Source organism: Danio aesculapii, chromosome 2 (genome assembly GCF_903798145.1).
Source record: "Danio aesculapii chromosome 2, fDanAes4.1, whole genome shotgun sequence".
Classification (NCBI taxonomy): domain Eukaryota; kingdom Metazoa; phylum Chordata; class Actinopteri; order Cypriniformes; family Danionidae; genus Danio; species Danio aesculapii.
Window position 1 is genome coordinate 48,065,562 of NC_079436.1, and position 116,356 is coordinate 48,181,917.

The 116,356-nt window shown below is 37.3% G+C and overlaps 8 protein-coding genes and 1 long non-coding RNA gene across 9 annotated transcripts in view; 4 read left to right on the forward strand and 5 right to left on the reverse strand.

The window, feature by feature from the left end:
• LOC130247787 (tripartite motif-containing protein 16-like protein) overlaps positions 1 to 3,119 on the reverse strand; it is a 10,664-nt gene extending 7,545 nt beyond the window's left edge. The window contains exons 1-3 of the mRNA XM_056481249.1: positions 2,488 to 3,119; positions 1,237 to 1,332; positions 911 to 1,144 (exon numbers count right to left, since the gene is read on the reverse strand). Coding sequence (XP_056337224.1) covers positions 911 to 1,144; positions 1,237 to 1,332; positions 2,488 to 3,081 — 924 coding nt within the window. The 5' untranslated portion in view covers positions 3,082 to 3,119. The remainder of the gene's footprint in view (positions 1 to 910; positions 1,145 to 1,236; positions 1,333 to 2,487) is intronic.
• Positions 3,120 to 5,950: 2,831 nt separating this feature from the next.
• On the forward strand, positions 5,951 to 31,570 carry LOC130247807 (tripartite motif-containing protein 16-like). Its single transcript, XM_056481271.1, has 7 exons — positions 5,951 to 6,023; positions 7,506 to 8,088; positions 8,169 to 8,264; positions 8,689 to 8,922; positions 25,123 to 25,270; positions 25,352 to 25,420; positions 29,061 to 31,570. The coding sequence occupies exons 2-7, from the start codon at positions 7,510 to 7,512 to the stop codon at positions 29,597 to 29,599; spliced, it is 1,665 nt and encodes a 554-aa protein (XP_056337246.1). The 5' UTR covers positions 5,951 to 6,023; positions 7,506 to 7,509; the 3' UTR covers positions 29,600 to 31,570.
• A 1,387-nt stretch (positions 31,571 to 32,957) lies between these two features.
• LOC130247797 (tripartite motif-containing protein 16) lies at positions 32,958 to 39,706 on the forward strand. The gene is made up of 6 exons (XM_056481260.1): positions 32,958 to 33,668; positions 34,172 to 34,267; positions 34,371 to 34,604; positions 35,139 to 35,289; positions 37,260 to 37,319; positions 37,488 to 39,706. Exons 1-6 carry the CDS (start codon positions 33,078 to 33,080, stop codon positions 38,024 to 38,026), a joined length of 1,671 nt encoding a protein of 556 aa, XP_056337235.1. The 5' UTR covers positions 32,958 to 33,077; the 3' UTR covers positions 38,027 to 39,706.
• Positions 39,707 to 40,683: 977 nt separating this feature from the next.
• ftr26 (finTRIM family, member 26) lies at positions 40,684 to 47,044 on the forward strand. Its single transcript, XM_056481283.1, has 6 exons — positions 40,684 to 41,542; positions 42,267 to 42,362; positions 42,502 to 42,735; positions 42,951 to 43,104; positions 45,633 to 45,695; positions 46,353 to 47,044. The coding sequence occupies exons 1-6, from the start codon at positions 40,961 to 40,963 to the stop codon at positions 46,877 to 46,879; spliced, it is 1,656 nt and encodes a 551-aa protein (XP_056337258.1). The 5' UTR covers positions 40,684 to 40,960; the 3' UTR covers positions 46,880 to 47,044.
• An 899-nt stretch (positions 47,045 to 47,943) lies between these two features.
• On the forward strand, positions 47,944 to 58,489 carry ftr27 (finTRIM family, member 27). The gene is made up of 7 exons (XM_056481307.1): positions 47,944 to 48,240; positions 50,465 to 51,062; positions 53,794 to 53,889; positions 53,962 to 54,195; positions 54,348 to 54,501; positions 55,268 to 55,327; positions 57,247 to 58,489. Exons 2-7 carry the CDS (start codon positions 50,469 to 50,471, stop codon positions 57,780 to 57,782), a joined length of 1,674 nt encoding a protein of 557 aa, XP_056337282.1. The 5' UTR covers positions 47,944 to 48,240; positions 50,465 to 50,468; the 3' UTR covers positions 57,783 to 58,489.
• Positions 58,490 to 60,379: 1,890 nt separating this feature from the next.
• On the reverse strand, positions 60,380 to 62,803 carry fzd8b (frizzled class receptor 8b). Its single transcript, XM_056481295.1, has one exon. The coding sequence runs from the start codon at positions 62,651 to 62,653 to the stop codon at positions 60,926 to 60,928; it is 1,728 nt and encodes a 575-aa protein (XP_056337270.1). The 5' UTR covers positions 62,654 to 62,803; the 3' UTR covers positions 60,380 to 60,925.
• A 27,192-nt stretch (positions 62,804 to 89,995) lies between these two features.
• On the reverse strand, positions 89,996 to 95,962 carry LOC130238500 (uncharacterized). The gene is made up of 4 exons (XM_056469541.1): positions 95,874 to 95,962; positions 95,211 to 95,308; positions 94,155 to 95,085; positions 89,996 to 94,123 (listed from the first exon to the last, which is right to left on the reverse strand). The coding sequence occupies exons 2-4, from the start codon at positions 95,302 to 95,304 to the stop codon at positions 91,297 to 91,299; spliced, it is 3,852 nt and encodes a 1,283-aa protein (XP_056325516.1). The 5' UTR covers positions 95,305 to 95,308; positions 95,874 to 95,962; the 3' UTR covers positions 89,996 to 91,296.
• A 1,011-nt stretch (positions 95,963 to 96,973) lies between these two features.
• LOC130237148 (uncharacterized) lies at positions 96,974 to 98,888 on the reverse strand. Its single transcript, XR_008838520.1, has 3 exons — positions 98,754 to 98,888; positions 98,454 to 98,556; positions 96,974 to 97,732 (listed from the first exon to the last, which is right to left on the reverse strand). It is a non-coding gene; the product is annotated as an uncharacterized LOC130237148 (long non-coding RNA).
• Positions 98,889 to 110,958: 12,070 nt separating this feature from the next.
• Positions 110,959 to 113,057, reverse strand: LOC130238508 (uncharacterized). The gene has a single exon (XM_056469551.1). It carries the CDS (start codon positions 112,579 to 112,581, stop codon positions 110,959 to 110,961), a length of 1,623 nt encoding a protein of 540 aa, XP_056325526.1. The 5' UTR covers positions 112,582 to 113,057.
• Positions 113,058 to 116,356: the final 3,299 nt, after the last annotated feature.

Below are 116,356 nucleotides of genomic sequence, written 5' to 3' on the forward strand. Positions count from 1 at the left end.
GCTTGGTTTGTGCTTTGGCATGCACTGTCAACCCTGGGACCTTATATAGACAGGTGTATGCCTTTTCAAATCATGTCCAATCAACTGAATTTACCACAGGTGAACTCAAATTAAGCTGCTGAAACATCTCAAGAATGATCAGTGGAAACAATGTACTTGAGCTCAATTCAGAGCTTCACGGCAAAGGCTGTGAATACTGATGTACATGTGATTTTTCAGCTTTTTTATTTTTAATAAATTTGCAACAATTTCAAAAACAATTTCACATTGTCATTCTGGGGTATTGCACGTAGAATTTTGAAGAAATAAATTAATTTAATCCATTTTGGAATAAGGCTGTAACATAAAAAAATGTGGAAAAAGTGAAGCGCTATGAACACTTTCCAGATGCACTGTAGATTGCCTTTTTTAGTATATGATTGCCTTCTTGGCTTAGAAGATTTAGAAAAAAAGAATAGATATTACTAAAAATTAAAACCAGCACAACAAATAATGCTGCTAAACGTTTTTGGGGTTTTATTGCACTCAGAATCAGAACTTCCCTGTATCTGAAACTTTTATTTTGGTTGATGTGCATCCAACTGAAACAGAATATTAAGTTGGGGCAGGACTCTCTTTTTGTGCATCTTTTCCTAGTAGGAAGCTACAAGTAAATGGGGCATGGTTAAGAATATTGTGGCTGAAGCTGTCAAACTGATATCAACATTAAACGACACACACGGAAGCAATGCAAATGCATTAACTTTTTCAAATGCATTAACTTGCACAGATCAATTGTTTACTTGATTAATTGTTTAACTAAACAATAACAATGTGTGCAACCATACATTATACATTATCAATTTACATGGACAAATTTAGGAAATCCCTCTCTAAAGACAGGTCTTGTGACTACTTTTCTGTTTGCTACCTGTAGGAAAAGTATGTGATCATCAGTGTGTGAAAGCTGCTCCAGCTCAGTGTTTCTCTTTTTCTGGTCTTCAATCTCCTGCTCCAGTTTCTTCAGGAGTCCTTCAGCTCGACTCACTTCAGTCTTTTCTCGATCTCTGATCATCTGTGTGACCTCAGATCGTCTTCTCTCAATGGACTGGATGAGTTCAGTAAAGATCCTCTCACTGTCCTCCACTGCTGTCTGTGCAGAGCTCTGTTAATACACAAAAACAATCAGTTCATCAATGCGCTTCAGTGAACCTGGAAAATGCAGACCAACACTGCAAAGGTTAGTCTGACTCTCACCTTGTGATTTTTAATATCCTCTCTGAGCTTCAGATTCTCCTTCTGCCTTTCTTGGTTTTTCTTGTGGCATTTTCCTTGTATTTCTCCAACCTGTTTCTGAGGCATGAAAAAATTGTATATATTCGAAAGAATGATCAATTATGATCAATTTACTTGAAAGATTTCTAGATAGCACAGATGTAGATGAGTCTGTATCTTTGTTTCCATCAAAAGATGCATATTAAACTTAATCGCAAATCTGGATTATTGCATAAAACATTTGTAAATAAAGCACCTTTTCCATCCAATGAGTCAAAGAGAACTAAACCATCACTTCCTGATAAACTGACACCAGATATCAAAAAGAAACATGAAAACTGGTGTGTTAGAAGCCACTCTGGGCCTTTTTTCTCATGGATTAAATTACTTGTGCCTTGAAATGCAAAGAAAGCACATAGGCTTTTGGAGTCACAGAACTGCTCTTAGGTCAAGAAAGTTCAGAGGGTAATAATACTGAACCACTCTGATTATGTACTTTGGCTGAGGGCTTTTAGAATGACCAAGAAATTACCCATTAATGCTGACCCACCATGGCTATTTTTGTTGTCAGATGATCTGTTAAAACTAAATCACATTACTTTTTTGATGTGCATGCTGTAATATATTTGGTAAATGTGTTTCCATTGTAGTATATGCAGATTTTTCTTATCAGATCAAAAGTTTATTCTACTCAGTTGTGCGCATAAGTTTAAGCACATTATTTAAAATTGTATGCACATCTTGGCATTTCTATTAAGCATTGTTATGTGATATACATACCAAAATGCACATAAAAATAGGTGCACTGTAAAACCCAACAATCAACTTTATCAAATGAAATGAGTGTGGTTAACTCAAAATTTACTGAAAGTGAATTCTCATTTGAAGAGTGTTGAAGGTAATGAGTTAATTAAATACCTCATTACTTCAACTTAAATGGAGTAAGTTCACAGTACTTATATAGATTAGGTTTTTTAACTCAAACGGTGTTCTTAAATGGTTTGAGTTGCCTTAACTTACTGGATTTTACAGTACTCAACTGGTTTGAGTTATCTTCATTTATCGGGTTTACTGTGCTTAAATTGCTTTGTTTACTCAAATGGATTTAGTTCACAGTACTCATTAGGATTAGTTTGTGGACTTAAATGGTTTGTTGCTATCGGTTTTCTTAAACGGTTTGATTTACCTTAACTTTTTGGGTTTTACAGTGTGGATGGAACTTAAATGGCATACCTGTTTCTCAGCCCTCTCTGCTTCAGCTGAAACACTGTCGTGATTTTTGTGTTCCTCCATCACACACATTAAACATACACACTTCTGGTCAGTCCGACAGTAAACCTCCAGCAGTCGGTCATGTTTAGAGCAGATCATCTCCTGCATTCGTCCAGTGGCATCAGTCACTTTGTGTCGTTTCTTTGAGCGAGATTCTTCATGACACTCAAAATGACTTTCACAGTAAGATTCGAGACACAACAGACAGGACTTGACAGCTTTGCGTTTTCTCCCAGTACAAACATCACACTCCACATCTCCACGTCCAGCGTAACTGGTAACAGGATCAACTCTTTGGGCTCTTCTTGTCATCTTTGCTTTCTGCACCATTTCTGCCAGCATCACATTCTTGTTTAAAGCAGGTCTTGGAGTGAAGGTTTGTCTGCACTGAGGGCAGCTGTAAACTCTCCTCTGCTCATCTTGATTCCAGCAGTCAGTAATGCAGCTCATACAGTAACTGTGTCCACAGGGGATGGTCACTGGGTCCTTCAGGAGATCCAGACACACTGAACAGCTGAACCTGTCCCGAATCCACCTACTATTGAATTCTGCCATTTCACTACACGTGCACTCGGATTCAATAAAATAATCACTATGTTTCGCTTTCGTTTTCTCTGAAGGAGATATTTCCGGCCACTATAGGGAACATCCACTAGGTGTCAGTCTAATAGGCTCATTATTTTAAAAACCCAAAGGCAGTTAGTGTTTAGTTTGTTTTGTGCAGAATATGGCAGACATTTTTACCCAGATAATGATTTTCACCGTACATTTCAGAACAATTGGTGTATTCATGGTTCATTCATTAATTTTTTTCGGCTTAGTCCCTTTATTAATCAGGGGACACCACAGCGGAATGAACCGCCAACTTATCCACCATAAATTTTACGCAGCGGATGCCCTTCCAGCTGCAACCCAGTACTGGGAAACACCCATACACTCACATTCGAACACACTCACTACAGCCAATTTATTTACTCAATTGTGAGGGAAACCGTTACCGGAGCACCTGGAGGAAACCCACTTGGGAAGAACATGTAAACTCCATATCCAACATTTATCTCTATTATAATTTGTAAGAGTTGGACATTTGATTATGATTGGTTAACTAAGACAGCAGCACCCTACTGTAAAACCATTAAAAATCAGAAACTGTTTTTTAAATAAGATTCTTATTATTATTTGTCTTTCTGCTAACCAAAATACTTATAAATGGTTACAAATAATTACAGAAAGCATTTGAAACAATTTGGATGATGTTTTGTTTACTTTTTTATTCAATTTTTAGACAAGAGAAAATCAGCCCAATGTCACTTTAGCTTTTGAAATTTAGTTTACTCTTGTCTTTATTTTGTTAGGCTTTATCAAGCACCTGCCTTTAAGGTTTTCTTAGATGTGCGAACACTGATTTCTGTCTTAACATTATTTTTTAAAAACAGTGTTTTTTATTGCATAACCATCAGGAACAATCATACAACACAATAGAAAATATGAAAAAACTAAAATAACAATGGTAAAAAACAAAACACAAAGATAAATAAATAAAAATAAATTAGTTTAATTACACAAAGCATAGTGTACAGCATTTCTACATCCAATGGTTTTAGAAAAATTAACTGGGAAATAAAAAAGTGTCAAAATAATTTATACAAATCTCAGATTTTTTGCTTTTCAACAATTTCACAGTAGAAGTAAAGAAGTCAAACTCGATACGAAATAACTGTTAATGTGGGAGAGGATTTAGCTAATTTCTGTTTATGTATGTAACATTTTGCCAATAAAATAAAGAGATAAACAATAATTTGTTTTCATAATAAAAAAGAATATCTTTTAATGTAAAATAATAACTAAGTTTTGTCTTTTTAAAAATATATTTGGCTAGGTCCTTCCAGAAATTGTTTACAATGTTGCATTCAAAAAATAAATGACAAAGGCTCTCTTTATCTACATAGCAGAAACCACAGATATCCTCCATTTTAATGTTCTTTGATAAAAAACTATTTTACTGGGTAAATTGTAGTATTTTAAAATTAATTATATTATTAGTAGTGTATTTGAAGGGAGTTAACCAGGCTCTTTTCCAATTAATAGTAACTATAATAGAGTTCCAGAAAAATTTGCCTCTAGGAGTAATTTTATTTTGCTTCTGAAAAATATTACGAAAATGATTGTTAGTACATTTTTCATTAGTCAACTCAACACCTTTTAAATGTAATTTTGGGTTTACAATTATTATTTTAACAAGTTGAATTTTTTTTTTTAATTCCTTAAAGATCATACAGAAAGAAACAAGTAACCAATCATAGAAACATCTTAATCAACTAGGAAGTCCAAATAGCAGCATCCACGAAAAAAATAAAAATAAAATAATAATAATAATAATAATTAAATACAAATAAATATAAATAAATCACAAAATACAATGCAATATAATACAAGGGGGTTAATCATCAAAAGAGGTCTTAAACAGGCTACATAGTTTAAGGGCTTTTTTATGTCTCATAAGCTTTAAAGAATTGAAGAAGACTATTAAATCTTTGCGGAAAAGTAAAAAAGTGGGAGGGGGGGTGGAGGGGTTATTAAAAAATCTGCAATTATGAATGAAATAATTTGCCACCGTCACAATATTGTTAACCAAAAATTCCAGATCAGAATTCTGACAAAAAGATAAATATTTTATAGTTTGAAATCAAAATCAGGTATTACATATTTTAATCTTAACCAAACAGAAATGTCATCCCATAACTTTTTTGAAAATTTGCATAAATAAAACGTATGTTCCAATGACTCTATGTCTGCTTCACAAAACGTACATACGTTACAATCCATATTAAATCTATACCTGAGGAACTCATTACAAGGATAAATATCGTTAATAATTTTAAACTAAATTTCTTTTGTCTTTGGTAGAAGTGGAAAAGAGAGAAATCTTGTTCGAATTTGAACCACCTTGTCTTCAGGAAAATCCGGTCTCTTCTTAACTTTATAAGGGAAAAGCTGTGTATTTACTAACATTCTTAAAGTCTTATTATTACAGCTCTGCCCAGTAAAATTAATACCAGAAATAATAAGACTGCCCAATCTAGGTATCACAAAATAACCCAATTCTCCTTTGATCAGCTGAACCAAACCACCAGGAATAGCTTTCAACAAAGACATAACGTATACAATTTCTGAGTGTAAATAATATGATATTTTTCACAAAAATCAACATTACTGAGGAAAATTTCAACCCCATCCAAAATTTGTATAATAGACCAAACCCCTTTGTCCATCCACTCCTGAAAAAAACACAGATTTCCTCTTAATAAGTATATACTTATTATTACACAAAGAACAACTATGTGGCGAAGTTGAATAATTTTTACAGGGATAGATTTAAAAAAAAACTGGTTTTCGCGTTACAACAGTGATGACGTACTTCCGAGTTAATCACACTGACAGACGGAAGTTTACAATGGTCAGGATTGTGTGCAGTTTTAAAGCGTGACGCACGCCAGGTAAGTCCTCAACAATATTACGTTCATTGAACTGCATGTTATCTGCATAATATACGAGCCCCGTATAGCCCGTTTCATTTAACTGCGCATGCTTTGTATGGTCGGGTACGCCTAATGTTTGTGAATAGCCTACGTGTGCATGGCAACAATGCGCATAAACAATGTAACATTAACCATTTGGCTAAACCGAAACCTATGGGCTAAACACATTTTTCCCGCTTAAGTCGATAAGAAAGTTAACAGAAAGAAAGTTATGTGTGTATGTACGTTTTAGTTAATTTGTGTGAGATAATTCCACCAATTTAAGTCAAAGTATGGTATAGTAACATAATTTTTGTAAGATTTGCCAAGATGGACACATTTTTGTTATATAAAAGTTACTTTTTAAACAATTTAACGTTGTAGAATTGGAAAAATTACTATAAATTTATTTAAATCTATTATTTCCAAAAGAAATGTAAAACAAAACATTTTGATTACACTTTTATAGATGTTTCAGGCAGCGGATGCCTTTCCAGCTGCAACCTATCACTGGGAAACATCCATAAACTCATTCACACACATACACTATGGAGAATTTAGCTTACCCAATTCACCTATAGCGCATGTCTTTGGACTTGTGGGGGAAACCGGAACACCCGGAGGAAACCCATGCCAACACAGGGAGAACATGCAAACTCCACACAGAAATGCCAACTGACCCAGCCGAGGCTCGAACCAGCGACCTTCTTGCTGTGAGGTGATCGTGCTACCCACTGTGTCCCCCATAACAGAAACAGCACAACAATAAAAAGATTAGATTAGATTCAACTTTATTGTCATTACACATGTACAAGACAACGAAATGCAGATTAGGTCTAACCAGCAGTGCAATAGCAGCAAGTGCAGGATACAGGTATAAGTTATAAAGTGCAGTTATAGAAAAACTATGTTGATATTTACGGATGGATACAATAAATGAATGTATTTACAGGATGCTAAATATGAACCATAAGATAGAATTATAAATTAACAAAAATAATCATCTTAAATTAAAAGCAATGCTAAAAAAGTGAGTCTTAAGAAGTTTCTTAAAACAGTCCAGAGAATCAACATTCTTAATGCTCATGGGTATTGCATTCCACAGCTTAGGCGCACTGTATGAGAAAGCTCTACCACCAATGGTCTTGAGTTTACAGCGTGGCTGATACAGGGTAAGTCCCAATGCTGAACGAATACTGCAGGCTGGGGTGGCAAGAATCACCTGGTCAAAGATGTAACCAGCTGCTAGCTCATGCACTGCTTTGAAGGTTAAAATCAAGGTCTTAAAATCAATCCGTGACTTAATAGGAAGCTATTGTAGTTGTTGAAGTGCAGGAGTAATATGGTGGTGTGATGATGTGTGTCAGAACAGTTATGGCATGTAACATCTTGTGATGTATGAAAATAACCAAATGTACCTTACCTGCAATAATAGAATCACCTGTGTGTGTTTACATGCAGCAAAATGGCAGAAGCCAGTATTTCAGTGGCTGAGGATCAGTTCATCTGTTCAGTGTGTCTGGATCTCCTGAAGGAGCCAGTGACCATCCCCTGTGGACACAGTTACTGTATGAACTGCATCACTGACTGCTGGAATCAAGATGAGCAGAGGAGAGTTTACAGCTGCCCTCAGTGCAGAGAGACCTTCACTCCAAGACCTGCTTTAAACAAGAATGTGGTGATGGTGGAAATGGTGGAGAAACTGAAGACAGGATCAAGAAATGCTGCCAGTTATGCTGGACCTGGAGATGTGGAGTGTGATGTTTGCACAGGAAGGAAACGCAAAGCTGTTAAATCCTGTCTGATGTGTCTGAACTCTTATTGTCAAGCTCACCTTGAACTACACAACGGTTTCTTTAAAGATAAGAGACATCATTTAATCAATGCCACTGGACGACTGAGAGAGATGATCTGCTCTAAACATGACCGACTGCTAGAGGTTTACTGTCGGACTGACCACAAGTGTGTTTGTTTACTGTGTATGATGGATGAACACACAGATCATCAAACTGTTTCAATCAAAACAGAGAGGGCTGAGAAACAAGTATGTTTTGCAAACGTTAGTAACATAGATGAGGTTTATGATGCAGAGTGTAGTATGAACAACATCTTCTGCTGTTACAGAAACAGTTGTTGGACATACAGAGAAACTTCCAGAAGACAATCCAGGAGAGAGAGGAGGAGGTTTGTGAGCTGAAACATGCTGTGAAGACTCATAAGGTGAGATTAAGTGAAGTTTTACCAACTAATTTTCGAGAGGAGCAAGTGATATGATTGACTGCAGCTGGCCACTCATCTACATTCACTAGTTAGCCAATCAGATTAACCCCAACTCACTATAAGTAGCCTAGCTAGAACTACTCTCTTATCTTCGTTTTCCAAAGAAACCCCCCATCCACCCCTTCTCCTCCTTTCTTCCTTTACCACGGGGAGCTCTCGAGAACCACCTGATCTCGCACCCCCCTCATATGCTCTATGGACCAGGCGGGAGCCCTGGGCTCACCTATCTCCGAGCTCAGGGTTCTCTCCCGGGACAGCATGCCAAACCTGCTAACAGTTGTCAAACAATATCTAAGTGTGAACTCTTGAAAGGGGATGTTTATCTTCTTTAAGGACTTTTTGTTAACTTTTTGTATCCTAACAGCGCTCTGCACAGACAGCAGTGGAGGAAAGCGAGAAAATCTTTACTAGACTATTCCACGTTATTGAGAGAAGACGATTTGAGGTCTCGCAGATGATCAGAGATCGAGAAAAGACTGAAGTGAGTCGAGCTGAAGGACTCTTGAAGAAACTGGAGCAGGAGATTGAAGATCTGAAGAGGAGAAACACTGAGCTGGAGCAGCTTTCACACACTGATGATCACATACTTTTCCTACAGGTAACTGATCTTAGACACGGGATAATTTTATCAGATTGAGCTTATCATTATCAGCTACTGAAGTGATGATAACTTTATACAATACATTAATGTATATAATCTTAAGAATAGTTTAAAGAGTTGAAGTATAATATCAAGGCAGATTTTATTTTCTCTTTTCGAGATACAAAGTTTGACATAAATTAGTGCTGGGCAAAAATTAATCACATCCAAAATAATCTTTGTTTTGATGAAATTTAAGTGTGTGTACTGTGTATATTTATTATGTATATAAATACACTTAGGCATGTATATATTTAAGAAAATGTTTATTTATATTTAGATATAAAATATAAGTCTATATGATACAAATTGTATCTAAATTTAAATATCAAGTGTTTTGTATAGTTTTGTGTGGGTGTGTATCAATCAGTATATATATATATATATATAGACATGCATATATTATTTCAAATCAAACTTTTATTCTGGATGCGATTTATCACGATTAATATTTGCCTAGCACTAACATAAATGTATCTTAAATTAAATCTTAAATTAAATTAAATCTTAAGTTCCATTCCTTTATTGGCTAGAGTACATTTTGATTATGATGATTTTCAAAACAGAAAGATCTAGATGTTTTGTCACAGTTTCTTTATTCTGAATTAAATAATAAAAGCATTGTCCATTGTGTATATTGTATATGTGCAGCTTTGCATGTTGCTCTTATTGATCTCAATTTTGTTCTTTTAATCAAGTTTGTGATGGCCTGTCATATGGCCACACAAGATTAAGGGTAATACACACACACACACACACACACACACACACACACACACACACACACACACACACACACACACACACACACGTGCGCGCGCACATTCGCTTAGACACACATGCATACACATAAACATACACGCACATTCGCTCAGACACACACGCATACACAAACATGCACCCACGTTCACTCCGACCCCAAACAATACTCATGCTACTCATGCTCCTTGCTTCAAACTACACACATACAGACAGGCATCGTATCCATAAGCATTTTAGGTAATGGAGACTGACATATTTCTTTTGTTTCATATCTTTATTTATAAAATAAGTTTGTCACAATTTCTTTCAGTTTCAGTACATTGTTTACTGGTTTGGAGTGCACACATTCTAGTTTTCATTTGTACTGTTTCTGTTATCTGATGGTTATTTCTATTGAGTTAAAGTTACCGGAGGGTGCAGTGGAGGATGACTGGTGGCTCTGTGGTCTGCTGGATCGGCCGTTGTGTTTACTGGCAAAAGGCTGAATCGCGTGTGCGTCAAAGATTTATGTCCGGGTGATCCCGCGTGGCGGAACCAATGTAATGTAGTGATAAGGGGGGGAGGAGAAGTTGATTAGGAATATGTTTTGTATATTATTTGTTTAATTGAAATGACTTGTTTATTTTGAGTAATTATGTGTTATATTTTGTAAGTGTCTTATTTAGAATTAGTTTGATTAGTAAATATTATGTTTGTAATTGTTATATTTTATTGTTTCCCCTATGTTGTTTAAGTGGATCCTCCGTTTGTGTATAAATACTCTGCAGTTGTTTCATTTGGTAGGTCAGGTTGGTTGTGTTCAGACTTTCTGAATTTCTGTTCTATTCTTGTTTGGTTGACCTCAATTTGTTTTCCAGCTAGTATTTATGTTGGAATATTATTTTGTTTAAGTTAAATAAATATTTTTTGGCCTTAATTTTCCTGTGTCCTCATGCCTGACCGCTGGGCTATCTCACATATGGTGTCAGAAGACGGATTGTAATAGAGGACACAGGTTTTTTTTTTCTCCTTCTCCATAGTCTCAGTACATTGAGTTGCCATGAGTCGTCAACAAAAGAAGGGGCCCATGAAGCCAGTTTCTGTGGAGCAAGGAGAGGAGCAAGAAAGACATGCAGAGGAGGAAATGGAGCCCAAGGATAAAGATGAGATGGCAAGTAGAGAACCAACCTTGGCTGATTTAACCAGTTTGTTCAGTGCGCATATGGCAAAAATGGATTCCAGGGAGGCGGTCAGAAAGCAGGAGCATATGGATCAAGAACGACGGTTTAAAGCATTACAACATCAGTTCAGTTTACTACAAATGGAAGTTCAGGCCCGCACCTCACCTACATCTGATGCCTGCCACATTGATGCACATTCTCTAGATGTGCATGGTGCTCAAGCAGATTCTGATAATCAACAGTTTACTTCCCCAAATGTCTTCCGCTCCAATGTTGATCTTATTGAAGATCGTTCCCCACCACCAAGATTCCGTGAACCTCGATTAGAAAAGTTGGCTGATTCTGATGATATAGAGCACTTCTTAATAACGTTTGAACGAATCGCTACAGCCTGTCGCTGGCCTAAAGCTGACTGGGCATTTCATTTGATCCCTTTATTAACTGGCAGGGCAAGAGCTGCATATGTCCAAATGGACCTGGATGACTCTACTGAGTATGATAAAGTCAAAGCCGCCATCTTGGTAAAGTATGACATAAATGCTGAAACTTATAGGTTGAGATTTCGTTCCCTCACTGTTCTCCCTTCTGAGGCTCCCAAGGAATTGTATACCAGACTTAAAGACCTGTATGGGAAGTGGATTAAGCCTAAAGGAAAAACTACTGAAGAGGTAGGAGAAATGGTTATTTTAGAACAATATCTGCGAATGCTTTCTCCTGAACTTCAGGTCTGGATACGGGAGCGTGACCCCACAACAGCAGCAGAGGCTGCTGCTTTAGCGGATGTTTTTGTGGCAGCAAGGGGGAAGAATCAGTCCTGGGGCTGGAAAACGAGCAGTGAGGCACGAAGGCCACCCTTTCCTCAGTTTCAACCAAAATCCATGGCTGGATTGGGTAAGACTCCTAAGGGAGGCTCCCCAGAAATGAAACCTGCAATGGCTCTGAGAAGACCAGTTGTCTGCTTTCTTTGTGGACAAGAGGGTCACACAAAACCGGCCTGTCCAAGAAATGTAGTTAAACCTACTAATCTGTGTTATGTTCCTAGAGGTGGGGCGGATAAAGCCCAGAAGCCGAGTACCTTCGTGCATACCACCACTGTGAAAGTCAACGGTAAAGAGTTTCTTGCTCTGATTGATACTGGGAGTGACCAGACACTGGTGAGTCGGAAGGTTGTGGCTCCATCTTCAGTTAATGCAAGTAATAAGCTTTTCATTTGTTGTGTTCATGGTGATGAGAGATTGGTGCCTACTGCAGATCTATATCTGACAGTTAACAACCAACCCTACTTGTTAGAGGTGGGGGTAGTTGATACTCTTCCCTATCCTGTAGTGTTAGGACGAGATTTGCCAGTGCTTTTAGACCTTATCCAGCCCATGTCACAGTGTCATATGGTGTTTACTAGATCCAAGACAAAACCGCAAGATGAACCCACACAAACTCTGTCAATGTTGCCATTTTATAATGCTGATCTAGAAACCAGTCCTCCAAAACCCAAGAAGACTAGACGACAAAGGAAACGTTCCAAGTTGCAATATAATGCCTCTCGTCTGCCTGCAGGTGAAGTAGATGGTCTTAATCCACAAAATAAATTACCCATTAACATTAGCGAACTGCAGCAAAATGACGCCAGTCTGGTTGCATATTTTCAACAAGCAAACCAGATGGAGATGGGAGATAAACTGATGAATGATAATTGTGAGCACTTTGTGATTTCAGAGAACTTGCTGTACCGTCAAATTGGATCAGTGAAACAGCTGATTGTTCCAAAGGAGGCTCGGGAACTTGTTCTGCACTTGAGCCACTCAATCCCATGGGCTGGCCACCTAGGGGTAAGGAAAACCATAGAACGGATCAAGAAGCATTTCTACTGGCCTGGTCTGAAGGCTGATGTTGTTCAGTATTGCAAGAGCTGCCCTGAGTGTCAACTGGTATCCCTCCGTCATCCACCTCGAGCACCACTACAGCCACTTCCTCTGATTAGCACCCCGTTTGAAAGACTGGGCATGGATATAGTTGGCCCAGTAGAGAAAAGCTGCTTGGGTAATCGATTTTTGCTGGTTATCACTGATTATGCTACAAGGTACCCAGAGTTATTTCCTTTGAAATCTATGAAAGCAAAGAATGTGGCAACCTGTTTAATCCAGTTCTTCTCCAGAGTCGGGTTACCCCGTGAAATTCTTACCGACCAAGGAACTAATTTCATGTCTACTCTGTTGAAGCAGGTCTACCAGTTGCTGGGTATTAAGAGTCTACGTACCACTCCGTACCATCCGCAGACCGATGGGCTCACTGAGCGTTTTAATCAAACGTTGAAGCAGATGCTCAGAAAGTTTATTGATGAGACTGGTAGGAATTGGGACCAGTGGCTCCCATATATACTTTTTGCTTATCGAGAGGTCCCCCAAGCATCAACCGGGTCTCTCCCTTTGAGCTGTTGTATGGGCATGAAGTTAGGGGACCTTTAACCCTCCTTAAAGAGATGTGGGAAGGATTTAAGGAAGATCGGGAGCCTACGAATGTTGTTGCTTATGTCTTGCAAATGCGGGAGCGCCTGGAGAAAATGAGAGCTTTGGCAAGAACTCATATGGAAGAGGCCCAGAAGCACCAACGAACATGGTATGATCAGCGAGCACGTGAAAGAGAATTTGTGAGTGGGGAAAAGGTATTGGTGATGTTGCCTAGCAAGGAGAACAAACTGTTGGCCAAATGGCAGGGCCCTTTTGAAATCAAGGGCCGGTTAGGCCCGACCACTTATGAGGTGGCAATTACTGGTCAGGAGCATACTAGTAGAATACTGCATGTAAATCTGTTAAAGAAGTGGGTGCCCCGTTCTGAACAGGTTCTGTTGATATGCCGTGTACAAGGAGACGAGGATTGTGAGGAACAATATCTGCCCCAGTCAACATCTGCTGACATTAGGCTGGACCATCTGCCTGAAAAACAACAAAGACAGGTGAGAGCTCTCTGCAATCCACAAATACTTTCTGAGTTGCCGGGTCATACCTCTCTGATCCAACATGATGTGATCTTGAAACCTGATGTTGCTGTTAGACGTATGAGTTACAGAATACCTGAGAAACTGCAAGAGGCCTTGAAAGAGGAAGTGGACTTTATGCTGAGTCTAGGAATCATTGAACCTTCCAAGAGCGAGTGGTGTCATCCAGTAGTCCTGGTTCCAAAAAAGGATGGAAGCATTCGATTTTGCATTGATTTCCGGTATTTGAACTCTGTGTCCCAGTTTGATTGCTATCCTACTCCCCGTATTGATTCATTAATAGATCGATTGGGCAAAGCAGTATACCTGACCACACTGGACCTGTCTAAAGGATACTGGCAAATGCCTTTGACTGAACGGGCCCGGCCTTTAACAGCATTTAGGACACCGTGGGGCCTATTCCAGTTCCGGTTTCTTCCCTTTGGCCTACATGGGGCACCGGCAACATTTCAGAGGCTCATCGACCAGGTATTGCATGGGTTAACGTATGCTGCAGCTTATCTTGACGATATTATAATTTACAGTACAACCTGGGAGGAGCACATGCAGCATCTCCATGAAGTTTTCCAACGGCTCCAAAGTGCTGGTCTGACTGCTAATCCTGCTAAGTGTGCCATAGCCCGGAAGGAGGTAGAATACCTGGGCTTTGTGATTGGCAATGGAATGGTGCGACCCCAGATTAAGAAGATTCAGGCACTGGAAGAATGTCCTTTACCACAGAAACGTAAGGAATTGAGATCATTTCTGGGAATGGCAGGTTTCTATAATCGCTTTATTCTTAACTTCTCCAGTAGAGCTGCTGCTTTGACTGATATGGTGGGAGTCCGATGCCCGAATCAATGCCAGTGGACTGAGGAGAGGATGGCAGCATTCAAAGACATACAGACTGCATTGACAACTAACACTGTTCTGTATAATCCAGACTTCACCAAAGAATTTACTGTGCAGACAGATGCCTCTGAAAGGGGATTAGGAGCAGTGCTACTACAGGGATCCCCAGATAATCGAAGACCTATAGCCTTCATTAGCCGCAAACTCTTTCCAAGAGAAACCCGTTATTCTACCATTGAGAAGGAATGTTTAGCGGTGAAATGGGCCTTAGACTCCTTGAGATATTATTTACTTGGAAGAGAATTCATACTGGAAACCGACCACAAAGCACTCCAATGGCTGGAAAGAATGAGAGATACGAATGGGCGAATCACAAGGTGGTACCTGGCCATGCAACCATTCCGATTTAAGGTCCATCATGTTCCTGGCAAGGCAAATGTAACTGCAGACTATCTTTCTCGCTGTGCCAGCGAGACGCCCGAAGGGAGGGGGTGTGTGATGGCCTGTCATATGGCCACACAAGATTAAGGGTAATACACACACACACACACACACACACACACACACACACACACACACACACACACACACACACGTGCGCGCGCACATTCGCTTAGACACACATGCATACACATAAACATACACGCACATTCGCTCAGACACACACGCATACACAAACATGCACCCACGTTCACTCCGACCCCAAACAATACTCATGCTACTCATGCTCCTTGCTTCAAACTACACACATACAGACAGGCATCGTATCCATAAGCATTTTAGGTAATGGAGACTGACATATTTCTTTTGTTTCATATCTTTATTTATAAAATAAGTTTGTCACAATTTCTTTCAGTTTCAGTACATTGTTTACTGGTTTGGAGTGCACACATTCTAGTTTTCATTTGTACTGTTTCTGTTATCTGATGGTTATTTCTATTGAGTTAAAGTTACCGGAGGGTGCAGTGGAGGATGACTGGTGGCTCTGTGGTCTGCTGGATCGGCCGTTGTGTTTACTGGCAAAAGGCTGAATCGCGTGTGCGTCAAAGATTTATGTCCGGGTGATCCCGCGTGGCGGAACCAATGTAATGTAGTGATAAGGGGGGGAGGAGAAGTTGATTAGGAATATGTTTTGTATATTATTTGTTTAATTGAAATGACTTGTTTATTTTGAGTAATTATGTGTTATATTTTGTAAGTGTCTTATTTAGAATTAGTTTGATTAGTAAATATTATGTTTGTAATTGTTATATTTTATTGTTTCCCCTATGTTGTTTAAGTGGATCCTCCGTTTGTGTATAAATACTCTGCAGTTGTTTCATTTGGTAGGTCAGGTTGGTTGTGTTCAGACTTTCTGAATTTCTGTTCTATTCTTGTTTGGTTGACCTCAATTTGTTTTCCAGCTAGTATTTATGTTGGAATATTATTTTGTTTAAGTTAAATAAATATTTTTTGGCCTTAATTTTCCTGTGTCCTCATGCCTGACCGCTGGGCTATCTCACATATGGTGTCAGAAGACGGATTGTAATAGAGGACACAGGTTTTTTTTTTCTCCTTCTCCATAGTCTCAGTACATTGAGTTGCCATGAGTCGTCAACAAAAGAAGGGGCCCATGAAGCCAGTTTCTGTGGAGCAAGGAGAGGAGCAAGAAAGACATGCAGAGGAGGAAATGGAGCCCAAGGATAAAGATGAGATGGCAAGTAGAGAACCAACCTTGGCTGATTTAACCAGTTTGTTCAGTGCGCATATGGCAAAAATGGATTCCAGGGAGGCGGTCAGAAAGCAGGAGCATATGGATCAAGAACGACGGTTTTAAAGCATTACAACATCAGTTCAGTTTACTACAAATGGAAGTTCAGGCCCGCACCTCACCTACATCTGATGCCTGCCACATTGATGCACATTCTCTAGATGTGCATGGTGCTCAAGCAGATTCTGATAATCAACAGTTTACTTCCCCAAATGTCTTCCGCTCCAATGTTGATCTTATTGAAGATCGTTCCCCACCACCAAGATTCCGTGAACCTCGATTAGAAAAGTTGGCTGATTCTGATGATATAGAGCACTTCTTAATAACGTTTGAACGAATCGCTACAGCCTGTCGCTGGCCTAAAGCTGACTGGGCATTTCATTTGATCCCTTTATTAACTGGCAGGGCAAGAGCTGCATATGTCCAAATGGACCTGGATGACTCTACTGAGTATGATAAAGTCAAAGCCGCCATCTTGGTAAAGTATGACATAAATGCTGAAACTTATAGGTTGAGATTTCGTTCCCTCACTGTTCTCCCTTCTGAGGCTCCCAAGGAATTGTATACCAGACTTAAAGACCTGTATGGGAAGTGGATTAAGCCTAAAGGAAAAACTACTGAAGAGGTAGGAGAAATGGTTATTTTAGAACAATATCTGCGAATGCTTTCTCCTGAACTTCAGGTCTGGATACGGGAGCGTGACCCCACAACAGCAGCAGAGGCTGCTGCTTTAGCGGATGTTTTTGTGGCAGCAAGGGGGAAGAATCAGTCCTGGGGCTGGAAAACGAGCAGTGAGGCACGAAGGCCACCCTTTCCTCAGTTTCAACCAAAATCCATGGCTGGATTGGGTAAGACTCCTAAGGGAGGCTCCCCAGAAATGAAACCTGCAATGGCTCTGAGAAGACCAGTTGTCTGCTTTCTTTGTGGACAAGAGGGTCACACAAAACCGGCCTGTCCAAGAAATGTAGTTAAACCTACTAATCTGTGTTATGTTCCTAGAGGTGGGGCGGATAAAGCCCAGAAGCCGAGTACCTTCGTGCATACCACCACTGTGAAAGTCAACGGTAAAGAGTTTCTGCTCTGATTGATACTGGGAGTGACCAGACACTGGTGAGTCGGAAGGTTGTGGCTCCATCTTCAGTTAATGCAAGTAATAAGCTTTTCATTTGTTGTGTTCATGGTGATGAGAGATTGGTGCCTACTGCAGATCTATATCTGACAGTTAACAACCAACCCTACTTGTTAGAGGTGGGGGGTAGTTGATACTCTTCCCTATCCTGTAGTGTTAGGACGAGATTTGCCAGTGCTTTTAGACCTTATCCAGCCCATGTCACAGTGTCATATGGTGTTTACTAGATCCAAGACAAAACCGCAAGATGAACCCACACAAACTCTGTCAATGTTGCCATTTTATAATGCTGATCTAGAAACCAGTCCTCCAAAACCCAAGAAGACTAGACGACAAAGGAAACGTTCCAAGTTGCAATATAATGCCTCTCGTCTGCCTGCAGGTGAAGTAGATGGTCTTAATCCACAAAATAAATTACCCATTAACATTAGCGAACTGCAGCAAAATGACGCCAGTCTGGTTGCATATTTTCAACAAGCAAACCAGATGGAGATGGGAGATAAACTGATGAATGATAATTGTGAGCACTTTGTGATTTCAGAGAACTTGCTGTACCGTCAAATTGGATCAGTGAAACAGCTGATTGTTCCAAAGGAGGCTCGGGAACTTGTTCTGCACTTGAGCCACTCAATCCCATGGGCTGGCCACCTAGGGGTAAGGAAAACCATAGAACGGATCAAGAAGCATTTCTACTGGCCTGGTCTGAAGGCTGATGTTGTTCAGTATTGCAAGAGCTGCCCTGAGTGTCAACTGGTATCCCTCCGTCATCCACCTCGAGCACCACTACAGCCACTTCCTCTGATTAGCACCCCGTTTGAAAGACTGGGCATGGATATAGTTGGCCCAGTAGAGAAAAGCTGCTTGGGTAATCGATTTTTGCTGGTTATCACTGATTATGCTACAAGGTACCCAGAGTTATTTCCTTTGAAATCTATGAAAGCAAAGAATGTGGCAACCTGTTTAATCCAGTTCTTCTCCAGAGTCGGGTTACCCCGTGAAATTCTTACCGACCAAGGAACTAATTTCATGTCTACTCTGTTGAAGCAGGTCTACCAGTTGCTGGGTATTAAGAGTCTACGTACCACTCCATACCATCCGCAGACCGATGGGCTCACTGAGCGTTTTAATCAAACGTTGAAGCAGATGCTCAGAAAGTTTATTGATGAGACTGGTAGGAATTGGGACCAGTGGCTCCCATATATACTTTTTGCTTATCGAGAGGTCCCCCAAGCATCAACCGGGTTCTCTCCCTTTGAGCTGTTGTATGGGCATGAAGTTAGGGGACCTTTAACCCTCCTTAAAGAGATGTGGGAAGGATTTAAGGAAGATCGGGAGCCTACGAATGTTGTTGCTTATGTCTTGCAAATGCGGGAGCGCCTGGAGAAAATGAGAGCTTTGGCAAGAACTCATATGGAAGAGGCCCAGAAGCACCAACGAACATGGTATGATCAGCGAGCACGTGAAAGAGAATTTGTGAGTGGGGAAAAGGTATTGGTGATGTTGCCTAGCAAGGAGAACAAACTGTTGGCCAAATGGCAGGGCCCTTTTGAAATCAAGGGCCGGTTAGGCCCGACCACTTATGAGGTGGCAATTACTGGTCAGGAGCATACTAGTAGAATACTGCATGTAAATCTGTTAAAGAAGTGGGTGCCCCGTTCTGAACAGGTTCTGTTGATATGCCGTGTACAAGGAGACGAGGATTGTGAGGAACAATATCTGCCCCAGTCAACATCTGCTGACATTAGGCTGGACCATCTGCCTGAAAAACAACAAAGACAGGTGAGAGCTCTCTGCAATCCACAAATACTTTCTGAGTTGCCGGGTCATACCTCTCTGATCCAACATGATGTGATCTTGAAACCTGATGTTGCTGTTAGACGTATGAGTTACAGAATACCTGAGAAACTGCAAGAGGCCTTGAAAGAGGAAGTGGACTTTATGCTGAGTCTAGGAATCATTGAACCTTCCAAGAGCGAGTGGTGTCATCCAGTAGTCCTGGTTCCAAAAAGGATGGAAGCATTCGATTTTGCATTGATTTCCGGTATTTGAACTCTGTGTCCCAGTTTGATTGCTATCCTACTCCCCGTATTGATTCATTAATAGATCGATTGGGCAAAGCAGTATACCTGACCACACTGGACCTGTCTAAAGGATACTGGCAAATGCCTTTGACTGAACGGGCCCGGCCTTTAACAGCATTTAGGACACCGTGGGGCCTATTCCAGTTCCGGTTTCTTCCCTTTGGCCTACATGGGGCACCGGCAACATTTCAGAGGCTCATCGACCAGGTATTGCATGGGTTAACGTATGCTGCAGCTTATCTTGACGATATTATAATTTACAGTACAACCTGGGAGGAGCACATGCAGCATCTCCATGAAGTTTTCCAACGGCTCCAAAGTGCTGGTCTGACTGCTAATCCTGCTAAGTGTGCCATAGCCCGGAAGGAGGTAGAATACCTGGGCTTTGTGATTGGCAATGGAATGGTGCGACCCCAGATTAAGAAGATTCAGGCACTGGAAGAATGTCCTTTACCACAGAAACGTAAGGAATTGAGATCATTTCTGGGAATGGCAGGTTTCTATAATCGCTTTATTCTTAACTTCTCCAGTAGAGCTGCTGCTTTGACTGATATGGTGGGAGTCCGATGCCCGAATCAATGCCAGTGGACTGAGGAGAGGATGGCAGCATTCAAAGACATACAGACTGCATTGACAACTAACACTGTTCTGTATAATCCAGACTTCACCAAAGAATTTACTGTGCAGACAGATGCCTCTGAAAGGGGATTAGGAGCAGTGCTACTACAGGGATCCCCAGATAATCGAAGACCTATAGCCTTCATTAGCCGCAAACTCTTTCCAAGAGAAACCCGTTATTCTACCATTGAGAAGGAATGTTTAGCGGTGAAATGGGCCTTAGACTCCTTGAGATATTATTTACTTGGAAGAGAATTCATACTGGAAACCGACCACAAAGCACTCCAATGGCTGGAAAGAATGAGAGATACGAATGGGCGAATCACAAGGTGGTACCTGGCCATGCAACCATTCCGATTTAAGGTCCATCATGTTCCTGGCAAGGCAAATGTAACTGCAGACTATCTTTCTCGCTGTGCCAGCGAGACGCCCGAAGGGAGGGGGTGTGTGATGGCCTGTCATATGGCCACACAAGATTAAGGGTAATACACACACACACACACACACACACACACACACACACACACACACACACACACACACACACGTGCGCGCGCACATTCGCTTAGACACACATGCATACACATAAACATACACGCACATTCGCTCAGACACACACGCATACACAAACATGCACCCACGTTCACTCCGACCCCAAACAATACTCATGCTACTCATGCTCCTTGCTTCAAACTACACACATACAGACAGGCATCGTATCCATAAGCATTTTAGGTAATGGAGACTGACATATTTCTTTTGTTTCATATCTTTATTTATAAAATAAGTTTGTCACAATTTCTTTCAGTTTCAGTACATTGTTTACTGGTTTGGAGTGCACACATTCTAGTTTTCATTTGTACTGTTTCTGTTATCTGATGGTTATTTCTATTGAGTTAAAGTTACCGGAGGGTGCAGTGGAGGATGACTGGTGGCTCTGTGGTCTGCTGGATCGGCCGTTGTGTTTACTGGCAAAAGGCTGAATCGCGTGTGCGTCAAAGATTTATGTCCGGGTGATCCCGCGTGGCGGAACCAATGTAATGTAGTGATAAGGGGGGGAGGAGAAGTTGATTAGGAATATGTTTTGTATATTATTTGTTTAATTGAAATGACTTGTTTATTTTGAGTAATTATGTGTTATATTTTGTAAGTGTCTTATTTAGAATTAGTTTGATTAGTAAATATTATGTTTGTAATTGTTATATTTTATTGTTTCCCCTATGTTGTTTAAGTGGATCCTCCGTTTGTGTATAAATACTCTGCAGTTGTTTCATTTGGTAGGTCAGGTTGGTTGTGTTCAGACTTTCTGAATTTCTGTTCTATTCTTGTTTGGTTGACCTCAATTTGTTTTCCAGCTAGTATTTATGTTGGAATATTATTTTGTTTAAGTTAAATAAATATTTTTTGGCCTTAATTTTCCTGTGTCCTCATGCCTGACCGCTGGGCTATCTCACAAAGTTTTTAAACTTTTTTTTTTTAATATTGATATTTCTATTTCTACCAACGGCCCGTTTCCACTGAATGGTACGGTACAGGTCACCTTTATCATGCTTGCGTTTCCACTGCCAAAAGGGTACCAATGGTACTTTTTGGTGGGTGTGGTGTACGACAAAGTTTCAGTCGACGTCATTCTCGCTCAAGCAAATTTCAAAGTAAAGCTGTACAGCTTGTTCACATATCACATGAGAAGCACTTCTCACAAAACAGATGCTTTATACACATAAATACTTGTGTATAAATGTTCATTACTAACTTTTCTATGAACATGATTTGATTATAACTGCACATCAATGATGCGCAATAGCCTACTGTAGCGTCTGTGATTATATAAAATAGATAAATGCATTATATATGAACACAAACAGACCCTTACAGTCTCTAATATGTTACCAATTACAGAAAACTACATACAGCATACATTTAGTCCTTATTTGGGTTCAAAAATAACACGCAACATTTAGCCCAGTTAGTGCAAACCTCTCATCTGTATCTTTAATCTTCGCCAGCTCATGTAACCTCTGGTAGAGAGTAATTCCGTCATTCTCAGTTCATAGTAGTCTAAACGGTAATGATAATACTTATTATATTAATATAATAATTCAATAATTAAGTAATAATAATATGGCAGTTTGTTCATGTTTTAGGTTGCCGAAACAATCATTTGCTCCTTTGTTTTTTTGCTAGTCAGTCTCACGTTTGTCCATTTCTTAAAGGATCGGGTGTCAGAAGCACTTCAATAATCACGCGCACGTTATTATCATCAGTTCAAGAAGTTCATTATTTCAAATATAGACGCACGGCGAGTGTAGTGAGAAAGCGAAATCGCTCACACTTTAGACGGCCTTGTAAACAACTACAGGGCACAGGGTAGATTCTGCTCTTCCTCTGGTCTTTGTGGCTGTTCAACAAGATGACGACAAGGTTTGGTTAAGCCCGGGTTGACCATGGCTCGTTTTTATATGTATATATTATGTCACTATTATTAAATTATATATTACTGTAAGGTGTAATGTCTCGGCTGTGTTTTTAAAAATGGCGTTTTTTTTTTGTTTTCATTCTCCTGCTTGTCCACGTGCTAGTGACGTATCTCTGTAAACCAATAGCGTTCAGCTGCGTGTCTTGCTTCACCTTTTGGTACCCATTTGTTGAGCTAGGTACCCTTCTCAAAAAGGGTACCCAAAAAGTGGTATGGTACGGTTTGCTTTTAGGTATCATTTGACAATGTAAATGGCCATATACCGTACCACTCAGTGGAGATAGGCCATTTTTGATACTTTTGACTGTGGAAACCGCCATAAAAGCACACCATATTGTACTACTCAGTGGAAACGGGCCATTAAGGGCTGTTGAATAGATGATTCCGATTGGCTGGTGAACATTTTATGGCGTGCAATAATTTTCAAGGAACAGCATGGCAGTTCCAAGCAGTTTTGAACTAATTTTAACTATTCAATATCACTCCCCTCAGTGGTTAAATAGTTTTTCACATCCTACAGCATTCAAAAAAATCTATTGAAAACAAAACAAAAGGCTTTGGATCAGGTGTGTTAGAACTACACACAGAAGCTTTTTTTTAAGGACAAAAACTTGACAAATATCTTGAAATTCAACATCTGAACAGTGTCTTTAGGTGTGGGAACTGTAGTATAGTATATTTCCTTTAAAATAATAGTAAATAATGCACACCCAAGGTGTAACGTCCCCTGTGTGCTGTGTTTTCTAATAATTAAAAGGGCATATTACTTAGAATTATTCCTTTCTTTTCTGCAGTAGATTGGTTATTGTCTTCCAATTAAAAATATTTCGTATTAGCAAAAAATGTTGAAGTGCACACCTGAAAATGTCCACTTTTCTGATATTGATAAACTCGATTTTCTATGGGGCTGTTTACACCTGGTCATTTCATGCATTTTTTTTCTGATCATATAGCGATCTGATCATGAAAAGGACAGGTGTAAATGACCTCCGAAACACATTTGAAACAGATATAAATTTGATCATTCAAACTACATCAGGAGGTGGTTTCCAGATGTATTTAGACTTGTCCAGTTTCATCAGGTTGTTGAAAAGTCATGTAAATTTTACTCCTCCCAAAATGTAAAAGAATTAACTCATTAGATCGTCTTAAGGGCTATATTAGCCTATACATAAAGATATAACAGCGGTTTGGGGATATTGGTTTCATTTTAATTCATTTTTTCTTTTCTATTTTTGATCAGTCATTATTTGTTAAATGATCAAATTAGAATGTTAAAACCAGGGGCATTGCAAGACCCTATAAAATCTGCTGTGCCTCAGTAAAATCTTTGAGTTACAAAATTGATTGATTGATTGATTCATTCATTCATTTTTCTTTGGCTTAGTCCCATCAGGGGTCGCCACAGCGAAATAAACCACAAACTTATCCAGCATATGTTTTATGCAGCGGATGCCCTTCCAGCTGCAACCCAGTACAGGGAAACACCCATACACTCTTGCATTCACACACATACACTACGGCCAATTTGGCTTATTCAATTCACCTATAGCACATGTTCGGATTGTGGGGTAAACCAGAGCACCCAGAGGAAACCCACACCAACACAGGGAGAACATGCAAACGCCACACAGAAATGCCAACTGTCCCAGCTGGGACTCGAACCAGCGACTTTATTGCTGTACGTTGTGAACCACTGTGCCGCCAGTTACAAGATTGATTTCTATTATTTATTTAAAACTAATTCTAAGGTTTACATCACAGATGTGCTCTGAATAGAAGCAGATCATTTAGAAAACGTCAGTTAGAAATACAGAAAAGTAATAAAGGTGAAAAGAGCAAGGGCTCCTATGTGGGAGAGTAGATTATACACAAATTAATGTAAACCTTTTACAGTTTTTAATTATTTCTTGCACGTATATGTATAAGAAAAATAGATGTAGCTACTTTTAGCCTAATGACAGTAATCATGGAACCAACCGTGTGCGCTTGTGTTGTAATGTTTGCAACATGAGTGAAGTGCAAAGCTTCCTTTAGCCATATAAAATCATTTGTATGGTGAATAAGATATATCGCATGTGTTTCTGTAAAAAAAATATTTAAATACAATACAATGCTTTATATTTAACCCATGTAAACTAGTTAAATTTGCATATAGCATAGGATTTGAAGATCAGATTCATATTCATTTTGTGGATTTGCATTTATGTGGTCAAGTTTAAATGGAAACATTTTCACAAAATGGATGGCTATCTGATCAGAAAAACACATGAAGTGACCAGGTGTAAACATGCCCTGTGTGTTACAATTTTAGAAAGTGCTTTTAATAATTGAATCTTTTCTTTTGATTTGCTTCTAGAGTTTCCAGTCTCTTTCTGCTCCTCCTGAATCTCCAGAAAGCAGTGATGTTACTTCTCTCCTCTTTTATGATGACGTGGGTGAAACTCTCTCTGTGCTGAGAGACAAACTCGAGGATGCCTTCAAGGAAGCAACAGAAAATATGTCTGGTAAAGCAATGGAGAATTTGTGTGTAAAATGTATAATGTCATAAACACTAGGCGTTACTGATCACATTCTTTCTTTATTAGTTTCAGAGACGCCATACATTGAGATCATTTCCACCTCTGAAGTGATTAACAGAGACAAGTTCTTGCAATGTAAGTGTCAGTCATAATATAAAAGTGACTTCATATGCATAGAAAGCAAAAAAGAAATGAAAGGAAAGCTAATTAAATGTTTCAAATTAATTATTATTATTATATAATTATAATATTATTTATATATATATATATATATATATATATATATATATATATATATATATATATATATATATATATATATATATATATATATATATATATATATAAAATATTATTATTATTATGTTAACATTAAAGAGCCCATATTATAGATGAAATAGGGTCATATTTAGGTTGTAAGGGTCTCCAACAACAGTCTAATATGCATGCAAGGTCAAACAACACTTTGATGGTCTTATAATATGCATTTATTTTTACCTAATTATCCCAGCGACTCCCATATGAATCGTTCAGCGATTCATTTGTACCCAAACCCGTCCTCAGCGCGAAGCTAATCTGCGCTGATTGGACCAATGACAGGCTGCTGCGATTGGTCGACGACACTGACAGGCTTCAGGGCGAGACAGAGTGAAATGCCCAGCAGATTATCAACAATATAAAAGTAGTCACAGTGCATACACGCTTCACAGTGGATTTTGGCTGCCAGTGGGTGAATGTAAATACAGACGATGGACTAGAAAATACTGACGACTAACTATTTTATCAAGCAAAAAGTCCAAGAACTGGCGAGGATATGTCTTAGCAGTCTACTTGCTCTTTTTACACACACGCACACACAGGGCCGGCGCGTCCAGAATAGAGACGGCGCGGCGGCGACACCTCCCTCCCCCTCCGCGTCCTCAGTTACATCCGCGATTACAACCCTAAAATACAACCCTAACCCCCCCGGTCCTCATTTTACAAACGGGTCCCTTTGATCACCCTTTGCCTAGAGCTTTACCCTATTCAGAGACACACACACACACACACATCAACCTCCTAAGAGGAGACACTCACACAAACGACCGTCCTCAGAGGAGCCACACACACACACATTACACACACACACATAGCTGACTATCCATAAACAAAGCGGCACGCGTCGCGTTTTCAACGTGGCTTTACACGCGATATGAGAATATAAAGAGTTAACCTGATACAGTACACGCGGTTACAAGTAACAAAACACAACTAAATGCATAATTTGCAAGCTAGAGTAAACGAGGCAACAATTTTAATCGCACGTACTTACACTGGTGAAATGGGGGAAGAAACTGATTCATGATCCACTGATCCTTGTTCTGACAGTCTTTACCGATCCTTCCTTTAACAAACTGATGAAGTCTTCTTTGTAAGCAGGTAGTTTCCAGAGGCTCTCGATCTGCTCAAGGCTAGGCTATATGCTAAGGTTTCATCTTTGATTAGACTGTCAATAATCTCCATCTGCACAGCGTGACTTCATTCTACCGATGTCTGTGTGTGTCTCTGTGTGTGTGTGTGTGTGACTTTTTTCTGTTAGTGGGCGGGGCCGCAGGTTTCAAATCTCCCGGGCTTGCGCGTGCAACTACTTGTGTTTCGTAGCTGCGTCATCGCGAAACACCTAATAACTCGTTATCAAGACGACTCGTTTGAAGCACTATGAGTCGACTCTTTTATAGATGAATCAATAGTTTTAAACACTGTAAACTTACAGATTTAAGCCTTAGCTGGATATTTCACTTCACTTAGAGCTGTGTGACACACTACATGGAAGGGCATTTTCAAAAAGCCATAATATGGGCTCTTTAAATGTCAAAATTCAGCTAAAGTTATATTCCATCATCATTCAGAGTGACGTATTTATGCAAAAACACATTTATTCTGATCTGTACATTTAAAAGTTTTTATTTTCATTTAATGCATTTAAAACCTCAAGGATAGTGGCAAAGTCTGGAAAATATTTTTAATGATAAGCTTGCATATTCAGTTAAGACTTCATTAGTATTTTCATGTGTTCTTAAATGATTCTCAATATGCCATGAAAAGAATTTTTATACAAAAGCATTGCTACACTAAATGACATTAAGAAAGAGTGTTCTGTAAATCATGAATCATCTGTAAATCATGGTAAACATTGATTATATTTAATATTTTTCACATTTAAAAAAAAATAATAATAAAGCTCTAATAGAGTTTTTATCTTGGAGTCTTCCACACTTTTACTTTTGGAAACCGAATTAGAAATATCAATTCTAAAAAATTGCATATGAAACCCACAACCATTTAAAAACTAAATCATACAACATATAAACTGCTGATCAAAAGCTTTAGAACAGTATGATTTTGAATGTTTTTCAATTCTCTTCTGCTAACCAAGCCTGCATTTATTTGATCCAAGTATACTGAATAGACAGAATAATTTGAAAAATATTTTTATTATTTAAAAATAGCCTCTTTCTATTTAATATATTTTAAAATGTCATTTTTTCCTGTAATTTCAAAGCTAATTTTTTTATTATCATTTCTTTAGGCACATGGTTCTTCAGAAATGATTTCACTGAGTTCATTCATTTTCCTTCAGCTTAGTCTCTTTATTCATCAGGGGTCACCACACAGAATGAACCACCAACTTATCCAGCATAAGTTTTCCACAGCGAATGCCCTTCCAGCTGCAACCCAGTACTGGGAAACACCCATACATTCTTACATTCACACACATACACTACGGCCAGTTTCGTTTACCATGTCTTTGGACTGTGGGGGAAACCGAAGCACCTGGACGAAACCCACGCCAACATGGGGAGAACATGCAATTTTCACACAGAAATGCCTACTGACCCAGCCAGGACTCGAACTAGCAACCTTCTTGCTGTGAGGTGGCAGTGCTAACCACTGCGCCACTGTGTCGCCCTGATTTACTGTTCAACTATCAGTTTTTTTTGAGCAGCAAATCTGAATATTGCAGTGATTTCTGAAGTATCATCTTCTGGAGGAATGATGGTGAAATCTCAGCTTTGAAATCACAGGAACAAATTGCATTTAAAAATATATGTAAAATAGAAAATAAAAAGTAAAATAGTTTTTATTTTACTGTTTTTGCTGTACGTTGGATTAAATAAACTCAGGCTTGGTGAGCAGAAGAGGCATCTTTAAAAAAAATCTATATATAAAAAAATCCTCCTGTTCTAACGCTTTTGACCGACCGGTAGTGTACATTAATATGATATTGTAAACTCTTAACTAGACAACATCTGATTTTGTTACTTTAAAATAAACATTAACTAAAATTTTAAATGGGTCGCTGGTTCGAATCTCAGCTGGGTCAGTTGGCGTTTCTGTGTGGAGTTTGCATGTTCTCGCTGCGTTCGCGTGGGTTTCCTCCGGGTGCTCTGGTTTCCTCCCACAGTCCAAAGACATGCCGTACAGGTGAATTGGGAAGGCTAAATTGTCCGTAGCGTATGAGTGTGTGAATAAGTGTGTGTGTGTTTCCCGGTGATGGGTTGCAGCTGGAAGGGCATCCGCTGCGTAAAACAAATGCTGGATGAGTTGGCGGTTCATTCCGCTGTGGCGACCCCTAATATAAAGGGACTAAGCTGAAAAGAAAATGAATGAATGAATACAATTTAAAATGTAGCTTATTTTCAATGAGATTTGTTTCTCAGTTGCACTTAGGTTTAATTGATGTACTAATAAACTCAAATAAATAGTAAATAAATTTGAGTAAATTTGTTTTCAGATTCCCATCAGCTCACACTGGATTCAAACACAGCACATAAATATCTCCGTCTGTCTGAAGGAAACAGAGTGGCTACTTTTATTGGAGCTGACCAGAGTTACCCGGCTCACCCGGACAGATTTCATGACTTTTCCCAGGTGTTGTGCAGAGAGAGTGTGTGTGGACGCTGTTATTGGGAGGTGGAGTGGAGCGGGGAGGCTGGAGTGGGAATATCAGTCTCATATAAGAGCATCAGAAGAAAAGGGGAAGGTTTTGACTGTGTATTTGGGTTTAATGATCAGTCCTGGAGATTGTCCTGCTCGAACTCCAGCTATACACTCAGACACAAACAGGTATCCACCAAACTCCATGTACCATCAAGCTCCAACAGAATAGGAGTGTATGTGGATCACAAAGCAGGAATTTTGTCCTTCTTCAGTGTCTCTGACACAATGAGCCTCATCCACAGAGTCCAGACCACATTCACACAACCGCTCTATCCTGGGTTTGGGATTAATTTTGGGTCAACTGTGAAACTGAAGTCTGCAGAGAATCTGTAAATGAGTGTCATTTTACAGGTTTAAGCATTATGAGAGAAAGGGCTGAGTACACTGTGGTTAGCAGTGGTCAGTGACAAAGTTGACACAGACTGGTAATTCTAATCAAGATTGTGTGTCTTATAAGATTTTCTTACATTAAGGACATACACTACCTGACAAAAGTCTCGTTGCCTATCCAGGTTTCAGGAACAGCAAATAATAACTTGACTTCTAGTTGATCATTTGGTATCAGAAGTAGCTTATATGAAAGGCAAAGGCCTCTAGATTACATTTATTTTACCACAATAAAACATGATCATGCCTTGATTTTTAATGATTTAATTAGGACAGTAAGGTCTGACTTTGCTTAGACAATAGTCTTAAAGTCACTTAGAAATAATGTACAGTATCGAATATAAAGTCATGGTGCAGTGGAAAAATAATAAATATTGTGTGACTCTCATGAGCTTGGAGGACTGCATCCATACATCTTTGCAATGATTCAAATCCCTTATTAATAAAGTCATCTGGAATTGCAAAGAAAGCGTTTTTACAGGACTGCTAGAGTTTATCAAGATTTTTTGGATTCATCTTCAATGCCTCCTTCAGCTTACCCCAGGCATGCTCAATAATGTTCATGTCTGGTGACTGGGCTGGCCTGTCCTGGAGCACCTTGACCTACTTTGCTTTCAAGAACTTTGATGTGGAGGCTGAAGTATGAGAAGGAGCGCTATCCTGATGAAGAATTTGCCCTCTCCTGTGGTTTGTAATGCAATGGGCAGTACAAATATCTTGATACCTCAGGCTGTTGATGTTGTCATCCACTCTGCAGATCTCTCGCACACCCCATACTGAATGTAACCCCAAACCATGATTTTTCTTCACCAAACTTGGGTCCATGTGGGTTCCAGTAGGTCTTCTGCAGTATTTGTGATGATTGGGATGCAGATCAACAGATGATTCATCAGAAAAATCTACCTTCCGCCACTTTTCCAAATGATCGAGTCAATAATAATAATAAGACAAGACCACCAGATCATTGTTATATATTTCGCTCACTTGTGTACCCTAAAGTCAGCGTGAAATCAAATTTGACTATGTATATTGTAATGCTTCTTATAAATGATGTATCTGTGCACCTAATTATTTTGTAAAAATTAATTTGCCCTCATAACTTTTATTAAATACCATAACCTTCCCTCTCCGATGGAATGACTTTTCTTCGTTTCAGGTCACATAGACTGCCATTAGGGCAGGGCTATCAGGGCATCTCATTTCTACTCTCTTTAAGCCATTCCCATCTTCCAACTATTCAATTGCTTTCCAAAAGTCGAAATCATACATCCCTCATTATATATTTTTTTCTCATTTGAGGACCGTATGAATTGGATGGTCTTAGACCACATTAATTCATTAGTATGGTGTAGGGCCTCCTTTTGCAGACATAGCAAATGACAGATACAAGTCTATCAAAAAGTCTTTGAGCCATTGTTCTTGCAGAATAGTGGCCAGGTCACTACGTGATGCTGGTGGGGAAAACGTTTCCTGACTTGCTCCTCCAAAACACCCCGAAGTGGCTCAATAATGTCTAGCTCTGGTGACTGTGCAGGTCATTAGAGATGTTCAACTTTACTTTCATGTTCATCAAACCACTCTGTCACCAGTCTTGCTGTATGTATTGGTGCATTATTATCCTGATACACAGCACCGTTATCAGGATACAATGTTTGAACCATTGGGCGCACATGGTCCTCCAGAATGGTTCGGTAGTCTTGGCAGTGACATGCCCGTCTAGCATAAGGCCTATATTTCTGCCCAAACCATCACTGATCCACTCCCATTCTTCACTCTGGGCATGCAACAGTCTGGGTGGTACACTTCTTTAGGGCTTCTCCACACCATAACTCGCTTTTATGAAGTGTGATAAACACAGGTGAGTAGGCTTTAAAAACCACCTGTAGAAACACTTTCTTTCTCTTTCTCTTTCTCTCTCAAAAAAGACTCTAGCACTCAATTCTCTAAGCACAAACCAGTTCCTTTGTATAAATAGCACTTCTTGTGTGTATTGACTCTTCTTGTTGAATCGCTGAATGTCTCCTCAACTATAAGTCACTGTGTACAGTAGCAATTGCTAAATGTAAAACGTAAATCTCCCAGATATAGGAAAGACGGTGAAGGTGGACTCATCAAAGAACAATATGTTTCACACTGTCCATAACCCAAGATTTTCACTGCTGGCACCATTGAAACCAATGTTTGGCATTGGCATGAGTGACCAAAGACTTACAGATAATTGACAAAGTTTAGGTATATTTGCAGTGTCCATTGAGAACACTTTGAGCTCAGAAAGACACTCCAACTCTTGTTTCATCCCTTGTCAGAAAAGAGAGTGAATGGAGTCTGAGGGCAGTGTCTAGCCCAGCCTCAGAACACTCCCCCCTGAAGTGAGTTAAGTTTTAAAGTGTGGAGATGGAGTGGTAAAGGGATGCTGAATATTGAGAGATAATGGGGGTCGGATATACTTGATTATTTATGGGGGTTAATTTATTTTTACTTTTTATGTTAATTTACATTTGTTTATTTTTTACCATTGTTATATTAGTTTTTTATGTTTCATCGTTTATATTGTGTTGTATGTTTGTTTTTGATAGTTTATGCAATAAAAAGGCATTGGCATTTATATCTATCTATTATAATGTCTATGATGCTAAACATGTGCGTTTATTTGTATTCAAAATATCTTTAATTAATTACCAAAAGATATATACATGTGGTATGGTATATGTGGTACAGTATGTGCCATGAACCACATACCACTTCTGACTTTGATACCGATAATTTTGTTACCAAATATCATTTTTTAAATGGGCTTGTGATTTTTGTTGTCAAAATAATGTTTAGTTATTTTATTATTAAAAAACTGAATTATAAGGGCAATCATAAAATATTAAATCTTGAAAATAAAGCGTTCTGGGAACAAGTATATTTCACTCACAGTGAGGTTCACTCTCTTAAGGTATTTGATCTTAGCTGACTCTCGGTTGACAAATTTTTAATGAGATTTACATAGCGTCTTAAAATACCTCATTTAAAACCCTCATTTCTTATAGAAAAGCTCAGCAAAAGAGAAAAGTCATAACAAGTGTGACGTATGTACGTGCGCGCGCGCCCTCTACCGGTCGGCTTCCAATACACAAACGGTTAGTTTCAGTTACATTCTCAAACGCGGAACAAGCAGCTCATCGGTTCAGGTAAAAGTGAAAGAGCTTTTATGTCTGCTAAACAAGTTTTTAATCTGTTTTCTAACTCTCTTTCTTTCCCGTTACAGCTGGCTATTTGTCTTCTACAGTATTGAATTTGTCATAAGCGATACTGAAGAATTGGTGAAGCAGGTGTCACATGAACTATTGTATTTAGCGAGATTTAAAACACATAACATCGTTGTTAATTTTCTCTCAAACACAGTTAGTTGTGTTTATCTCTCGGAGTCTAAAATAAAATGGCAGAAGCTAATGTTTTCTGGGCTAAGAATCAGTTCATCTGTTCAGTCTGTCTGGAACTCCTGAAGGAGCCAGTGACCATCCCCTGTGGACACAGTTACTGTATGAGCTGCATTACTGACTGCTGGAATCAAGATGAGCAGAGGAGAGTTTACAGCTGCCCTCAGTGCAGACAAACCTTCACTCCAAGACCTGCTTTAAACAAGAATGTGATGTTTGCTGAAATTGTGGAGAAACTGAAGATGACAAAAGACCTAAAAGTTGATCCTGCTCCCAGTTATGCTGAATCTGGAGATGTGGAGTGTGATGTTTGTACTGGGATGAAGTACAAAGCTGTTAAATCCTGTCTGATGTGTCTGAACTCTTATTGTCAAACTCACCTTGAACAACATGACAGTTTCTTTAAAGATAAGAGACATCATTTAATCAATGCCACTGGGCGACTGAGAGAGATGATCTGCTCTAAACATGACCGACTGCTGGAGGTGTACTGTCGGACTGACCAGAAGTGCATTTGTTTACTGTGTACGATGGATGAACACAAAAATCATGATACTGTTTCAGCTGAAGCAGAGAGAGCTGAGAAACGGGTATGAACTTAAAGCTACTACAGTATATAGCCTAGATGTCAAGGAAGTGTTTGTTGGTGCTTTACATGGAGAGCAATATGACTGAAAAATACATTTAACATCAAGAGGAAGCAGACAATTTTGCACAAAGCACCCCTGGAACAGTTAACAGATTTGGAAAGACCTATATGTTGTTGTTTTTTCTTTTAACTTTTTTTATTAGATTTTTTTTATGCAGGATGCCATCAAATGGTGTGCGTAAATAATAATTTTAAACAGAGACATCTATTATTTCATACATTTGTATATGTTTATTTAGTATAACTTATTTGTTTGCGCCATTTTGGTTCAAATCAAATTTTGTACTCTCTTTCACTTCAGAAAAGGAGGCCTGGAATTCGAAGTTTCTAAATTCAGTCATAAAGAGTTAAATCAACATAAGGTTAACTAAATGACAGAACCTTTAAATTGTGGAGTTAAGGAAAAGTGCTGATTAGTGTGTTTGCATTTGTTCCATGTTACAGAAACCCTTGGGGGGCGTTCAAAGAAAATTCATCCTGAGAATCAAGGGAAAACAGAGGCTGCTAAATCGGCTAAAAGAGGCTGTGGAAACTCATAAGGTCAGTTTAAAAGTTTTAATGAGAAAAGTTTTAAGGAAATTATAAGTCCTGCTCCTACTGAAACTCATTAAGAGCTGGTCTGATTATCTGTATTCTCCATCAGAGCTCTGCACAGACAGCAGTGGATGACTGTGAGAGGATCTTCACTGAACTCATCCAGTCCATTGAGAGAAGACGATCTGAGGTCACGCAGATGATCAGAGATCGAGAAAAGACTGAAGTGAGTCGAGCTGAAGGACTCTTGAAGAAACTGGAGCAGGAGATTGAAGATCTGAAGAGGAGAAACACTGAGCTGGAGCAGCTTTCACACACTGATGATCACATATATTTCTTACAGGTAGCAGTGATATGGAAAACTTGAACTTTAGGACCATCCTATTATCACAGAGAGGTCAGGTCATTGTATTCAATTCATTAGCGATGCAGTCAGATTTTCATTGTTTTGTCTTTATGGGCTTTTGCACCAGGTTATAAACTATAGGATTAGCCACCAGGCCAGTTCTCTAAGAACTAAATTTCCCATCTAACCATTTTCCTGATTGCATTCACACAGTCACTAGACATTTTTATGTAAGAGGCACAGACACAGATATAAGCATCCAACAAAATCAACCAGTGGAGGATGAGAGGGTTGGGTTTCTAATGTGTTGTGATAAAGAAGATGAATATAAATGTAAATTTTATGCAACTGAAAAAGCAAACAATTGGACTAAACCACAAACTAGTAGTGCTAAATATCCCCAAGGCTGAGCAAACAACACACGTTTCGCTAATGGATCTAGGAGTTATTAAACAAAAAGGCTCCTCCAGTGCTTATACACAGGATGACGTTACTGATTCAAATCTGTTCTGTTCTCTTTGTCTCCTGTAGAGTATCCCGGTTCTCTCTGTTCCTCCTGCATCCTCAGACATCAGTGTCAGTTCTTGCCACTCTTATGATGATGTGGGTAAATCCATCTCAGTGCTAAGAGAGAAACTTGACGACCTTTGTAAAAAGGACATACAAATAATGTTTGGTAAAGGTAAATCATACAGGTTTATTTGCTGTTAGTACTGCACTGTATTGGAAAACTCTAACATTTTGATATTTTGCTTTTCTATTCTGCTAAATCTATTGCAATATGCATACAATTTCCCCAGGTGGCTTGAGAAGCTCTGTTTGGAAAGAATTCATTAATTTAGACTGATTGGGATGACTCTGCAGAGGAGTGTATTTGCTTAAACTACAATAAACTAAATACGAGGAAAGATAAATAAATAAGAGCAAAGATACAAGTGAAATAAACCTTGCTCTATGATTTTCTTGGGAGTCTAACAGAGTTCAGAATTCAAGTAATCAAATGTAAAATAACAATGTGTAGTCTACACGGAGCACATGGAGTCTCACAGTTGTCAAACTCAGTTCCTGGAGGGCTGCAGCTCTGCACAGTTTAGCTCCAAGTTCCAACCCTAATTAAACACTCCTGATCAAACTAATCGAGTCCTTTAGGCTTGTTTGAAACCTACAGGTAAAGCTGCGGTCACACTAGTGACTAGTTTGAGCATGTAAAATTCTGCCGTATGGTGCTGCGAAAGGGGGCGGGATTAAACTATATGTATAGACATTAAAAAAGTAAGCGATTGCTCCATATTTTACATTTCTGTCCAGAGAGGTCATGTTTTGATTTTGATTGGTCTAACGCAATCATGTGATGCGATTTCGGAGGTCAGGGTTCACCAAGCTTAAATTTTCTAGCGCAGCAAACTGCGAAAAACTTGTTGCACAAGCTTGCGTTTCTAGTCTGACGCATTTGCTTGAGTATGAATGGAAGTCTATGGGCAGAAAAGTACAGTGTGACCACAGCTTTAGTGTGTTAGAACTAAACTGTGCAGAGCTGCAGCCCTCTAAGAACTGAGTTTGACACCACTGGTCGGCATTGTGTAAATAATTCAATACAATAAACCTTTATTGAAGTTACAAATGATACAATTACTTGTACGTAAACACTTTAAACTCTCTTGAAATGCTCATACACTTGCAGGCCTTAAAACACATGCAAATGATAAACTTCCACTCTATTGTGGTTAAATTCTGCATGTGTTTTGACCTGTGCTTTCTGGTGAATTATAATCCCGACTCAACATTGCACAACCTGCGATGTGACAATTGCGCATGTTGAAATTGCACTATTAATGCTGATACAATGTATTGCGCAGCCGTATTTGTTATTTATCGTATTTTGACCACAAAAACAAAGAGAGATAATTATAGACCATTTCAATATGGCGATATCATTGGTCCATAAACAGTTCCTGCATGTCTTAAAACTTTTTCAGATCTGTAACAAGAGGCGATTTAGTCATAACTAGGCCCACACGGAATCTGCGCTAACAGAAATCTGCAGATTTTCAGCCCATCATTGAGTCTATTTATTTAGTTGTGTGTAAATGTGTGTAAATTTATATTTATTCAGTTTTTAAATTAATTTCAGTGATATTACTGACTCATATGAAAACGTTCATATAATTTACTTACAATAAATATATGTACAATATACAGTTTGCCAAGTAATAATTTCTGTCTTTTAGTAGATATATGGTAGATGTATTATATGGGAGACTTGCTTTGTTTACCAAATAATTGGATCTAAAAGGATTTACATTTTAATCATTAAATAAAAGTAAAAATATATTATTTTTAATTTAACATATACCAATATACCCAAAATCATTCCACATAAATCCCCAGATTTTTTACAATATTCTGCGCAGAAATGGCAAAAAATGTCTGCAGATTCTGTCTGGCCCTAGTCATAACTAATTAAAAAAGTATGAACATGTGGAGCTTTCTGGATTCTCAGAAGCTTTGGAACTGAAAGATCTAAAACAGGAAACACATTAGGACCGTTGTTATTGTTTACATCCCTCAAAATGGTCTATAGAATTATAAATGCAATTGGTTTAATATTGCCTTTACATGTGTTACACTCTATTTGTCTGTTGGTTTTGTTAGTTACATACATGGAGATTGTTGCCTCGTCTGGACTCAAAACAAGAGATGAGTTCTTGCAATGTAAGTATTACTAACAAAAAGCAAACACAAACTGTCAGACCAAACTGATCAATCCTCAAGAAATAATAATCCTGAATTCCAACATGTTCATATCAGGATTTAATTTTTCCTCTTCTCAATATGTAAAAGAAATATATGTATGTAGATCATTTTTGTTGCTCCGTTCAGATTCCTGTCATCTCACCCTGGATTCTAACACAGCACATAAATATCTCCGTCTGTCTGAAGGAAACAGAGTGGCTACTTTTATTGGAGCTGACCAGAGTTACCCCGCTCACCCGGACAGATTTCATGACTTTTCCCAGGTGTTGTGCAGAGAGAGTGTGTGTGGACGCTGTTATTGGGAGGTGGAGTTGAGCGGGGAGGATGGAGTGGGAATATCAGTCTCATATAAGAGCATCAGAAGAAAAGGAGAGAGTAATGATTGCGTGTTTGGATACAATGATCAGTCCTGGAGATTGTCCTGCTCTAACTCCAGTTATAAATTCAGACACAATAGCAATGTTGTTGATCTCCCTGTATCTTCCAGTTCCTCCAAAATAGGAGTGTATGTGGATCACAGAGCAGGAATTCTGGCCTTCTTCAATGTCTCTGACACAATGAGCCTCATCCACAGAGTCCAGACAACATTCACTCAACCGCTCTATCCTGGGTTTGGGATTAATTTTGGATCAACAATGAAACTTCTATTGTTGAAGTCCTTATGATTTATAGGGTAATATAGAAATCCTAATGAATAATGCAGATAGGAAATGTGGTTAACAGCTTCCTCTATCTTATCTTTTTGGGTATTATCATTTCAATCCACGCGTTATTTTTTCTTTAAATGAAATTAGTTTAATGAGCTCATTAAATATCTCACATAACAATACAGGGGAACCCTATTGGATCTCTTTTCCTTTTGTTGTAATTGTAATTAAACACAATCCCGTAGGAGCTACTGATGCTTAGACACAGTTCACACAACACATACAAGCAATAGAGCTGTTTCCTTTTTAAGAAGAGAAGGGTTGTTTCTCCTTTAAGAAGAGGGGGTTAGGAGTTTTGAGAGTTTTGAAAGTGAGTGAAACCTGCCTCTGTGCATTTTTGTTAGCACAACATCTGCAATCCAGTGAATGTGTAAGAATTAGGTTCGTATAAGGTCTGAATTGTGTATTAAATATAAATGTGCTGTCAAAACATAATTCAAAATAATGCATAATTATTTTGATTGATTGGGGCTTCACGGTGGCGCAGTGGATAGCACGATCGCTGCACAGCAAGAAGGTTGCTGGTTCGAGTCTCGGCTGGGTCAGTTGGCATTTCTGTGTGGAGTTTGCATGTTCTCCCTGTGTTGGCGTGGGTTTCCTCAGGGTGCTCCGGTTTCCCCCACAAGTCCGAAGACATGCGCTATAGGTGAATTGGGTTAGTTAAAAAATTGTGTGTGAATGAGTGTGTATGGGTGGATGTTTTTCCAATGATGCGTTGCAGCTGGAAAAAAGGGCATCTGCTGCATAAACATATGCTGGATATGTTGGTGGTTCATTCCGCTGTGGCGACCCCAGATTAATAAAAGGACTAAGCCAAAAAGTAAATGAATGAATGATGATTGGGGCATTTCATGCAATATTACACAAAGCATGTACAATAGGCCTGCCTACATAATATTTTGGACAGCTTAAATGAAAAGCATTATAGATTAAATCCAGAGATCATCAAATCACCTTCATCCCAATATAATCACAGCAATTTATTGCAGAACATTATAAAATTGTCTTATTGGACACCAAAGAAACGTTTTCTCTTAATAAGTTATCCTCAAGTCCCAATTGCAGCAGCAGGTTGGAACATTTATACATATGGTGTGTGAATGTGAGAAGGGGGATGAGTTTTGAGAAAAAAAACTTTATTATAGGAAAAGATATACCAGTGCAACCAGTTGTGCTAATTTTAAATGATGTTTGCAGTTTGGGTTTGACGGAGCGACAAAGAAAGGTCTGGTTGGCAGGACTAACATCTGCAAAAAAGATAATTGCGCAAAGATGGCTCACTCCGCATTCTTAATTTATTCAGTAGTGGCTATTTCTGTTTTGAAATATAGTATTGTTAGAACTTTCAACAGCCAGAATAAATAAAGCTAGGGCCTCAACTCTTGATGCGTGGAAAACGGCTGCAGACAAACTGGCAGAGAGACTCATGGATGATATAAATGAATGTGCAACAACCTGAATCTTTAACTCTCTGATAGTCTGCGTGAATTTTTACTTTATTTAGTTTATTACTATGTTTGGATGTAAATATGTATGTGTGTGTACGTATATGGGTAGATATATATATATACATACATGTACAGTTGAAGTCAGAATTATTAGCCCCCCTGTTTATTTTTTTCCCCAATTTCTGTTTAACGGAGAGATTTTTTCTATAAATTTCTAAACATAATAGTTTTAATAACTCATTTCTAATAACTGATTTATTTTATCTTTGCCATGATGACAGTAAATAATATTTGACTAGATATTTTGCAAGATACTAGTATTCAGCTTTAAGTGACATTAAAGGCTTAACTAGGTTAATAAGGTTAACTAGGCAGGTTAGAGTAATTATGCAAGTTACTGTATAACGATGGTTTGTTCTGTAGACTATCAAAGAAATATAGCTTAAAAGGGCTAATAATTTTGACCTTAAAATGGGTTTTAAAAATAAAAAACTGCTTTTATTCTAGCCAAAATAAAACTAATAAGTCTTTCTTCAGAAGAAAAAAATATTATCAGACATACTGTGAAAATTTCCTTGCTCTGTTAAACATCATTTGGGAAACATTTTAAAAAAGAAAAAAAATCAAAGGGGGCTAATAATTCTGACTTCAACTGTATGTATATGTGTTTTTTTCTGTTTGTCTTGATTGCAGTGCTGTTTGTGGGATGGCATGGACTTTGGCACTGCGGGGGTGTTTTTCTGGGTGAGCTGGGGAGGGGTTGAGGAGTGGATCTTGTTTTGTTTATTGGAAAGACAATTTTAAAGATGCTGTGACCACTAACATGTAAAATCAATAAAAACTTAGTCACAAAAAATAAAATTGTCTCATTGCAAGCTGCTGAAAAAAGCGTTGCATGCAAAACTGTTGCAAACTATTTGTGTTGAATTTAAACAAACTAATTAAATTGAGCAATGTTCAACTTAATTTGTTTAAATTCAGCCCAAATAAATTGTTTACAACCACTCAACGTAAAAATTTTTTTGAGTAAATCCAAGGAATCATCTTTGAATATTTTTTTCAGTGGCACTTGGCACAGCTTGAACAGAAATTGAAAGACTATGTGTGAGCGCCCTCTGATGGACATTTTCCACGCTCTACTTTCGATTTCTCGCAAAACCAGGAAACGCGTCGAAATGAGCCCAACAGAAACTTGATGACTTTGGCATATACCTTTTTGTGCATATGGTAATGGAGTGAATATATCAGTGACTCTGTGTTGTTCAACTTAATGTTTTCGATAGGCGATTGATTTGCTGATTGACCAACAGCACGTTTTGGGATTCTGAGCAAGAGAAACAGACTAAAATGCAATTGCAAAGCTCTTTCTTATAGGTGAGTTCAACCTTACAAACCGACAAGAACAACAAAAAAACACTTTAAAGCTGTATAAAATACTTGGAAAATGGCAGATTCTAGTACTTCAGTTGTTGAGGATCAGTTCAGCTGTTCAATCTGTAAGGAACTCCTGAAGGAGCCAGTGACCATCCCCTGTGGACACAGTTACTGTATGAACTGCATTACTGACTGCTGGAATCAAGATGAGCAGAGGAGAGTTTACAGCTGCCCTCAGTGCAGACAAACCTTCACTCCAAGACCTGCTTTAAACAAGAATGTGGTGATGGCAGAAATGGTGGAGAATCTGAAGAAGACAGAATTAAGATCTCGTGTAAATTATGCTGAACCTGGAGATGTTAAGTGTGATGTTTGCGCTGGAAGGAAACGCAAAGCCGTCAAGTCATGTATGCTGTGTCTGAACTCTTACTGTGAAACCCATTTTGAATGCCATGAAGTCTTTCATTCAAGTAAGCGCCATAAAGTGACTGATGCCACTATACGAATCCAGGAGATGATCTGCTCTAAACATGACCGACTGCTGGAAGTTTACTGTCGGACTGACCAGAAGTGTGTATGTTTAATGTGTATGATGGATGAACACAAAAACCATGATACTGTTTCAGCTGAAGCAGAGAGGGCTGAGAAACAGGTATGAACACAAAACACTAAAGTTATGCAATGTCTTATATTAGGTAAAAAAATGCATCCTGTCTGTTCCCAGCAAGCATTTATTGTTTTTAATAGATGTCTAATAGACATCTAAATATAGTCGTTTTGGCTAAAACAAGGCTAAATTTGGGCTGTCAGTGAAAAGCTAATAGACATCTAAGAATAGGTCAAAACTAGACTAGTCATCAAATAAACAGAAATGAATTACTACACATATGAAGTCTGTCTAATATGTCTATTTGATGGCTAGTCTAGTTTTGGGTTATTCTTAGATGTCTATTAGGATTTCACTGACAGCCCAAGTTTAGCCTTGTTTTAGCCAAGCTGTCTACGTTTAGATGTCTATTAGACGTCTATTAAACACCAAGTTGTTTGCTGGTTCTGTGTGAAATCAAGTTGTACAATGTTTATTTTTCTAGCGTACATTGTTATGCTTTAGATGTACAATTAATCCGTGCTAGTAAATCCACTGAAAAAAAATGTTTTGGTAATCTTTATTACTAGAAAGCAATCATTAGAAAATAATACAAAATTAGTAGACATGTTAGTAATAGTTAGTAGTTGATTATAGTACTTTATTATAGAGAAATTTAAATATATTGGGGAAATTAAAAACATGTACTGTAAATTTCTTTATACATTTAATTCCTTGTGAACATGAGAACTTCTGATGTTAATTCATTTATTTATATATTTGTTTTTAGAATCAAGTTGGCGAAACACGAATACAATTACAGAACAGAATTCAGGAGAAGCAAAACAAGCTCCAGCAGCTGAGAGAGTCTGTAGAGATACATAAGGTGAGTTTTGACAGGAGATTCATGTAATGGAGTGAATGGCTTTATAGCTGAATGAAACTGTAAAGAAAGATTAGATAAATGTCAAGATGAAAAAACAAAATTTAAGGTTCTTACAAGACTTGTTTTTGTGTCCTACCAGAGCTCTGCCCAGACAGCAGTGGATGATTGTGAGAGGATCTTTACTGATCTGATCCGCTTCATTAAGAGACGAAGATCGAAGGTCACGCAGATGATCAGAGATCGGGAAAAGACTGAAGAGAGTCGAGCTGAAGGACTCTTGAAGAAACTGGAGCAGGAGATTGAAGATCTGAAGAGGAGAAACGCTGAGCTGGAGCAGCTTTCAAACGCTGATGATCACATATATTTCCTACAGGTTTGAAAAGATTATTATATGTTGTAGACTGTTTCATTTTGATTTTCGACAACAAAAGGAGGCAATCTATGTTTGAAGGCCAATCAATATGCATGTCAGCATGTTGTCAAGATTGCAGTAAGTTTGCAGCAGAATATGTTGATGATCTTGCTGATTACTATAGCATGTGAATTCCTCTGTCTTCATGAATGCATTTATATATCTATCTTATGTAGAGTTTGCAGTCTCTCGTCATCCCTGCTGAATCTACAGACAGCACGACTGTCAGTTCTCTCCCATCCTATGATGAGGTGGGAAAATCTGTCTCTGCACTGAGGAAGAAATTTGAGGATTTCTGCAAAGAACAGATGAAAACAATTTCTGCTTCAGGTAAAGCACAAACTCATCTTGTAAATTAGAGCTTAATCATGCAAAGTAGACATGGCTCACACAAATATTTCTAAAAGGAGACACACAGACAATACGGGCAGTATTATAAGCTTCCTTAATTCAATTCAATTTAATTCACCTTTATTTGTATAGCGCTTTTACAATGTAGATTGTGTCAAAGCAGCTTCACATAAAAGGTCACAGTAAATAGGAACAGTGTAGTTCAGTTTGTAGTGTTTAAGTTCAGTTCAGTTTAGCTCAGTTCAGTGTGGTTTAATAATCACTACTGAGAGTCCAAACACTGAAGAGCAAATCCAACGATGCGCAGCTCTACAGATCCTGAACCATGCAAGCCAGTGGCGACAGCGGAGAGGGAAAAAAAACTTCACTAATTGGCGAAAGTGAAGAAAAAAAACCTTGAGAAAAACCAGGCTCAGTTGGGCACGACCAGCGAAGATTCGTCTGTCCCTGGAGCGTCACAGGAATCAGTCTCATTTTCTCCACTCCTCCATGACCACCACAGTAGCTGCTCGGGATACGGCCCGGTCCAGGATATGGAAACCTTGGGTTGCCTACCGAACAAATCATCGTTATTATACAATGATTTGACTAATTACCCTAACTTACCTAAGCTTTTAAATTGCAGCTGAATACAAGTATCTTGAAAAATATCTGGTAAAATATTATGTATTATGTGTCATCATGGCAGAGGTAAAGGAAATCTGTTATTGGAAATTATTTAGAAATTAAAATTCTGACTTCAACTATATATATATATATATGGTTACACACACAAGAGTACTTTGTCTTTTTGCTTAGCATACAGTAATTATTATTGGCAATTGCATGATGCATACAGCAAATTCTTTTGCTCTTTATTCCTATTAAATTCAGTGTGTGCCACAATTGAAGATGAATATGTATATGAGCATAGCATAACACCTTACAGGTCTGGAATCTTCACGTTTTCTGACATATGAGACTTTTTTTTTGTAAAAAGTATCAAATGAAGGAATATTGGCACTGCAGTTCAGCATTTTATCTTACTGTAGGCGCACTGTATTAGGATAACACAATTTTCTTAGGCACTTGCTTGACAGAAGAATCAACAGATTTCAAAATAAAAGCTGTGCATCAACAACAACAAATATGTAAAACATTGAAAAAACACTGAATACAACAAAATGATTATATTAAGACTGACTGCTTGTCACTAAATGACTTTTTGTTTCTATAACCAAATGCAGAAAGCAGATCCTTACAACCCTTTGTTAATGATGTTTTCTGGATAACTTATTTAGTAAGTTAGTTATTGAGTTAGTTAGTTGTTTGGTGTAGAATATTAACAAATAGACAATAGCTTGCTAACATTTATTTACAGTTTTTTCCAACTGCTTACATTTTCACCTTTTCAACAACAGTCACCTTTTTTCAAAACTCAACACACAATTCTCAAAACTACACAAAATGCAAAATGCCTCACATCCCCTTCAAAATGTAACACTGCATTCAGAATGCTATAAACACACGTCAGAATGAAGCATTTGCATCAAATGGCAAACACGTCTTTCATAATATAACACTTTTGGATATGTCATGTAAACACTGTTGTTCTAAATCTAAAGCTCTTTGCTCTTTCATAGAATTATATCTACATTTCAATACAATCTATTACAGTGAGAGTAATCTGCTAAGAGGGGGACCAGGTACACTGTAAACCCCAATCACATGTAGAAGCAGAAAATATTTATTAGGCCAAACATTACTGTTGTATACCGTAAAATACAACAAGATCATAAACATACTGTATGTAAAAATGTATGTAAAGCAAAAGTATATTCTCCACAATACAGTAAATACAGAGTGTGAGGTGTCAGGGGGGAAAGTGTTCCTTGCCTGGAGAAAGTGTCATGTGGGTATACTGTAGGGTTGGCCATCATACAGGTTACAGAGCCAGGCTGAGAATAATTCCTCAATTCTTTTCTAGAGAAATTTAGAAAAGGTGAATATGCATTAGGAACAAAACTACCAATTGTGAACCAGTTGGGTTTTTATTTTAGTCCAGAACAGCCCAGTGTCCTGTCACTGCTGACCTATTTACAGGCCTATACTACAGTAAAGCAGTGATTGGTTTGTGATCAGTAAAGAAATTAGTGTTTCCACATTTGGGGCGTGTGTGTGTGACCTGCTGAATAAGTGAAGCATTTTCATTAGTTGTGTTTGGGAAATGAATTGAAAACTGAGTTCAAGTCTGAGAAACGGCTTCTGGTTTTGGAGATTTGCTGTGTAGTTTTGCATTATGAGCGAGACGTTTCAGAAATTGTGTGACATGACAAGATTTTGTGTGTAAGCAGTTAGAAAAAACTGTAAATAGTATTTAAATAAAGGCTGGGCATCAACAACAAACAATTACTAATGCTTTTGCTTCTGACACACCAGTTGAAAAACACTGAAATAGAGTACGGCTAAATAAGATTTATAACATTAAAACCTACTGCATGCCACTAAATGAGTACCTGTTTTTATAGTGAGATGCAGAAAGCAGATCCTTCCTACCACTAATCCCAAAACCAGGGAGGACTACCTAAAGTGTAAGTATTTTAAAGATGAAACAAATAATAAAGCAAACATTACATCTGTTTGCATGGAAATCGTGGAGCCACTGTCACTCAGCACCAAACATAAATAAATAGCAAATAGAATATATTTGAGCGACTCAGTGGTTAGCCCTTTTGCCTCACACCAAGAAGGTCGCTGGTTCAAGTCCCGATTGGACCAGTTGGCATTTCTGTGTGGAGTTTGCATGTTCTCCCCGTGTTGGTTTGGGTTTCCTCTGCTTTGGTTTCCCCCACAGTCCAGAGACATGTGCTATGGGTGAAGTGAATAAACTAAATTGGTCGTAGTGTATGAGTGTGTGAATGAGAGAGTGTATGGGTGTTTCCCAGTTCTGGGTTGTGGCTGGAAGGGCATATGCTGCGTAAAACATATGCCAGAATAGTTGGTGGTTCATTCCACTGTGGCGACCACTGATAAATAAGGGACTAAGTCGAAGGAAAATTAATGAATATATATATATATATATATATATATATATATATATATATATATATATATATATATAGAGAGAGAGAGAGAGAGAGAGAGAGAGATTTTTTTTTTTATCTGATTGTTGCTTCATTATTGAGTGATCTGTTATTCAGTTCAGGTTTCTTGATTAAAACGCAGATTGTGTGTTTCATCTCCATCAGATTTCCATCAGTTTACTCTGGATTCAGAATCGGTGCATAACAACCTCAGTCTGTCCGATGAGAACAGAGTGGCTGCTTTCACTGCAACAATGCATCCGTATCCTGGTCATCTGGACAGATTCGATACCTGGCCTCAGGTATTGTGCAGAGAGAGTGTGTGTGGACGCTGTTACTGGGAAGTGGAGTGGAGCGGAAATCAGGGTGTGGCTATAGCAGTGTCGTATAAGAGCATCAGCAGAAAGGGACGGGGTACTGAGTGTAAATTTGGATATAATGATCAGTCCTGGAGATTGTTCTGCTCTGCCTCTGGGTATATATTCAGTCACAACAACAAGAAACGGGAACTGCCTCTAGTCTCCAAAATAGGAGTTTATGTTGATCAGAGAGCAGGAGTTCTGTCCTTCTTCAGCATCTCTGACACAAAAATGAGCCTCATCCACAGAGTCCAGACCACATTCACTCAACCGCTCTATCCTGGGTTTGGCTTAAACCGGAACTCATCAGTGAAACTGTCATCTATGATTTAGAGTAATAATAATCCCGTAACAGGTATGAAACGTAGCGCTTGTTTTATTAATAAACTCAAAACGATCTTTAACTTTATCGTATACCTTAAGTGTCCATCTGTGTGTGCATCATCTTTAAATATTTTACACCCTCCTTTTCACACATGCGAGAGGTGGGATTCTGTTAAGCTCTTATTTACAGTTTTTTTGTGTAAATAGGCTCATTTATATATATATATGCACCTCTGTAATATAATAAATACCTATAAATGACCAAAAATATGAAGCATTTCATCTCATTTGATTATTTCAGTTTGATGGCTGGGGCAGAATATGAGAGGAGGGTATGAGATTATAGAGGAGCTTGAATCAAACCTGCAATCAATCTATGTATCTATCTATCTATCTATCTATCTATCTATCTATCTATCTATCTATCTATCTATCTCTCTGTCTGTCTGTCTGTCCGTCCGTCCGTCCGTCCGTCCGCCCGCCTGCCTGCCTTCCTGTCGGTTTATCGATCGGTCAATGTCGATCTATCTATCTGTCTGTCTGTCTGTCTGTCTGTCTGTCCGTCGTCCGTCTGTCTATATATTTATCGATTGGTCAATGTCGATCGATCTATATCTATCTATCTGTCTGTCTATCTATCTATCTATCTGTCTATCTGTTGATTGATCTATATCTATCTGTCTGTCGATCGATCTATCTAACTGTCGATCGATCTATCTGTCTGTCTATCTATCTGTCTATCGATAAATCTATATATTTATCTATCTGTTTATCTATCTATCAGTCTGTCTGTCTGTCTGTCTGTCTATTTATCTATTTAACCATTTTGCCATACATCCAGTTGTTCTTCATAAATACAGATGATAACCACGCAAGAGAAGCATGAAAATGGAAATTATGAAAGTTGTTGTTTTTGGACTTGTTGGGGGTTTTTATTCGTTTTCCCCCCCACTTTTGCCTCGTATCCTTTTGCCCTCGACTCCCCTTAAGTTGCGCTTCACACTACAATCCAGTAGGTGGCAGAATGTGCACCTTTAAATTGATTTGAGAACCGCCAGTCAGTCAGACACCAGAAGAAGAAGAACAACAACAAACGCTCCGAGTGGAACAGAATTGGTTGCAAACGTCTGAATTCAGTTTCTCAAAACCAGGAAACTCTTGATCTCATATAAAAAGGAAACAAGCGGTTTATCAAAGAAGTGTTTCCCCGTCGAAACATTTCTGTCGGGTTGTTGCTTTGCGAGTTGTTTGTAGGCTGCAACGTTGTGCAGGCCCACGATCAACGTGTTGTTTATCAACCAGCAGAGTTGACGGACTTTTTAGAGTAATCTCAGTCAACGGAGAAACTGTCTACTGTTTTATTTCTGCAGGTAAGTCACGTTTAAACCCCTTTTTTTTAAATGTATAGACGAATTACCAGTTTGTAAACATTCAGGAGTCGCGCGCAGCGAGTTGGCAGAAAAAACCGAGATATCCAGCTGCAGAACCGCAGAACCACACACGTTTCAGGCACACACAATCCAGCACACACGATTTAGACAAACCATATATGGTAACTAATTCCTTATGAGCATTATCGCCACTTATTGAATTTCACAAATATGATTTCCCATTTCCGTCATTATTATTATATCGTAACGATCATTTTAACATCTCTGCAGTTTAATCAAATTATGTAAATAAAAATAATTGGTTAAAGACACTTATGACTTTATTCATGTGTCCACATACACAAAGAAAACATAATAGACCGTCTAATTGTAGGATTAAGTGTAATAAACTAATTCAGGATCTTAATATTATCATGCTTGGTTATCACTTTGTTGTAAAATATAAAAAGCAAACAATAATGTCACATTAAAATGAATTACTATAGTTAATCATAAACAATATATAATATAGTTATAAACTGATTATCTTAACTAATTATCTGATTGTAAACTATCTTTTACTAAACTGTCACAGCTGTTTTATATATATACATATACATATATATATATATATATATATATATACATACACTTATTATTATTTTTTAATTACATATTAATAGTTAATTTGTTTCTATTGCAAAATTTTGGTTTAAAAACAATATATTGCCTACTTTAAAATACTACAGTGTTTTATGTGGGAAATCATTACGTTATTAGAAAATTAAGCAAAAACACACCATTTAATCGCTAGAGTAAAATATTAATATAGTGTTTTACATTACATGTAAATGATTTTTATTACATATAAAGGTGTATTCTTGCCTATATTAACTTGCTATTATTTCCTTCATTATAAATGAATCCATTATATAAATTAAAACTGTCCAATTTTGATCTTTCAGCAAGTTCAGCAAACGAGTCTCTGCAATATTGACTGTCAGATAATAACGACTGATCATCTATGATGACTGACAGAAAACTGTTCAGTCCAATTGAATGGCGATCGGAAACAACGCTCCACATTCGCCCGTCTCGATCGCAATATTTGTGAAATAAAGTAAACACTATTGTTTATTGTGTACAATATTTATTAACCATATATATCAAAATATATCGATGACGATGTCCAAGAAGACGTTAATACCATTAACATCGGTCGTAACCATATTTGGTTTGCCCGGATTGTGTGTGCTGGATTGTGTGTGCCTAAAACGTGTGTGGTTCTGCGGGCCTGCAGCTGGATATTATAGGAGAAACCCGGGAGCGCTAGCTTTTACAATGAGGGAATGACATCTGATGCGGTACTGAGTTTGTTGTTGTCTTAGAAATTGAAAGTTATATTGATTACATATTATATATATTATTTAACATAATGCTTTGGGCGTATTATAACAGCTTGTCACCCAGCGATAAGCACAGTTATTCGTCAAAAGTAACCTAAAGCATGCATGCGGGCCTTGATGTTTAAATGGCAACGTTATGACATTGTTGTGACAACCTTTAGCAACAACGTAGAATCCTCAACCTTTTTGCAAGGTTGGTACAACGTTGTAAGAAGGTCACTACGTTGAGGCAACGTTATGTGTTTGTTGGGTAATTCTCCGTGATTACCAGATTCAAAACTTTGTAGTGCTAAAAAACGAGGTTCTGCCTAGCCAAAGACAAGGGAAAAAAGACAGAGCTATACAAGGCCTGGGTAATCATCAACAAGCAAAACAACTGCATTCTGACAGCGAGCTACACCTGTTCGGCAGGGTATGTGCACTTACACTTTTACATTTCATTCTTAGCATTGTGTTTAATTCACCATTTTCTTTTTGCTGCAATCAAAAACGGGTAATGTGTATGATTCAGCATAGCCTGAACTCGCCTGATATGAAATGAGGACTGCAGAGTCAAGCATTTTTAATTGGGTCCTCACTCCATTCAGCTCCCTTTTAGTCAAAGACGTCTGCGGTTGACATTAAAAGGTGTGTGGTGTACGGTAAAAGTTAAGTTTTCTATTTCGAATTTGGGATCCTACCGCATAACGCAACATGTTTGCTTTTGCAACCGGGAACCTGTGTGACGTGATGTGATGCAGGTTGGTAATTCCTCTATACAGTTTGTTTCATGCACATATGCTAATGTACTGCATTTCTCTGTCTGTTTGCTCATGTAGAACAATGGCAGAAGCCAGTATTTCTGTGGCTCAGGATCAGTTCAGCTGTTCAGTCTGTCTGGATCTCCTGAAGGACCCAGTCACCATCCCTTGTGGACACAGTTATTGCATGAACTGCATTACAGAATACTGGAATCAACGTGATCTGTGGGGAATGGTTTGTAGCTGCCCTCAGTGCAGACAGACCTTCACCCCGAAACCTGTGTTAAACAAGAACGTGATGCTGGCAGAAATGGTGGAGAAAGTGAAGGCGATAAAGTTCCAAACATCTGATCCTGCTCCCAGTTACGCTGGACCTGGAGATGTGGAGTGTGATGTTTGTACTGGGAGGAAGCGCAAAGCCGTCAAGTCCTGCCTTGTGTGTCTCGAATCGTACTGTGAATGCCATTTTGAGTCTCATGAAGAATCTCGCTCAAAGAAACGACACAAGATAACTGATGCCACTGGAAGCATCCAGGATATGATGTGCTCTAAACATGACCGACTGCTGGAGGTTTACTGTCATGCTGACAAGCAATGTATATGTTTAATGTGTGTGATGGATGAACACAAAAATCACGATATTGTTTCAGCTGAAGCAGAGAGAGCTGAGAAACAGGTATGAGCTATAAATACTTACCTGTTATGTAATATTTCAGTTATATGTATTAGCGTTAGGGGCAGTGCTGAATGATATTGGAAAAAAACAAGATTGCTATATTTAAAAGTCCTGCAATTTTTCTCAAGATACTTTTGTTAATAATTCTAGATTGATTGGGATTTTTTTTTATATAATTAACAGATTACAAGCAGAGATGGATAAAGTAGAGCAATTGAATTCAACATTTCCTTGTGCCCAAATCAGGGTTCATGCGGTAATGGAAATCCTGTAAAAGTCATGAAGTTTTGACATGGCATCTTCCAGACCTGGAAAAGTTTTGGATAAACAGAAAAACCCACAAAGTTTCAGAAAAGTCATGGAAATTAGTTTAACAAATATCTGTATGTTTGAATTCGGGCTGCACGATATTGGAAAAAGCTGACATTACCATATTTTGTATTTCTGTGATGTATAATGCGATGTGAATACAATTTCACCAAAGGATTTAGCAGGTTTGTTTGGATTGATTGGGGGGATTTTGTAGAGGAGTGAATCTCGAATAATGTATAACAAATAAATTACAAGCAGAGATAAATAAAATATAGCAAAGATAAAAGTGAATTATAGTTTTCAGGTATTCACTATTCAGGTACAGATATTGAATAACACTGCAGAGTCTTTATTGTATATTAATTAATCTTTATTAAAGTTGCAAAAATGTCTTATGAACGGATGTTTTAAAATTTGAAATCTTGCCTTAAAGGGACAGTTTCCGCAATGATTAATATGTACTCACTATTTACTCACACTTGTTTCAATTCTATAGGAGTTATTCAATTATATTATTTTGTGTTCATTTAAAAATAAATAAATAAATTAAATGTTTGAAAGAAGTGAAGGGTGTAATGAAAATGCAAAGTAATTTTAATCTCTTTAAAAATGCATGCAGGTGAAACTTTTACTCCATTATGATTAACCTCTATAATAAACTATAATCCCAACATTGCATATCCTGCGATGTGACTATTGCGGATGCACACGTTGTGATATCGATGCTGAAACGATATATTGTGCAGCCCTAACTTGAATAAAGGTTAGTTGTCTTTACTTCTTTTCTAACCTTGGCCAAAAACATGCTCTCACATCATTAGTGCTGTTTAAGCATTATCAAAATCTATTTTACACAGATATAAAAATAAATTTAAACAAAATAGATTGTTCTGTGTTCTATGATATGCTGTAATAAATGTGAACGTCATTGTTTTTCTTTTTATTATTATACACCATGTACATTACATTACATGAAACATTACGTCATGAAAATGTACTTGAAAGTTCTGTAAAAGTCATGGAATTTTAGTAGTAAAAATGTGTATGAACCCTGCTAAATGATTTAAACTTGCTGTTGCGTCCTTTTAGATGTTAATAATAAAGGAGGGGTATTTTGATATAACGTATAATAGTTTAGTGTGCGCGTGACCAATGGATGGAGAAAGAAACTACTGAAAACCAAATATGACTGTAATAGATTATTTATTGCCCATACTTCCAGTGAAAATTAATGGAAATATATTGTACAGTTAAGAAAAAATATTTACAATGAATAAATGATGATTTACCTTTTGGAGAGGAGGTAATTAGAGGTGCTTAAATCAAAGAAATAAATCTAGCAAAACCTACTAACTGTATTGAACAAACTAAACTAAATATCAAAAGAAAAGCATGAAAAGAAACCTCTCCAACGTACCAAGCATCTAAACTAAACTATTCTAAATAAAAACAAAACGGCACACTCTCCTGAACCTGATGAAATAAAACAAAAATGATTCTGAGTGTTGTATATGTATATCACGCGATTTGCTCACTTCTACCAAAGTCCCTTTAGGGCAAGTCATTTCACTCGGCGGCCATCTTTGAAGCGCCCCTCAGGCAGTATGCTCAGGCGTTCTGTCTGAATGGGGAAACATCAAATTCTCCAAAACTACTTGCCAAGCTTACGATTACATTTTATGTTACGGATAACCAATAAAATTATACGACTGTCTATTTAGTTTAATTTCTAAATGTTCGTTTCACACAAATCTGCAGAAATGCACTTCTGGTCCGAGCCCCTCCTCCGGAGAATTGTCATTCTATAGTGATCGCTGATTGGCTCCTGTACTAGAAGGCGGGGCTTCATTCGCCATATTGACAGTTACACTTTTATTCCATTTCAAAATGTATACGAGTGACATGTCTTGTGTATTTTATAGTCTTTGCTTCTACACCCTCTCTGAGGTATTACTCAAGCAGATACCAGTTAACTAGATGAGCTCACAAACAAACAATTTGCAATCTCAAAATACTTTAGACAAGAGTATTAAATCACAAGCAAAATGAAAACTCATTCTCTCAGACTAGTCCTCGCAAGAGAGACTGTCCTCACAGAGACCCACAGAAAGAGAGATCGCCATTGCAGTTTGGGCCCGGCTTTTAAACGCTAACGTAACACTTGCTCTAAATGTTTCCACAGGCCTTAAAACACAAGATAAACTTTTCCTTTATTATGGTTAAACTGAAATGACCCCAAAATTCTCATGTGTTGTAAACTGTTGTACCTGCTCAGCTATAATCCTGACTCCACATTGCACGTCCTGCAATGTGACTATTGCGAATTCACACATTGTGATATCAATGCTAAAGTGATATATCGTGCAGCCCTAATTAGCGTTATACTTCTAATGTTATGATAATTTGCTCATCCCTTCAGAAACGGGTTGAAGAGACGGTCATAATATTACAGAACAAAATTCAAGATAGGCAAAAAGAGCTGCAATGGTTGAGCGCGTCTATGGAGTCTCACAAGGTGAGTGTTGGAGAACTATAGTCAGATTGAAATGAGCTGATTTTGTGTAACTCAATGAGTGTGTCTTAACAGAACTCGGCACAGAGAACAGTGGAGTACTGCGAGAGTATTTTTACCGAACTCATCCAGTCCATCGAGAGAAGTCGATCTGAGGTCACGCAGATGATCAGAGATCGAGAAAAGGAGGCAGTGAGTCAAGCTGAAGAACACTTGAAACTACTAGAGCTGGAGCTTGAAGATCTGAAGAGGAGAAACGCTGAGCTGGAGAAGATTTCTCACACAGATGATCACATCTACTTTCTACAGGTTTAGAAAAGTATATTAGTAATAGTACTGGGCAATCTTGGGGTTTATTAAGTAATTCATTAGATGCAATAGTCTTCAGAGGTTTAAATATCGCTGATTATGTCATACCTCATCATTTTTTGGCACTAATTCTCGTCTTTTTGCATGTCTAGAATTTCCAGTCTGTTTCTGTCCCTCCTGGATCTAAAGACAGCATGGCGTCTGGCTTTTTCCGCTCTTATTTTGATGTGAGAAGCTCCGTGTCTGTGTTGCGAAGGAAAGTGGAGGATTTCTGCAAAGTGGAGATCGAAAGGATTTCTGCTGGAGGTAAATGAGTCATGATTATTGAATAACATTACATAACATTACTCTTACAAAACAACAACAACATGAGCTTCATGTGTGCATACATTAAACACATATGTGGTGTTGTTTTTTTTTTTAGAACATTCTCATATAAAACATAGCACATTTTTCATTTATCATACATCTGAATTTCCCTAAAGGTTTTTTTTCTGTAGGGGTCAATCATTGGGCTATATGCACAGCTGGTATTTTTCAGCCATTGATAAACTTCCAGTGAATGGCTTATGTGACTATATTCAATTTCATAGGGTTTCTTTTACAGCATCGATGTTGTAATGCCATTCAAATATAATCAGTTAAATAGACTTAAGCATTCATTTAGTTGTTCAAGTGTGAAGCGAGATGAAAGACCGTGTAAACGCAAGCTCCATCTGTAGCAGCCAGCTAGCACAGAAACTCCATTGAAAATACTGGAGTAAAATAAATGTAAGTATTTTAAGAACATGGTGCGAAATTTAATTTCATGCAGTGCTAACTGTCCGGTATTGATATATCGTATATTCTATATCAATCAGGCAGTGAAGATCACTGATTTTTAAAGAAATCAGATCTTAAACATGGCGAATTTGTAATGGAGCGACAGTTCACTGGTAGCGTTTGGGCTGGCTGAACATTAAAACTCTGTGTGCATACACCCCATTGTGATTACTTCAATATTGTTATCACAATAGATTGATCTTGATGCCCTTATTAAAATCACATTTTAAATATCTTTTTGTTTCTGTAGGGAGATTTTGCAAAATAATTTACGTGGCTGATCCCAAAACCCGGGAGGACTTCTTACAGTGTAAGTTTTATAATGAACACAAACACAGACACGTATATGAAGAGTTCAGATGCAAAACACCTCAAAGTGCAAAGTGCCATCTGAAATTTTCAACTAAAATCTTTCTCAGCCTCCTGTGTGTAAGCTCAGTGTTTTTATTTTGAGGGCAATTTATAGAGAAGGGAAATGTGTCCCAACAGCGCAAAGCATTTTGGGTATTTAGGACAGAGGAGCCTGATTCTCATTGATCTCTATTGATTTATTGTATCTTGATATTGATATATCTATTGATATAATATCATGCGTTATGGATGTGACTTTTGCAGTAAAATCTCAAAACATCAATTCACACAGAAAGTGTGTTAATGTTATATTGAAACATCTGTTCATATTTTCCAAAACAACTAACTACAGAGTTATGGGATCAAAAAATATCAATCTGTAAACATTTTTTGTATTTTAAATGAGGAAAATAAACATGCGTTATGGATGTGACAAAAAAAGTTAGAGTTTACAGTGTACAACTTACTTTGTAGAAATTCTGTCAATTAAACTGCTCAACCCTAAAGAAACCATGCTAATCAAAAGGTGAAAAGTTGGATCATTAGAACGAACATGATTGATTTTATTTTATTTGACTTTTTTTTTTCATTTTGAAGGAAAAAGTTTTATGGATGTGACGGATGTGAAATTGCCACTTGTGTAACTTTTGTAAATTATATATAATTGTTTAAAAACATTGACAGATACATTTTTGAGTATTTCTAAAGTTTTGTAAAATACAAGCCTACAAAAAAAAACCGCAGAAACGGTTTCGCTATTTTGGCCAAAACCTAATTTATTTTCAATGCAAGGTTAACATTTGCATGGAATTACTTATCAGCTGCTCAGCCACACAAAGAACATTTATAAAGTTAAATACGCATTTGACCATTTTATTCGAAGTGTTTGTGAGATGTTTTTCAAAAGATATGACTGTAGAATAGTTGTTGTTTTTTCTGTTTTGATTTTCATCTGTTTATATTGGGCACACGACACTCGCCGTGACGTAGATTCCTGAGCTCTACAGGTTCTTTTCATTCCCTTTAAAGGGCTCCTATTTTACCCCATTTACAAGATGTAAGAAGTCTTTGGTGTCTCCAAAATGTGTCTGTAAAATTTCAGCTCAAAATACTAATCAGATTATTTGATTATTATAGACTCCAGAATATGCCAATTTTTGGTGTCTGAGTATAGTGTAGCTGTTTTTGTAGACGGTGGCTTTACATGCAAATGAGCTGCTTCTCACCGCCCACCGTTTATATAAATATATATAAATATGTGTGGTTGGAAGGGAGTCTAGCAACGCCCCTGGGGCACACTATACCTACACACAGTTCTGTCAATACAGCTTCCAATAGTTGATTTTTATCATAGGTGCCCTTTAAAGTGGAATAAATGAACGTAAACTTCGGAGACTGAGAAAAATGCTAATTTCAGATGTTTTTTGCTTCTGAACTCTTTAAAAAAGCAATTAAAATGTTTAATTTATGTGCCGCAAATGGCACCAAACAGTACTGCAATGGTAATCTCACTGATGGCAAAGAACATGTTGATGTTTAATAGAGTTTTTGTAATGCCATTTTATAATAAGTGTAATTGTAATTACCATTTTTACTTGTGGAAAAGATCTGTGGTTCACTGTTAGAACATTACTGCCATGTTTTAATTTTAATCAAATTAACATTTCTAGTCATCTCAACTTCCCCAAGTCAAACTAAAGTATATAATTAAAAAACTTGATTAACTTATTTAAAAGAGTTAAAGTAACATAAAAACATTTGTCGTTGTGACTTTTGTCATTTCTACAGTGTTAATTCTATCTGCTGTTATTACATCTTTGATTGTTGCTTCACAGCTTTCAGTATTCAGATGCAGATTGTCTGTTTCATCTCCCTCAGATTCCCATCAGTTTACTCTGAATTCAGAGTCTGTGCATAAACACCTCGTTCTGTCAGAGGGGAGGAGAGGAGCTACTTACACTTCTACACTCCACCCGTATCCTAGTCACCCGGACAGATTTGATGTCTGGCCTCAGGTGTTGTGCAAAGAGAGTGTGTGTGGACGCTGTTACTGGGAGGTAGAGTGGAGCGGGGCGGCTGGTGTGGGAATATCAGTGTCCTATAAGAGCATCTGCAGAAAGGGATGGGGTATCGAGTGTAAATTTGGAAGTAATTATCAGTCCTGGAGATTGTTCTGCTCTGCCTCTACATGCATATTTAGTCACAACAATGACCAAACCGATCTCCCTATAGTCACCAACTCCAGAATAGGAGTGTATGTGGATCAGAGAGCAGGAATTCTGTCCTTCTTCAGCGTCTCTGACACAGAAATGAGCCTCATACACAGAATCCAGACCACGTTCACTCAACCGCTCTATCCTGGGTTTATTTTAAATCTGCAGGCATCCGTGAAACTGTGTAATCTTGAGTTATAGACCATAAATGGCATCTGTAGATCATCGCAAACTAATTAACTTGTGGAATACGGTTAATTGTGGAATATCGATCAATTCAATAATGCACGCGGCGTATAGAAATCTTGATAAAAATACAGTAGCATTACATATTTCTGTAAATAAATCCTTGAATTCGTTGTCACATTATCTTTAATGCAAAAGAAAAACATTGTTTGTTTTCATTGATAAATTTCTGGATTCAGTTTATTTTGATAATTCAGCTTGTGATTGAAGCCCACTTTGAACCTGCACTGCAAAACATGGTAAAGTACATACAGCAGTGATGATCAGAACTAGTGAGACAATCCGACCTTCAGAAATGATCATGGTTTTTATTTTAAGAATAGAAATGTCTCATACTTTAACACAACAGGGCTTTATTCAGTCTGGTGTAAAATGTTTGATACCGACTGGCTGATGAACATTGTAATTTGTGCAATTATTTTCAGATAAACACACTAGCTAATTTAGTTACCTGACTGCCTTATTGTTCACGCGTTGCTGAATGAGTCCAGTTATTTCAAATGGCTTCCAGTTACTTATCATATTTTCAAATTGGGTCTTTTTTTTTTTTAAATGATCAACATCAGCCATTCTAATCAACAACAAAAAAAAAAAAATACAAACCCTCTCTCTCTGATTAACAATATCAGCATCTGACATTTGCATTTTTGATCATTTCTATTTTAATAATTTCAGCATTTATTAATATATTAATTTATTAATAATTTTTTTTAAAAGGCGTAATTCGCCCAAAAACGAAATTTTAGTCATTATTTACTCACCCTTTTTTTATCAGTTTCTTCTGATGAACACTGAAGAAGATACTTTAAAGAATGCTGAAAACCTGTGACTATTGACTTCTATAGCATTTGTTTTTCCTTCTTTGGAAGTCAATAGTCACAGGTTTTCAGCATTCTTCAAAATATCTTCTTCAGTGTTTTAACAGAAGAAAGTCATAAATGTGTGGAGCAAGTAAAGAGGTTGTTCATTTAGTTGCCTGGCTGACTTATCATTCCATTATCTCACAATGCTAAATGATTTCAGTTATTGAAAATGGCTTACAATTACTTCTCATATTCAGCAACGTTTTCTTAAAACTACCAACAACAGCCAATCTATCAACTAAAATAAATAAAACCTCTCTCTCTCTCTCTCTCTCTCTCTCTCTCTCTCTCTCTCTCTCTCTCTCTCTCTCTCTCTCTCTCTCTCTCTCTCTCTCTCTCTCTCTCTCTCTCTCTCTCTCTCTCTCTCTCTCTCTCTCTCTCTCTCTCTCTCTCTCTCTCTCTCTCAATATCAGCATCTGACGTCTGCATTTTATCATAATTCATATCTGAACTTCAAATTTTCAAACACCTTAAATTCCCAATCTTATACAAAAGTAATGCAAAAGAAGTGATTTATTTTCAGTTAATTAATATTAACATTTTATATTTGCCTTTTTCTGATTTTACTCTATATTCAATCTTATTCTCTACTAAAATATGCTGCTCTTTTTATTGTTTTATTTGAAAAAAGACGGATATTCACTGCGTTATTTGTGTCGGTGAGGCGTTTGTGATTGTAAAGCTGGAAATGCACATATGTTGAATAATAAATGCCTTGGTGATCTTTCACATATAGGGGTTTTATTGTCAAAATAGCTTTTCTGCAAAACTAAAAGATAAATACAAACAATCCTGTATAAATGTTAAACATCATTATTTTATGAATGCATAATAAAATATAAAACCTATATTAAAGTTTTCTTTAAAGGCACATTCATCAAAATGTATACACATGCTGGAGCTGCGATTTAAAGGCAGAATTCAACCAAAAGCTACATTTCTGCCATCATTTACACACCCTTTACTTCATTCAAACTTTCATCAGTTTCTGCTGTTGAACACCATAATATTGACTTCCACGTCTGTTGACTTCCATAATAGGAACAACAAATGCTATGGAGGTCAATAGTCGCAGGTTTTCATCGTTCTTCAAAATACCATCTTCAGTGTTCAACAGAAGAAAGTCATAAAGGTTTGCAGCAAGTAAAGGGGTTGTTAATTTAGTCACCTGGCTGACTTATTCTGTATCTCGCTATGCTGAATGAGTTCAGTTGTTTTAAATGGCTTACAATTACTTCTCATAATAGGCAACTTTTTTAAATGACCAACATCAGTCAATCTAATTAACAAACACACAAAACCTCTCTCTCTAACAATATCAGCATCTGACATTCACATTTGTTCATAATTCATATCTTAATAACTTCAAATTACTTCAGAAATACCTTAAATTCCCAATCTCACACAAATTTAATGCAAAAAAAGTGACTTTCAGTTTTTTATATTAATATTTTATATTTGCCTTTTTCTTATTTTACTTTATTCAGTTTTGTTTACTAAAATATGCTGCTCATTTAGTAGCTTAAAGTGTTTCATTATGTCGATAAAAAAAGACAGATATTCACTACATTATTTGTGTCGGTGAGGTGTTTGTGATTGTTAAGCTGGAAATGAACACGTTAAATAAATGCTTTGGTGATGTTTCACATTGTGTTTTATTGTCAAAAATAAATACAAACAATCCTGTATAAATGTTAAACATGATCTAATAAATACATAAGAAAATATAAAAACCCGTATTACAATTCATCAAGGCACATTTCATCAATGTTTACGCATGCTGTAGCTGAGATTTAAAGGGACAGTTAGTTAACTACACTCCTGTACATTCCTGCCATTTACTCACTCTTCATTCAAACTTATCAGTTTAATCTGTTGAACACAGATGAAGATACTTTGAAGAATGCTGAAAACCTGTAACTGGACTTCCATAGTAGGAAAAAACAAATGCTAAGGAAGTCCATAGTTACAGGTTTTCAGCATTCTTCAAAGCATCTTCATCTGCGTTCAACAGAGGAAACCCATAAAGGTTTGGAACAAGTAAATGAGGACAACATTGTGATCCCTTTAATGACTGGCATTTGGTTTAGTTAAAAACTTCACACTTTCTACTCAAGTCACTGTCAGATATACTTCTCGTCTGTCTCCAGTATGCATCTCGTATCACTTCAGGAAAGCAGCAGTTGCTCAGTTTGCAGTGTTTGTTAGGACGGTCTGCTGGTCCTGCCGTTATCATCACACACGAGAAAGTGGCATTTGTTTTGGAGGGCACAACACCGAGCTTGCTGTGCCCGATCGCCACGTCAGTCCCGTGCTCGCGTCACTGTAAACTGACCCGCTCGTGCCTTTAGTAGACCACCTGCAGCAGCAGCGCGTGCACAGGGCGCGCCAGGAGTCCAGAGTTTTACTGGACCACGTCCACGCGCCCGACGTGATCCCAATTAAAAGGCACATGAAGTATTTGAGCATAAACACCGCGTAGTCCGGTTTCTGGGCTTTTTTATCGGACGAACAGTTGCACGCATGCGCGATTTCCCACGCTTCGCGATTGTGGTGTTCGTAAACATAGCAAGCCACAATCATTATTGCAACGACCGTGTAAAGTACTGTAAACACCCCGATGCGAACCATCAGCCTCTCGAGTTTGTCCGTTTTCGTTCCTCCTTGCTTAATGACGCTCCGTATGCGAAACATGGACACAAAGCCTGCGAATAAAAATATCGTGCCGATAAACAGGTAAATCACGAGCGGCGCGAGCACGAAGCCCCGCAGGTTGTCCAAGTTCTGGTTTCCCACATAGCAGATTCCCGCGATCGAGTCCCCATCCACTGAACTCAGCGCGAGAACTGTGATGGATTTAACGCTTGGGATGAGCCAAGCAGCCATGTGGAAATACTGCGAGTATCGCGCTATCGCTTCATTTCCCCACTTCAGTCCTGCCGCGAGGAACCATGTAAAGGACAGAATCACCCACCAGATGGCGCTCGCCATCCCGAAAAAATAGATGAGGAGAAATACAAGCGTGCAAAGTGCAGGACCAGTAGTTTCGTAGTGTATATGGTCCATCTCATGATTCTGGTTGCACGCCACTCTTTCATGTCCAGCGATGAGTCTGATAATATAGCCCACGGACACGAACATATAACAGGCGGACAGGAAAATAATAGGACGCTCTGGGTATTTAAACCTCTCGATGTCTATGAGGAAAGTGGCCACTGTGGCGAACGTTGACAGAAAGCACAAAACTGACCAAATCCCTATCCAAAATGTAGCAAAGGTCCTTTCCTCTTGGGAAAGATAGGGGTTGTGGCAGGGCATGGCGCAGTTGGCGATCTGTCCCGTCTTTACGCGGTTATACAGCGGATGATGGTCACTTTGCACGGGCACCATCGGCGCGCGACAGTAACACTCCGGTTCACAGGATGAAGACCCATGACTGCTTTTATTTTTCCGCTTGAATGGTTTCCCTGGTCGGCTAGTTGGTTTTGGAGCAGCCGGAGAAGCTGTGGCATCAGTCCTGTTGTAGTCCATACACAGAGTGTTCGGATCCCCCTGCACAGGTAGAAGATCGCACCTCATTCTGTCCGGCCACGGGAACCCGTACTGCCTCATCAACGGCGCGCATCCCGCTTTCGCCCGCTCGCACACACTTCTGCACGGCGGCAAAGGTTTCTTATAATCCTCCAGGCAAATTGGCGTGTACATACTGCAAAGAAAGAAGCGCAGGTCAGGGGAACACTGGATCTCCACGAGGGGCCAGAACTGGTGCACCTCAAGTCCGGCTTCATCCTGGTTGTCGTGGTTGAATTGGTTGGGCATGTAGGTGTAGTTATAACCAATCCCTCTGCACAGTGGCACCGAAATCTCCTGACAGACATGCTCACGACCGCACACGGAGCTCCACAATAGCAGGACGCAGAGCGCGAGAGCAAACCAGTGGGTCCCCTGTGTAGGCGAGTCCATCCTCGGTCAGTTTCGCGCAGCCGCTCCCTTCTGTCTGCTAAATAAAGGATGCGCTGGCATGTGCGCTTGTAAGAGTCTTTTTGTTACTTAATTATAGCCTAGTAAAATAAAAATAAAAAGCATAGCCTGTATTTACCGGACACCAAAATAGCCTGCTGTGCATACAGGTTGAATACAAATGTAATTCCGTACAGAGTCCTGTTTGTTTTGACTGTCAAACCCCTGAAGCGTGTGTCCATTTATACAAAGGACAAACGTGACACGCCCCTTTATCTCAGCGCCCAATCATAATCCTCCAAGGGCGGAACCTCACGATAATTTCATCAAGCATCCCTGGAGAGTGTTGAGTAAATGTTTGCGCTGCAGATGGTTTGTATGTCTTAAATTATTTCACCTCTGTTTACATCCCACCCTATGTCCAAACACGGAGTTTGAGGTTGAAAACAAGCCTCATGGCATGTTTAGGTTGTTCCTATCTCTCCAGAATTTGTTTCCTGTTGGAAATGTGATTACTGCACAGTTAAACTGGCATTTATTCTGCATTAATTAGATTTAAAGGGAGACTGGAACGCAAGAGCTGTACAAAATATACAACAAAAAGGCATTTGTGCCAGTGTAGGCCTAATGCCCACATTCCTGTTGTGTTTAATTCACTGTTTACAAAATGTATCAGTGCCTCTGAAAAGTATTTCGACAATTAGATCGTGTTAATTTAATTTATTTAAAACAAAACACCACCATACACTTTTCCCTTTGATTAGCAAAATATTTTTAAAAGATTTTGTCTTCAAATATATCAGGCGCTCTTTTAAAAGCAGATGAGCCCTGAAACGAAACTTTGTTTTTCTTTAGCCTAGCCTACTCTTTAAATAAAAACTACTTCACAGACTATTCTGAAATATGCATATGTATATATAAAACAACTTAACATACTGCTGAACACATGAAAATATTTCTTTGATAGGCCTATTATTGAACTTGAGGTGAACATTTATACTCTGTATAACCCAAGGCAAAACATTTGAGGAAAGCGATTGCAACAAACCATTTAAATTCAAAAACTAATCCTAATGAGTACTGTGAGCTTAATCCGTTTGGGTAAACGAAGCTATTTGAGCACAGTAAAGCTCAATAAATGAAGAGAACTCAAACCAACTGAGTACTGTAAAACCAAATAAGTTAAGGCAACTCAAACCATTTGAGGAAACCGATTGCAACTAACCTTTTGAGTTAAAAAATAATAATCTGTACTGTGAACACTCAATTTAATTAAAGTGAGGTATTTAATTAACTTATTACCTTCAACACTGAGTTAAACTCTTTTCAAATTAGTCAAAATGGCTCAGATGTTCGTTCTGAAACGCACGTCACTTGCTGTGTGAGAGAGTCGCCTATACACTTTAAGCCCAATAAAGGAAGCTGAATGTCTTCTTGCAGACGCATGCGAGCTCCTGTTCGCTCTAATTGCTTCGCTGATGTCCCGTTTAGCGCCTCGGCGGGGGGCAATTAATAACCGGACAGTCCGTGCAAGTTGGCTGGTTTTTTACGGGGATGCAGAGGGTTTCCTGAGTGAGAATGCGTTGCGACAGACTGCGGATACTGTGAACACAAACACACTCTTACAAGAGAACATCGAGTCTCTTAATTATAGCTGATACAAGTCCAAAACTAATTTTATTGTTTATAAACATCAGCAGGGAAAAGTTGTGGTATTTGTGAAGCTGTAAAATCGGTCGGTCAGAGTAAAGGTGTAAAGGCAAGAACAAATCTTATAAGCTGGGCACATTGAAATGTATTTTAAAATAAAATACCAAATACATCAATTGTTCGTGTATCAAAATAAAATACTGTATTTTTAAAATTTCGCAAACTTTCCATCAATAGACCTATTGGATCAATCTTAGATTTGAAAGGGTGACATGTTTATATGAAGAGTTCATTAAAAAAAATGTTCAGAGAAATTTGCAATTTAACTCTTCTATACTAATTTCTGAAAACCTATGAAAACTCCACATCATAAATATGATATCTAAAAATGACAAAATATCTTACTTCATCTCATTTCTTAGGCAAAGATGCTGAATTGTGAACTATAGACATTATATGTTTCAGGTCTTAGCATTTCTCAGTAGCTACATGTATTTTAAATGGTTATTGACTTGCTCTTGAATGTACTCTCACCATTTGTCTGTTACTTTAAGCATCGTTTCCACCCATACTCCAATCATTGACCACCACCTTAAAAATGAATCCGTTTTCTGTTCTGGTCTCAGGCTTAGGCAAATAATGGAAAAAGCACCAATCAGAGGCCACATTTTTGATGATGTCATCATCTACTGTAGACTTCATGCTAAATATTTTCCAGTATTTTGAAACTACAAAAATACAAGACACTAAAGTTTTTTCATACAAAATATTCAGCCATTTTCATAAACTCTATCAAAGACAAGTGACAAAATACTATTTTGTATTTAAAATACGTATTTAAAATGCATGGATTATAAATACTGCCCATCCCTGCATATATGAATGATTAAATTGTATCAATCTAAAAAAATAAACAAATGCATGACAACTTGACCCAGTCTTTACTCATGAGAGCGTGGTCATTTTTCAATTAAAATTCCTCATTGCATAATTATGAAAGTTATGTTAAATGCTGAAGTCAGCCACAGTCTACAAACACTGTAAAGAATGCTGGGTTCCACACAATCAATTTGTGTTGGAATTAAGTTAAATTATTAGGTTTTTTTAAAAAGTTTAAGTGGATTGAACATAAAATGAACATTAAAACATTTACGTTGTCTCAACACCCCCCCAACCCCCCCCCCCCCCCCCCCCCCCCACCCCAACCCACTAAAAAGTATTCGAATTCTTTTGTTTCAGCCCTTTTTTAATTAGCATTTTGGACAAACGCAAACTTAACTTTAGGCAACAATGTTGAGGATTTGAGTATCAATTAATAAAATTAACAATTTGTGATTTTTTTTTTAGAGAGAGAGAGAGAGAGGGAGAGAGAAAGAGAGAGAGAGAGAGATTATGTATCAAAATCTATGTAGCATAGCTGGGCCTGTACAGACTGATATACTCAAGTCTGGCCACCAACTTTTTCTCCATTCTCTCTCTTTTTTCAGGTAATAATACCTTTAGTCTGGATACACACTAGTCCCACAATTCACTGCACTGCATTCATTTTCCCTGGTTCTCCCTCCAGAATGTGACCAGTTTATCAGACACACCAATCAGCTCAAGTTTCCACCTGACTTGAGCGCATACACACACACAGAGAGAGAGAGAGAGGGAGGGAGAGCAGGAAGCAATTAAAAAGGCTAAAAATAGAAATAACCTGCCTGTTTCTAATTCTTAATGAGACTTAAATCTATAATGAAGCTTTAATAAGTAGTTTATTCATTCATTTGATGTGTAGGACAGGTCATTGTTAATCTCACTGACTTTTTGTCTCTCACTGAATGTGTTAGTATAAGTGTGAACTGTATGCTTTGTAAACGTATAGCCTTTGATTAGCGTGAGAGCCTTTACATGTGTTCATTTGCATAACATGAAGAATAGCACAGCAAAAACGATTCATCTTACACCTTCAAGCATAAAGGTTTCAATATGGGGTTTACACATCAAAGCCACTGAGAATTGTCTAGAGTTTCCTGAAGAAAGGAAACCGAAACATTTAATAGAGTTTCCCCTACAATAAAGAACATTTTGTGGAATTTACAATTTTGCAGATATTTAAGAAACATGCCAAGTGGACCTACTTGTTTATCCATAAAACAATGCTGAAGTCAGATATTCTGCTTTGAACATGTGTTTTCCGTGCTGGAACGCTGTCTTTGTTTTGGTCATTTTAACCCGCTCAGGGCCAGTTTAGCCACTTATATTTTAGCACCCTGGATTGCCTTGGTGAAAAACCACGTATTTCATTCATTCATTCATTCATTCATTCATTCATTCATTCATTCATTCATTCATTCATTCAGAAAGGCTCTGAAAGCATGCTTCCGTGACCAAAATGTGACCTCCGGTGGACAGTAGCAGACTCCGAAATGAGTCCGATTCAGTTCCACATGAGGTTATTAATTAGCAAATAATTTAAATATTAGGAATGTAAACATTAGGTGAGCAGGTTACTCTGTAACCCCGTGTCCTAACAACATACTTCATGATGAGATTTGTAGTGATAAGCAATTTGGCTGTTTGCACCAAACGAAACATAATAGAAATTTAAATACAGCTATTCAGAAGCACAGACTATGTACTCACTCATGAAATGCTTATAATCTATTTAATACAAATTAACCTTCTTTAACATTATTAAATGTACATGCTGGATCACTCATGTGTTTAGTTCTAAAGTTCAGTTTCAAGATCTGAGGTGAACTATCTGCTGCTGCTTTCAGTAATATGGCAATAAATGTCATGTAAAATGGCGTTCAAACTCACAAAGTGTATGAGGTGTACCTGAGGTGATCATTGTCAGTTTTCTGTTGTACAGCTGTGAGAAATAGGAGCCGTGTCTAATATATCATTTCGAGGTGTTGCTTAGGACAAAAAGTCCTTTTAATATGGAGAATATACCTTCTATAGGGTGCCGTTGCTTTTATTTAGAACATGATTTAAATCAGCCTTGTTGGTCCTCAATCTGGCAACCTGCACTTGCGTTTGTTTTGATCCAGGAGTGCAATACCTAGTTCAACCACTGGGTGTCAAACTTACTTACTGCACCTTTAAGAATGAGAACTAAAGAGAGAGACAGAGAAATTTCATAGACCGATTAAGTTTATTAAGCTAAAAAAGTATATAATATAGATAGAAAATGTATTCATGAGAGTGTTGAAGGACTAGAGCAATAATTATTTTATGAACCATTTCAATGTGGTGATGTTATTGGACATTATTTCTTGCTTGTTGTGAAATTTCATAATTGTAACAGGAGGGGATTCGATGCATTTATTTTATTTATTTATTTATTTTCATTTAAAATGTAACAATTTAATTTAAAAAACGATTCACAATTAATTCCTGACAAAAGATGCATCTTTTCTTTACTGTAAAAAAGTTAAAATTGTAAGGCATCTTCCTGCACAGCTTTTTGAGTTGTCAACTACAGTCATTGGGTTAAAAGTTGAGTCAATTTTAAAAAAAAGCTGTGCAACAAGACAACTGTTTTTTTTTACAATGTTAAAAATGGCTAATTTATACATATTGAACTTGAAAAAGTATTTTCACAATGTTCTGCAGTGTTAACAACTTTCTTTAGAATCTACAGTAACTTACTGTAATTCGGTTACAGCAAAAATACTGTATTTACATTTACAGCACCATTTATCTTGTTGTATATGTATTTACAGAACTGTATGTCTTTACTGTAAAATTTACAGTCGTTTTCACAATGCAACTTTAAAGTACAGTAACTCTTAACTGTCCTACAGTAAAGTACAGTTAATTCATTCATTCATTTTCTTTTTTGGCTTAGTCCCTTTAATAATCTGGGTTTACCACAGCGGAATGAACCTTCAACTTATCCAGCACGTTTTACGCAGCGGATGCCCTTCCAGCTGCAACTTATGACTGGGAAACACCTATACACTCTTCTCATTCACACACATACACTACGGACAATTTAGCCAACTCAATTCACCTATAGCACATGTCTTTGGACAGAACATGCAAACTCCACACAGAAATGCCAGCTGACAGCCGAGGCTTGACTTGAACCAGTGACCTTTTTGCTGTGAGGCGACAGCGCTACCCACTGCACCACGCTGCCTAAATACAGTTCATATTACAGTTAAATACAGTGTAATTTACAAAAAAAAATCTTTAACAGTGTGTATGTGAGGGTAATCAAAATGACATGCTTAAAATCAATCCCAAAAACATTTGAAAAACAGGGCTAAGTGGCATCCACACAATACACATGTATTTCAGGTCACAAAAAGGCCGTAGATTTCACACATACACCGACTTTGGCTGACCTCTACATTGAGCAGCAGTGATTTGCTGTTATATTTGCTCCTGTCAGAGTCTTCTACACTTTCTTTCACCTTTCTCAAATACATTCACCAGATTCCTCACCACTGAAGCAAGCAAACCCAGACGGCACCGAACAGTCTGGGACACACACATGTACATGTTCATGAAAATGCAGTTCACTGATGACATCTCCATTTTAAAACCAAAGACAGGTCACTTTTGTTTGTTCACACTATTTATTTAAAATGAGCTGAAACAACACAACTATTAAGTTTTTTTGAGAAGACAACAAATAGATTGTGTGTAACCCAGCATTTTTTACACAGTAAAATTGATTACTTAAAAAAAAAGGGAGTAAACCCATTGCCTTTAAAAATGACAAGTTGATTTTACTTAGAAAAGTTAAGTCAAGTGAATGGGTTTACTCACTTTTTAAAGTAAAATCAACTTGTCACTTTTAAGGCAATGGGTTTACTCCCCTTTTTTTAAGTATTCGTTTGCATAGTTAGAAAAATTAAGTCAAGTCAATGGGGTCAATTACTCAGGTCAATTGCTATTATTACACAATCACTTAATGAATTATGCACACACACTGTAAAAAGTGCTTACTTAAAAATTGAGTAAACCCAATGCCTTAAAAATGACTTGACTTTACTTAATGTATTTGTTGTAACTTAAAACTGTTAAGTTGACTTAATTAGATTTTTTTTAGGATTATGCACAGTTCATTTACCTAATAATTTGAAGGAAATCAGTTTACTCACTTTTCAAGAGTTCACACTTAGTTGATGATTGATAATAAAGCGTGTTTGGCATGCTGTCCAGGGAGGGAGCCCTGAGCTCAGAATATCCTTAAGCTCCCTCTCGTTTGAAGGGCAAGAGGAGAGTTTGAGCTCAGGTAGGTCTCGAGAACTCCCCTACTTGTGAACTGCTGAGATATATCTGACTATTATCTAAGTTGCCTTAAGATGTTGTTTTGAAGTAGTCAATTTGCTCATGGTGTATGTCTTTGGACGGTGGGAGGAAACCGGGGAGAACATGCAAACTCTGCACAGAAACGGCGACTAGCTCGGAGAGGCCGAACCAGCCGCGTTCTTGCTGTGAGGCAACAGAGCTACTCACTGGGCCACCGTGCCGCCCTATCAGAGAAGAAGAGTAGTAGTAGTGGAAGGAGGGGGGGGGGGGGGGGGGGGGGTTCAAGACTAAGATGACTGGAGTAGAAAGCTCTGGTAATTTATAGTGTGTTAATATTCATCTGATTAGTGCAAGTACACTGAGCTAATGCGGTACTAGCTGTGTTCAATCATAAGCACGTGATCCTCTCGAAATTAGTTTATAAATAAACCACACTTTTCAACAAAACGCTTTTTACACCATACCTACACTGTAAAAATTGTCCCGACACAAATATAGTAAGTTAACTTAATATTGTTTTTGCTAATTTAAGTGGATTGAACATAAAACTATTGAGTTGTCCCCAAAATACCTCAAGAATTGCATTGACTGATTCATTCATTCATTCAATTTCTTTTCGGCTTAGTCCCTTTATTAATTCAGGGTCGCCACAGCGGAATGAACCGCCAACTTATCCTGCACATGTTTTTACGCAGCGGATGCCCTTCCAGCCGCAACCCATCGCTGGGAAACATCCATACAAACTCATTCACACACATACACTACGGACAATTTAGCTTACTCAATTCACCTGTACCGCATGTCTCTGGACTGTGGGGCAAACTGGAGCACCCGGAGGAAACCCACGACAACACAGTGTATTGATTCAGCTCATTTTAAATAAGTAGTTTAAACAACCAGCAAAAGTCAACCGGCTGAAGTCAGGAAATCAGTGGCCAGTTCATCCTCAGCTTACAAAAACATGACATAAAATCTGCTCATGAAAGTCTGAACCGAGAAATCTGCAGTACTTTGTTTGATCAGTGTTTAAAGGGGCAGTTCACACCTGAAAGAAGTTATGTAGGTGACTTTGTCTTTCAACTGGACATTAAAGAAGACTTTTAAGCTGAAATCTGATCCTTGGTGATTCATAAAATGCAAGTCAATGAATACCACCACTTCAAAATATCAAAACTAAAAACAAAACAATACAAAACATTAATATCTAGTGCTTTTGAAGATACATTAAGCTAAATAAGAGGTCTTTATCTTCATATATCGTCATCTCAACATATTGTTAAGAGCCGTATTCATTTTTATCATCTGTTTTTATTGCTCTGTGTCTATTGACTTGCGTTTATAAATCACAAAGGACCATGACTTAGCTTAATTAAAAAATGTGAAATTGTGGTTCATTTATCAGACTGGATATGGATGGTGAATGCATTGCACTATAACAGGGCATGCATTATTAATAACACCATTTTCTTATGTATGTTGCATATATGAAAACAAAATGTCTTAAAAATAAGACAAATACTGTAATAATATCCAGGATTTTTATTAGTTGTTTCACTTGAATTTCACCTGTATTGAATAGCATTGCGTTTAGTGTTAATGGAAATGTCTGTGAATTAATCCACAATATCCTGGCAGAGAACTCCTCATTCTATTTCCATTTAAGAATTCAGTTGCTGTAAATTAGCAGGATGTACACAATCTATGCAACAATATTAATCAGTTGAGGGTGACACGGTGGCTCAGTGGTTGGCACTGTTGCCTTACAGCAAGAAGGTTGCTGGTTTGCGTTCCGGCTGGGTCAGTTGGCATTTCTGTCTGGCATTTTTTTTGCATGTTCCTGTGTTGGTGTGGGTTTCCTCCGTGTGCTCCTGTTTCCACCACAGTCTAAAGACATGCGCTGTAGGTGAATTTGAATAAACTAAATTGGCCATAATGTATGTGTGTGAATGTGAGAGTGTATGGGTGTTTCCCAGTACTGGGTTGCAGCTGGAAGGCCATCTGCTGTGTAAATCATATGCTGGATAAGTTGGTTGTTCATTCCGCTGTGGCGACCCCTGATGAATGAAGGGACAAAGCCGAAAAGAAAATGAATGAATGAATGATTTGTATTTTACTGTAGGAGAATGAATGAATGACTAAGGAATTTTCTACTGTAATTATATCCAGGATTATTTAATAGTTGTTTTGCCTGAATTTCACTTGTATTGAATGGCATTGCATTCAGTGTTAATGGAAATGTCTGTAAACTACCCGACAACATCCTGGCAGATAAATTACCATTTTATTTTCAATTATAAATTTAGTTGCTGAAAATTAGCAGGATGTACACAATATATGCAAACATATTAAGCAGTTGAAATTAACTTTTAAAAGTTGTACATTAAACATTATAAAATTGTATAACATTAAACATTACAAATACAAAATTGTATTTCAGTTAGGGATGTCCCAATCAGGGTTCGAGTCATTTGATTTTGAGTATCTACCGATACCGAAACCTGATCCGATACTTCTATAATACATAAAAAAGAATAAAGAAGAGCGAAGGAACAGATGCAGGATCTTCCTTATTTTTTATTTAATTCACTTAATTTAATTAATTAAGTCCTGATCCGGTGGTAACGTCCTATTCCGATCGAGTCTAAAACCTCGTGATCGGGCACAATTTCCGATCACTTGAACAGATCTGGACATCCCTAATTTCAGTATTTCTTCTTCAAAACCTCATTTAATTAAATGGATTACTTAGAGTTTTGTTAATTATATTTTACATAAATCTTAGAAGTAATAAACAAATAAAAATATTTTAATAAAATTAAAAAGAAAACAAAAGAATACGTTCATGTATTTGCACACAAGCAGTTGCGATGTTAAAAACTGCCAGTCAGGTGTATAGCATATTCATTCATTTTCTTTTCGGCTTAGTCCCTTTATTAATCTGGGGTCGCCACAGCGTAATGAACCGCCAACTTATTCAGCATATGTTTACATAGCGGATGCTCTTGCCCTTCCAGCTGCAACCCATCACTCATTCACACACATATACTATGGACAATTTAGCCTACCCAATTCACCTGTACTGCATGTCTTTGAACTGCAGGGAAACCGGAGCACCCGGAGGAAACCCACGCACACACAGGAAGAACATGCAAACTTCACACAGAAACGCCAACTGACCCGGCCAAGGCTCGGACCAGCGACCTTCTTGCTGTGAGGGGAATGTGCTACTCTCTGTGCCACCGTGCTGCCCTGTGTATAGCGTATGGCTTTGGTGCATTTCTCACGACACTATTTACATTTGCACAACAGTTAATGCATTTCTCAAAACAATTAGTACAAACTGCAAAATCTAGTTGATAACCTGCAAAAGCGTGTCACTTGCTCAAAATGGAGAGCTCATTCCTCAAAAGCAAATGTCAATGAAAGTGTCAGTATCATCAAGATGAAAAGTCCTGACACCATTTATGAACAAGATAGTCAAATGGCTTTGTCATGTTTTCATTTTGACAGTTTACTCTGTTCATTTTTTCCAATGCAAAACAGTCAGATTTTGGTGACACTTCCTGAAAATGCTCAAGACAGCTCTATATACTATTTGCACAGCCATTTGAAAACTACAGTAAAGTTAGACATCACTGCATTTAGTGAGGTATCTGAGGACAAGACACTGAATATGTGTGTTTCACAATTTTACTGCATTTGCTCTTTGCAATTCTAATTTATTCACAGAATTGTGCAAAAGAATAAATACACTCTTATTTACAACAAACATAAACTTCCACTGGGAAGAGCTGTGCACAACTGTAAACAATACAACAGTACATATTGGAACTGAACCTGCAGCATACATACATCTGTAAATCTGTCATCAAATTGTTCAATTTAGGAGACATTTTCAGGAAGAAAAAAAAGATTAAATTAAATTAAGATTAGATTAAATTTTTTTATAAAATTAGCTTGACAGATTTTGACAACTAGTTCAACATTTTTGTATGTAATCACTCGAGTAATGAAATGAGGACTATTAGTTTTATATGGAATTCAGCATTCACAAGTTTAGTTAATTTTGACTGACATGACATAAGCAAATGATAATGTTATAAACAGCAGAGAGTTTTATGAAAGCGATTGATGCATGTCCAAAAGCATTTGCAATTTGTTGGAAGGAATGAGAAACTGCTACTATGATGTGCTCAAATGACTGATTGTTTTGAGAAATGCATGAACTGTTGTGCAATTGTAAATAGTGTTGTGAGAAATGCACCAAAGCCACTGAGAAAAGCTGTAATAACTTCTAATCACTGATTTCTTTTATCTTTGCCATGATGACAGTAAATAATATTTCACTAGATATTTTTCAAGACACTAGTATTCAGCTTAAAGTGACATTCATAGGCTTAACTAGGTTAAATATGCTATTGTATAATGATGGCTTGTTCTGTAGATAACCGAAAAAAATATATATTGCTTAAGGGGGCTAATAATAATAATCACCTTAATGTTTTTTTTTTCAATTAAAAACTTTTTATTTCCAGCTGAAATAAAACAAATAAGACTTTCTCCAGAAGAAAAAATATTATAGGAAATACTCTGAAAATTTCCTTGCTCTGTTAAACATCATTTGGGAAATACTGCAAAAAGGACAAAAAAATCAGGGCTAATAATTTTGGCTTCATGTATATATAATTGCGCTTCAGATATGCAAAGTGTAAAAGCCAATGCTTAATGAATAAACCTAAAAAATAAATAAATGTTGCCTTCCTGGTTAATCTCTGAATGGTATTGTGTGTGCAAGTCTTTGTCTTTAAGTCTCTTGTACACATGCAGTCCTCCACTTCATAATAGAAAGGCTGACTGAAAGTATTGCTCTTGTGTTTCTTTTGTCTTTCTAGTGTTCTTTCCTTCCTCTCAACGGCTTTTCTTTTTCTGTCAGTCTCTCCGGCCCTCCCCCAACTCCCCCTCTCCATCATACTCGTGTCTGTTTAGTTTGTCTTCCTCCATTCATCTGTGGCTTAAGACCTCTGTCTCTGTCTGAGACTCCTGGAGGCTCTCTCCCTCTCTCCTCCCCCTCTATTCTCTCCCTCTTCCTCATCCTGCTTTCTCCTGCTTCTTTCTCTCCCCTTGTCCTGGTCTCAAAGGACATAATTAGGCAGCATATTCAGGCAGACGCATTTGTCTCCACAATAGCCTTCTCTCCATCTCTCGCTGTCTTTCTAAAGCCTGTTAAATGGTGTGGAATACGAATCTGTGAATGTGTCTGCGTAATTACAGCAATAAACATTTGCCTTTATTAGTAACTCTTCTCATTAAGAGCAATTGACTGCAGGATAGCAAGATATTGAGGAATGTACTATCCATCTATCCATCCATCCATCCATCCATCCATCCATCCATCCATCCATCCATCATTCTAACTGTCTATTAGTCCATCCATCCATTCATTGTTCTATCTATCTATCTATCTATCTATCTATCTATCTATCTATCTATCTATCGATCTATCGATCGATCGATCGATCGATCGATCGATCGATCGGTCTGCCTGCCTGCCTGCCTGCCTGCCTGCCTGCCTGCCTTCCTGTCTGTCTGTCATTCTATTCATCCATCCATCCATCCATCCATCCATCCATCCATCCATCCATCCTTTACTCTATCTATCCATCCATCATCCATCCTATCTATCTATCTATCTATCTATCTATCTATCTATCTATCTATCTATCTATCTATCTATCTATCTATCTATCTATCTATCTATCTATCTATCTATCTATCTATCTATCTATCTATCTATCTATCTATCCATCCATATCCATCCATATCATCCATCTATCCATCCATCCATCCATCGTTCTATCTATCCATCCATCCATGCATTAATCCATATCATCCATCCATCCATTTATTGTTCCGTCCATCCATCCGTCCGTTTGTCTGTCTGTCATTCTGTCCATCCATCCATCCTTTATTCTATCTATCCATTCATCATCCATCCTATCTATCCATCTATCCATCCCTCCATCCATCCATATCATCCATCTATCCATCGTTCCATCTATCCATCCATCCATCTATCCATCCATCCATCCATCCATCCATTAATCCATATAATCCATCATCCATTCATTGTTCTATCCATCCATCCATCCATTCATCGTTCTATCCATCCATCCATCCATCCATCCATTCATCCATCCATCGTTTTATCTATCCATCCATTAATCCATATCATCCATCCATCCATCCATCCTTCCGTTAATCCATATCCATCCATTCATCCATCCATCCATCCATCCATCCATCCATATATCCATCTATCTATCATCCATCCATCATCCATCTATCCGTCCGTCTATGCATCCATCCATCCTTTATTCTATCTATCTATCTATCCATCATCCATCCTATCTATCTATCATCCATCCATCCATCCTTCTATCCATAAATCCATCCATCCATCCGTCTGTCCATTGTTCTATCTATCTATCCGTTCATCCATCCATCCATCCACATCCATTTGTCATTCTGTTGTTGATTGTTTCTTCATTGATCAATTTATCATTCTCTGTTAGTCCATCTCTCGTTCTGTCATTTTATCATTTGTTAGTTTTTCCATCCGTCCGTCTGTCCAGTGATCAAAAAAGTAACTGATTACTAAAAAACAGCATTTAAAATGTACTTAAATTACTTTTCCAATAACTGAGTCTGAACATGTATTGAATTACTTGACTCAATACTACTTAAAATCCCTATAAAACTCAAAGCATATAGAAATTGCAGTCTTTTTACACTTGAGTCAAACATAATAAAAAAGTAAAGTAATAACAGCATATTTTATACATATATTGTTATTTATTTCTGACTCAATGTATTGTTTCTTAAGCATGTGAAATTGTCAGATAAATGGAACTTTAATTAATTATTAAGCAAGATATACAATTACTCTGAATTCATACCATACTGATCTTTTATTCAATTATATTTTTCTTAATCCCATTCAGTCGTCTTGATGAATATAATGTTGTTTTAGTTGAAAAATAGAATTATTCTACAAAAATAATACATTTATACAACAAAAGATTAATTTTACTCTGTTTCTCTGAAATGGCATGCAGAACTGTTCATTGTTTTGAAAGGTTATATTAAAAGTAACTGTAAAATTTGCTAAAAATTAAAGGTAAACCCTTATTTTTTTAGCAGAAATGTAACTTGATTACAGTATGTAACTAGACATCCATGTTGGATTACACCCAACACAGTTTTAATCTATCACTTACCATTATATATTTCACAAAATATTCTGAACTTCTTACATTTGAAACCTTTATTTTGAAGAATTTATTTAAAATATTGTTAACAGATAAGATATGTATATTTTGTTCGTCATTTGGGAATCAATACATTTGGGAAAATGGTATTAATCATTTAGGATCAATACATTTCAGTATTGTACATTAGAAAACAAGTATTATGAAAATGGAAAAACTGTAATTTGCATTTCAGCAAATGTTGAGCATCAGCCTTGACCCTTGATGTGGACCTTTTTCGATTGGACTGATTGATCTTTTGGCTTCTTTTGATTGATGCATCTGAAAGACTTCTCTAATTACATAAAGCACTGCTGTAAGATAGGTTTTTAAAGTAGAAGATGTTAAAAGCTGTAGGAGAACAAAGATGCTGCAATGAAATGTTAATGCTTTTAGCTGCATTCGATAGATGTCTCTAATGCAAATGTTGGCAAGCCTTTAAAAGCAAATTCAGTGTCTTGAGCTTTATTGATTGAAGACAAATTGGAAGGTTCAACAAACATTGGGCATGTTTTTAGCTCTCATGTCAATATCTTCTCACTGGCACTCTGCCCAGACACCCTTGCTGAGACTTATATGCCTGTTTTATTCAAAAGCATAAATATTATTGGCTTAAATATGTTCACGCTCTGTATTTAAGCTGGTGTGTTTGTCTAATTCGTCTTAATATCAGGCTTATCTTAATCAGCCTGTTAATCTGAGAACATTTCAACTGCTGCTGGCAACACAATTCATTACTTTGTGAAGGTGTATAATGACAAAATCTGGACATTGGGAAATACCAAGGAAAGAAGAATATTTTGTCAACGTCAGAATGTGTGCGTGTGTGTGTGTGTGCGTGTGTGTGTGTGTGTGTGTGTGTGACTGTGTGTGTAACTGTGTGTGTGACTGTGTGTGTGTGTGACTGTGTGTGTGACTGTGTCTGCGTGTGTCCGCGTGTGTATGTGTGTGTCCACAGGTTCACACAGGGTTATTGCTGTTTTGAGGAAAACTAAACATCTAAAGGTCAGTCAAAACAAGCTTACCACATGCATATATACAGACCTTTAGGACTGCTCATTTGCAGAAAGAAAAGAGAAACATTAAAACTTTAAAAAGTTGCATAGTTTTTTCCCTATCACTTATCGTGTATTTGTCAATTGTAGTCTTGTTAAAAAAGAGTTTAACAAAACAAAAGATGTTTCTTAAAGTATATATATATATGATTTTATTATTATTATTATTATTAAAACACGTACTAAAATGTTTTAAATATATAACTTTTTAGTGTAACTTTATGTCGTAAAAGTAAATTTTTTATTATGTTGATTATTGATTTTATTATTAAAAATAATAACTTTATATTATATTATATTATATTATATTATATTATATTATATTATATTATATTATATCATATCACATCATATCATATCATATCATATCATATCATATCATATCATATCATATCATATATTATATTATATTATATTATATTATATTATATTATATTATATTATCCTATATTATATTACGTTATATCATATATTATATTATATCATCATTATATCATATGATATATTATATTATATTATATTATATTATATTATATTATATTATATTATATTATATTATATTATTTTATATTATATTATTCATTCATTTTTTTTTGGCTTAGTCCCTTTATTAATCAGGGGTCGCCACAGCGGAATGAACCGGCAACTTATCCAGCATATGTTTTACGCAGCGGATGCCCTTCTAGCTGCACTGGGAAACACCCATACACTCTCATTCACACACTACGAACAATTTAGCTTACCAAATTGACCTACAGCGCATGTCTTTGGACTTGTGGGGGAAACCGGAGCACCCACACGAACACAGGGAGAACATGCAAACTCCACACAGAAATTCCAACCGACCCAGCCAAGGCTCGAACCAGCGACCTTCTTGCTGTGATAACACCCATTATTAAATATATTAACTAAAATTATATTATATTATATTATATTATATTATATTATATTATATTATATTATATTATATTATATTATATTATATTATATTATATTATATTATATTATATTATATTATATTATGTTATATTAGTGCGACACGGTGGCTCAGTTGTCCATAACAACAAGAAGTTGATTCGCTATAAAAATGGCACATAAATATCTTTTTTCTTGGTGGAAAAGATTACCTAAATTATTTTCTCTTAGGTATATTTTAGCGATAATGGCGTGTTTACTGCATTTTTTCCTATTTATTAGTATTTTTAAAGCAGATTCTGAAATGAGACCGCTAATCAGTTGTTCGATTCGTCAACGAGTCACTCATTTGAATCAGTGTTATTGATTCGAAGGAAAGGCGGCTCACGCGACGTAGTGAATCTTTTGACGCGGTTTTGAAAGTTGTTAGACAAGAATAACAATTTTTGGACACATACAACGAAAATAGTGATGGATAAAGTCGATATTTATCTATAGTCAAAGGAGACGGACGTGGCTTTTGCCGTTGAAGGGATGAAAAAGTCTGAACACCTGCGCTTGCGGCGTCTGAACAACGACTATGCTAAAGCTAACCTTAGGTAACTATTTTCAAAACCAAAGGTCAAGTGCTGAAACAAAATGTATAAAATTTATTTTATATTGTTTATGAATATTTAAACATGTCATTCTCCTCAGTGTCGTTAGTTGTTGCCATTATCAAAATGTCCCATTTGACTCGAAGTGAATAAGGTTTTTTATTTACTTAAGTCAAGGTAAGTTACCTCTTTTAGAGGACGATGTAACACTGGCGGTGTATATTTTTAAAATGAATGTAATAAATGGGATATAGTGTACATTTCTGAAGTGACTCGAAGTGAATAAGGTTTTTTATTTACTTAAGTCAAGGTAAGTTACTTCTTTCAGAGGACGATGTAACATTGGCGCTGTATATTTTTAAAATAAATGTAATAAATGGGATATAGTGTACATTTCTGGTAATAGTGACAGTTTGTAAACGAGACATTCTAAAACGCTTAACGTTAAAAATCTTACTGTGCTTAATGTACCCAATCATCAACCAGAGAAACCCAAATTTCTGTCAAACGTTTCTTGTATTTAACCCCAACTACTGTAAAAAGAACTAGTCCCAATTCCACAGATAAAGTGAAAAACAACGTTAAGCGTTTTCACCCCATTAAAGTCTAAGAAAAAGGCTTAACGTGGCTTTATGTCCTTTAACAACAAGCGGGGGAAATCTAATTTCTATCGAATTTTATTCATTATGACAAACACTTTCTAATGTCAAAAGATTAGGCTCTAATTTTAGTGAGTGAAAATTGTCACTTTTTGCATTTTTCCCCATTGAAGTCCATTATAAAAAGAAAAAGCTTAATATGGCTTAACATATTAAAATTGATGAATTTTTACTTGTAATTAACGCTAACTACTAGCAAAAGATCAAGCCCTGATTCTGTGGATGAAGTGAACAATGTCACATTAAGCGTTTTATCCCCATTGAAGTCCATTATAAGAGCTTAATGTGGTTTAACTTAACATCCAGAGACAATCAAATTTCCATAAAAATGTACTCACGAAAGACACTTTCTGTTGTTAAAAGAACAAGCTTTTATTTTAGTGTATCAAGTGAACAATATCACTTTAAGCATTCCCCCTATAGAAGTCCATTATAAGGAAACAGCTTAACGTACCTTAACCAAGACCAGGGAAATCCAAATTTCTGTCAAACTTTACTAGTGATCAACACTAACTATTGTCAAAATAACGGGCCCTAATTCCATAGATAAAGTGAACAATATCACGTTAAGTGTTTTGTCCCCCTTGAAGTCCATAATAAGGAAAGGCTTAGGCCCAATCTCAATTCTACCCCATAACCCTTCCCCTTACCCCTACCCCTTGTTTTGCGCATTCACGCGAAGGGATAGGGCTGTCCCAATTCTCTTTAGCTTGAAGGTGTAGGGCTAAAGGAAAGGGGTAGATAGCCCTTCGAACAGAAATTTTTCAGGACCACACTTGAAACCAAGGGGTAAGAAAATTTTCCCAGAATACACCAGCCACAGCAGCAGCATTGCTGCCCCCGGAAGTCAGGAGATCCACAAATGAGTATTTTTTGTCATTATTATGAATTTTTACAAGAAACAAGCATATGTTTTAGTATATTCATAACGACGTTCGTGTTTTACCGTCATGCCTTTAAAAAAAACGGCTAAAATAAAAACAGCTAAGTTTCGTGATCTATAATCCATAATCATAACTCCAGTATAGCAGTCCCACAACATACTGACACTCAATGACACTCGAATACCCAGTCAGTAATGTCTAGTGGCTGGGAATGAGCTTTTTACAGTATCTGCTATAATGTTAATGTTGTTTTTGGTGTGTTTACATAGATGAATATGGCCACTGTGTGAATGCGCAGTATAGTTATGATCTTATTGCCACATTAGATCGTCATGATAACATAATATCGTTACCTTCAGTGATTTCCTGAAGATAAATACCAAAAAATAACCCAACTGGAATAACTACAGTAGTCGAGATCTTCTGATCTCATATGAAGCAAGAGCTCACAATGACATATAATGATGTCTGCAGGTGTTAGAGTGGTGTCCCATTTCTTAGGGGTAAATTTTAAAGCCATCCCCCTTCAACCTCAGTTTTAAGGGGGAAGGGGTACAAAAATAGAATTGGGATTGGGCCTTAATGTAAATTTACAACAACTGAGGGAATTAAAATGTTAAAAAGGCTTTATAAAATTGTAATAAAATCTAATTTTATTTATAATAGATTAACCCTTGCTGTCAAAAGAGTGCACTTGTGCATGTCATTGACATCCCCACAACAACATAATATTATTCACTATAGCTGTGGAAACATGGCTTATTCTTTTGCTAGCAGTTAGTGATAATCACAGTTAAAATGTGATTTTTCCCACTTAAAGGACATTAAGCCACATTAAGTTTTTATCCTTACAATAGACTTCAATGGGGAAAAAACGCTTAACGTGATGTTTTTCACTTTATCTATGAAATTGGGACTCGTTCATTTTACAGTAGTTGGGGTTAATTACAAGTGAAGTTTGACAGAAATTTGGGTTTCTCTGGTTGATGTTTAGGTACATTAAGCCACGTTAAGCTTTATTCACATTAAGTGTTTTAGAATGTCTCTTGTAAACGATTCACAACTGGTGGACCTTTGTAACGTTTTAAATTAGAACATAGAAAATAAAAGCTAACTTAACGTTAGGTAACGTCTGTATAAACCATAGGTCAAACACAGAAAGCAAAATACTGAAACAAAATGCATTTAAATGTATATGTTCTTTATGTTGTTCGTGTTGATGAATATCTAAATATGCCAGTAATTCTCCTCAGTCTTGTTAGTCATAACGTTATCAAAATGTCCCATTGGACAGGAAGTGAATAATTCAATTAGTTGCTCCTTTTGGTTACTTCTTTCCGTGGATACATTAAAAGTTGGCTGTAAATATATAGGTTTTTTAATAAATGCAGTAAATGGGATACACTGGACACTTTGTAAATGATTCAGAATTGGTAACTAATGTTATGTCAACAAGAAAGTCAACTGCTGGATGTAACATATGTTTTAAATGAGAATAGAACATATGTGAATATATAACGTTGTATGCTAATGTTTATTTTGGCAGCTTAAAATGGCAACGTTTTTCCCCTCGTAATTTGCAGCAGTATTTGCAGGGGTTTCCCAATCAAAAATGGATTCTGACAACCATCTATTTTTTGTGGAGATTGAGTAATTTTCAAGTGAAATCACTTTCACTATTTTAAAAGCATATTATCCATGTATACACTAATCAAACTGTTTAATTTATCCACTTTTTTAAACTGTTAATAATGTAAGTATTTTGTATTACTAAAATCAGGCTTAATGAATTTATTAATAACGCTTAACTTTTACAATTTGCCATTTATCAGTCAGTGTACTGGCAGTTGACTGATTACAAATTTTCCTAATTCTGAAGCATTTGGTAAAAATGACTGCATTTGGGAACCAGAATGCCATTAGGTTGGAGACTTCTGTCTTTTGTTTAGAGATTACAGCTGACCAATTTAGTGCAGGTTAAAATTATTTACAGTTGAAGTCAGAATTATTAGCCTCCTTTTAATTTTTTTTTCTTTTTTGAGGATGCTTGACAGAGCAAGGACATTTTCACAGTATGTCTGATAATATCTTTTTTCTTCTGGAGAAAGTCTTTCTTGTTTTATTTTGACTAGATTAACACAGTTTTAAATTTTTTTAAACACCATTTTAAGGACAAAACTATTAGCCCTTTTAGGCAAATTTCTTTTCGATAGTCTACTACAAAACAAACCATCATTATACAAAAACTTGCCTAATTACCCTAACTTGCCCAGTTAACCTAATTAACCTAGTTAAGCCTTTAAATGTCACTTCAAGCTGTATAGACGTGTCTTGAAAAATATCTAGTCTTATATTATTTACTGGCATCATGGCAAAGATAAAATAAAACAGTTATTAGAAATGAGCTATTAAAACTATTTTGTTTAGAAATGTGTTGAAAAAAAAATCTTCCTGTTAAACAGAAAACAGGGAAAAAAAAATAAACGGGGGCAAATAATTCAGGGGGGCTAATAATTCTGACTTCAACTGTATATGTTGATAAGTTACTAGAGCTAAGATATTTGTAAATTCATAGACCTACAAATGAAACTGAAATTTGATGTTGACCAAAAGAGGTCTATGGTTTGTGAACTACACAATAACACAACCTGAAATACCATTTAAATACATTAGAATAATGAAATTAGCCTATCATGTCATCTTTGGTTTAATTAATGTTTTTATTTTATTTATTTATTTTTCTTCAGAATTTGATTGAATGAGGCTCTCAGGAGGTGTACTTTGGCAGATTGGTCAGGTGAGTTGTGTATTCAAGACTCATTGCCCCTCTGTGTGGTCTGTGTTTGTGTTTGTATGTGGGGCGAGGGTTGATTCAAACTTCCCGACACTAATCTATGTCGTCAGGACTCTAAACACACATAATGAGATTCACCTCCCCCTTAATGAGGCTGATAATCACTGTTTGACAACCACCTCACACTAATTGTCAGCAGATGTTTGTGTATTTGTAAAGCTGTATTGTGGTGGTAATTAGGACTAATGTTGACGAAAGATTTAAAAAAAAAGAAGCTTTATCTTGCACTTGTCTAACACAAACATGTCTACAAGCCATTCAGGAAGACTTCCTTGTTGAAAAAACTTTGCAGAGGAATTTTGGAGTTATTTTGATTAAAATCTCATTCATTTATTTCATAGTGACACAGTCAGCTTCTTATTTGTTACAGAATCATTCTTCTTATTAAGTTTAGTAAATTACACTTCGAATTTGGTTGACAGAAATTTTGACTTTCATGTAGTTTTACACCCTTACACCCCAAATTTACATTATTTTATATTTACTGAAGTGGATTCTGTGGAGCAAACTACCTTTGTTTCAGATTTGTTAAAAAAAAAGATCGTTTTTACCCAATTAAAAAATGTAAATTTTGTAGAACTTTTTTCTTTTTTACTACAGAAACATTCAATCATTTATTCATTTTTCTTCAGCTTAGTCTCTTTACCTCTTTATACTTTATCAGAGGTCACCACATCTGAATGAACTGTCAACTTATCTAGCATATGTTTTATAGCTGCAACCCAGCACTTGGAAACACCATACACTCTCACATTCACACACATACACTATGGCCAATTTAGCTTATTCAATTCACCTATACCACATGTTTTTGGACAGTGGGGGAAACTGGAGCACCCGGAGGAAACCTACGCCAACATGGGGAGAACATGCTAACTCCACGCAGAAATGCCAATGACCCAGCTGGAGCTCGAACCAGGGACCTTCTTGCTGTGAGGCGACAAAGCTAACCACTGAGCCACTTGGGCTATTTTGGTTACATTTTCATATACATATATTTTCACAAGGCGACGCAGTAGGTAGTGCTGTCGCCTCACAGCAAGAAGGTTGCTGGTTCAAGCCTCAGCTGGGTCAGTTGGCGTTGTTCTCCCTGCGTTCGTGTAGGTTTCCTCTGAAACCAAAGACATGTCCAAAGTCCAAAGACATGCGCTACAGGTGAATTGGGTAAGCTAAATTGTCCATAGTGTATGAGTGTGTATGGATGTTTCCCAGAGATGGGCTGGAAGGGCATCCGCTGTGTAAAACATATGCTGGATAAATTGGCGGTTCATTCCGCTGTGCCAACCCCTGATTAATAAAGGGACTAAGCCAAAAAGAAAATGAATGAATGAATGAATGAATGAATGAATGAATCTATTTTCACATATATGTCCTAATTTTTGTAGATTTTGTAAAGATATATATAAAATAGGGCTGGGTATCGAAAGGTAATCTAAATCGACATTCAGAACTTATAATCAAAGACTATAGAATACATTAGATTTACATAGATTGTATGCTTTTGAATGAGGAAAAGTGTAACTGTCAATATGGCAAGTGAAGCCCCACCTTCTAGTACAGGAGCCAATCAGCGATCACTATATGGCTAATAAAGCCCGCCTTCTAGTACATGAGCCAATCAGCTATTGCTATAGATTGACAATTCTCTGGGGGAAGGGCTCAGACCAGACATGAGTTTCTGCAGATTTTGTGTGATACGAACATTTAGAAATGAAACTATATAGTCAATTGTTGTTTAATTTTATTGGTTATTTGTAATATAAAATGTAATCGTAAGCTTTGCAAGTAGTTTTGGAGAATTTGATGTTTCCCCATTCAAACAGAATGCCTGAGCATACTGCCCGAAAGGCGTTTTTAAAGATGGCCACCGAGTGAAATGACTTGCCTTAAAGGGACTTTTCTATAATTTATCTAATTTTTCCAGGTCAATTTTTTTCAATTACTTTCCCTACCGTCTGTGGAGTCACATCAGCCCATTCTGTTAAGGCTTATTTATACTCATTATATTATGATTTATACTTATTATTATGATATTTTTCAAACACATGCATTTCTCAAAAAAATTTCACTACACATCACAACTGTTACAACTACACGTTACTTGACAAAACTTGTCACAAAACCTGTCACTATATGTAACTTGTAAACTATGAGGGCAAAAATATAAAATAAAATAATCGTTCATTAATTGTAATCAAGTTAAAATGTTCAAATAATCGAGATTTTGATTTTAGGCCAAATCGCCCTGCCCTAACATTATATTTTAGAAAAGATTTTAAACACTTCAGTTGATTTCAGTTTTGAGGTACTTTCATGTTGTGTAAGTCATCACTGGTTTTCTTGGAAAAGAAAAATAAATACATGTATAGAATCATCCTTTCTTCTAGTAAAAAAGCTATTACTAGATGCTGGTATAAACCTAAGCCACCACAAATCCAGGATTGCATTAACATTTTGAAAAATATATACATTATGGAGAAAATGACATTCTGTGTTGACCAAAAAGCAGCACTTGTTGGATTTTGGTGCAATTGGATTTAATTTAAATGTTGGATAAGCAATCAAAAAGCATACAATTTAATTTGGGAAACGTCCTTTTCACTCAAATCTTTTGAAATTAGTTGCAAACTAGCAATAGCACACTTGTTAATATGACTCCCAAGTGATTTTACATTTGCAAGTACACAACATAAATTATGTTGTATTCTCAGCCAAACCTCTGTACTTCACTGCAGTGGTAACCATCAAAACTGACCGTGAGACTGAGGGTCGAGTGAGAAAATTGTGTTATGCACTGAGGAAGGCATTGTCCTGAAATGTCTGTGTTTTGTATCTCCTAAGAATGTAAAATAAAGCTATATAAAGTTATTATTCAACAATAGTGAATCATGACCTTCTGAATGATATTAAAGAGCCCCTAATATGGGTTTTTGAAAATTACCTTTCATGCAGTGTAACACAGCTCTAAGTGAATGGAAACATCCAGCTCACATTTAAATCTGAAAGTGCTTGTTTAAAATATAGATTTTTTTTAAATAAAAGATTTGTCTCGGAGTCATTTAAATGATTTGTCATTCGTCCAGATCTTTTGCCTGTTCGTATCGTCGGCATGAAACAATAACAAATATGAAGTGCCAGATCCAGTAAAACGAGAACGTGCCTTTCTCTTCAAACGCTAGCAGAGTACGGGTGTGTGTGGGACTGATCATGACTGAAGATGAGTCAACATTAATAAGTGAACATTCTGGTGATTAATACAATAATAATAATATAATAATCGTTGGCCATTGTTAAATAAAGGATCAGAAAAGGCTATTGATGTAAGTGACTTTGTCAGAGCTTGACAGGAACTTTACATTACACGGTTCATGGATCAATTTCTTCCTCCGATCCACAAGTGTAAATAACTTAAAAGTTATTAAAATGGTTGCCTCTTTGTTTTCTCTAGCTTGCAAAATATGTATTAACTTGTGTTTTGTTACTTGTAGTCACTCCACGCGACTTGTAATATATCTGTAGCTTTTTGCCACTGTGTGGATTAATACTAAATGTGTGTCATTGTTTCTACATGGCTCTCTCTGGCTCTCTCTTGCACTGAATCGCAACAGACTGGGTCATTAAACCAATCAGCACAGATTACCATCGCGCTAAGGAGAGGTTTGGGAACAAATGAATCGCTGAACAAATCACATAGGAGTCGTTGGGATAATTAGGTAAAAATAAATGCATATTATAAGACAAAGAAAATGTTTTTTGACCTTTCATGCATATCAGCCTCTTGTTGGAGAACCCCAAAACCAAATATGACCTTTTTTAAAGGGCACCTATGGTGAAAAATCTACTTTACAAGCTGTTTGGACAGACATATGTGTAGGTATAGTGTATAGACCATTATATTGGGGTGATATAAACACACCCAGTCCTTTTTCTTCAATTTAACAACATAAAAACGGTGGACCAATTGGAGCGGTTTTCAGATCGACCGCAACTTTACGTAGGAGTGCGGTCCCCCCGCCCACCGAATTGATTGACAGCTGCGTGTATTAACATGTCCCGGTAGTCACGTGTATAATCATATCAACAAGAGAGGACGAGCACAAAGCAACCGGGAATAAAAGGTATGTTCAGTTCGCTAGGATCATCAATCAACAAATGTGATCAAGAGTGAGTTTTACAAGTTTAAAATGTTTTAAAACAGAGCTTGTGTGTAATGAAGTACAGCGATTTACTTCATCAGCACAGCCGCGTGTCAGAACAATTATAAAGGAAGACGCTTCAATCCCGCTTTGTGGACGTTAAATCAGGTTTATTTTGTACATTAACATAACAGATAGCTATACAGCAGTGGAGATTAACCTGTAGCCTGTCACATTTGTGTGCAAAAAGAATGCAAAGCTAAAGCTAAACGAGCGCACTGTCTGTGTCTCTGCGCGTTGTGTCCGCGCTGTGTCTCTGTGTGTGTGTGTGTGTGTGTGTGCGTGTCGTGTCTGTGCTGTGTCTCTGTGTGTGTGTGTGTGTGTGTGTGTGTGTGTGTGTATCTGTGTGTGTGTCGTGTCCGCGCTGTGTCTGTGTGTGTGCGTGAACTTTGTAACGACCTTGTGTGTGACTCATTGTAGCAACTCTACAACAAATACTCATTGGTAAAGTTCTTACTGTAGTATTTCTCACAAACGCTACATAAGATCTTCTTCCTTTATGTCTGTCTGTTGTCTGAATCTGCCGAGGGAGGAGATTAGGGCACGCAGAAAGGCACGTAGAAACCATAGACTGTAAAATATATGGACGTAGCATCCGTGACGTCACCCATAGGTTTCTGAACACTGCAAAAGAAGCTACAAGTAGGCGCGGCCAACCGTCGCCATTTTGTTCGCGCGTCATCGCACCCACGGCAGGATACCAAACAAGGGCAAAGAGGCGGAGAGTGAGCGGAGCTACAGACACCTGCTGGCACTTTGCTTAGACCTGGCAGACAGACTTTACTTTGGGAGAAACGCTTAATACTTTATTACCTGCGACTCGTTTGTGTTCTGACCTCATGTGCTTGGCTGTACACTATATCAATAAAGTGTTTAGACTTTTAAAAACACTGTAGTAATACATTGAGCCGCTAAACATTGCTCTTATGACGTTTTTCAACAGGAGGAAAACGCGAATTACTTCCAAACACTTCAAACATAGTCTGTGTTAGTAAATGCAAGACTATTGATGAAATCCAGCACCACAGCACTGTATGATAATGCTTCGGATGACTGTTCTAGAGCCTACAGCTAATCAATGTCACGTTCTGGAGTGCTTTACGGGTCTAAAGAAAAGTATTAAGGATAAGCTGACTGTGTAAAGCCACATAAAACAAAACAAAAATACGATGAATATGCCGAGATCAGTGGCTAATCTGCCGGATTCAGCTGAGGTGAAGTGACGGCGACGAGCGAGACCTAACTGTCACTCAAGTGGCCACGCCCTTAATTATGCAAACCTAATATAACCTAATATAAAGGAAACGGATGAGTTATAAAAAAAATTCACCCCCCTCACAGTTGTCATGGAGGGTAATTATAGCTATATGAACCAAAATCGTTCTTTGTACCAGGCTGTAAACACCTTTTTTTCTGCTGTAAAGTTGGCCATTCTAACAGTGAGCTCAATTGCAATTTGCTCTATTATGGAGCCAGGACTTGCGGAATTTTGATGAATTGCAGTTTCAGTTACTTCCGTATTGGCTTCCCGAGGGAGAGCGGGAGGTTGCCGCTTGGTAGAAATGGTGGGTGGGGAGGACTATAGCCTTAAAGGAGCAGTACACCAAAACCGCCTCCTGGTGCAAAAATGTATAAATTAGAATTTAATAAAAGATATAATAAAAAATCTGATGGGTGTTTTGAGCTGAAACTTTACAGACACATTCTGGAGACACAAAAGACTCATGTTAAATCTGAAAAAAGGAGTAACCTAGGTGCCCTTTAATGCATAATAGGGGCTCTTTAACAAGATTAATTCACCAAAAGTTAAACAAACCACTAGCAAGCGGTCCAGGCTTCATTCCCGAACCATCAAAACTGCAAAAACCTCATAAATACCCATGATTGCAGATGATTAATCTGACACATCTATGTATTAATTTCATGGAAAACGCACAAAACAGCTTTTGATTGATAAACTTATTCTCTTTATTTGATGCAAAATAATAATCACAGTTTTAACATCCATATGTAGAATTAAAATGTACCTTTATTTTTATGAAATTAAAAAATACAAGCATATTATACAGCATTATACAGCAGTGATACTGTATAAGCTCTACTAAACACTGTATAAAAAAATGAAAATGTCAACTTAACAGTTCCAAGTTACAACGGGTTTATTCAATAAATCAACTTAAGGCAACAGTTTTACGCACTTTTTTGTAAAGTCAACTTGTCGCTTTTAAAGATGACAAACTCAGTTTACTCACTTTTATTTAAAGAAACAAACTGTTTTTAACGAAAATCATTTTCAGAAGGTCTTTTGCAGAAGATATAAACCTAATGACAAATTTATAGTGTCTAAATGTTTGCAAAAATCATTAAATGAAAAGTATTTGTTTAAAAGCTTCTAAAAAGGCATAAATGTCAAAGTAACTGAAAGAGCATATAATATAAACAAACATAATTCATTATAATGCATTCACTTCATGGAGCCATAGCTTGGTTGCTAGCACATCAGGATGTACATAATTATTTTCTTATACTCTACCTGACAAACGTCTTGTTGTCTATCAAAGTTTTACGAAGAACAAATAATAATTTGACTTTCAGTTGATCATTTGGTATCAGAAATGGCTTATATGAAAGGCAAATGCCTCTAGATTGTGCTTATTTTACCAAAATAAAACATGATCATGCCTTGATTTTTAATGATTTAATTAGGACACTAAGGTCTGACTTTGCTTAGACAAAAGTCACTTAACAGAAATAATGTACAGTATAGAATATAAAGTCATGGTGCAGTGGAAAAAGAATTAATATTGTGTGACTCCCATGAGCTTGGAGGACTGCATCCATACATCTCTACAATGACTCCAATAACTGATTAGTAAAGTCATCTGGAATGGCAAAGAAAGCGTTCTTGCAGGAGTTCATCAAGATTCTTTGGATTCATCTTCAATACCTTCTGGATACAGCTCAGCAGATGATTCATCTGAAAAATCTACCTTCTGCCACTTTTCCAAATGATCAACTAGAAGTCAAGTTATCATTTGTTGCTCTTACAACTGGGATCAACAACAAGACTTTTGTCAGTTAGTGTAAGTTAGTGTTCTGATCTTGTATATTTTTACAGCACATTTCATCTACATTAATCTTTATAACTACAATTTACTACAAAACTACAATTTGTAGTCAATTATTAACATGCTCTGGAAAAAGAATTAATGCTTGTTAAGCAACATCATGTTAAATGCAATTAAACTTTTCCTAATTATCTTTGAACTGACTTTCACTCCTTTTGATCGGATGCTTCCTTGTGGCTCTGAGACTGTAAAGCACTAACAGATTTTTTCATTTTTATAATCTTCAGGGCAACAGTCTTCATTCTCATCTCTCTCTCTGTAATGATGCTGCGCTCTGTTTCGAGCAAATCAACTCCTTTAGCAATCTTTTCCAGAATAAGAGTTTCTTGTTTCATTTTCTCGAGTCCTACAATACGGTCCTCAAAGCCAGGGGTTTTCTCCTCCTTCTCGGTTTTGATCAGAATTGCAAGATATTCAGCTGTTGAGAGAGATTTTGGCTTCAATGCAATTTCGTCCAGTCTTCTTATGCAATCAGAGGACAGTTTGATCAACTTCATTAGCTTGTCCTGAATTAAATGCATTTCTTTTTCAAGTGCATCAAGTATTTGCTTGGAGTCCATAAACTTTCCTTTTGCCTTCATGAAGTTGTCTTTTAGTTCTTTAATGGTTTTTTTCTCTATTGTCGTCTCATATGTCCACATGAACCTTTCCTTTGAATGAGCAGAGTAATGGCAGTTTTTAGGACAGATGATGCAGTGGTTGGCCTCCATCACAGCACAAGTTTGCACAGGGTCCGCTGCAGGCAGGAAGCAGTTGGAGTGGCATGTGAATAAACAGTTGTTGCAATTCATGGTAAAACAGTTCACCGGGGTTCTGTTTGCTTTTACCACCTCTACATCTTGCTCAAAATCCTCATTTTGTGCCATGTTCTCGTTCTCATTTTCCAAACATTGCTTGAATTTTTTTATCTCGCTCATTTTAGAGAGACCAGCAGATATTTGAGGAGTCAGACTTGCCATAGCTTTCTCAAGGCGCTCCCGTTCCTCCAGGACCTTTATGGTGAGCTTCAGATCTTTACTTTCAATGGCCCCCAGTGCCTTTAAAAAAGCCCTCATCTGTTTAAAGGTTTTATCCCAGACAAGCTTGATCAGTTTGTCATCTTCATCTTCATCCTCATCATCGTCTGAATCATTGTCTGAGGTTGTAGGCTCTTCTACTTTTTTGTCTGCATACATAGCTGAGTTGTTGAAACTGAAATGTGTTGGTTGTCCCTTTTTATTCTTTTGACAGGGCAGATCTGCTGCTTTGATGGCTTCGAGCACTGGGATCTCTTTACCATCAGCAAATGTCACCATAACTATGATGTTCTCTGCGATGTCTTTTCCAAAAGTGGATAAGATTGAGTCAAAGATATACTTCTGGTTGGCACTCAGTCGGGCAAGAGAGGCCTGGACAACAAAGCAGACGGCATCAATGTGATCGATTCCCAAAGGGCTGCAAAGAAAGCTTTTGAGCTGCTCTGTTATCAGTTTGTCATGTGCGATTCCTCTTGTGTCCCCAAATCCAGGTGTATCTACGATTGTGAGGGAGTAGGGAATTTGAAAGCCAGGCTGATTGTACAGCTCATAAGATGAGACTTTAGATGTCTGACTCTCTGCTTGTGAGCGATTGGTCACTTCATTGATCAGTTTAAAGCGATAGCCATCCTCCCACTTTACTCCCAGTATGTAATTGACCAACACATTGACCAGCGTGGTTTTTCCTGCTCCTGTTGATCCTAGAAGAAGAATGACTTTGTTTTTCGTATCCTCCACTTTTTTTCCAAATACATACTGATTAAAGTGGACACTTTCTACCATTTTGTTGTGAAGTGTCAGTGCATGGGTTGATGGATTTCCCTTTTTTATTCTTGAAGCTTGATTTAAGAACAGCTCACTCCCATCCTTGTTTGATGGTTTACTCTTAAAACTGGCTGAAAACATCATTTTGGGGCTCTGGAGACTCTCTCCATAATTTCCACATTTAGCAGAAACTCTGACAGTGTAATCTGTGTTTTCTTTCAGTCCCTGAAGAGTACACTCCCTGCTTGTACATTTCACAGCTTTCCATGGCTTTTCATTTTCCAGATCTTTTGTATATTCTCTGAACTCCAGCACATAACCAGTGACCAGAACATCTTCACCCACAGATGTGGGAACATCCCAAGCTACAGTTACAGACTCGGATTCAGCTCTTTTCACCGTAGGTGCTCCTGGAGGAGCACATGGACGAGTCTTAAAGAAAGATGTTGAGTCACTTGCTAGACTCACTCCTGGACGACACACAGCCTTACAGGTGAAACGATATTCTTTATTCGGCTGTAACTGCTTCACAGTGACCTGATCTGAAACCCCTTCAGTAAACACCTCTGTCCATTCAGAGCTCTGTGCAGACTGATATGAGATACAGTAGGAGGTCACAAACCTGACACCACGTTCAGGAGGATTGATTTGCAGATGAATGCAGTCATGTTCAGCACGCAAGACGACTGGTGTTGGTGGTTTTGAGGGAAGCTCAAACTGAGAGTTTAAGAGTCTGCCTCTTTCATACACATGAATTGAAGAAGCAGAGCTGAGTTCATCTGGGATTGATGCGATGCAGAATTCAATCTTCTCTCTTTCTCTATTGGCTTCTTTGAAATCTAGGAAGGCCTGTATGGTTTCCCTGGTAAGTGCAGTTACATTTCCTGAGGAAAACCATTTCTCTGTCTTCTTTGAAGAGTTTTGATCATAACTTTCTTGCTCTCCATTGTTGCGTGCTTGATTTTTCAGGTAATTCTCCAAGTCTGAAATGTACGGTTCATTTTCATCTAAGGAGGAGAGCGCAAAGGCTATGACATAGTCACTGGATGGCTTCAAGACAACCTTGTCCAAGTCGTTGCTGGAAGAACAAACAGGAACATCTTTCATGATGTCGAGGTAAGATCTGACAACATTCATCTCTCGCTCTCGCTCTTGTAGATACTTGTTTACCAGAGCGCCCTGAAATGGGGATCTTTCTTTGTCATTCAGAACATCTAACAAGCTCTTGTTCTTCTTTTCCTCCACCCCTGATAGATGGAAGAAGACTGCAGAGACGTTTTTGAAAAACTGTTTTATACTCCGAGCAGAGGTCTTTAAATTTTCTTATTTTGGTTTTGATTTCAGGGAACTGACTGGCGATGTTGTCCCTCATCAGGTCTTGGCAGTGAATGTCACAGTTATCCAGCTCTTCCATGATCCGTTGTGCACTTCGCACTAGACTGACACTGATCTCCCTGACTAACTGTGCAGCTTGTGAATCTAGTTTTGTCAGCGGGTAAAGCCACACGGTTATGGGCACAGTGTTCTCTCCATGTTCTCCCAGGAGTTTTGGCAGCTCTGAGTACACCTTGATGGCATCCACATAAGACACTGGATTGTTGTCCAGGGCAAAATCTCCATGAAAAGTGCAACTAAACTTATTTGTTTTCTTCTGTTCTGATTCACTCATGTTTACTGATGCCTCACCTTCAACTGATATTAAAGGAATGTTTTTGATTGTGGCTTGTAGCTCACCATGTATCTCTTGATGGTTTTCATTGGATGAAACCTCTCTGTCAAAAATGAAGAACGCTTGAGCTCCGTACAGTAGACCTGTAACAACATGTGTGGCCGAGCCCTCCTGCAATACATTGCAATGCTTTATGTTCCCTGCTCCCAGATGCTCCATAGTTAACTGCTCAAAACGTGAGGTGGTTCGATATTGTAAGGTCACTCGTGACTGATGTTTAGATTTCTTTTTATTATTTAAAAAGTCTGCTGACCCTTTCACTTTAACTAATCCACCTAGAAAGCTGACTTCAAGAGATGCAGAAATATTCAAGGCTTCTGCTTTGTCTTCGCTTGAATCTGAGGCAATGATTTTGAAGTCAGTATTGGGCTGTGGCCGTACATTAATATTCTTCTGCAGCATCTCAGCATCCCAGAGAGTGATTCCTTTCAGAAAATTGTATAAGTTAGCCCAATATAAGAAATAGTGTTTAACAAAGTAATAACACCGTTCATTTGAATGGTTTCCTTCACTGTGTTATCAGTAACCATACCCAAGTGCTTTTTATTACCTGGAATGAGGACATCTCTTCGGCAGTCATAAAGCATACCCAGCTGAAATGGTCGGCCAAGACTTGCCAGTTCAATGGTCTCGGTTGCAGACATTTTTCTAGTGAAAAGTTCATTGAGTTATGATAAATGTTCAGGTTTACTGAGCCATCTGACCAATCAGAGCAGAGTGGTCTCTTAGGTATATTCTGAGAAAACGAAAGTGCTTTTAGACCTAAGAAAGCTATAAAATAATTTAGAAGACTAAATCAACAACACTTTTACTAATATTATGCTATAAAACAAGTATGTATTCATAAAATACAACAAACTTATCCTTATTGTAATGCTTCTTAGATCATTCACTCAGATGCCTTCAAAAACTGAACACAACATATCTGTCTATCTCATCTGTGATAGTTTTTAAACAAAGATTAAGCTTTGGTTTGGTCAAAGGACATGGTAGTTTGTTAAATCATATAACATTTGAGCATTGAAAACACATGGCAGCTTGCCTTCACTTGACTTTTATGAAAGAAATATACATCGTAGACACCTTGTTTGTGTGGTTACATTTATACTCAATATATAGTTTACTTTTGGCTAAAAAGTGTTTTTTAAATTCCCTTTTTAATGAAATTTTCAAATACAGAATTGATTAAAATATTGTAATTTAAGCAACATACCTTTCCCCCCACTATTTTACTTCAGAATGTTCTTTCCACTTCTGGCTTAGACACGGTTCATTTACATCTGAACTCTGCAGTTTTATATATCAAAGCCACTCCTTGCAACTCTGTGATTGGGTAGACAAGATACAGGTTATCTGCCTTCTTTCAGAGTTAATATCTGTTAATAAGCAGTAGATACAAAATCTATAGCCATCCTTTAATGTTCATGTAAATAAAATGCATTTGCAAAAACTAAATAGGCAAAAGGTTTGTAGTTTTAACAGTTACTTGTACCAATGCAAAATGTCTAATCAGGTCATAATGTCCTGGCAACATGAGCAGTTAGATAACTAAACAAAAGCAATTCTACAGTTTTACTTTCACTTTAAGTTGTACCTTATCCCTACTTGGGATTTATAGTGCTTCAACGTGTTTTGTAAATCAGTAGTTCTATGACCATTGACCTGCCATAAACAGAAAACGGCAGATTTAATAGTATCAAGGTGCATGGCAGTTATGAGTTGTTTTAAGCTTTTTTTTTTTTTGTGATGTACTGATACAATCCATCTGCTTCACATTTCCCATTTAAAAAAAGAATTTAAAAAACACACATTTATTCATGATAATAACAGATCAACATACCTCTTTACCTTACCTTTACTTATTTTGCATCAATAATACCAAAACTATTTACAGGAGAAATGGGATGTGGAAGCAATAATTACATTTAAATGAAATCTTAATGATTTATAGCAAGAAGACATTGGGTAGAAGGGGAGATTTATACTCAATCCAATTGCAACAAAAGCCAACAAAGTGTATCTTTTTGGTTATTTGAACATAATGTAATTTTACCCATAATTAATATATATTTCAAAATGTCAATGCAATCCTGGATTTGTTTTGGCTTAGGTTTATACCAGCATCAGTGTTTAAAATCTTTACTAAAATTGTATGCATATCTTTACTAAAGCATCAAAGATTAGGACATATATGTGAAAATATATGTATATGAAAATGAATGAATATACCCAAAATATGTGACAGTGTTTAACATTGTGATCACAGGAGTTGTACTGTTTTCTGTAAAGAGAAATAAAAAAAAATCTCATCACTACTTTGTTAAAGCATTTTATTAGGCGTCTTTTCACAAACCCGCAAGTATGATGACAACAGACATTGATTTAGTTTCTCTTTTACATAGATTACATTGTCATGCAATCAGTGATTTAATATAGGTAGATAGTACCCTTTGTAACTCGTGTTATAAAAGTGTATCATGTTTCAAGGTCACTTCAGACAAAACAATTGCGATGATAGTTTCTTATTTTAGGTGAATACACAAAGTACCTTTTCATCACATCACTACTGTTCTGAAGTTACAGTGGAAACAGGAAGAATATTAATATCATGTTTTGAATTCAATACAGTTTCGCAGTTTATCTAAAATATTCTTAGATCTGAGTAAACAATGTTACAGTTGTTTTTTTTTTTTTATTTATAGTCTAATAACAGTTATTTTCTCTATGGTCAATTAAACAATAAATAGCTCCCATTGAAAAAACGTTTTCCCTAAAAACCTGTTGACGGAAACTGTAGTTGTTGTTGATAACTTTTTGTTAAGTTTTATTTTCTCTGTGAATTCTGGTCTTTTCTTCTTGTTCTCTGTTTCTGTTCTCCGTGTCCACTCTTCTCCTTTCATCTTCTGTTCTTTGCTGAAACTCTTTTTCTTGTTGTAGTTTTTGAACTTCTTTCTCGAGTTCTTGCTTTTTTGCTTGAGCTTCATTGCGTTCTCGCTCTGCTTTTTCAGCTCGTGTATTATTACCCCCCATTTTCAGTCTACCTTTCAATGCTTTGAAGAATTATAAGGGATGCTGTAAAGGAGAGAAATAAAGAACTTTGTCACAAAGTGAAATAATGTTCTTTAATGTTACAGAAGCACAATTTTTTTCATGTTCATTGGATTCAGGGGCATTTGGTGATCTTCTAAACTCAACCACCCCCCAACCACACACGTTTGTTTTTGTGAATTGTGGGGACATTACATAGGTTTTCGTTGTTTTTATACTGTACAAGCAGTTTTTTTTATTGCCCTAACCCTAACCCTCACAGGAAACTGTACAGTTTTACTTTCTGAAACAACTCATTCTGTGGGAATTAAAAGATTTTTGAGAAATGAGGACATCAGCAATGTCCTCATATTTCACCGCCTTCTTGTAACACCTGTGTCATATATATGTCATTATACAAATTTGTGTCCTGATGTCACAAAACACGTACACACATATATTATAATATAATATAATATAATATAATATAATATACAGTTCTTTAATTTAAGGGCTAAATAGAATGTGGTTATGTTGAACTATCATTATTAACTGAAAATCAATGCTAGTTTTACCATACTTGCAACTGTTTACTTTTAGCAACCAAATTACATTGAATAAAATACAGATTCATTCACTTGCATTGTTTCAAAAAAATAGCTTTAATTTACTGTAAAATCTGAATCTAGTGATTACTTGACAAAATACTTTTTACTATTATAACCTAATCTTCAACAAAAAGAAAAATTTGACACATTTGTATTACCTGTTCTCCTTCGGTAGTTTTTCAATGTCTTTGCACTTTCTGAACGCAGCTGGAATTTATGGACTCCTAGAACACGACACCTTTTTAGAGCTGTGCTGGAATACTGTGAACATTGATAGTTTGTGTGGGTGTGTAAAAGAGTGAAAGAAAGAGAAAGAGAGAAGGAAAATTCCATATTAGATCTCCTTTTTTGCCCGCATTTCTACATTCTTAATTGTAGTAATTCTAAAGCTGCCTGTTTTACATTTTAAAGGTTATTTTAGAAATACGTTTTGAGAAAAGCAATGACAATTTATTTACCTTTGATAGCACTGTATATCTGCTTGATTAAGGCTTGCCTCATGTAAATAAAGTTCCGCTGCTGGATATTTCTGCACACTGATGTTGACACAGTGCTTGCTAAAACTGACTGTACAGATTTGATCTTAATTGTCATGCAAGGGGACTTTCACATGAAAGAGTGTTGTCAGGACAAAAAAACATCAAATGTCAAAGTCCTTTAGTTTTATGATTTAATTGCAAGGGTTTTTCCATATTAGGGAGTGTGTGATATGCATGTTTAAATAAGAATTTATTGCAAGCACAACTACAAAAGGAAAGGATTCAGTTGACCATAAAAAAAGATTATTTAATTTCAATTTATTGAGTTCAAACTGAAAAAGAAACATGTAAACACATCTAGTGTTTAAAATCTTTTTCTTGTTATAACTTAAAATAAATGTTGTCTATAAGTTCTTACAAGCATCTGACACTCTCCTCAAACCTTAAACTGTTAGTGTACAAAAAAGTTAAGCTCACTGTATTCTTTGTTTGTACTGCTTCTTTCAAATCTCACCAAATATATTCAATCTTTGCTTAGTTGGCTCCTGGTCTCTCTCTCTCTCACTTTAATGTTATAAATCTATACACTACCTATCCAAGTTTTACGAAGAACAAATAATAACTTGACTTGTAGTTGATCATTTGGCATCAGAAGTGGCTTATATGAAAGGCAGAGGCCTCTAGATTATGCTTATTTTATCAAAATATGATCAGGCCTTGATTTTTATTTAATTAGGACAGTAAGGTCTGACTTTGCTTAGACAAAAGTCTTGTCACTAAACAGAAATAATGTACAGTATACAATACAAAGTCATGGTGCAGTGGAAAAAGAATTAATATTGTGTATGACTCCCATGAGCTTGGAGGACTGCATCTATACATCTCTGCAATGACTCAAATAACTTATTAATAAAGTCATCTGGAAAGGCAAAGAAAGCGTTCTTGCAGGACTCCCAGAGTTCATCAAGATTCTTTGGATTCATCTTTAGTTCCTCCTCCATCTTACTTCAGACATGCTCAATAATGTTCATGCCTTGTGACTGGGCTGGCCAATCCCGGAGCACATTGACCTTCTTTGCTTTCAGGACTTTTGATGTGGAGACTGAAGTATGAGGAGCAGCACTATCCTGCTGAAGAATTTGCCCTCTCCTGTGGTCTGTAATGTAATAGGCAGCTTTAATGTTGTGATACCCCAGGCTGTTGATGTTGCCATCCACTCTGCAGATCTCTCGCACGCCCCCATACTGAATGTAACCCCAAACCATGATTTTTCCTTAATCAAACTCGACAGATTTTTGTGAGAATCTTGGGTCCATGCAAGTTCCCGTAGGTCTTCTGCAGTACCTTCTGCCACTTTTCCAAATGATCAACTAGAAGTCAAGTTATTATTTGATGCTCTTACAACTGGGATCAACAACAAGACTTTTGTCAGGTGTATATGTCACAGCCTGTGTCTTATTCTCTTTTTCTTAAACTCTTCAAAGGTAATTAAAAAATAAATAAATGTATATTAAATATTTTAAATGCACACGCTTATACATCAAGGACTCATATTCATACTTTAAACTGGTACATGTTAGGACATAAAGTATACATATTAATAAAAAGTAGTGCCTCAGTAGCAGCTCACATTGTCAAATGTTAACAGTTGCTTAGTTGTGTGTGTGTGTGTGTGTGTTCACACTCACAGTCAGATTCCAGTGTGAATTGACTGGATGATAACATGACAGCACAGAGCACATTGTCACACAGAAATAAACAAGGAGACAATATTTATGCACTTTTATTTAGAAGTTGATGTTGATCTAGAGTGAAGTAAAATATTTATTCTGACTGTTCAGACTGGTTTGCACATCCTCACTGGTGTGTACAGGGGTCGTGAACTGCTTTTATTTATACTGTTCTCCACCTATAATGTTATTAAAAGATTGACTTCAACAACATAATTTAGTAAAAGTTTTTGTCTGGTCAACCCCCTTATTGGATAACACATGGTTTAAATAGTTGTGATATTCATTGATGCTGCACACTGGTGGTGGATGAGGAGATCCCCCCCCCCTCCCCTCATTGTGTAAAGCCCTTTGAGTGCCCAGAAAAGCGCAGTATAAATGTAAGGAATTATTATAATTATTATTATTCATTCATTCATTTTCCTTCAGCTTAGTACCTGATTTATCAGGGGTAGCCACAGCAGAATGAACCGCCAACTTCTCTGGCATATGTTTTACCAACACAATCTCACAGTAATTTGTAACTTTTTGATTTAGCGGCTAATTCATATGAATACGATTTGCTCATCCCCAATAATGGTTGGGTTTAGAGGCGGGGTTGGGTGCCACCTGCCACGCCTTCTTTTTAAAATCATACGTTTTGTATGACTGAACTGAAAAAGACTAAAAGGCTGAAAAGTCTGGGGTTCTCTCCTAAGACTGCTGCCCCTGCGACCTGGCCCCGTAAATGGGATGAAAATGAATGAATGAATGATATCATCAATATTTTAGAAAATACTATGTGGAATTGTGTCTAGTTTGTAAATGAATCAATGGCAAAATTAAGTAAACCAAAAGATAAATTTTTTATTGATGTGGCCTGGAACTGCACATTTGCTTGTCTAATTACTCTAAATTAGAGCTAAATTAGCTGTAATATAGGAGGAGGCTGGGTCAATCCATTTTGCTACATAATAAAAAGGGCACATTCCACAATTCAGTATAAAGATGTTTTTTTATGATAATGAGAAAGTTTTGTTTTTCTGAAATTGATGTTTTTGTAGTACAATAACCATTACAAGTCAAAAGACCAAGCAAATTTAGATTTCTCAGTTCATGACCCCTTTACATTGGGCCACATTTTCTTGTACATAGTCATGCTTTCTGGACGTTTTCCATTTGGCTTCTCTGTTTGGACTAGAAATAAGTTAGTGACTCAGAGTGAACACCTTAGGAAACACAGCTCGCAGGAAGACCCGAACAAACCAAAATAAACAATCCCTCAAATTCCCAAATAAATATACACAACAGAATAGACCATTTGGTCTGTCTCTTTCCACTGAGTTTTTCAATTCAATGAGTTTTACATCCGTTTGTTTTCTTTTTCTCTGAGAAATCCTGTGGAACTGTTGAACCTCATTTGAAAAATTGCAGAGACGTTGCTGTCCTCGTCTTCATGTACATTCCTGAACATTCTTTGCTCAAGCAGTTTCACTTTGTGTTCACTTTCATTTGATTGTTAATAATAATTTGACAGAATTTGGTGTGTATGTCCATAGAGCTGTGTGATATGCCCCCAAAACATCTAATCTATCTATTATCCATCTAATCTATTTTTTTACTAATTAGTTATAGTCTATATAAATCCCTATATAAATCTCATAATTTGGATTAAATAATATATACAAAAAAATACTTATAGTACTTATGCTCCAATGAGACGATATTCATATTAAAGGCTGTAAAAAACAAATATGGTGTACTTACGTAAACCATAAAGGCTGCTACACATTATGTCCCAAAAAGGTTGACACATAACATTCTAACAATGTTACATTAAAATCTAGATGCAGGAATAATGCCAAATAAAGTTAAATCATTGATATTGTCATTGTCACTTAATAGTTATTTGTTATTAAGTTTAGCAGAAACTCACATCCAGACAGCTCATTCACTTCTGACAACAAAATAAAAAGATTCTAATGACTTCCTAACATTTAGAGTTGGCAAATCTGTGAAATTTAGGTTAGGCATCTTATTAAACAATGCAATTAGCTTGTCTGTCAGCATCTGACACTTCAAACTATACTTGTTAACTATATATTACAATTTATTTTAGTCATTAATAAAAACATGACTCCTTTTAAGAACTAATTGGATTTTGCACCCCTCAGCAGCTCACTCTCGTGTCCTCTACTATTGTAGCTTAAATCATACTATTGCTAATTGATGTAAGCAATCTTTCCTCATACCATATCATATAAAAATATAGATATATCTTGATTCAATATACTAACCGGACCTATATGTTCGTTGGCTTTTAGACCTCTTCGTCAAAATGAAGCCAGATTAGCCAGACAGATCTTGATCATGAGATATTTCCTGCCTGCTTTCCCTGTTGGCACAGTAATGAGTGAGTTTATATTGTATGTTTCCTGTGTTTGGTGGTCTTGTTTATTAAGCTGAAGTGATTGAGTGGCTGCACGTGTAGCACCGCTTAAACTAGAGTTTAAACATCTAATCTGGCACCATCAAAGCCTGACTATTCACTAGAATTACAATCATTTTTTTTCTCTTGTCGAAAACCCTTTACATTAGGGCGAATCAGTAAAATAATAACTTATGCAAGCATCAATGAACTGTAAATTGTTCTGGATTAGTGAAAGATTTGGTAATAGTAAGTAAGCAATAACTAAAGAGCCAATTTGCAATGTCAGTGTTATGCCGCGGTCACACTAGAGTTTGAACTTGCGAAATTCTGTCGTAGGGCACTGTGAAAAGGGGCATGATTAAACAAGATGATTAGACACAAGCTTGCGTTTCTGGTCTGTATTATTTGCATGCGTATGAATCGGAGTCCATGGAGCTAAAAGTGCAGTGTGACCGCGGCTTTAGTTAGCAATGGTTGCCACCCCTAAAAACACTGCTCATGTTTTTTATTTCAAGACATTTGTCAGGTTTTTGTAATCAAACCGCAGCTGTGTGTAGTTTTTTTGTCCATTTTATTTAGTCTTTTTTGTATGGATGAGAATTTTGACAGTTACTGAAATAACTGAAACCATTCAGCAAAGCGATATGAAATTGTAATGCAGTCCAAAAAACTACTTCAACTGTAAGTTTATTGGAAAATTGCTGCTTACCTTAGTATGTAAATCTTATACTGAATAAGTCATACATTAAAATTACTGATCATAAACATGCTATTTGTACAAATTTGTGATCAATCATTAAATTCCAAAGGAAGAAATTAATCAGATTCCCATTTTACAGCAGGTACATATAAATATATCGAATTATCTGTATTAAACGGCTCCTATTTTACTCCTTTTACAATATGTAAGACACGTCTTTGGTGTCCCCAGAATAAGTCTGTAAATTTTAGTTGTTTTCCACATTTTATGAACAAAAGTTCCCATTCCCCTATAATATTTAAACATCAGTCTATTTCAATCACCAAACTCACTCCAAGATACATATAACATGACCAATTTTGCAATTACTTTCAATTAATAGTGAAAAAAAAAACATTTATATTCAAGTCGTGGTTCACGTTACACCGATTAGCATATAATGCTATTATCTCTGTATCAGAGATAAGTGCAATGCACTTCACAACATTTGCATATATTTGATACATTTCTATGTATTTCATACGTAAAACGGGGGTAATAAATAGACCTGGGCTAGCTAATCAAGCTTTTACTAGGCTTTCTTGAAAAATCCGTGCAGGTATGTTTAGACAAGCTAGAGCTAAAATCTGCAGGACACCGGGTCTCAAGGACTGAGTTTGGACACCCCTGCTGTAAATAGTTTGTTAACTTCTTTTTTTTTATTAGTGAATGCTTTTTATTTTACTTTACGAAGATAAAGTTTCCTTTAGAATCAGAAAGAGCTTTATTGCCAGGTATGTTCACACATACTAGGAATTTGTTTTCGTGACAGAGCTTCTACAGTGCAACAGAATTACAGAGACAGGACAAAAAACAGATAATAAATATATTTAAAAAAAATAGAAGTAAGTAGTGAGTGCAAATATACAGATTGACAAGTGTATGTACATGTTTATTACTATATACAACGTTATATGTGCAGCTGTTGGTTTCGCAATTATTATCATCAAGTGTTCATGAGATGGATTGCCTGAGGGAAGAAACTGTTTCTGTGTCGGGCTGTTCTGGTGCGCAGTGCTCTGTAGCGTCGACCAGAAGGTAAAAGTTCAAAGAGGCAGTGTGCTGGGTGTGAGGGGTCCAGAGTGATTTTGGCAGCCCTTCTGCTCGCTCTGGATAAGTACAGTTCTTGGGGAGTAGGAAGGGTTGTACCAGTGATTCGCTCAGCAGTCCGAACTATTCGACGTAGTCTTTGGAGATCGTATTTAGTAGCTGAGCTAAACCAGACAGTTATTGATGTGCAGATGACTGATTCAATGATGGAGGTGTAGAACTGTTTCAGCAGCTCCTTTGGGAGGTTAAACTTCCTCAGCTGACGAAGAAAGTACAGCCTCTGTTGAGCTTTTTGACAATGGAGTCAATGTGAGTGTCCCACTTCAGGTCCTGAGAGATGGTGGTGCCCAGGAACCTGAATGACTCCACTGCTGCCACAATGCTGTCCATGATGCTCAGTGGGGGGAGAGCAGGGGGGTTTCTCCTGAAGTCCACTATCATCTCCACTGTTTTAAGCGTGTTGAGCTCCAGGTTGTTGTGGCTACACCAGACAGCCAACTCCTTAACCTCCTGTCTGTAAGCAGACTCGTCACCGTCCTGAATAAGGCCGATAAGTGTGGTGTCGTCTGCAAACTTCAAGAGCTTCACAGAGGAGTCTTTTGATGTGCAGTCATTCGTGTACAGGGAGAAGAGCAGTGGGGAGAGGACACACCCCTGGGGGGCGCCAGTGCTGATTGTGCGGATGCTTGATGAGAATTTTCCCAGCTTCACCAGCTGCTGCCTGTCCGTTAGGAAGCTGTTGATCCACTGACAGACAGAGGTGGGCACAGAGAGCTGAGTTAATTTGGGCAGGAGAAGTTTTGGGATGATAGTGTTAAACGCCGAGCTGAAGTATACAAACAAGATCCTCACATAGGTCCCTGGTCTGTCTAGGTGTTGCAGAGCATAATGCAGTCCCATATTTACTGCATCATCCACAGACCTGTTTGCTCTGTAGGCAAACTGAAGAGAGTCCAGTGAGGGTTCAGTGATGTCCTTCAGGTGGGCCAGCACCAGTTTTTCAAAGGACTTCATGACCACAGATGTTAGTGCCACCGGTCTGTAGTCATTTAGTCCTGTAAGTTTGGGTTTCTTTGGGATGGGGATGATGGTAGAGCGTTTGAAGCAGGAGGGCACTTCACACAGCTCCAGTGATCTGTTGAAGATCAGGGTGAAGATGGGGGCCAGTTGGTCAGCACAGGATTTTAAACAGGCTGGTGTTATAAAATCTGGGCCTGGTGCTTTTTTCCTCTTCTGTTTCCGGAAGACCTGGCGCACCTCATCTTCGTTAAACTGTAGGGCAGGTATGGGGGAGGCAGGGGGTGGTGGAGGTGTTAATGGTGGCGTGAAGAGCAGTTCAGAGTGGGTGTGGGGGGTTTTCTCAAACCGGCAGTAAAACTCATTCAGGTCATTTGCAAGTCGTTCATTGTCTACAGTGCTGGGGGATGGTGTCTTGTAGTTTGTGATGTTTTTCAAACTTTTCCACACGGATGCTGAGTCGCTGGAAGAGAACTGACTCCTTAGTTTCTCAGAATAGTTCCTTTTTGCGACTCTGATCTCCTTTTCCAGTGTGTATTTGGCCTGCTTATACAAGGCCCTATCCCCATTCCTGTAAGCAACCTTCTTGGGCTGACGTAGCTGTCTGAGTTTTACAGTGAACCATGGTTTGTCATTGTTGTATGTGAGTTGAGTCCTGGTAGGAATGCACACGTCTTCACAGAAACTGATATAAGATGTTACAGTCTCTGTGAGCTCATCCAGATCGTTTGCAGCAGCTTCAAAAAGTGAGGTCGAAACAGGCTTGTAGATCCCGCTCTGTTTCGTTAGTCCATCTTTTCACAGATCTTAATACAGGTTTGGCTGTTTTCAGTTTCTGCCTGTAGGTTGGAATGAGATGAATCAAACAATGGTCAGAGTGTCCCAAAGCTGCTCGTTGGACGGAGCGGTATGCATCCTTTATTGTAGTATAGTAGTGATCCAGTATATTTCTGTCTCTTGTGGGACATGTTACATGCTGTCTATATTTTGGCAGTTCACGGGACAGTTTTGCTTTGTTTAAATCCCCGAGAATGATTAAAACAGAGTCCGGGTGTTGTTGCTCTAACACCGTGATCTGGTCAGCTAGTTTCTGTATCGCCAGACTCGCGTGCACGAGCGGAGGAATGTAAACACTGACGAGGATGAACGAGCAGAACTCGCGCGGGGAGTAAAAAGGCTTACAGTTAATAAACAGTGCTTCGAGATCTGGACAGCACATCTTCTTTAAAACTGTTACATCTGTACACCACCTTTCATTGATGTAAAAGCACGTCCCGCCACCGCGTGATTTCCGCGTTGATTCTTCGTCGCGATCCGCTCTGAACAGCTGATAGCCCGGTAGGTGAAGCGCGTTGTCCGGTATGGTGTCGTTCAGCCAGGTTTCCGTGAAACACAGAGCAGCTGAATGCAGAAAATCCCTGTTTGTCTGAGAGAGCAGAATGAGTTCGTCTATTTTGTTGGGTAGAGAGCGGAGATTTGCTAGATGAATGCTAGGCAGCGCGGTCCGAAATCCGCGCTGTCTGAGTTTCACCAGCGCGCCTGCACGCTTTCCTCGTCTGCGCGCTTGAAAGCGTTTGAGTAGCACCGCGGCTCCGCCGACTACAATGTCCAACAGAACATCAGATAAATCCAGGTATGGAAAAATATTCGGTGGTGTATGTGCCCGAATGTCCAACAATTCGTCTCTGGTGAAACTAATTGTAGGAATATGACTCGAGACAGGACAAACTAACAAAAACACAAACACTACTGCAGAGTACGACACGGAGGCTGCCATCGTCATCGGCGCCATCTTGGATCAACTGTCTGTAATCAACTGTCTTAAATATTGTTTAAATATTATTTAAACAAATTATATATTTGATTTTTTTAATATAATTATTGTTCAAAAATTCTAGGGGTTGTGATGCGGTGGCACAGTAAGTAGTGCTGTCGCCTCACAGAAAGAAGGTCGCTGGTTCGAGCATCGGCTGGATCAGTTGGTGTTTCTGTGTGGAGTTCACGTGGGTTTCCTCTATGTGCTCCTGTTTCCCCCACAGTCCAAAGACATGCGGTACAGGTGAAGTGGGTAGGCTAAATTGTCTGTAGTGAATGAGTGTGTATGGATGTTTCCCAAAGATGGGTTGCCGCTGGAAGGGCATGCGCTGCGTAAAACATATGCTGGATAAGTTGGCGGTTCATTCCGCTGTGGCGACCCCAGATTAATAAAGGCAAGGCAAGGCAACTTTATTTATATAGCACATTTCATACACAGTGGCAATTCAAAAAAAAAAAAAGGGGGGGGGGGAAGGGACTAAGGTGAAAATAAAATAAATGAATGAATGAATTCTAAGGGCCCCCAAATCCCTAAAGTCCGCCCCTGCCAATAACAAGACAAGAACTTGAGCTGCTGTCTGCATGTAAGGCTGTATTGACACCTACTATCAGCAGCTCTAGATCACTCCCTAGTGGACACTCTATGGATTACACATTTGTTATTTGGATTGATCATTAAGTCGTTTTCTTTGGGGATAAATCATCACCTTTAAAAGCAAGATGAAAACATATCCAGTTGTGTAAATCATATTGATTTTAACTTCTTTTTGTATTTATTTAATATTTATTTATTTTTATGTAATAAAAGCGATTCAGTAGTATGTTTTAATGATCATATTGATCTTTTAACCACTACACATTCAGTAAGAAATGTAACATTTAATAGATAAAATATTTCAAGGCGGGCACAGGTTACGGATTTTGTGCCTAAACAAACAAACAAACAAACAAACAAACAAACCAAAAAAGCTTTCTACGGCACAGTGTGGTAGAAGTCATAAACGTCTGGATTTTAATAAGAAACATAGATGCAAATGCTTTTAATCATGTTATTTTGCTATGCGAAACTGAGGAAAAACTGATGACAGAACTGTTTGTTGTTTGGTTTGCCAAAATTGTAATGAGGTCAGAGAGTAATTTCTACCTACAAAGAGAATAAATATTCAACCTGTTTATTATTACTTTTTCAAAACACTCTGTGTGATTTAATACGGTAATGAATGTGTATATGGCAGTGTTGATGTGTTTGGTCTTGGCAGCATAGATCTGCTACACTGCTGCTGCTCTGATTATTGGTGCAGAGTAAGCATTGAGACTTTTGCTGCCAGTGATTATACACTATTTCTTAAAAATGAACATAATTGTTTATAGCATGTTATAATTATGAGTAATAAAGCAGTCTTGACAAGTTACTAGAGCTGAAATATATGCAAATATTATTGATTAAGACCTACAAATTAAACTGAATATTGATGTTGATCAAAAGAGGTCCATGGTTTGTGAACTACACAATAACACAAACTGAAATACCATTTAAATACATTAGAATAATGAAATTAGCCTATCATGTCATTGGTGGTTTATTTAATGTTGGTTTTTTAGAATAAAATTTAAATGAATGAAGCTCTCAGGGGGTTTATTCTGACAAATTGGTCAGGTGAATTGTATGTGCTGTGTTTGTGTGTGTATTGGGTTGATTCTAACTTCCCGACAATAATCTATGTCGTCAGGACTCTAAGCACACCTAATGAGATTCACCTCCCCCTTAATGAGGCTGATAATCACTGTTTGACTACCACCTCACACTAATTGTCAGCAGATGATTTGTAAAACTGTATTGTGCTGGTATTTTAAACTAATGTTGACGAAAGTAAAAAAAAAAAAAAGCTTTATCTAACAATTGTCTAACAGTAACACATAACTACAGCACACTGTGAGGTGAAGAACTCATATACAAAGAAATGTTTTTTGTGGAATTTTAAGTTTATTTATTGCCATTAATTTTTTTACATTTCAAGTACATTGTTTATTTTCCTGCCATTTTATTCCAAAGCAACTTGTTTACAAAGTTACCATCTTTTTTCATCATTATTTAGGAATACACCATCATTGCATTTTTGTGCCAGTAACCATTAAACAATTATTTTCATATTTTGTCATTTTCATATATTATTAATGGCTAAATTCTATACACTTTAATCTATACTAAATAAATTTTAGGCAAATTCAGACTCCCATTTACAGTCAATATAATATCAGTGTGGAAATAGAGCTTTTATATAGTAATCTTCTTGAAAGAGTAAAAAATGTATTACCAGGGATGGGCAAAATACATTTTAAAACAAAATACCAAATATCTTAATTTTAGGTGTATCAAAATAAACTACAAAATACAGCAGCCACAAATGTATCAAAATAAAATACTGTATTTTGTATTTTAAAAATACTACAAAATACTTTTACAAAGGAGCATGACATTTCTTTAAAAATCTTCCATCAATTAGGCCTATTGGATTAATCCCTTTCCCATTAAACTGATTTAGTGAGGTAAACAATCTTTGATAGCAAATGTGGCCAATAAAATTGCCATCATCTCTGTACAATGATTATTCGCCCTCTTAATATTTTAAAAGGGTATAAAATAAAAATTTAATATATTTTTTTTTGTTCACAGAATTGTCAGAAATCTAGTTTTTTTTGCTGTTAAAATCTTCAATACTCAATATAAACACTAGGAGTTTTTGATTATTAAATATTTGTGTTTCATATGTTGTGACATCGTAAGGCTTACATCTTTCCTCTTTATTAACTGTACAGTGGACCTACTGATCAACTACTGGCATCCGGTGGGTTTTGCTGTATGCAAAGATGACAAGGTTTATGTAAAGCAATATGCAGTTCAGTAATAATAAAAACAAAAATAGATAGCTTTTTTCTGATAATTATGCTCCAGTACATAAATGTTTCATTCTTTTTATCCTTTAACAATCTGAATTTCTCATCAAAAGCAATTTTATTCACCAGTCCTGCAATGAACATTATTTTGGTACACTGTCTTGTTCTTCAAGGAAATTCAGTCTGTTCTCTAGCCAGCATTGCATACACCAAACTTTTAATTAATCTAAACAGTTGCTTAAACTTAAAGCAATTTATAATAAAATTAATATTAATAGAATCAGTTTACCCAATTTACTGTTTATTAGATGAAAGTTATTTGTTAGTGGCACATTTTTTAAATTAATTATAATATTTTAGTGTATTAAACTCAAGCAAATCATTTTTATGACATTTTAATCAGGATAATGGTTGTATAACTATATTCTTAATAATTTTTTATATATATAAGAATAGAGGGTTTTTTTCTCCCCTTTTCATGAACCATGTAAAAAAGTTCACATTAAAATATTTTTGTTTTCAAAGTTTTCAGCATTCAGTTGCTGGATCATCTTTATCAAGTAGATTTTCTCCTCTTGCTATCTTTTCCATGAGTATCATTTCTTTTTTTATGTTCTCAAGTCCAACAATGCGGTCTTCAAATCCAGGACTTCTTTCCTCCTCCTCTGCTTTGATTAGGATTTCAATATATTCAGCAGTGGACATAGATTTTGGCTTCAAAGCAATTTCATCCAGTCTTCTCAAGCAGTCAGAAGACATTTTGATCAGCTGTTTTAGTTGGTCCTCTTTTACTAAGAATTCCTCTTCAAGTGAATCAAGCATTTGCTTTGAGTCCATAAACTTTCCTTTTGCCTTCATGAAATTTTCTTTTAGTTCTTCAATAGTTTTCTTCTCAGTTTTTGTTTGATAGGTCCAGTTGTAATGTTCTCTTGAGTGAATGCTTTCATGGCAGTTTTCAGGGCAGACAACACAGTAGCCAGAATCATCCAGAACAGCACAGGTGCACACCAAATCTTCTGCTGGAAGGAAGCAGTTGGAGTGACATGTAAAGCAGCAGATGTTGCAATTTGTTGTGTAACCATTTACCGCAGTTCTGATTTTTTTTGTCACTTGTACTTCTTGTTCAAAATTTTCATTTTGCTTCATTGTCTCACTTTCATTTTCCAAAAATTGCTTGAATTGTTTTATCTCATTCATTTTGGAAAGACTAGCAGATATTTGAACCTTTAGACCTGTCATGGCTTTCTCAAGGCGCTCCCGTTCCTCCAAGACTTTTATAGTAAGCGTCAGATCTTTACTTTTAGTGTTCCCCAGTACCCTGAAAAAAGCCTTCATCTGTTTGAAAGTTGATTTCCAGGCACTCTTTTTGTTTCTGACCAAGTCATCCGAGTCATCTGAGTCATCTGAATCATCTGAGTCATCCGAGTCATCTGAGTCATCCGAGTCATCTGAATCATCCGAGTCATCTGAATCATCCGAGTCATCTGAATTTTTCTCACAAACAGATCGTTCTCCTTTTTTGTCTGCAAACACAGATGAGTTATTAAACTTGAAATAGATGGGTTGTCCATTTCTATTTCTTTGACAGGGCAGATTTGCTGCTTTAATGGCTTCTAGCACTTGTATGTCTTCACTGTCCACAAATGTTACCAAAATAATTATGTTCTCTTCAATGTCTTTGCCAAAAAGTGACAAGACTGTGTCAAAGATATACCTTTGAGTTGCACTAAGGCGGGCAAGAGAGGCCTGGACAACAAAGCAGACAGCATCGATGTGATCAATTCCCAAAGGGCTGCAAAGAAAGCTTTTGAGCTGCTCTGTTATCAGTTTGTCATGTGTGATTCCTCTTGTGTCCCCAAATCCAGGTGTATCTACGATTGTGAGGGAGTAGGGAATTTGAAAGCCAGACTGACTGTGCAGCTCATAAGATGAGACATTTGGTGTCTGACTCTCAGCCTGTGAGCGATTGGTCACTTCATTGATCAGTTTAAAGCGATAGCCATCCTCCCACTTTACTCCCAGTATGTAATTGACCATCACATTGACCAGCGTGGTTTTTCCTGCTCCTGTTGCTCCCAGAAGAAGAATGACTTTACTTTTCATATTCTCCACCTTAGTTCCAAAGTCATACTGGTTAAAATATTGATTCATTTTTTCTTTTGAGTGTAGATTGAGTGCATGAATTAGAGGATTCCCCTTCTGTATACATGAAGATTGACTTAGGAACAACGTACATCCAACTTTACCTAACAGTTCATCATCAACTAATGCGGAAAACGCTATTTCAGGACTGTAAAGACTCTCTCCATAATTTCCACAGTTAGCAGAAACTCTGGCTGTGTAATCTGTGTTTTCTTTCAGTTTCTGAAGAGTACACTCCCTGCTTGTACATTTCACAGCTTTCCATGGCTTTTGCTGATCTTTTGCGATTTCTCTGAACTCAAACACATATTCAGTGACCAAAACATCTTCACCCACAGATGTAGGAACATCCCAAGCTACAGTTATTGATTTCTTTTTAAATTCTTTACCAATAGGCGCTCCTGGAGGAGCACATGGACGAGTCTTAAAGAAAGATGTTGAGTCACTTGCTAGACTCACTCCTGGACGACAAACAGCCTTATAGGTGAAACGATATTCTTTATTCGGCTGTAACTGCTTCACAGTGACCTGATCTGAAACCCCTTCAGTAAACACCTCTGTCCATTCAGAGCTCTGTGCAGACTGATATGAGATACAGTAGGAGGTCACAAACCTGACACCACGTTCAGGAGGATTGATTTGCAGATGAATGCAGTCATGTTAAGCACGCAAGACGACTGGTGTTGGTGGTTTTGAGGGAAGCTCAAACTGAGAGTTTAAGAGTCTGCCTCTTTCATACACATGAATTGAAGAAGCAGTGCTGAGTTCATCTGGGATTGATGCGATGCAGAATTCAATCTTCTCTCTTTCTCTATTGGCTTCTTTGAAATCTAGGAAGGCCTGTATGGTTTCCCTGGTAAGTGCAGTTACATTTCCTGAGGAAAACCATTTCTCTGTCTTCTTTGAAGATTTTTGATCATAACTTTCTTGCTCTCCATTGTTGCGTGCTTGATTTTTCAGGTAATTCTCCAAGTCTGAAATGTACAGTTCATTTTCATCTAAGGAGGAGAGCGCAAAGGCTATGACATAGTCACTGGATGGCTTCAAGACAACCTTGTCCAAGTCGTTGCTGGATGAACAAACAGGAACATCTTTCATGATGTCGAGGTAAGATCTGACAACATTCATCTCTCGCTCTCGCTCTTGTAGATACTTGTTTACCAGAGCGCCCTGAAATGGGGATCTTTCTTTGTCATTCAGAACATCAACAAGCTCTTGTTCTTCTTTTCCTCCACCCCTGATAGATGGAAGAAGACTGCAGAGACGTTTTTGAAAAACTGTTTTATACTCCGAGCAGAGGTCTTTAAATTTTCTTATTTTGGTTTTGATTTCAGGGAACTGACTGGCGATGTTGTCCCTCATCAGGTCTTGGCAGTGAATGTCACAGTTATCCAGCTCTTCCATGATCCGTTGTGCACTTCGCACTAGACTGACACTGATCTCCCTGACTAACTGTGCAGCTTGTGAATCTAGTTTTGTCAGCGGGTAAAGCCACACGGTTATGGGCACAGTGTTCTCTCCATGTTCTCCCAGCAGTTTTGGCAGCTCTGAGTACACCTTGATGGCATCCACATAAGACACTGGATTGTTGTCCAGGGCAAAATCTCCATGAAAAGTGCAACTAAACTTATCTATTTTCTTCTGTTCTGATTCACTCATGTTTACTGATGCCTCACCTTCAACTGATATTAAAGGAATGTTTTTGATTGTGGCTTGTAGCTCACCATGTATCTCTTGATGGTTTTCATTGGATGAAACCTCTCTGTCAAAAATGAAGAATGCTTGAGCTCCGTACAGTAGACCTGTAACAACATGTGTGGCTGAGCCCTCCTGCAATACATTGCAATGCTTTATGTTCCCTGCTCCCAGAAGCTCCATAGTTAACTGCTCAAAATGTGAGGTTGTATGATAATGTAAGGTGATGCGAGCCTGATGTCTAGACGTCTTCTGTACATTTAAATAATTTGCTGACCCGTTTACAGTGACTAATCCACTTAGAAGGCTGGCTTCAAGAGCTGCAGAGATATTAAGAGCTTTTACTTTGTCTTCTCTCGAATCTGAAGCAATGATTTTGAATTCAGTGTTTGCATTTTGATGTACATTAATATTCTTCTGCAGCACCTCAACATCCCAAAGGGATATCCCTTTAAAAAAACATTAAAATATTAAATACTTTTCACATAAACTGCAATATTTGTCACGTTAGATTTATTTCAAGGGGTGTTTTTTAATCATTAAAAAAATATTGTTGACTTTTGTGTCAGATAACCTACTAATTTATTAATACTTTATTAATGCCCCCATTTTTTACTGTTTCTAATCAACATCCTAGTAAACATTGACTTAAAAGTGAAAGTTCACCAAAAATCTAAATTTTGTTGTTAGGTAAATTAACCTACTTGTGTAGGCCACCAAAGCTATAGGTGAGTATTTTTCATTGTAGTACATCAACGAAGTGTTTCACCTCTTATGTCACATATGGAAAAATGATACATGGATATACATGCAAATTACACACATACAGTTCTGCTTTTAATACCTGGAATGAGAGCATCCCTGTGGCAATCATATAGCATTCCTAATTGAAATGGTCGGCCAAGACAAGCCAGTTCAATTGTCGTAGAGTCGGACATCTTTTGGCTGAAGAAGTTGGCTGTGTTCTGTGTCCTGATATTGGATGACAAACATCATAAAACACATAACTTAATGAGCTATTTGTCAGTAAATATGTGTCAGGGTTTGTAAAAGTCTGGGTTTAACCCACATTATAAAATCTGAGAGCATTCTAAAATCCAAATTAATACTATAAAAAAACTAATTTCATTAAAACATTTTTCCAGTATGAAGACATACTGTAGGTTGACATGGATTGTTTGGTCTAAAATTACTGAACTCTTTAACATTAACTGTTACTATATGTAACAATAACTATAATTATATGTGTGACTAATTTCAACTAAATCATGAAGACGGTGGTACAGTGTAGCACCTCCCCTTAAAAAAAAGCAATAAAAAGTTTTATTTTTAACACAGCTCTGGCAGTAAGAGTGGTTGATCTTGAGCACAACAAATAAAAGTAAATTGGACGCGTCTTAAAGAAGATGGGAATTATCAAATAGAGCATTTGATTAGTCAGTAGGTTTGATGTGATTTTGGAGCACACTAGATTGTAGACGTCCTTGAGAAATACATACTGATACTAAACTTACTAAACTTTATTTTAATTTCACAGAAACATTAGGATTTATTGGGGGGGACAGAAATCAGTTGTTTATCTGAGAAATTAGTAGAAATTACCTCAAGTTAAAAATAAAACATATTTTCAAAACTAATGATTAAGGGCCCTATCATACACCCGGCGTAATAAGGCGCAAGACTTGTTTGCTGCGATTTGTTGCTGTTTTCAGACCAGCACAACTCTAATTTTCCTGTTTATCGCCACGTTGTTTAAATAGCAAATCCATTTGCTCCACTTTGTGGACTCATGAGTGTTCCACATTGTTATTTTAAGGAACTAAAATAGACTGCAATAGACCAGCTGATAGCAGGTCTAAAGTCCAGCTCAGAGCGCGTTAGTTGTGCGCCTCGCTTACACATTGCTTAAAACACCAGGATGTACAACAATACACAAATATCTTTACAAATGAAAATGATTTAAATGATTAAAATAGTACAAATATTATTACTTTCTACATAAATATAAAAACCACTGCCTTAATCTCCGGGGGGCTTTTTTCAGGTTTTTTCCATGACAACTTGCTTTTGTATAATGTTGTTGTTATTA

What these genes read in the sequence shown, in the direction of transcription:
- ftr27 (XM_056481307.1), top strand. Translation starts at nt 50,469, where the DNA reads ATGGCAGAAGCCAGTATTTCTGTGGCTCAGGATCAGTTCAGCTGTTCA. An exon ending in CGTCTATGGAGTCTCACAAG is followed by an intron (nt 53,890 to 53,961) that starts GTGAGTGTTGGA and finishes GTGTCTTAACAG; the next exon opens with AACTCGGCACAGAGAACAGT. An exon ending in ATCACATCTACTTTCTACAG is followed by an intron (nt 54,196 to 54,347) that starts GTTTAGAAAAGT and finishes TTGCATGTCTAG; the next exon opens with AATTTCCAGTCTGTTTCTGT.
- fzd8b (XM_056481295.1), bottom strand. Translation starts at nt 62,653, where the DNA reads ATGGACTCGCCTACACAGGGGACCCACTGGTTTGCTCTCGCGCTCTGC.
- LOC130247807 (XM_056481271.1), top strand. Translation starts at nt 7,510, where the DNA reads ATGGCAGAAGCCAGTATTTCAGTGGCTGAGGATCAGTTCATCTGTTCA. An exon ending in CAGAGAGGGCTGAGAAACAA is followed by an intron (nt 8,089 to 8,168) that starts GTATGTTTTGCA and finishes CTGCTGTTACAG; the next exon opens with AAACAGTTGTTGGACATACA. An exon ending in AGCAACAGAAAATATGTCTG is followed by an intron (nt 25,271 to 25,351) that starts GTAAAGCAATGG and finishes TTTCTTTATTAG; the next exon opens with TTTCAGAGACGCCATACATT.
- ftr26 (XM_056481283.1), top strand. Translation starts at nt 40,961, where the DNA reads ATGGCAGATTCTAGTACTTCAGTTGTTGAGGATCAGTTCAGCTGTTCA. An exon ending in CAGAGAGGGCTGAGAAACAG is followed by an intron (nt 41,543 to 42,266) that starts GTATGAACACAA and finishes ATTTGTTTTTAG; the next exon opens with AATCAAGTTGGCGAAACACG. An exon ending in CAGGGAGGACTACCTAAAGT is followed by an intron (nt 45,696 to 46,352) that starts GTAAGTATTTTA and finishes CATCTCCATCAG; the next exon opens with ATTTCCATCAGTTTACTCTG.
- LOC130238500 (XM_056469541.1), bottom strand. Translation starts at nt 95,304, where the DNA reads ATGTCTGCAACCGAGACCATTGAACTGGCAAGTCTTGGCCGACCATTT. An exon ending in AAGAGATGTCCTCATTCCAG is followed by an intron (nt 95,086 to 95,210) that starts GTAATAAAAAGC and finishes ATTTTCTGAAAG; the next exon opens with GAATCACTCTCTGGGATGCT. An exon ending in GGAGGAAAAGAAGAACAAGA is followed by an intron (nt 94,124 to 94,154) that starts GCTTGTTAGATG and finishes TGACAAAGAAAG; the next exon opens with ATCCCCATTTCAGGGCGCTC.
- LOC130238508 (XM_056469551.1), bottom strand. Translation starts at nt 112,581, where the DNA reads ATGAATCAATATTTTAACCAGTATGACTTTGGAACTAAGGTGGAGAAT.
- LOC130247797 (XM_056481260.1), top strand. Translation starts at nt 33,078, where the DNA reads ATGGCAGAAGCTAATGTTTTCTGGGCTAAGAATCAGTTCATCTGTTCA. An exon ending in ATCACATATATTTCTTACAG is followed by an intron (nt 34,605 to 35,138) that starts GTAGCAGTGATA and finishes TGTCTCCTGTAG; the next exon opens with AGTATCCCGGTTCTCTCTGT. An exon ending in AAGAGATGAGTTCTTGCAAT is followed by an intron (nt 37,320 to 37,487) that starts GTAAGTATTACT and finishes TGCTCCGTTCAG; the next exon opens with ATTCCTGTCATCTCACCCTG.